General features: G+C 39.6%; 1 protein-coding gene across 1 annotated transcript; it reads right to left on the reverse strand.

Moving 5' to 3' along the window:
* Positions 1–14,597: 14,597 nt before the first annotated feature.
* Positions 14,598–101,117, reverse strand: MEGF10 (multiple EGF like domains 10). Its single transcript, XM_032674996.1, has 25 exons — positions 101,048–101,117; positions 82,316–82,447; positions 79,496–79,597; positions 78,672–78,772; positions 73,615–73,707; positions 62,327–62,573; positions 61,304–61,424; positions 59,325–59,461; positions 56,169–56,381; positions 50,462–50,636; positions 49,529–49,649; positions 47,658–47,821; positions 44,677–44,779; positions 35,408–35,554; positions 33,057–33,191; positions 32,693–32,821; positions 29,507–29,635; positions 28,133–28,261; positions 26,118–26,246; positions 25,379–25,615; positions 24,457–24,584; positions 24,163–24,286; positions 22,231–22,275; positions 20,121–20,327; positions 14,598–19,180 (listed from the first exon to the last, which is right to left on the reverse strand). The coding sequence occupies exons 2-25, from the start codon at positions 82,429–82,431 to the stop codon at positions 19,020–19,022; spliced, it is 3,393 nt and encodes a 1,130-aa protein (XP_032530887.1). The 5' UTR covers positions 82,432–82,447; positions 101,048–101,117; the 3' UTR covers positions 14,598–19,019.
* Positions 101,118–122,675: the final 21,558 nt, after the last annotated feature.

The raw sequence follows: 122,675 nt of genomic DNA on the forward strand, positions 1-122,675 counted from the left end.
AGTGACAGAGAGAGTCTTGTGTTCTCTAGACTGGAGCACGTTCAACCAAATTAGTTATAAGCATTCGTTGCATTGTTTTAATAGTTGCCAGTCACAATGTTTATTGGCTTTCAGAGCAAAAGAAAACAAATAAAAAGCCCTTGTTTTCAGGGTTCTGTTATGGGATGGCTTTCCTGAGGCATCCGTTTGTCTGTGTCCATGTGGGTCTGGTCACGGTGCTGCAGCCTGGGCTGGATGGGCAGCAGAGCCAGGGGGAACACAAGAGTGGAAGGCATGGCCTGGTGGGAGGACAGGGGACTCAGCAGGTCCAGCTGGGAAGGAGCAGGGCACTGGAAGACCCAGCATGTCCCCAAAGCCTCTCTGAGCACCTATCACCAGAGAGACCTCTGACCTCTCTGCCCTCAGCCCCAAGCGCTGTACCAGGCCTTGTCCTTTTTCTATGTCAGGTGATCTGACTCCGAGCTGATTTGCAAAGAAGGGTTGGGAATCCTGTAACATTCTAGCCCTGGGAACTGCAGGCTCAGGGGCTCAACCAGGACTTTTACTTCAAAATATATATATAAGGTTCTTTATTATCTCAAGATAGTGTGAAGAGAATAAGCCACAGACTTGTTCCTAAGAGGTACTTTTATTAATTTAGGAGAGAAAATAAGGGAAGTTGTCAAAAGTTCAAAAGGGCACTACACAAGCTAGACAGAAAGTTCCACCACAATACTGACCCAGCACATACTAATCCGCAACACTAAGTCAAGATCCAGTCACTCCACAACACTTAAGTGAAAATCCAATCCCTGCAGCTCCAAGGTACCCAGAGCATCAAGAAAGGAGCAAAGAAAGAGAAGCAGAGAGAGCAACAAGAGAGAAGGAGAAAGAGGGAGAGACAGATCATAGAACTACCACAGAAGCCTTGTAGGAGACCAGCTCTCACATATCCAGGTGGCAGGGCTGCGACACGAGGCAAACACGTGCCCTTGGTTTTATCTGCTCTGGTCCCTATGGCCAACTCCCCCAGGCAGGGTCTCTGACCCACCAGCCATTCTGGGGTTCCAGGCCAGGGTGAGGGGCAGTGTCCTCACTGTCTCTGCTAATCTGAGCTGGATCAGGGGCTCCAGGAGGTGTGGTGTGTTATAGTTTTCCCAGGCTGTTTGTGACTGACAGCTACTCTGGAGCTTCCCCATGTGGGTTCCTGGGGCTGCCGTGAGGGACATGAGGCCAGTTCCTGTGATTGCATAGCTTGAAATAGTTCTCTGGTGTGGTCACTTATTTCCTTAATTTTAGCTTATGCCTCCTCAGTGGAAGACAAAACATTGTAGATGGTTATGCAACATTGAGTTTGAGATAAATTTGAAATCCCACACACTCCTTGCTGCCCTAACAACATATCAGGGGCTAATCTGCTTTGTAGGCCAATTCTAGTAGCCTACTGGACTTGAATATGCAGTTTCTCAATGTGTGTTTTGTCCAATTACTCAATATATTAATTGCTAGATAATACCTCCTAATACAAATCGGTGTAATTGTAAGGTGACATTGGGGGTAAAGAAATTTTTGAGGAATAGGGGTAACTTTTGTCCAGTGGTATAGTAATTCGGAAAGTCAAATCCCTTGATTGCCTATTCTGGCCTTTGTTTTGCCTCTGCAGGGAAAACACTGTGATGGTTATGTCCTTTGGACAATTCAGTAAACATAAAAACACATTCAGGGCAAAGAGAGGGGATTCCAACTCTCCACACCTTAGTCCAGTGTGCTGCTCCAACATCAGTTGTGAATAAAACTTCCTGTTAGAACACGTGTAGGCCATATCAAGAGGAGCTTTGTGCCTTGCAGTTTTACAATTGGTTGTGTCTGTGTAATCAAGGATGGTGATTTTTGGTTCAGTGTTCATAGGGGTACTGTGGACTGGGTATTGAGTACAGGGGACTCCGCATCAGCTGAGAAGATATTTACAGGTGGTGTTATAGTCCTCATCTTGATTTCTCCAGCCTTTTGAGGGATATCCCCAGCAAGTACACGTTATCTTTTATTAGTGTTCGAACTCCAAGCAAAACCATGCGTTTGGAGGATCTCCTGGTCTTTCTTGGCATGTTATAACCTTTGAGTAATTACATAGAGAACTGTCTTGTATTTGAGGCACGGTGAATTTGGGTTCTACAAATTTGGCTTTAAGTAATGCTTGTACAGACCATGCTCACGTTAGGTTCTTTCGATTGCTAGGAATTGCATTTGTTATATTAGAAAGTTGCACACACTGAGGGGGGTTAAAACTTGGGGCATAATTACTTTGATATTGATCTGGTGTGTTTAATGGGTCAAATAGTGGGTCCCAGGGTTTAAAAATGCACGGTGGAATGCCATTATATTCCTCAAAGGTTATAGTTTCAGGTTCAAGTTCATCTTTACTCCACCTGATGATGAGAGGGTTCAACTCATTTATCCCTGGGTGTGTGGTTTTACAGAGTTCACAGTTTAATGCACCATGTAAAAGGTGCATTAGAAGTAGGGCCATAAGTTTGGTAGGTGCCATGTATGAGAAAATATTCACTTCTTAGTGAATTTGAAGGGGGACAAAGACATCAAAGCAAAACTATTTTATTAAAAGAGTCAGCTGAGTCAGGTGTCTCTCTCTCCAGGGAGACATACTGCTCACCAAAATGGGCAGCCTTTTTTCCTTCCCCGGCTGGGGGTGGTCCCTGTGCCCTTTCCCATTGGCTGGGTACTCAGGGACTTACACTGTCTCCAGACTGCCTGCTTTTGCCCCAAGTCTCACTCCCCTACTCTCTCCTCATCTTCTTCCTTTTTGGCAAATCTTTAGAATAGCCTTTCCTATTGGTTCTTAACAAATCTGTGCAGGTGCAAGGAACAGTCTGAACCACATCTGAGCAATAAGCAACTATAAACAAGAAACAAGGGTTAGCCTTGCCCCCTATAGTCACTCTGGCTTCAGCAAAGCATCGCTTTATTTCTCACAATATCCACCCCTGCTTTTTACTTCCTTCTTTTTGCTGAAGCCTTTGATTTTCCCTTTTTCTCTCTCTTCTCTTCAAGACCATAGTCTTCTGGGCTCCCTTTCCTTGGCCAGCAGTTGTCAGGCTTATGTTAACTGGCATACTAGCCACTTGCATTCATTCTACTACACTGCTTATTAACTGGATGAAACAGGAAATAAGGTAAAAACAGAAATCCAGCAACTGCACATAAGAGGATAAAACCTACCTTTCCCCACCAGGCTTTTCCAAACCAGTTGTCCCCCCGCTGGAAATCCATCACTGAGTTCCATTTTTGTACTGGCATATGGGCGAGTTTCCTGATGTCCGACTCTATATTCAACACCACTTCTCCATTATCATCAATTTTCAGGCAACAGTCCAATGTATTGAATTTACCACATACCCCTCCTTCTTCAGTGTGTAAATAATCTAAGGTTAACCTGTTTTGATAGATCGCTGCTTTTCTAAAATATATATATGTACATGTTTCTGTTATTTTGAGCCTCAAAAATGTCCAAGAGACAGAGGTGCTAACTGGAAGTTTTATGCAAATAAAAGGGAGAATTCACTAGACAAACTGTGGCTCCCCTGGGTCCTAGCACCCGGAACAGCGATAAACTGCATCTCCCGGTTTGGGCAGGAAAAGAAGTTCCCGCAGTCTGCAAAACCCCTGTCCTCATTCCTGTCATCCCCCATCCCAATGGGCTGTAAGTCTTTAGTCCTTTTTGCCCCCTCTTTGGGCATTTTCCTTTCACCTTCCCTTAGGCATTTTCTGGGGGAATATAAGGGTCATAACCCTTTTTGCCAGATCTCCTATCTGGCTTTTTGCCTGCACTTTGGGCATTTTCTTTTTTTTTTTTCTTCTTCTTCCCCTGGGAATTTTTCTTTGTTCTGAAAAATATACATCTCTATGTTTCTGTTATTGTGAGTCTCAAAAATGTCCAAGAGACAGAGGTGCTAACTAAAACTTCTATTTGAATAAAAGGCAGAGTTCACTAGACAGTCCCCAGTGAGGTATCTCTCAACTTAATGGAGGTCACAGCCTCTTTTTGCCCTCCCTCCTTGGACATTTCATTTCACCCTCCTTGGGTATTATCCTTTTTGCCCCCCCCCCAAATATTTTAACTTTTTTTTTTTTTCTCCCCCTTCTTCTTCCCCTGGGAATTTTTTTGCTTCTTCCAGTTCCCATATTACTCACCAGTGAGATGTCTCAGTCCTTTCCCTGTGGACTCCTTTCCAAATCCAAATGAACATTCCTTTACCCTGTCCTCCCCTCTTGTCTGTCTCTCGATGGTCTCGGGAACCCAATCAGCCATCCAATTCAGCCACTGATGAAAAGAACTGATCGCCAAAACCAGTTGTGTGGCGCCTCCAGCTCCTTTCACCAGCTACTGCTCTTGGAGGGTGAGTCTGTCCTGGACCTAGCCCCCATTTGTTCTGAAAAACGTATATCTCTGTGTTTCTGTTATTATGAGCCTCAGAAGTGTCCAAGAGACAGAGGAGCTAACTAAGACTTTTATTCAAATAAAAGGGAGAGTTCACTAAATCTCCAGTGAGGTCTCTCTCAACTTAATGGAGGTTGCAACCTTGTTTATCCCCTTGCCTGAAATGCAGGTCCCTCCCTGTTTCCCTACTGGCTGAGATACTCAGGTATTACAGCTTTCCTGACATGCCTACGATGTGTCCCTTCCTTCCACAGTCCCCCTGTTTCTGGGCAAACCACCTTTTTATAACTAAACAACTGAACAACCAGTAACTTGTCACTTCCCACCACCAAATGCAACCACACTACAGATTTTGCAACACCTGTTTATTCCTAACACTGCTCTCATCTGGCTTTGTTGCCTGGTCAGCAATTCTAGGGCCCCGGCTGTATGGTTGGAAATGAGTTCTACCACCGCCTGCAGTCTAATAATTTGATTTAACACATAAATAGGTGTTCTGTAACCCCAACTGTCATACTAAGCCAAGGTTGCAGGTCCATAAGTCTCTCTAATTCTTTCTGGTGTCCACTCATCTTTTCCCTAGGTTTGAATTCCTCCTCTTTGGATATTTCTCCTTTCTCATTTTAAATCCTCAAACAGTGGAACTCCTAATTTATCTCCCTTCTCTAATGGCAATAGGAAAAATCCAGATGATTCCCAGAGTGCAACTTCCCTTCCAAGCTGCAGGGAGTTTAGAATAAGCTTTTAGTCCACAAATCTAGAACAGTCTGTCAGGAGCCTTCCACCCCATTGAGAAGTGTCGGATAATTTTACCCCAAACTGAGAAATTCCAGGTAATGCCTGGAAGAGATTCTCTCCTGAACAATTTAACATCCCTACTTTGGTACTATTAGTACAATTGTCCCCCCTTCTTTCAGAGCAGTATGAGGAGGGTCTCTCAGGCCAGCAACCAGTGCTGTTAGAGGTGGAATTATAGGTATAGACTCTACAACAGGGGGTTTCTCCCACAAGTTGGTCAAATCATTTTACTACCCTCCTTAAACAGTCATCCCCTATAACTTTCAGATGCTAAAATCCGTCCACTGGATCTCTCTCTCTTTAGGGACAATACAATGATTCCATTTAATTATTTGGAAGGGGGTGTAAACCAGTTCCTCTCCACGGCCATTCTTCACTCATCAAGGCTCCCCCACACACCCAGAAGCTGGAAATCCCAATTCTTTGGCTATTCTCTCTGCTAGATCTACAAACAAATTTTTACTCACAGAGGGGAGCTCTAATCCTTTTTCTATTTCCTTTCTTAGTTCCTCATATAATGAAAGGTTCTTTGGGGGTGCTGCTGTGGTGTTATTTGGGGGTGGTTGGTGGGGATGAGGATTTTCACTTGCCTTTTCCTTTTTCTGCTGTTCCAACATAGTCTTTGCTATTTCCCATAAGGAGGTTGCTAGATTATCGTATTCTTTTTGACTCTCTACGAAAGCACACCCAAGGCTCCCCTTTGGGAAAAAAACACCCTCCCACAGCACCCATATTTGCTTCCTAAATTTCATACAATCCAATAAGTTCTTATGCCTTCCCAACAATCTGTGGGTTTATTGGAATAACATGCTGCAGGAAGATGGAGATGATGCATGAAAACTGTAACATTCCTTGCAGCAACCTCCAAAGCCTTAAAGCATCGAGGGGTACAAGGGTCAGTTAAAACAGGGGTAATTATAACTAGAATTTTGATCCAAACAATAAGATCTAAATTTTTCATTTTCTTTCTCTTCCTTGACAAGGTCTGGTATGACATGTATTTCCACTGCTCAACACCTGAAGGGTTGCAACCCACAGTGGAGCAGAGATCTTTCTGGTGGCAAATACAGGGGTCAATCCAGTCTTGCCCTTGACTAGTTGGTACAGATTATTTTTTAAAGGTTAACTTCAGAGGGTTACTTCTCTATACTCTGTGGGAGGAGGCTCCACTGGTCCCTTAACCCGGGATGCGTGTGACCAGCCTTTTCTACACTGCAGACTGCTGTCTCAGTTGTTAAGAGTACTTGGAAGGGACCATCCCATGCTGGTGTTAAGGTTTCATCTTTCCAAGATTTTACTAGAACCCAATCTCCTGGCTTTACCTGATGTGTGTCAAAGTCCAGGGTCGAGGTTTGGGGGAACAACCCTTTTCTTCTAAGATCTGCAAGAGAGAGTGCAATCGCCTGCAAATAGTTTTTGAGATACAGGTTATTTGTTTCAGGAACCAGCAACCCGTCCTCCCTTCCCTGATAAGGTAGCCCAAAGAGCATTTTATAAGGAGACACTCCTGTATCCTTCCTTGGAGCAGTTCTAATTTGCAGTAATGCTAAAGGGAAACATTTAGTCCACACCTTGGGAAAGACAGCTTGGGTTGACCCAGCAATTGGGGTTACCAGCCTTTCCAGTGTGAAGGTGTGGATCAATGAATACAATATTCAATTCGAGATTTTGTCCACTGGACTGGGAACTGATAATCCAGAACATCTGGCAGAAATTCAGAAGCTGTGCAGACACATGCAAGTGCCGGATCATGCAGACAACTTGGAGCATTTAAGCATAAAGGAAGGCACAACTAGTCTAGAAGAGGCGTCCAATCTACAGGATATGTCAACACAAGAAAATTCTTCTGAAAGCTCTAATACTTCTGGAGTTATCTTCCTTCTCTCTTTGCTTATTAAGAGCTTGAGGTATTTTACCTCCTTTTTCCACAAACTGTAATTTAGTCTTAGAGACCCTCAGTTCTTTCTCTCCCAGGAATTTTAATAACCAGACAGTGGCATCTTGGACTTCTTCTTTTCCCTTCCCTGATACCAATAAATCATCTACATGTTTTAGTAACCTAACCCCTGGGGATGTTCTAAATTCCTCAAGATTTTTTCTTGGATTTGTCCAAACCAATTCAGAGACTCTGTAAACCCCTGGGATAAGGAAATCTAACATAACTGATGCTTTCTTCCAGTGATAGGATTTTCCCACTCGAAAGCAAATATATCCCTACTGTTCTCTGCTAAAAGACAAGTCCAAAATGCTTCCTTCAGGTCTACCACACTGAACCACACATGACTGTGGGAGATTTTGCTCAATAGAGTATAAGAGTTGGGGACAACTGGATGTTGTGCTTGGACAAGCTTATTTAATTCTCTCAAATGTTGAACTAATCTATAAGTCCCATCTGACTTTCTGACTGATAAAACAGGGGTATTGTAGAGAGACATACAAAGTTCTAACAGTCCATCTTTCAAGAGTTTTTCAATTACCAACTGTAATCCTTTTCTCCCCTCCATGGATATAGGATATTGTCTTACACAAACTGGCTGACTTCCTTCTGTCAATTTTATCTCCAGGGGAAAGAGATTCAGCACCCTCCTATTACTTTCTGCTACCCACACAGTTGGATCTATCTCCTTCTCATCTTCTGCTGTTAACCTGAATAACTTTACTGCCATCCAGCCCTCTTCTGGAATCACTCCAATCCCCAACCGCACCTGTAAGTTCCTCCCTAGTAAATCAGTACCAGCCTCCAGTATTATTACAGAAGTAGATATGGTTTTTCTACCATTTCCCAAGACTTTTACTTGTTCCACTATAGGGGCATGGAATCCCTCCCCTTTCTCCAATTGTTTTAGTCTGCTCAGTCCCTAATATACATCCCCGTGGGATTTTGATTAAACTTGATCTCTCGGCCCCTAAATCTATATATAAATATGTATTCTTTTCCTGAGGCCTCAATTTTAAAATTATCAAGGGGTCTTCATGGTATTTGGACCCCAAAGAATAGGGCCCCTGACACACCTAATGCTGGGTATAATTCTCTAGTTCTAATAGTTGGAAGGTTTTAACCTCCTGCTGTAATGCAGGACACTCTTTTTTAAAATTCCCCACCTTCTCACAATGAAAGCACTTATTGGGACCTGTTTGCCAGGTAACTAACTCCTGTCTCCTCCCTCAAGGCACCATAAAATTATGCTGTCCACTCCTTTGCACTACTCCGCTTTGTCTTCCAGCTTCATTCCCAGGTTGTCATTTTATCACTTGGTCCACTGCTGCCACCATAAACTTACCTTTACTCTTCTGCTTTTCATCATCTCTGCTACCACAAACTTTCTGGGCTTCTCGCAATAATTCCTTCAGTCTCTTATCATTCCAGTCCTCCACTTTCTGTAGTTTCTTCTTCCTGTTAGGCCAGGCTTTAGTGACAAAATTTTCTTTCAGCAATTCCTTACCTCAAGAACAGTTCCTGAATATTGCTGCACATTCTTTCTAAGCCTCTGCAACCGTGCAGTGGGTGATTCATCCCTTTGCTGCTTATTTTCAAATGCCTTCTCAAAACTCTGTCCCTTTGGCACCGCTTCCTTTATTCCCCGAATTACCAGCCTCCTGTAATCAGACATATTATTTCTCCCTTCAGTTGTATTCTGGTCCCAGTTAGGTTCTAGAATGGGAAATTTCTGTTCACTGGGTATTCCTCCTTGAATATTCAGTGGATTTTCCCTTTCCCAAACTCTTATTCCTGTAGTCTGTATCATCTGCCTTTCCTCCAGAGTGAATAAGGTTCCCAGAATGGACTGCATTTCCTCCCAGGTATAAATATTTGGACCCAAAAACTGATCTAATTGTTCTGACAACCCCAAGGGGCCCTCTAGTATATTACTCATCTCGTTTTGAATTCTTGAACTTCAGTACTGGTGAGGGCTACATTAACAAACCCTACCCCCCGGGGCTCCATGCATGGGCACCTCTTGCAAGGGAAATACTGGTATGGCTGTACTAGCACTTGGGGAGTGGGATGTTTTGAATGTCCTTTTTCAGTTGTTCTAGCTCTGGTGGTTTGAGTTCTCTATGGTGTCTGATCTACCATTTCAGGGGGACCCTCCATGCCATGAGGACCCACCATTTTATGGAGACCCTTCCATTTTCATTCTCTTCTCTCTCATTAACTCCTTCCTCTAAAACTGGAGCATTTGGTTCCCCATCTGGTGCATAGGGAGGAGGTAAATGGTCTAAAGGGTCCCATTTTTTCCTTTTTCTCTCTTCTCTATTTTCCTCCACATTTTTAGCCACACACAAAAAAATTCTTTTTCCAATAGGAAGCATAATTGCTCTTCTCTTGGTTAAAAGGTCTCTGAGTATTCACATATAACTTTAGAGCCTGACAAATCCAATCTTCTGATGACCCATACTTTGGCCAATATAACTGGTCAGATCTAATAGGTTCCTTAGTCCATTCAAACATACAGCACTGTATAATTTTCTTTTTGTCTTTTCTCTGGGTACAAGACATTCCCTCTTGTCCCCAGTCTCTGAGCATCGTCCCGAAAGGACTGTCACAAGGTATGCCTGGAGTGGAGTTTATAGACTACTCTCCCCTCTTCTTATTCCTCCTACTAAGTCTATTTCCCATCTCTTGAACTCCCACAGGACTCCTTTCTCCTAGAACCATCTCACTTTGTCCCATCACTGGCCGTTCTCCTCGTGGAGGGTCAGAATCACAGTTAAAACGACTCCACACTTGCCTCCCGGGCAATTCTTTTTCTCAGTCACACACACTCAGTCCTGCTCCCTACCAGCCGCCCAGATAATACTCAACAGTCACATTTCTTACCTGGGTCTTGTGCACAGATATGATGGGCTGCCACGTGTATACTGCAGCCTTTTCTCCTCTTCCGCTTCTCCTTCCCCCTTTGCTTCGAGAGTCCTCCATCCAGGTCTCACTTGCAGCCTGCCATGGGGCACAGCAACAGGCTGAGGGCTGCTGAAATCAGCGTGGTGCACCTTCCCCCTTGTCATGGTTTGAGATAGCCCAAAATCCAATTCTCTACCTCCATTCCCCCTCCCACATCTCAACCTAATGTGAGATGGGTTTTTCCAGACAAAACACAACCAGACTCAAAGTGGGGGAAAGGGAATATATTACAGTGACTGTACAAATAAATACTATAACACATTATATACAACCTTAGCTATATCTACTATGACATAAGTATTTACAATGGATCAGATCTCTTCTCCCCTCCAAATAAGAGTCCAGGAGGGAAAGAAGGACAGATCCCTTCTTCAGAGCAGCAATGTCTCTAAGGCAGCAGTCATCTGTCCTTTTCTCATGCAGCAGCTGATGGCTGGATCTCTGCCAACACTCACAAGGGAGGCCTCCAAGCTCCTCTCAGCCCCTTGATGCAGGCAAAGGGGTCTTCCGAGGGCTGCGTTCACCCCAGACAAAGGTTGCTTCACCACGTCATATCACGAAGACACAGGGGGTCTTCGTGACGGTCTAGTATCTTCAGGAGATTCAAGCTCCTTGCAGGGCCTCTGTGCCCTGTCTCAGGCTGGGAGCTTCTTTGTAGCTTGCAGCAAGGGAGGGCCCTCAAGGCCAACCTCCCACACTCCGTCCTGGCTGAGCTCTCAGGACAACTGAGCTTCTTAGCTCCTTGACCCATTTAGGACTTCTAATCAGTAAGAGTCCACCCCCCTCCATTTTTAGAGGGATCTCCAAGGAAGTTTAGGGGAGTTTTGCAGTCCTTACCCCCAAGCTTTCTCTCTGTAGAAACTTAGTTCTGTTCTCTGCTGCCGGTTCTCTACCTCGGCTTGAGCAACTCTGAGTCTTCCTTGGCTGCATGCTGTTTCTGCTGCTTCCCTGGTTCAGGTCTTATCAGTTGGCTTTTAGCCATAACCTCTGGACGCTGCCACCGCTTCTGCTCTGTCTCTGCCCACTCACGATGGAAAACATCCTCCAGCTCACAGCTACAGACACGTAGTCCAGCTTAACACTGTTCCAAGTCTCTGTAGCCCCCAGCTGGGGCTGGGGGGGGGGGGGGGGCAGAGGCCCCCCCAGAGGGCTCCTGCCCTCTCCTTGTGGCTTTCACAACATGGCCACTTCTTCTAACCTAAAACTACAACTCTTCTCTTCCATTTGGTTGTGGTATGTTTACATTTTTGCAGGAGCGCTCATTGGACAGAATTTCAAAACTTCCAGGGGTTTCCACCCCTTGGGGTCTACCACTTTTCTTATCCTCTGGGGGAAAAGAAAGTCCAAACCACTACACCCCTGTTGTGCCTCTCTGCAGGGCCAGAGCCCCCAGATTGTGAGAAATACTCACTTATCGATAAAATTGAGAGAGGACAAAGTCATCAAAGCAAAGCTATTTATTGATATAAATAAGTCAGCTGAGTCGGGTGCATCCCTCTGGGGAGGCACACCTCTCCTTAGAATGAATGGCCTTTTATACCCTTCCCCAACCGGTGGGGCCCCTGTCCCTTTTCCCGTTGGCTGGGTACTCAGGAACTTACATCCTTTCCCGGCCACCTTAACCTCCCCTCTTTCTTCCTTTTTTGGGCAGGTCCTCAGTATCACCTTTTCTATTGGCCTTAACAACTCTTTGCCCTTAAGTAGTAAACATGCATTAACTCCCTTCCCCCTCTCCCTTGTGTCCATAAGGTCTTATGGCTGAAGCAAAACCTTATTTCATTTTTCACAGCTCAAATAAGACAACACATAAACAGTCTGGATCTGAACTTGGATGTTCTCAGGTGATGCTTTGGTGGGTCTTGGTTCCTGTGGTCTGCTCTGCTGAGCACTGCTTTGCTGAGCACAACACTTCCAAACATATCTATATAAAATTAGGAAAGTCTGGGAACTTCACACGGCGATGGTAGGTCCTGAGACAAAAGGCAAAATGGAGCTCTTGTGCTCCTTTATTTTTATGGTCTGGATAGTGTGGCCACCCATCCCAGGTGGGACATCTGATTCTGTGACTGGGGTGATTCATTCTCTGGCTGCCAGGGGTAAGGAATAAGGTTTGACATTGGTTACAAGGGAAGGAGGAAGCAGGGAGGCAGCGCCTAGAAAACAGAAATTATGGATTTCCGTCCTAAAAGCTCTTATTTTCCCTTTATTGTGCATCTAAGACCTTCCCATTAGGAGGTCCAGCCCCAGTAAGTTAGTAGGAACTTCCCACAAAACAATTAGGGTTTTAATCATTTTCTCCTCCCTCGGTAACCAGCATCTTACCTTGACTGTTATTTGGGGTTGGGTGTATCCAAATGCATTGACAACAAATACATACCTTTATGTGAGGGAACAATTCCACCTGCAGAAGCGTCTTGAATTTGAGGGTGGATATGTGAGCTCCGATGTCTATTTAAAAGGTTACAGGGACTTTGTGGGGACCAACAGGGCAGGTTATTAGTAAATATCCTTTAGAGATTTTGGTAAGCTGCCAGAAAAAAAACACTCTCTGTCCCCTGACTTTCCTACTGAGGACAAAGGAAAGGGTTTCCCACCTCCTCCTCTTTGTGGTGCCTCTAAAGGTGGGACTGTAACAGGGCCAACAGCTTTTGTGGGTTCTTCTTTCAGCTACCCACTAATATCTCTGATTTATCAGTGCGTTTGCTGACCATTAGGGTTTTTGGGATTCCTTTTTGCAAGTCTAAAATCCAAAGAGTGTTTATTTTTCTCCAGTGTTCTTCATTTGTGTGGATGCGTCCTCCTTGCCTGAGGGAGAATGTTACTTTTCTGAGTCCCATGGGGGATGTAGGTGTTTTACATTCTGTGTGCTGAATTAGTTTGGAGCCAATTTTGCTAGGGACAATTGGGCTGTATTTTCTTCCATAATTAATTAACGTGTCACTTCCCCTCAAGTCCAAGTTTTATGTTCACTATGATTGTGGTTGGGGGTTACCGCCTCCTCTAAGGTGGCTACAGCTCTTCCCCACCTGCAAGGCTTCCTATCTGTTTCTTTAGCTGGATGCCCATGGGTTTCAAGGATTCAGGGAGACCTCTAATGAGGGGCGTGATTCTCCCAGGGTCCACAGGCATCATCACTGGGCATTTGTGTCATGGCGTTAACTCTCTGTCATGGCATCATTTGTAAGCAGGCACCTTTTTGTACACTCTCCATAATTTGATCAACATTCCCCACTATTGCCAGGGGGTCTCCCCTTTCCAGGGGATTAAGTCTGCCAGCCTAGGACGCTGCTCTCTGTCTGAGGGACCAGGGAGCTTGGTTGTTTCCTGTGGTTAGGAAGACTCCCAGTCCCCAGTATCCTTCTCCTTCTTTTTCTGGTAATAATCTGCAATAGATTTGAAATGTCTAAGCCCTTCTTTTTAAGTGGAAACATGACTCTTTATTGAGAATATTAATTTATAACTAATGATTATCTACCATATGTAATCAGGATCACTTGTTATTTTCTTCTCTTACACTAGTAAGATGGCTGTTTGAATGTAAAAGAAGTCAGTTGTTTATGATGAAGCCCTCCATTTCAATAGTGGTGAAGAAATATGAAGTTGTATTTCTCAGATTTGCTCAGAAAAGCCTGGAAACTAGAAATAGACTTTTACAATACTGAATTGTAGCTTTTTGAATCTGAAGAGTTAGACCTCTGTGATTGAATAAATCAGGCATACATGGCAGGTAGGTGCATTGGACAACACCTGGGAGGGACAAATTCCCCCATGCTCTGCTCTCCAGCTCTGTGTGCCCCCCTGGTTTCTCCCACGGGGGTCTCTGTCTCAGTCTCGCAGGTCTTATCCTCTCTCTCCTTCCCATCCAAACTATTTTATTTTTCTATTAGTTTTTAATGTCAAATCTGTCCTCCTTGATCAACCTGTGATAGTAAAGAACAGTTTCTCACACTATCTGTAGCCTGTGTTTTGAATTCTTCATAGGGGCGTCAGAATTAGAAAATAGAAGTTACAATACATTACAGCCCTTTGTGTTTGTACTTTGTGTACTATTTTTAATGCTTAATCCAAGGCTATTATCTGACTAAAAAGGGGAAATGCCTTGCTTTTGGCAACTCAGCTTGTCATCTTTCTCAAAGTTAGAGCTTTAAGGCATTCAAGAAAGGCTTGAAAGAATTGTCCTGTTTACAGAATTATTTCCCACAGCACCAGACAGTAATCACACAAGTTCAGTTGATTTTTCTGCAAAGCCTTTGATAAACTATTTTCTAAAAGAGGGGAAATGAAATGCATCAATTGGTGGACCAGCACAGGCAAGTGTCCTGGTTTTAGCTGGGACAGAGTTAATTTTCTTTTTAGTAGCTGGTACACTGCTGTGTTTTGTGGTGAGCAACCACACTGTGCATCACTGGTTTCTCCTGGGGTTTATTTGCCGCAGTCATCATAAAAAGAAGACTCGACAACCCGTGGGTTCAAGCAGAGTGATATAGCTTGGGGCTATCTCCCTTTATTGAAGGTGTCTAGCTCTATTTATAGGGTAAGGTGGGAAGGTTCTGGAAAACAGGAAGGAGCATAGGATTGACAGGGGTGATAACCAACCAGGGAAGGAAGGAGGGAACATGAGATCAGGAGGGACCAATGAGAGAAACATCTGCAGTGCAGCAAATGTGAACCAACAGAAAAAAGGGCATAATTCTGAGGGGAAAATTATGAAATTCGATAAAAACTGCGGTACAACAAATAGCGAACATGCATTAACAATTCTAATTAATAACAGTCTCTGTCGTAACTGCATCATGTTATATATCTTCAAATCATATCTTCATTCATCACTGTTCTCAGCCATAACTTCTTACAGCCGTCTTTTCCATTCAATAAACTTTTCTTCCTCACTTTCTGTGCCCTCTGCATTTATTTTTTTCTCCCTCTTTTTCAGTACAATTATTAGTTTTAGTAGTAGTAATTTATGCAGTAGTAGTAATTTATTTTGTGTCGGTTAATAAACACTTCTTATTTCAATCCACAAAGTTTCCTTTCCACTTCTCCTCCCTAGAGGAGTGAGTGGCTATGTGGGACTTAGTGGCCAGCTGGGGTCAAACCATGACAGCAAGAATGACATTTTCTATATTTCCCACTCAAGATCCATCATAAGCAAATGAAAAACAAAGGAAAAAAAATTTCAAAGCATGTCCCACCTTTCATTAGAAACTTTATTGTATTAACCTACAGGTATGTGAAGTTGAAGTAAATGGTAGTGAGGGGCAGAATGATGAACATCCTTCATCTTTGGAAAATATATATATTTTCAAACAAAACACTTTTTTTTTTTGGTTACAACTAAGAAGAGCCAGGCATACTCGATAGATTTTCTTTAAAAATATATTACAGTTCAGTCATATCAAAGTGAAGTCTTGTGGGCTAAAAAACTGAAGAAAGAAGTGTTAGATTCAGTGCTCTAACACTAGTATGAGTGTATCAAACGACAAGATTTTTTGTACAGCAACTGATGAACACACACCCATTTGTCTTCAGTAATTTCAGATACTGTATATACAGTCTTTAATATAAAGCATTTTTTGTCAAAATTAGCTCTGTATTCAGTCTGGGCTTTGGAGCTTCGGTCTAAGAATTATTATTTGGACACATATCTGATAAAAAATTGTAGTTACAATACTTGAAAATCCAGTATATTTTAAATAACACATTTTCCACTTTTGACTTTATTTTATACTAACTTCACTTCAATACAAACTTGACTTTGCAGATTGTCTCAGCAGGAAGTATGAGTACAATGAAATCTTCTTTCTCCTGTAATCTGCATGTGCATCTCCAATTCGAGTTAATGCAAGTTCTCTGGGTAGATCAAGATAAGGACAAATTTTGTGTGTGACAGTGTGTTGTGATGAAAAATCTTTGATATAGTAGAAAGCCTTGAGGTTCATATTCTAAATGGCCTGAGTTAATATGCCTACAGTATTTAAAATCTAAAGTTTACTTGCTACTTACTTTAAAATCAGCTATTAACTTTGTGCGGCATTTTGAACTTTATTAAAATGATCACAAGTTGGAAGTGGAGAGCTATCTCAATTTTCAATGCTATGTTTCTCACAACTGTGATGTGAATATATAGAAACAAAGTGTCTCTTTTCCTTCCTGTCTGTGGAAGCCAATTCTCTGAGTGTTTGCCAAAATTATTACCTCAACTTACTCAGTTTTCTCCACAATGTAAGTGCGCACATTCCAGAAATAATAAAATTCTGTAAAGATCTGAGTGGAATCTACAAAAAGGACTCTCTGACAGTCATGAAGATTGAGCTTGGGGGTCTCAAGTTGAGAGCAGAGTGTACTCCAGGAAATGTGTTTTTTGAGCACCTACCAAGGATCACTCACTGAAGTAAACTCACAAGACATTTACTCTACCTGTATGTGTTGCACACCCAGCTCAGATAAATGCAGACATTGCTTATGCTGACTACACAGCAGGAGTTTTACCCACGTACAGAAAGGCAGACCTTGGTAATGTATATATTTAGAACATACACAATAGGCAAAATTTTCATAAACTCATCTGTTTTCATGAATATTTGACTGAGTATATCACTCGAGGATATGTGACATACTGGAGATTTTCAAAAAAATACCATTTATTCAGCTCTTCACTTTCCCATGTTAAAAAGAACTGTTTAGATTATGAAGATTCATTTACCTAGTGGCCTCCAAATTTTGCACAGAGCAAGAAAAGTTTTTGTGAGCTCACAATTGCTAAATGGCAGCATTTTCTATTCATGGCTTTAGAAAAGAAAGGTTTTATTTTAAAGTCTGTTTCACACAATACAAAAAATGTATATACCAGTAGCTCTACACATTATCTATATGCATACAAACCCAATCATTTCTTTGTCTTACAGAGGGATTAAATTGTAACCAGCTTCTGAAATCTTCTAGTTAATGTCTGTACTTGTAAAATAAAATAAAGTAATTTATTCCAAGGATGTACAAGAAATGCCCAGGGAATTGTAAAATAGCCAGTTATCATGGCTAGCCAGAACCAAGAATGTTATGGGACATTTCATAGAGGCATATAAATTCTCAGGCTTAGGCACATCTGCTACAATGTCTTTGCCAGTAGCTTAATCATTTTTCACCACTTTAGTGACAACAAATAAAAGGAAATTGTACTTCCATTTCAGCTCTGGTGTTCCTTTTAAAAAAAACTGAGAAAGTTTTGTCAGTTTTTCTTCCAGTTATTCCTCTATTGCATTTTGTATTCCAAAGGCAACTGGTTGTGGGTTTCTTAGGAATATTTCAGTGCTGTCACAATGGTGATAATTCTTTGTGTCAGATTGTACTGCAGCCCAGATGTCATGGCAGTCCATGTGCTAAGCCAGAGAGAAGACTGTTTAGGAAGGAGTTACAGCCTCACTTGGAAAAAAGGCTCTTCTGGAAAGATGGTCTCCATCCACATGAGTAATGGACTAAGCTAAACTTTAACGAGGAACTGTTTTTTACTTTTCTTCTGCATTCTTGTTATCATTCTGAACAAAAACACCATAATTTTTTTGTCCCACTTAACAAATTAGGTTAAACTGTTATGTATTAGGTAATCACCTCCTGATAGACATCAGTATGACATGAATTCTTACTTTAATTCTCTCCCTCTGCCCAGAGGTCCCTTTAAATGGACAAAATAAAGGCCAGTTTGCAAAAAATAAAATAAATGGACATATAGTAGAATATTTTTGCAGTTACAAGCTGGTTCACTAGAAACACAGACACACAGAGTAAAAATGGAGACAGAAGTTAATGAAGAATGGGGAATATATGTGTCACATTATTAGCAATGCAAAAGACCAGCTTAAGCATGTGTTTCCCTACATCAACTATAAAAAAGAAAAGGTGCCTTTTTAGCAAGTATGCACAGAGTTTGCTTTGTTATTTCTAAGAAAAAAAAATCAGAACACTTTACTATTTTTATTCTATATTACAGTCATTATTACTACCTGTTTATAAAATGTAAACCCTTCCTTGCAGTTAAGATTTACAGAAATCATCACCTTTGTCCACTCCTTACATAATCAGTCCATGGTGACAAAAATAAACTGATTTATTTTACATATTTTTTGAAGTAATTACTGATATGTTATGGATTATTAGTTGTGTGTGGCAGAAATAGTGGTCAGAACTGCAATATACAAACGGTAGCAAAATATTTGTTGAAGACTAGTACGGGGTCTGCAGTACTAAGAGATCTTGAAGCATCATATAATACTGATGTATGCAATTATTTTATCACCAGAACTATTCAAGAACCCATGTCCACCACCAGTAATGGACAAAAAAGCCTGATGATGGATTTCTCAAACAACTGCAGTATTGTGCTTACTTATCCCCATCAGATCTTGTTTCTTAATATCCTGACTAAAGATAAGAATGGAAGGTAAAATTTGGCAAGGCAGTTTTTCTTCTACTAATGAATAACTAATGAATCAGATCACTTGTAAAAAGTGGTATTTGGTAAATTGCACTGTCCTGTCTGAAACATGACAAAGATGAAGTCTATATTTAAGGTCACTAAAATGGGATGTTATCAAAACTGATCTGCCAACTAATATTTTTAAGCCAGTATATTACAGTATAAATGTGTTGCATTCCCATTTCTATAAAATTTACTGCCATGAGAAAAAATAATCAGGATCCCCAGAGTGTGGCATTTGTCCATCTGTCACTTGTATACACAATACAAACCTCGTGTTGAGACTCTGTTTAATGTATAGCAAATACTTGCTGGACAGATTAGGAGCCAAATTTGATGGTAAACTAGAGGGAGGAGCACAACCATGCCAAGTTGCCCTTTAAGAGTCCCACTGTTCTACAAACCAGCTTCTGGGGTCATTCAGTGCTGACCCCCTTTGTAGAGGATGTGAGGCTGTCTCGAACTGGTAGCAAGTCATAATGACAGGGAATATGGCTGTTTTTTGGAAGATCATAAGGATCCTGGCTGAAATGTCCTCTGCTGCTGAATGGTCCCTGCACAACACTCACTGTGGGTTCTGTGACAAAAAAGAGCACATACATTTAATATGAGAAGTGGCAAACAGAAGGAAGACGTTGTACTTCATTTCAGGTTCTACTTCAATATGAAGATTCCTTGTCATGCTGAGTTCCTGAAGTGCGGGTTTAGAAACCAAGGTTGATGTTTAGGTGTTTTGTCTTCACACTGAGTTACACCTGTGGACCTGCAGCAGGGCCCTGCCATGACGATATTTACTGACAGAAGCAAGTGGACCATCATCTCTTCTTTATGTGGGGGCAAACTTAAGAAAAACCCTGAATTTGGGGGTTTTAATCAAGATTTTAGAAAAGTCCTTAAAAGCACCACGGGGATATTGATGAATTTTCATTTCTAAGTTGGGAACAGAAAAGGGAAATGTATCCTATGATATGGGACACAATTTATTTCAGTCCGGAGATTATTAGGATAGCTACCATTCCACAAGATGCCAAAGTTTTCTGCAACTAAGTAATATAGTAACTAGACAGGGTCCATATTACTGAAATACTATGTCTATGGGTGAAGATGCTGTTTTATCTATCAAGAGAAAGAAATAGATCTTTCCCATCCCTCCCATACACTTACCTCCAGCTGTATTCAGTACTTAACAGTTGAGTTGAATTGTATTGCAATCAAATGCTAAGCTTATCTCATACTGCTGTTTAGAGAAAGCCTTTTAAACCAGGGAAATTCAGAGGCACCTCTAGCTTACAGAACAGAGCTGAAGGTATTTCAAACCTCATTTGTGTGAATTACACCACTTATCTCAGTAGAGTGAGGTTATTGTTAAAAGCATTTGAGCAGAAAACAGAATCTGAACATATTTTTTTTTCCCAGTGAATTTTCATATGTTTTGATTAAACTGAATCAAAGAAAAAAGAAAGTCCCATGCTCTTTGCCCTTAACCTTGAGCAACCAGAAATAGATTTTGTACATACCAACTTCATACACGTTCTTGTTGGCTGTAGCAGAGCCGGTGATCTCGGCATAGGGGGAGTCTCTGCGTGCTGGTGACTTCATTTCAACATACCCACATTCTGAGCTTTTTGGTACCAGAGCTGGTGGGTCCTTTATAGTAGCATAGGGGTTCTCAGAACTGCTTAATGAGCAATTACTTAAATTGTATTCCGAGTTCTTCACTAGATCTACAAAAAGAAAAATTTATTACTCTCAAGCCATGGTACATATTATGGACACTGCTGCTGAAAAAAGGGCATTCTTTAATTCTGAGTTCTGAAAAGTCACTCATAAATGAACATTTAAATGGAACCCAGTCATAAAACTTCAAAATTATTATACAGCAATTAAAGAAAGCACCTCAAGTGCTGTGCTTTTTAATAGGATTGATCTGGCCACCAGTAAATTACTGTTTCAAAGTCTGAGCATCTTCAATTCTGATTAAAACAGTAGCTAGCATTGTATACTGAGGGGGGAGATGGCAGGCCCATAGAACCTCCGAGGCCCCTAGAAGTGAGTTTGAAGTGTTACAGGGTGTGAGACTTTTCCCTTGAGAAAAGTGAGGATAATTGCATGTTCCCATAGATACAGCCTTGAGTGTTAAGCAGTAAGTTAAGGTCAAAGCTGTTTGGCAGCGTGCAGGTGCTGCATTCCTGAGTGTTTTTCTAAGAATATGTTTCTATTATATGTGTGAGAAAATAGAAGTTAGAGAACTCAATAAAGCTGCCTGCTACTCTCAGCGGGCAGACACCTCTGGTCTCAGCACTCTGTTCGTGTGTGTGTCTTTCCCCCATGTACCAAGGCCTACCGACAGATACCCTACAACAATACACAGATAATGTGTAGTATCAATTTTCAATAATTCAGAATACGTTTTGCCCCTCCAAGTGCTCTTCTCAGGACACTATTAAAGTAAGTGATCTAAGACTGTTCCAAAGGCCAGTGTCTGGGCAAATGGTAACATGACTTCTATGGATGGCATGTTTGGTGAAAAGTTTTACTATGCAGCCACACTGAAAGAGTAACCAGTTTCTTTGCAAGTTTCTGTAACATGATAACAGAAGAACTGAAAAGGAAACATCAGGTAGATTGTGATTTAGGATTTCACTGAAGGACAGATAACTGTGGTTTCAGAGATATATTTTCTTATGCTGGGAAGTGATTTTGTGGTGTTTGTGTTACTTTGTTCTCTGTGTTGTTTCGTGATATGATGTGTTATTTATGCTTCAGAGATGAGACTTTGTCAGCTTGTTTCTCATTCAATATCCAGCAATGAGATTGCCCTTAGTGAAACTGTAAGTAGACAGGTGCTCATAACTTTGTGACTCATTTAAATTGGCCTTTCTCTAACCATAGAACCCTAGAATTAGTTTAGGTTGTAAAAGACCTTTCAGATCATTAAGTCCAACCATTAATGTAACACTGCCAAGCCCACCACTAAACCATGCCCATAAGTGCCAAATCTTTACATCTTTTACATATGCACACCTTAATCAGGTATCAAAAATAGTGACATACACCAGTGTGGTACAGTATAAAGTCTTATAAGAAAACTGAATAATTCAGAAGAGCAAAATATAAGTGCTACCCTGAATTTCTGAAGCCTTTAATTCCTCTCTGTGTATTTGTATTTTGATATGCTTTCCAAAGGCCTGCAGTGAATGTGGTGAAGCATTACAGGCTTGCAGTCACACAGACCTACGCTGACCATGCCAGCTGCAAGAGGAATTGGCTCTCTTCTGAAGCCTTTCAGCAGAGACAGCATGTCCTCACCTCACTCACTAGTCTGAATTCAAGGGCCATCCCCCTTCTGCTTTTAGAATGGAGCTGTGTTGTGACTCAAGCGTTACAGAAACATTTGATGTGCAACACAGAGAGGACTTATAAAGGCTTGATTTGTTGTTTGTTTGGTTTTTTTTCTAAATAGCCTCCTCCCTTCAGAGAAAAGAACAAACTTCATGTATTGATTCAATGTCTAAGAAAAATTTAGTCCAAAATTATTTTTACATTCTCTTCACCCAGAAGGTAATATAGAAAAGTAAACTGAATGTCTATGTCATTTCATCTGAATACATCAGAAAATAATCTCACCTTTCAGAGACTTCCCCAAATATCCCCTATCAAGTCCAAAAGCACCTGAGAAAAATTATACAAAAAACAAAGTAGCTTTAAAATCAAAGAAAATAAAAGTGGTTAAACAACAGGTTCTAAAGGGTTTAAAAATTGCTTTGGGATTCATTTCTAGCTGTACACAATAATTCTGTCATAAGCACTGTGAAACTGCCCAGGGTACAGAAGTGTTGTTACTATTTGCTTGCACCCTTTCAGACAGGAGCTTCCTGAACACAGAAGGTGATTAAGGTCACAAGGGACCACTAAATTATCTGCTTTGACCTCACATATGTCACAGGCCATTACATTTCCCCCAGTTAGTCTTGAATCAGCCTAATAACTGCTATTTTTTTTGTCTGGATAAACCGTATCTACCAGAAGAGCATCCCATCTTAACCTGAAAATTTCAGGGTATGGAGAGTTCACTCTACTTCTTGATATTTTGCTTCCAAATTTAATTATTGCCAAAATTAATCATGCCCAGGGTCCCTGTTACAGTCTCTTGACCTGCAGGAATGGCCTAAGCACACAGCACCTGAGTCTGCAACTTTTCAATTACCTGTTAGTAAGAGATTTCTCTCAATATAAATCCAAATGTAAACATCAGCAGTGCATGACAACTGTCTCCAGAGACCTGGCACTTACCTGGTTATTAATCCATTCAAATAGCTTTGATTGATATTCTGGAGAGCTAATTTCTTAATTAGACTGTATTTTGGTACTGTGCCAGGAACTTTATGAAAGCCTAAAATCATTTTATCAATACCATATCTCTGTCAGCAAAAACCATAGTTTTCAAGAAGGAAATTATATTATTTGAGGAGACCTAAACCTATTTAATTTTATTCCTACTCCATCTTATTAGATCTCATGTCAGCTGTTCTGTTGTTTTTACAAGTCTTATGCCCAGGTCACCAAGTTACCGAAGTAATCCCATTTGATCTTCTAGGAAACAGATATAATATCAGCATTCATCTAGTCCTCTGGAATCATCCTGTTACTGAGAATCTCCTGCCATGGGTTAACCATAGCAAGTATCTCTTAGGAGCCTTAAGTACAAGTGCTCTGAAAAAATGTGAAGCTGAACATCAAGGCTTATGTAACCCTTTTCTGTAAAAACCCCAAAACAAACTCAAGAGATCTGAGCCTGAATGGTGGTTTGACCAAGACTGGGAATGAGCAGGAAACATAACAATGCTGCATACAGTTGTTCTGATTCCCAGAATCTCATATATTTGTAAGTACCAGAAATGAAGGTAATTAAATGATCTAAATGATACTGGCACTGAAAGTCCCTTTTAAGGGTCTTTCACTGGCCAGTGCAATCCAGCCTTTTTGGAGCGCATGAGTTTGGAAAAGAATGAAAAGACAGCATAAAGCAGGATACAGCAACTCTAACCACTTAGGAATTTTTCTTTTTAGAGATAATGTTCTGTCTTCTAGCAAATGGGAGGCTTAGCTGGGAAGATCTCCTAGAATTTACATATGAAGCAGCTCAGATGATGAGAAACTACTTTTTAAACCATTGATTCCATTTGGTAGGGATTAAAAAAAAGAATACATACAACTTTTCATTTATTTAATAAGAGCATGTAATTTTTTCAAAGCAGACCCTTATTGTACAGTACCCATTGTTTTATAAAACTAATCAATAAGCAAACTTTCTAACAAAAATAATATGAGATATTTTGCATATCATGTCTGTGCTGGGAATTGGACTGTTTCATCATACCTCACAAGGAGTCACTTTTTTGTCTCTGAGGGAAGGTCAAACCTATAACCCTGAACCTCACACACTATCTGACCAACTTGGTATTAACCTGAGAGGAGACTCAGGAAAGCATTTCTGCTTTCTAATCCATCCCACACACAATGAATAACGTTCACATTCTCTCCTTTCTTTTTCCTTACCAAGTTCATTGAGGTAGCCACCATGTTTCCAGTCTGCTGGCAGTGTTCCTGTGTAGTCCATGGCAGTAACTCGTTTTCCAGGTTCCACATTTTTAAGGTTCACAAACAGCTGATTGTTTTTTGCCTGTTTCAAAGAAAGATGGGCAATAGAAACTGAAACTAGTGGGAAGCTGCTGAATTTCCACCTGATAATCAGGGAAAGCAAAAATAAACCAAATGGGAAACATTAGGGAATAAAGTAAAATAAACTGAAGACTAATTGACAGAGAAGTTTACAGATTTTTTATGCTTTACCTTTGCTAAGGTCAGCCTCTCCATGTTGTTTACATGAGGTGGGGTAGTGCATTGAGTTAAAGTATGATAACTAGGGTTAGAGAAATAGTGACTGTTGGCATTTCCACCATTACTGTGAGGGATGGTTTCTGAAAAGAAAAAGACAGGAAAATGAACAACTGAAAATAACATGGTATTTCTTCCTCAAAGATATGTTTTTGACAGTGCTGCTCTGATTTCAGAATCTGATTTTGAGTTTCTTAAAAAAACCTACCGAAACAAAACTAAAAATCTTGCATTTATTTAAAGAAATTAGAGATACAGAGCAGTAAGTAACTAGTCATGTCCCCACTTTCAGCAAAGATCATACACAAATGTTACTTGTTAACATCTCTGTTTTATCTCTGTAGTCATAGCATTGTCCTAATTACCGTCACTTGTACCATTAAGTTCACACCAACATTTTCTGGTGCTTCAAGAGCCCCTAGTACCTTTGCTGATTTGCTTTTTCTTAAACTCTTGACAACTGTTTCTGCTGTTGTCTTCAACTGCTGCTTTCCTTAAACAGTGGTGTGCAAAAAACAGCATTGCCTTAAGTTTTGTGTACCCACTGCATCACAACTCACAGGCACTTTCATAGGTCAGAAACTCCTGTTTGTTTCATTTCTCTTTCCCTTAATTTGTTTCAAACTTGAGCCACTTTCCTATCTGGTTCTCTACAGAATCTTGCCACAGATAGTGTGAAATCTTGATTTTTCTACAGCCATAGCAGCCTTTCTGTATTCAAGCTGTTGGCATTTAATTTAAAGTCTCTGTAGAAACCATATTTTGCCACACTCCAGTTCTCTTTAAAAACAGGCACAGGGGAATAGAAATGTCCATACTTCCACTGTTTAATGAAGAAAAATATTTGAGGATAAAATCTGTTCTGAACATCACTTACCTGAAATGGTGTAATCTGCATTCATGATCCTCATAGCAGGGGTGTAGGTCACTGTGGGCATATTTGTTTCTTTTCCTTTCTGCTTATGTCTGTAGATGATGAACAGCACTAGCAGGAAAAGCACAACCAGGACAAGAACAATGATGCCTGCTATAGCCCCTATCTGGTAGGAATCAGCAGGGATGGCAGTACTGGTACGGCTTAAACTGTTCAGGTTTCCCACAATGATTACACCAGCTGAAATACAAGAAGAAATAAAACTATGTGGCATGAACTCAGAAGGTCACGTGTCAGGAGCAGAAGACAAGATTTCACTTCTAAATCTTCCTGCTAACCTAACTGTATTTAATAATGCCAAAATAAAGCTATGTCAGAAACCAATGTGAGGACAATCCTAACCTTAAGGAAAAACATTCATGATCTTCACAGAAAGAGATATTTTCATGAATTTGAAGTAGGAATATTCCCTAGGCAAAAGGACAGGGCAGGTAAAGCACATGCTTTGGACAGCACAGCACTGTAAAACATTTTGTGCAATCTACACTTGAGAGCTTTGCTCCAGTTAACTGTTACTGAGACATCTAATTTAAAGTGTACAGAACGTATTTAATAGAATGGACTATTTAATGCTCATGCCTTCTCAGATTTACTTAATGAATGACACAGAGATGGTATTTCATAGGTCAATGCAATTTTTACAGGAAAGAGTTACAGTAGTTTTATTGCATCCAGGCTTTACCTTGATCACACCTGGCCCCTTTCCAGCCTGGGCTGCAGTAACACGTGCCAGTGATGTGGTCACAAGTTGAGTTGTTCAGACAGTCACAGATCTGACGGCACCCATACCCGTATGTACCCTGGGGACATTCTGCATAAGTGAAAATGAGACACAGTCAGTACTTATTAAGTGCTTTGGTAATTACAGACCTGCAGCGCCACACGTTTCTAACCCCACACGTTTCAGTCCGTGGTCAGCAGATGGCAATGTGTCATTAGCAGCAGATCTCTTCGGGAAGGAATCCTAAGAGGACCCCTCAGCGTGTGTGTTTATGTGTGGGAAAGGAGAAGGAAATTTTATTTAAAAGTGTATTCATCCTTTACCTGCAATGTTGCTGCCACTAAGGCAGTGCAGTTAGGAAGGAAAAAAAAATCCTAATAAGATAAAAAGAGTAGGAGACAGGGAAGAAATGAGCAAGATGTGAATAAAGAGCCAGAACACAATGTCTTTCAGGTTGCTCATATCCCAGTGCTTGAAAAATCATGCAATCATACAGGTGGAGTCAGACATCTGGCTGTTGTCGTATCTTATGACAGATGTGCTGATGTAAAATAGCAAGAAGAAAGGGCCATAACAGTGAGTCTAAAGTGCAACACACATTTATATAAAAATAAACCTGCTGCTTTGATACTGTAACGTATATACTGAGAAACTACCTTCAGGAGGAAAACGCTAAATCATGGAGAATAAGCTAATTGGAAGAGTTTCACAGATTTTTTTCTCTCCCAGAATGACTTGAATACAATAATTAATTACTGATCAAAGTGTCTCCTACATCACAACATAAGCATGGTAGAGAATTATCCTAAACTGATAAAAATTATTTCTTTTATGCTGCCACCTCTGGTACTGTGTGTCCTGTTACATTATAGTAGTTCTGATGGTTTCAGCAAGTATGGTAGTTCTTCACCTTCTGAGACTCAATTTTCTGAAATATCTCAGGAGTTCTGTAATTATGTTAACTTGTTCTTCTTTTTGTCTTTTTAAAAGAATATAACTCACCTTTTAGCATTCCTAATTTAGAATAATTTACAAAGTGAAGTAACACAATGAATGCCAGATAATGTTTTTGCAGTCTTGTCTCAAGTGAAACTTCCATGTCTATATAGATTCTCCTTCTCTTTATTACACTCAATTAAACAAAATTTTAATTACTGAAGTAAATGTCTCGGCAAAAAATATCATGTCATAATATATTTTGGCATTTTAAAATCTGAATTAGAACAAATACCAAAACATTCAGTTTAATATTGTTACATCATTATTATAAAATTCTAAGAAAAATATAAAATCTATAAAATGTAATAATAGACTTAGATTTGCCAAAGTATTCAAAATTATTTTTTGACATCAAGTGACTGTCTTAAAAAGTTAGTCTTTCCCTGAACTTCATTGCTCTTTTGAAGTGAAACAGAGAAATCATCAGAGTGCATGAATTTGGGAGCACCTCTCCATAAAGTCAGCAAGAGTTGGACAAACACTTCTGTGCTTATGAGCCGGATTCTTCTTTTAATGTTGTACAATGTGGCACCACCATTGATGTCAGTGGTGTTATTCTTGATTTTCATGTATAACAACCACACACATATGAAAACAAAATACCATCTACAATGCTTTTATAATCCAAATGTGTTGCAAAACCACATTGCACAGATTAATTGTATCCCCACCACTTCTTATCTTTAGTTTTCTAACTATTAGTTTTCATTGTGGTTTATGCTAATCACAATTACTTGGATTCATATATTGCTTTTACATGACAAGAGTTGTTGGATGTTTTTTTAGCATTAAGTCCAAAGCAACTAAAACACAGTGCAAATGCCTCTTACATGGAGCTACAAATTGAAAGAAACAGCCATTGCAATCATCAGTCTTAATAACTAGTTTTGTGGGCTTTTCTCTCTTAGGAAAAAGCCTGGGTCCAGCTCCTGAAGCTCTTCCCCTGTCAGAATTCCCACTGTGGCCAGAACACTCACTCTGCTCGCAGTGCTTGCCCATGAACCCCGTGCGACATGTGCACTGCCCGCTGATGTGGTCACAGTCGGCTCCATTCTGACACTGGCAGATCAATGCACAGTCCTTCCCGAAAAACCCCAAGGGACATCCTGCAGCACAAGGAGAGGGACGGGGAAAAGGGGTGAAACAGCCGCTCCAGAAATGAAACGCGAATATTCTGGTTTAGTGTGTTACTAAGAGCTCATTTCTGTAGCTTCAGGAACATTCTATAAACACAAGAGATCGAGCCCTATCTTATTTGAAGTGGTTTAAAATACACATTAGGCAAAATCTGCATAAAAATGGGGTTGGGAAATTGAGCAGAAATTGGGAAATACTGCAGACAACAGAGGTTCTGAAGAAGGAAGCAAGAACAGCTCTTTGAAGAAATGGGTTTGAGAAGGTATTTGAGTGAGGAGAAAGAGGGCAGTTTGTGAACCAGACCACGGAGTCTGTTCAGCAGTCAGTGAATATTTGGACATCTTTTCCTCACAGTTTATGCTGAAGCACAACAAAAATAAAAATAACAGCATATTGTATGTGAGCTATTCACAAAGATACCATTTCAGTATGGAGAAGACATACCACTGCAAAGAGATCATTATTCACCAGCAGGATGCAAAATAACCATGATAGCTGACAGCAGAACAGCATAGTAAATGTCTTCCAGAACTTTATCCATATGGCCCTGCAATATATCTGTTATTTCTTGACACTCTGACATTATTCATTTGAAAAAGGAGAGTTCTGATTTATGAAAAATATGTATTTAAAACACTGAATGCAGAACACAGTCAGCAGTCATATTTTTCTTGAGGTCAAAGATAAGAGTTCTGCCCAGATTACAGTCAGTGGGAGTGTGACTACCTGAACTGAAGGTAAACCAAATTGAAGGTGTAATATGATAAAGAAGCCAGCTCTATCAAAATTTATTTCTAGCAAATGTTTATTTCTCAAACTTTGTATGAACTCTCACCCAGCATACAATGAGTGCCATATTTTAATGAAAAGCTCTTGGGGGAAAAAAAATCAGTATTAATGTATTATTAAATGAAAAACATCCCAAAACAAACTATAATTTTACAGTCTAGTGAAGTTAACTTTCCACGTTCCAGATAAAATAACTCCTGTGTTAGTATTTGAATTACAGGTACTGAGCTTCAGCTGTTGTAATTGCAGTTACAGATACTGGATGTACAGTGTGATCACTATGCAGTGACAAGAGGGACTGTGCCTCAGCAGATCACAGCCACAGCTGAGACAGAAGCTGTTCCCATGGCTTCGGTCTGAAGGACACCGAAGGATAATTCCATCACTGATTTGTAGACTGAGAATGGAATACAAAAGTCACTTACTCTGTGTACAGTAAAGACCAGTCCACCCTGGGGTACACTTGCACTCCCCGTCATAGGCACTGCAGAAAGCCCCATTGTGGCAGTTGCATGTGTGGATGCAGTTTGGTCCCCAGTGGGAAGGTGGACAAGCTAAAACAACCCAAAGCAATTAATTAATCTCAAATGAAAAAGCCGTTGATACCCATGAATAAAGCTGCTGCCATTCACATATGAGCACTGCTTTCTTTGGTGTTTGTTGTTTTCCTTTCAGATGTGTGGTTTGGGCTGCTCTATTCTGACCAAATAGCCACAGATTTATTTATTTATTTATTTATTTATTTATTTAAACTAGGAAATCATTTTACTCCAGGTAAAAAGTGCTGAAAAATAATAAATATGTGAAAACCCCAGTGATACATAATTGATACTGAGTACACAGGACATTCATACCAGCTTTCTCATAAAGACATTTCTCCATTTATTTTTTAATCTGCAAACAGTTCAATTGTTTACAGTCAAGAGGATATGGCTTTTAAGTCTCAAAAGTGAAGGTAAACAGAGGTTGAAACAGCTATATAGCCTATAGCTTTAGACCCAAAACTAAGCTTGCTTCTTGTGTTTCCACTATAATTGCTTAAATGTGGTGCATATAATCAGGTCTGTGCCTTAGTCAAGTTAACTCAGTTGCTTCTGTGGGTCCAATAATCAATATAATATTTCTAAAAATGAAGTAATAGCTATAAAGTGGAGAATACTTTGCTCACAATCATGTTGATACATTAGGAGACAGAATTTACTGGCTGTTTTGAAAATGTCATGATGAATGACTGTGATACTGTGTGCTGCCATTAGAATAGTGAAGTGGTTCCAAAATAATAATTACTTTTCGGAGATAGAGAAAGATAATTTTCCTCATGTTAGAATACCACAAAATGAAGAGGGTACTCTAAGAATAGACCCTTTCTGTTGAGTAGGATTCACATCTTGAGGGTTTTTTTTTCATTAAGAAAGTAGTTCTTTAAGTAGTACTTTAGTACTTTTAAAATAGTTTTAAGGAGTACAATGTGAGTATTTCATAGGAGAGAAGAAACAGGTCAGACATGGAAGCTGTAGTTTTATTCCTGTGTAAATTTAAAGAGGTTGGTAACTCCTTATTGTTGTGTACTGAATTGGTTGTCCAGAGACCTGTCTGGGAGCAATAAAAATCCCTGAATCCTTTAAATATTTGCATAACGATTCATGTATGTGTGGGCTGTATTTTTGCAAAGTGTCATCTTTGCCCAAAGTTCACTTCGTTAAGTAACATATTACATTGTATTGAAAAAAAGGATTACGTGTGGTTTTTGCTGTTTTCACTTCAGTTGTGCCTCATAATTATTATAATTATAGTTTTGCATTTGAATTTAGTGGTCAGCTAAGAAGGAATGTAAATCACATACAGGCAGAAGGTTAAAAGTTTGAAAAAGGTCTCTAGTTCTGAATGAAATTAATGGAATCATTATTTTCCATGTTAACTAAAGGCCTTTACACAAAGCAAATAAACTTCCTCTGTCATGGTCCATGAGCACAGCCTCAATAAGCACTTCCATTCATATTGCTGGCACCATTTTCTTGTTATTGATTCAGTGAATAAGTCCCTCCTCCTCCTAAATACCCCTATTCTGCTACTCTCCCAACTACCTACTTATTTTACCATACAAACAGGGCCCTTTGTACCAACTGGCTTCCACAGGAATAGGCCCAAGATTTAGTTTGGTATCATATTGAGTTGTGCATGCTAATCAGTTCACAGAACTTAGCCAGGGAAGTGTTTGGTTTTTTTTTTTCCAAACTGACCACATGTTAACATTGCACCAGTACAGAGCCAGTTAACCTGGGCCGGTCAAACCTTAAATGATATAAACCAATGAGGCCTATTATTAGGAAATGCACCTCTCTGGGAACCCCACCACAATGTCTTTTGAACTTTAACATATCAGAGTATGGTGCAGCTACTTTTACTCACAAAAATGGGTTGACTGAAACTTTGGCATGCATATGTTTCAGACTGCATGGATTTTAGTACCTTATGGGATTGGATATGCTTCTTGTGAGAATTTTGCTTAAAACAATTCTTTCCTGTAATTAGTAATTTGCATAGACCCAGGAAGGCATATGGAGAATGACTAATTTAATAAAATAACTCTAAAAAGTAATAAAATTAGGGCTTTTGTCTCCTCCTTTTTAAAGTCAATAACAAAGTTTCTATTGAGTTTAGCATACTAAGACAATACTCATCCAGTGAGGCAGAATGACACTAAAAATGTCTATCTGTGAAACATTTAAAAAAGGAAGAAACAGAAAAATCCATCACAAAGTTAGAAACATTTTTTAAAAAGTCTGAGTGGTAAATTTCTTAATGAAATGTTCAAATGTTTAGTAAGAACAAGGATGGTAGTGCAGTCAGAGCACTAAATTGCATCTGAGAAAATCTCAGCTTAGTTTTCAACATTGCCAGTAGCTCTCTTTGCAGAAGAGAGTAAGAAAAAACACCCTGTATTTCAGTGCTTCTTATTTATAAAATAATACCTCTTATTCGTAAGACTGTCCTGAGGATACAAGCCCTGGGATGTTCACAACACTACTGTGAAAAGAGTAAATAATTACACATAAAGAAACAACAGGCCAAGAACTCTCTCTCTAATGCAAAGATTTATCAATCCACAGACATGTTTGAAGAGACCTGTATAATCTCCTAGTCCAACATCCTATTCAAAGGTTCTTCAATTATGATAATTTCACAGCCTCTTCCAGGCTGGAGACTTCAGAGTGTCTCTGGACAGTTGCTGTGTTTGACAACTCTCACAGTAAGGATTTTTATTCTTTTATCTAGTAAAAGTTACCCTTGCTGCAACCTGTGAGTATTGCCTCTTGTCTCTTCACTGTGCACTTCTGAAATGAGCCTGATCCAGCTTCTCCACAACTCTCCTTTGGGCAGTGGAAGGCTGAAAATTGATCCCTCCTATCCTGCACTCCAGCCCACTCATTGAAAGGATTATAGTGCACCATGACAGTGTTGATAAAATGAAGAAAAGTTTAGCCATATATTCATTATTTACCGTGAAATCCTAATTTCTGACTTAGACAGTGTTGTTTTACCAAAATGTTGATACTTAGCCGGACCCTGGTTATTTGTTCTAAAATTAAAGGGAAAAAACTGATACTTACGCTGAGAGCAGTCACTACCAATCCAGCCAGGGTAACACTGACAGGATCTGTCAATAGGATTACAAGTTCCATTATTGGTGCAGGTGCATATTCCAATGCAGTTCTTGCCAAATCTGCCACTGGGACATACTGAGAAGACATTGTCGGAATTAGAACTCCTTAGCAATCAGAACAAGATTTTATTTTCTTTATTTCAAGAGAAAGCAACTAATATTTGGATCAAGAAATGTATTGCTTAGTATAACATTAAAGTGAGGCATTATAAATGCTGGTAAGCACAATATCCATACTTACTATACAAATAATACAATTAAGAGTACAGTGGGTTTCACACTTTATGAAATGTCTTTATTACATGTTGTACCTTCATTACAGAGGGCTCCTGTAAATCCAGGCAGGCAGTCACACAAGCCAGTGATGTGGTGGCAGGGACCACTGCTATGCACACACTGGGGGCAAGTCTGGCTACAGCGGTGTCCGTAAAACCCAGGGGAGCAAACTGGAACCAGAGAGAACAAATTGACATTGACTTCCTTGCTTTCCATACAACCATGAACCGTAGGGCACTTGTTCCTGACTTGGAATTAGCTCTGCTTTCTAAATACACAGGAGTTGCAATGGTGGTGGTTATTATTTGTACAGTTCAATAATTTACAATCACAAAAGGAGATTTGCTCGTTTTCCTCAAGGGTTTACTATATTCTGGTTAATAATGACTTAGTCAACATTCTGTTACATGTCAGGCCACACTGTGATTGGATAATGTTTGAAATGTATATATACTTTATTATTATACATATTTGGCCAATCGTGGATGTGTTTTAAAGCATATTTGAAGACAAGTAATTTAAAATAACAGAGAATAGTTTTTCTCTAGATGAGTAAGGTCATCTTAGATCTTGACTTCTTATGTGCTTCCTAACATGGAAACTAACTTACCCGCTACTTCACTAGGTAAAAAATACAAATGTTTTCCAGTCAACCTTTCTTTCAGATATTCACTGTACTCATTACATGGTACAGAGTCACCTAACTTTTAGAGAGCCTGAGACCAGAAATACAAAGTCTACCAGTTAATTCTGATACTAAAAGCACAAGTTTCTTAAAAAACAAAACAACAAAAAAATCAACCAACCAACCAATAAACCACCAAAAAAACCCCAAAACCAAAAAAACCCCGCCCCAAACAAAAACAGGGGGGAAAAATGGGCTGTTACATAAAATCTCCTTCTTTGTAGCTCTAATCCCTTTTGGCATTCATTTCCTGATAAATGTAAAGTATTAGGTAATACATCAAGAGAAATACCTGCACAGCTGCAATTAGCACTGACAAAAGGAACTTGGAATCTTTTCAATATTTTAATTTCATCCAAGTTTCAGTGTTTTAATTATACACTTGATACAAATTATATGGCCAGATCTCTCTACAGAGGTTAACTTTTCCAAGTGAAACAATGCCAAAAGGTCTTCCTGTTTACTGAAAAGGCACTTTCTGAGTTGGATCCAAATTATTCGTATGACCTTTATCTTCCCAGACTGTGCATCAGAGAGGGTCTCTGAGAGGCACTAGACTGGAAGCTTCTCATCCAGATTATAAGCACAGTTCCTAAACACAAGGGAACGTTTTTACATGTAGTGCTACACTGAGTCTGCTTTTGGATTAACTGATTAACTGCAGCGCCTTTAGAGATTAGACAGTGAGAATAATTACTGTGCATAGTTAGAAGTGCTCAAGGAATACTAATGCCACCCTAATGTGGGGTTTAGTAGTGCCATAGGCAATCACATCCTTCAGCCTGAGATTTTGCCATTCCTGGACTGTTAGGATTGACCCTCCTCCGGTTCTCCTTCTAACATATCAGTGACCATTTCATGTTGTCTCCTGCCTTTTCAGCCTCTTTTGGAAGACCCAGGAGCATCTCTGCTTAGCCTCACTCCACCTACTTCTTGAGTCTGTTTCTGGGAGACCTACTCTGAAAATGAGGCTACCCCCAATTCCAGGAGACACACATTTCTCTTCCCTGAACACCCTTCCCTCACAGCTTCAATGATTCAAACTAAAGGCAAACTGCTGGAAAACTGTGACAAATCTTGTTGGGAGGGTAGACTTATTATTTACCTCCTTGATTCTAGCACGATTTTCCTTAGTTTATCTGTATCTCTATTCTTGTAATTTGAATTTTAAATTTTTCAAAAGGAACCATGGGTACATTTGATATCCTGTTCTCACTCTGAGGCCTGATGCCACTGCTGATTCTTACAAAGTAAACGTTTAAAAAAAAAGCAATAACTAAGCCAATAATTCCTACCAAACTCAATGGGGAGGTTTTTAAGTTTCTGAAACCCATGTATGTTCTATTTACCTAACAAAATACACATTACAAACTTAACAATCATCAAGTACATTTGGGAATGTTTACCCTTAGAATGGAGTCCCCTACTAAATTTCTTAGAAAGTCATGTTCATAACAATGCCACAGCACAGATAGTGAATAAAAGTAAAGTTGTACCATAACAAGAAGAGCACTACTGCTTTGTTCATTTAAGATAACACTTTTTTTCTGCGTATTCATATATTTTGAGGAAATGCCCCATCAGGGAGTGTTTAATAGTACTTTCATACTACAATTAACAAAGCATTGTTGTGTTATATGATATGTATTCCAAGTAAGAGAAGGAGAAACAGAGATTTTACAACAATAATTTTGTTCTTACTTCTCTGACAAGTGGTGCCTCTGTATCCTGGTGCACACTCACAGATTCCATCATCTGGAGAGCAAGATGCTCCATTTTTGCAGTAACAAGGCAGGGAGCAATTTGGACCCCACTGTCCCTCAGCACACACACTGTCACAGTGAATGCCTGAAAACATAAATAAAACATTTGTGAAGAACTCTCATGCATAGTAAGGTTAAACCTGTGGTCCTCAGTGGACTGATTTTCAAAACACAGCTCACATAACCTGTTTTTGAAAATACCAGTAACATCAGGAAAATAGAACACAGTAAACATGCATCCCTGTTCCTGTCTTCCCCCAGAACAGTGAATTTCATATTCTAGTTTGGATGAGATGTACATAATGGCTTTTGCTTCCTCCATAATGGCCATTTCAAAACAGCAAACCCTTATTTTCAAATTTTATGTTTGGGAAACACATGACAAAAGGTATATAGAAACTCTTCCTTCTGAGCATAAGAATTCTTTGGGTCTGACATAATTTTGTATAATAATGGTGTACAGGACACTGAATGATTTCTAATTAGGGGTGAGCTGATTACTGCTCAGCTTCATACCGCATGGAAAAATGTAGCACACACAAAGGGCTTCCAAACACACCACATGAGCATTCCGAAATGCTTAGTTGCAACAGTGTTATAGATGCTAGTCAGTCAGTGCTTTGTTTAGCTGCTTTTGATATAAAATTGATTGTAAAATGGCTACAACCTGAATCCCTACATTTAAACCATAGTACAAACCACTCATTATAATCACCCAATTACGGTCTCTTTAATGTTAGATTTTTTTTATTGTTTGGTTTTTCGTTTGTGGCTTTTTTTGCAATGCAGAAACATTAAATATAATTTTCTGGCTTTTTAAAAAGCACTCTGCATGTTAAATGCCAGCAGGCACCACTGTGGAACTCAGACTGTATTGTGTCTACAGCACTTTTCATTAACAATTAAGTATTACTGTAATGCCTCTACTGAATGAACCCTCAGCTAAAGGAAAAATGGACTGAATCCAACCAGAACGATGTCTTGCTTTGTAAGTATTTCCAGCAAAATATGCCACAGGTTCAATGCCTTCCCAAGTCCTAAAAAAAACCCAAACCAGTTTTACATGTGGCAAGAAAAAAAATCTTTGAACAGCAAAACCTACAAAATCTCATTTTTAACGATCCTGAAAAATAATTACATGGTTTACTGATAGATCAGACTCAGACGTGATTCCTTAACACCCCCAGCATCTGCCTTGCAAAGCTGTATGTAACCTCTAATTAGAGGAAGCTTGGAACTCCAGATTCTGGAACTGTTTCTCTGCAAGACAATGGACAGACTGAAGAATCAAATATGTGGCTCACTAATGCCAGCAAGAGAGAAAACACCTGACTTTTAAAATCCAGATATTGACCAGCAGCAGTTACTACACAGGCCACCTAAAAGCCCTGACTGTGCAATGATCATTAGTTACTACTGACCTAAAACAAATCTATTGTCAAAAAATAAAAGACTGCTTATATCACTCCTCTTTCATTTTTCCATGCACAGGCATTCTCCTGTCTCCATCTACATTTGAGAGGCAGTGTGGACTTGCTTCTCAGTAGTCTGGGTCAACTTTTTCATTAACTCCCCATTTGTGAATAAATGATGGACATAAGAGAGTGGTTTGATTTTGGATTTTGAGAGATGCTGGTGCACATGAGCAGAATGAGATCACAGCTTCTTTTTTTTTTTTTTTTTTTTTTTTTTTTTTTTTTTTTTTTTTTTTTTTTTTTCTGAAACAAGACCACTTCTTTCAGCTGCATAAAATTGCTTTGCTTGGGGTTCCCAAATTTGAGAATTCGGGTCTCCAAGTCTGTGAAGCATAAGCAGACACATGTAGAGCATTTCACAACTGAGCCTGGCACTCTGTCCACGTGAGTGTTATGTGTCATATCATACACAGCTTCACTCAGTGAACCCTGCTAAAGAAAAGACATTTTTCACAGCCTTAAGGGGTTTCACTGCTGTTCAGTATATAATGGTCACTATTAACAAGCCAGCAGTTGCCAAGAGTTACCACACTGCATTATCTGAGATTATGTAGACCAGTGACATACAATAATACCAGGCTCAATTAGGCTGCCTTGATCTGTGCACAGAGGATGCTTTATGACAGTGTGGTGTCAAAGGGTGATACTGGGCACACTGGAACAGAAAAGACAATGGGTCTCATGCTGCAGAGAGCCACGATACTTGAAAGAGCCAGCAACTACTACTGAAAATGAAAAAAGGAAAAAGCTCCTTCAGTACACACCGGGAAAAATTATCCATTAGGGAAACTGAAAAAAAGACTACATTTTCTTTCCCATTTCCACTTCTTATGAGGTGAAGAATGATATCCTTCTACTTAGCTAATAAAAAGTGTATATTAAATATCACAGAATAATAATTATGACAATATAAGATACTGAAAGTGTGCTGATTACTGCTGTTTCACTGTAAGAATTTTATTATATTCATTATTGATCAGAAGCAAAATCAGTTGCACTCCTGTGAGTGTCAAGAATGAATGCAGCAAAGCAGAGATCATTTAGTGATTTACTGCATATCTACTTGTAAAAATAGTTTTAAATCTCACTGTTATTAAGTTCACAAGGCACTTAAAAATAGGAAATTGAGTTTCACATCTTAATAGCTGTAAAAATCAAGTATGTCCATTTTTGAGAAAGAACAGGTTAGAAATATTAAAAGGATGAAAAAAACTTTAAAAAAATTAATTTCCAGAGTGATGCTTTATATGAAGTTTCAGCAAAGAAATCTGTGCTTTTATTGAAAAGCTAGAAATTATTGAGGAAAAAGAAGCATTTTTACAGGAACTTACAAAGCAACAGTAAACGTATCTTTTACAACATGGTATCAACTGGCTTATGATTGCCACAATTTCAAGCAAGTATTAATCTTTTATGTGATAAAATTGGTTTTTATTAAATTTTCATGTTGGTTTTGATACTGATAAGGATAACTGCGAGAAAATGTTTTTGCCAGAGCTATGGACAAAGAGCTCTTTGATGGCCTTCACAAGTTGCTAGGCAATGGCTGAATGGTCATGATAAACTTCAGCTAAGCTGCTCTAAAGAAATGCTCGTGCATTTAATGCCCAGTGCTTTATGCTGGGGGCCTCACATCTAAATCAGCATTCTCCCAACATTCGTAATTGCATGAATGAAGTAAAGAATTCTTTAGGGATACAAGTGTTTCTGCCCATGCTAGCAGAGTATTTCCATACTCCCAATGCTGTGTTTTGAAGTTGAGACTCAATGATTCTTGCAAGTCAGATCAACAGAGAGCTAATTTGTTTTAGCACCTGAAGGGGGAAAAAAAATCTACCAATTATTTCTTACTATCTTCCCAGGCAAATTTATTATTGGACTAAATGCTGTTTTCCAGCTTGTTATGTTTCTGTTAGTCTGATAAAAGGTTATCCAAGCTTTAAAAAGAATTCTTTTTCATAAAGAAAATGAATTTGCTATACAATTTATCTTCACAACACGTGGAACTTTCCAGTATAGCTCCGAAGAATTAAAGCCTGTTTGTATATTGGTGTATTTGCCATATGTCAGGGTGAAATTAGATATATAACAGCCTAAACAAGAAAAGGAACAGGCCTTCAAAGGCTGGGGAACTCTTGGTGTCATTAAAGCTAATGACACTTTTCAATTATGGCCCAAGAGCTCATATTTGAGAGGAATGAACACTTAGATCACTTCTGTTCAAGGACTTCCCTACTACTCTGTCAAATGATGGATGAGTAGCCCAAGGAAAAGGAACTGGTGAAAAACATCACAAGCACTATTTAGAAGTAACCTAATTGTCTTTGAAGGAGAGAGGTATCTCGCTCCCTAGCTGAGAATAGCCAGAAGAATAAATAAAGTGTCTCAAATTAAGGAGCGAATGAAAGGATTTTTTCTAGAAGTTTGGTTGTCAGCTGCTGCTTCACTGTGGCAGCCGGAGAGATTCTGCCTGCGAGTTTTGGTAGGAAGCCAGCTACAAAAGATTGTCAACAAAAACATCTGAGTTTGGAGGCAAACATCAGTATCTGCAAATTTTAGTGGTTGAATAATTTTTGAGGTATCCCTAGTATCTTTCTGAAGGGCATACTCTTGCTGTTATCCACTCCAGAGGTGCTCTTCTTTTCAACTACAAATCTTTAGGTAGATACAAGGAAATAATACTTGCCCTTTTTTTAACTACTTGATAGTTAGAAAACAAACATACTTAATCACCAATTTAAAGCTCTTTTTTCTGAAAGAGTATTTCTTCCACATAAAGATCCACCACAACACAGAGACAACAGAGGTGCAGACACAGTGAAGTCCAGATGTAGGGTGGGCCAAACTTCTTACTGGAGAATTCCTCTCCTGAAGTTTGGAAAGTAAATATGCCATTTATCATGACACAGTGCCCACGTATGATTTCATTTTGTGGCACACTGAGCATCCATCCCAATGGGACCTTGTGCTTCTGGAGACCAGGGGCAGGTGGTCAAAGTGGTGGAAAAACCACATTCTTGCAAGAGGGCCTCAGCGCTGGGGTACCAGCACTATGGATGTCGTTCCAGCAGCACCGTGTTTTTTGGCCTAAAGGTGAGGAAGACCCATGATAGAACTCTTTTATGTCTTTTTTCTTCTTTTTAGGAGGGGAAAAAGTGTAAATACTTTGAAAGCTGGGAGAGCTGTAGCTTGCACTTCTCAGCAGACCTGGTGATTTGCATCAGTGTCAGATGACAGAGACCTCCCTGTTATAATCCCACAACAAATGTGCCTCTTAGAAATAATGTCAGAAGCACATGGAAGGACACAGAAACAGCACATCTGGTGACAGACGGTCTGACTAACGTCAGCAGGTGTCCAGCACAGAAAAAGTCACCAACACCCCATCTGCATGTGGATGAATGGTAAAATGTAGGCTGGTATTACTGCATCTGTCTTTTCCATAAACCAATGCTATTGTTTTGGTACAGATAATAGACTAGTGGTATTTCACAATCCCTGGCATCAGATAACCTTTAAATCGATTTTAAAAATAACAAATGTACCACTATTACATGACATTTCTTCTCAAGTGGGAAGGTGTGGCAGAACTGCACCCAAGAAAGCACAACAGTGATGTGTCATCAGTAACACCCACATTATTGTAATTGTAATTGCAGTAGTAAACAGTCTGGAGAAAAAAAGCCCTTTTGCCATTTTAATTAATTTAATTATCTTTAATTGATTTTAATTAACTAATGCTTTAATGTGAACTGTCAGTTTGCAAGAATACAAATTCTTAAATCTTTCAGGCAATTTGGGAAAAATGTGTTTTGAAAACTGCTTGCAGAACAGGTAAGATTAAGAGATGAAACTTAAGTTACCATGGTGCCTGTTGGTTTGCTTTCTCCTTGACAGAAGTGGTAGATGTAGCTTTTTAATGGACTTTAACTTCAAATTTTGGTATAAATTATTAGGAAAATTATCATTATATATTGAGGGATTATATTTTCTATCTGTTTCTTCTGCTTTCTGTTTTAATGGTTCTTACTCCTTTCTTTCCACTGTCTCACTATTGCACTCCCTCCAAATGAAAAAAAAGTTATTTATAAGATACAGTGAAAATGTCAAGGGATGAGAGCGTTTGGGTCGGACATCCTCCTCTGTGTGGGTGGATGTTTCTCATTTGTGCCATCCTGTCATGTGGCTCCTGGAACGTGATGGAATGGTCAGACTGCCAGGAAAAAGAAATCACCCTTAACTCTTACTTTTCTAAGCAGAATTAAAGCTGCTGTGCAGGGAAAACTTAATGCAAACTACAGAGAGAATAAGATTTATTACAGTAGCCCTAGAAAATAAGTCATTTTTGTTTAGGATGAAAAACCTAAGTATCCTCCTAGGCAACAGAACCTGCATTAAAACTATAAACCCTAAATAAAAACAAAGACCTAATTAAAGCCAATTTTAATTATTTATTGAGGTTTTTAACAGCTGATATCAATGCAATAGTCAAAACCTTTTGTTCCTCAGTAGAACCTAAGTAGCAAAAGAAAATCAATAGGCATGTTCAAAATAAATAAAAAAAAAAAAAACAAACTACTTAAAAAGACTAAACCATGTAATATCTTTTATTGTACCAGTGGTGAGCTGCAGCTGTATCTGGAGCCTGAAGTAAAGCCCCTGTGCCCACATCAGCAGCTCAGAGCTCCCTTACAGCCCAAGGGAGGCCCTCACAACACCAGGCCAGTGATCCACCCTCCTCATGCAGCACAATTCCTGTTCCCCAGTGTTATGGGACAACTGTGTCATCCAGCAAGGGAAAAACCTCCCTTCATTTAGTTCTACAAAGTTATATAAACTATTCCCTCTGACGAAATTCCCTGGGGAAAGTGTAGACAACTGTTCCATTCACAGGGCTGTATTTAAAACATCTTTTTGGAAAGTTTTATTATTTTGATGGCATCAAAACATCTGGGAAAGTTTGCCTTGGATTCATCGACTTATTCATGCTTAAAAAGAAAAAAATACAAGTTCACATTTTTAAGCTTCTTCAAATGTATTCATTTTTTAAATACTACCTTCCCAATGGTTTTTAAAAGACTAAATCCTTCATTTGGGTTAGATAAGCATTACACCTCTCCAAAATCTGGTTCTCCCTCTCTTTTGTTTGCTTGGTTTGGTTTAGTTTTTTTTGTAGGGAATACTACCCATCCAAAATTAGTATGTCTGATGCTCAGGAAAAAATCTAAGCTACTCTAACATAATTTTTGCATTTTAGAAACTTCCTGTATTTTCCACACATCCCCCATCTGCTTCTCCACCTGTTATGCATAGAAATATATGTACAACCTCCCTTATTAATCCTACAATCTACAGCTATTTCTGCAATTCAACATTACAGTACAGCTATTTGAGAACCCCTTCCTAAAACATTCTCTCCTTTTCTTTATTCATTCTAAGTATCTACACAAAGACCAGACTCCTTGTGTGTATTGCTCTGACACGTGAAGTGTGGGAGGAGGATTTTTGCAGACACTGAGTATAAAGCGAAATATGCCATTTATGTTATAAAGTATGTCTAGACATCATCAACATGTCAAAACTAGTCTGTCACACATGGTGTTCTGATGACATCATCAGAATGGAGACTCAATTTTTATCAATAATTACACTTGAAGTCTCTTTCTAGTGAAGTCTTTTTCCTTTGTAAACATGAAGATGAAATAAGATTTCACTAAAGGTAAAAATACTCCTGGGTTAGTTAAAGCACGCTGGCTAAGTAATTTTTATTACCTGTTGTAAAATATGGCTACTTTTTTGGCATGGCCTTTTAAAACAACCTGAATCCTTTCATTACATACCTATCGTCTCTGGTGATTTGTCTCCATTTTAAAAACTCACAGGATTTACTTTAAGCTGCACATCTGGAACTCGTGAACAGCTTTAACAGCCTAAACCATGATCAAGATCATCAACATGTTTTTACTGTGGGTATTCTTTGTTTAATATCTTTACTAATTTATGAAATCATATTTTGAGCATTTGAGATTCAAATGTAAGTTTGCAGAAATGTGTCCAAACGCACATGCAATTATCTGAAACTACATGAAAGTAAGGACATCAACATCACAACAAAATAAACACAATGTAGTGTCACACAAAATAGCAACAGATGGCATAAGGCTAATAGTATTTTTTCATAGTTCACTCAGTTAACTTCTACTATTTTTTGCACTCCTGTGGTAGTTATTTCCCTGAGATGTCTGAGTAGCTGATGTTAAGTCACACTGGAGCTTGTGGGAAGAAAATAAAACCAACAAAGCCCTGTCTCAGTGAGGTGAGTGCTGGCTCTGAAAGTCTCTCATGTTGAAAAGGGTGAGACACAATGGTGAGAGAGACCTTCTCAAAGAACCAATATACAGAAGAAATGCACAAATGATAGATGGGTTTGGTCTTCCAAAGCAAAGCAGGAGCCCTTCCTGCCCATGCCTATATCCCCTACAGATTTCCACTTCCCACCCCCAGTAATCACAAAAGTCACGTTCATCTGAACAGAAAGTACTAAAAACGGCAGGTAAGCTGTAATCAAGTACAACTAATCAACCTGAACTATAGACACGCGCTTCAAACAAGATGCTTGTGATCCATCTACAGAGCTAGGAAAAAAAGAGTATAAAAATCAAGATTTGGAAAAAAACCCAGTAACTAAGACTGTATCTATCTGAGGAAATCATAAGCTCACCTCCACCTACTTTGTCTGAAAGCACCAGAGAAAAAAGAAAACAATTATATGATGAACCTGCAAGTCAATTAGGAAAAATATTAAAAGAGTGGACACTAAATAATATTAATATATATCTGAAAACACAAATAAATAAATAAAAATCCTCTCTTTTCACAGCACTCACGTACTTTGTTCATTTAAGGTGTGTTTTTCATGCTGATTCCTCATTATAAAATGGAAAGAGGACATACAAACAGGGGACATGACACCCGACTCCTGCAACACCACAGCATCACAGTGAGACACCAAAGCTCTAGAACATTTCAACAGGGGCAAGCTTATAGTGTCAATTAAGCCCTACTGAAGATCACAGAGTTTTCCCAACCTTAGAGCTTAGAAATCCATTTGAGAACTAAAACTACCTCCTAGGGATAAAGGAAACATTTCATGATACATGCCCTCCTGCACAGTTTCATCATGTTTTCAAAAAATCTTGCTTTCCACAAAAAAGAGAGTGCAACAACCGTGTCAAATATAAATTACAGTGAATAACTAGATATAGATGGTTCTTAAAACCACAATGTAAAAAACTTAATGAGAAAATATTCATACAGAACAAAATATGCGCAGAGAAAACTTCATGTTTTCAAAAGTTTGAGGAACTGAAATGGCAACATGGTTTCTGCAGTATTTATCCTCTTTTTGGCTGACTGAAAGCTGGATGTGATGCTTTACCCCAAAGCTCAAAGCACAACCTGGAATATTTACAGTTATTTGCCACTTTCATAAGGAATCACACTGTGGAAGCACCCAAGTTTTAAGATTTCCCTTTCTATTTTCAGTTTTCTGTGGATCCCACACCCAACAAAATTTCCACATGTGTGAATCACAGGAGGGACACAGCAGCCACAGAACTGTCACTTTTCCCCTCCCAATCCCACATACTCCTCCTTTACCCCCAAACCCACAGAGAAGACCAAATTCCACCAGAGTGGAAACTCTCCCTGTCCTCAGGGGTGTGTTTAGTACCTGACCATCCCGGGAGGCAGCGACAGTACCCGGTGGTGGGGTGACACCCATCTGCGTGGCTGCAGTCGCAGCGCTCAGCACAATCTATGCCATACGTGCCATCCTGTGACAACAGAAAAAGAACAACCCAGAAATTTCCAGTCAGTCCTGCCTTGAAAACCAACGACAGATCTTTCCTGAATCCATAATCTGTTCTTAATATAAAATGCTTCTGGCTTTTTGGAACATTTTAGCATCCTACATTTTTGTTCTTTCATTTAAGAGGGGAAGATAAAGAATGAATGATATTCTCTTCAAAAATCCCAGACTAAAGCAATTCAGCCTCCTTTCTGCCTCAGACCCTGAGCTCTCTACCTATTGGTCAAAAAGGATACCACATAAAGGCACAATTATTTTAAAAAGGAGTAGTAAAACCTTAGATTACAATATATATTTAGTGTAAGGTTCATTGCATAAATAATGCAAACTGTATCACTTTCTTTTGATTAAAAATCTTTCTGCACTACAAGATATACTATACTAAAAAGAGATACTCTGGTTGTGGGGCATTTTTTGAACCAATAAGAGAGATTAAAGTTACAAACTGAACACCCCTTTTGGTGCATTCTGCTGTGTCAAAAGCACAGCTGATTTTCAAGGGACTACATCTAAACATTTGAATTTGCCTTTTCTGCTTCTTCTGCAGAAGCTGGCACACGCATTTGTGGGTAATTTAATACAAAATCAATCTGAGAAACTGAAAGGAGCAGAATCTTTAATACTGCATTCTCAAAACAAAGTCAAAGTACAACAGTAAATTGATCTTGAAGAAAAAGTGTCAAAACCAAATTAAAAAAACATGGAAAAAAGCCAGTATAATTTATGGTGAAGCTTCAGGTTTGCCCACAACAAAGGCAAAAAAGGAAAAGAAACATGTCAGGTTTAAAAATGAATCATTTAAATTCAAAGCTAAAAATTGGTCTCAGCCACATTAAAATCTGAATAAAATCTATAACAAAATTCCTCTGCTGTTCTTTGATGTTCCTGCATATGTTTCAACTAAGTGCCACAGGATTCAGCTATTCAATTCCCAGTCTTTCAAGTCTGAAGTTGAACAAAATCTTATGTTACTTCAGCGTAAGAAGCCTTTTGCTCATCTCAACAGTACATTTTTATATACAGAAAAAGAAAAGATTACACATTTTCTTTGCATATAATCAGATTTGGAATGAAAGGAAATCCTCAAATATGTTGTTGAAAAGCAGTATATTTAGCCTGCTATGTCCTTGGACTGAAGTCCAAACTTCAGTGATATCTTGAGTAACTATCTGGGGAGTAAAATTAATTTTCTGAAGTTATTTAAACAAATTTAAATTCATTGATTTAAATAATGTCTCTGCTCTGATAAGAAAAACATTTCAGACAACAGTGGATGTATTTGAATTAGTTTTCTTTTTATTCTCCTGCTCTGGAATCTTGAAGCAGAATATGCACTTGAAATGTGTAAATGCTTATGGACATTGTTTGACATAGATAGAGGGGCAAGCTAAATTATCTGATATAGAAATGCTTTTAAGCATTATTTGACTAACTTTGGCATAATAATGCAACTGCTATGAAACAATATGTGTCTTTTTTAAATGTCAGTTTTAGAAGAGCTAATGGAGCTTGGGAGATATCATCATCCTTCAGAATCAGACACGAAGTGATAAACAAAGCTGTTTTAGAAAAGAGAAAAATTAAGTCTTTTGATGGAGATGCATTGTTGGAAACACTGCATGAACGTGCACAGGTGGTACTCTAATCAGTTTTCCAGAACATATTCAATTTTGTTTTCCACTTTACTCACTAAGTCAGTGTGTGCTATGCTTCATCTTAAAACCAAAAGCAAAGCCCCAAAAATCACTTCTGAGGATTCTGAGGGTACAAATTTTCATTCAAGACAGAGGTGTGGTTTCCATCTTACACTCTATTTCAGCTATTCCCATCATGTTATTGCTCAGCAGAGCTTGTCCAAACTGAAAGAAGCTTCAATGTGATATGGGAGGGAATTAAAAAGATGTGTGTTCAGTTCATGTGGCTCCTTTACAATTGTACTAAACCAACAACCTGCTGTGCAGATAGTATTGCAAAAGTGAGCAAATGACAAGGGAGGGGAAAAGGAGAGCAGAGAGAAGTTTATTTTAAAAACTAATTTTGTCAAAAATTTCCTGGAAAACTGAAGTCCATCATTAAAAACAACTGACTCAGGAAAACCCCCTTTTTCATAATTTTTTTTTGGGTGCATGAAATGTAATTGAAATCAAACAGTTATACAGTAAAACCAATGTGTTTAAAATTTTTTGAAATTATACGTTTTCATGGCTTCCACAAACTACGAAGTGGAACAGAAGTGATAAGGAGTTTGCCTTTGTCCTCACAATGATTTCTAATATTGCAGATATTTCTAATATCTCAGAGTCTGGGAGAGAGTAGAAATCAGAGCCCCAGTAGAAAGGCACCCATCATGGAACTGTCATGGAACTGTCTGACTGAGAGGCAATCAAAGTTCTTTATTCATGCTGTAACTAGACATAAGAAAATGTAATTAGAAATATGTTATTTGACGTGGAATATATTTTTTGTTCTTTTGTCTTGTAATTTTTACTTAAACTAGTTGAACAGAAGCAATTTGATAGCATTTGATGCTGATAGAGGGAAAAATTTGGTTCTTTGTTTTTCAACCAATTCCAAAGGAGCTAGTGAAAAGTTTGCGTTCCAATTTTAAAGTGTTGAAAGCAGAAAAGGTGTTCATCAATGCAACTTCATTTTGTGTGGCCATTTTTTTGTGTTCTTTGGTGTATTCTGCAGCATGGCTCTTCCAGAAGAATTGTTGGTGTATGTCCCTGATCCCACACGCATTCATATGTGCTCCCTAGGGACATACCCCCAAAGAATGATAGAAGGCCTACCCTACCCAAAGTTATCCTACAGGGCAAAATTCGGTGATATTATTTAACTACCTGGCAAGGGAGTTCACATTTTTCTCCTCTCCAGCCCGGGGCACAGGTACAAGTTCCATCCAGAGCATTGCAAGCCCCTCCATTAAGACACTGGCAGGTTAAGTTACAGCCAAGTCCCCATGTACCACTGGGACAGTTTACTGAGCAATCTACACCATGCCAACCTGCCAAAAAAAAAAATTACAGTCACAAATTATTCAGGTTTTCCCCCTTTCCTCTCAGAATGTTTCCCTCTGCCTGCCATGGGGCATCTCTCTGAGATGGGCAGTACTGTGATAACATTCACTACAAGGTGGTATCAGCAGTTTTGGCTCAGGACTTGTCCAGGTTTGGACAAAGGTGTTCAAGGGCACCTTGTAACATCTGTGCACAGCATATGTTTGCAGATGGGTGCCAACATACAAAAGCAATTGATGGAAGATCTGGAATAGAGATAAAGACACCTTGAAATTTCACTGAGAAACACTAAACTACACTGAGAATAGCCTGAACATAATTAGGAATATTTTCCCCAGACTTAAGCTGCCGCTTTCATAATTGTTCCACAAGTGTTCAATACAGAGAGTTCTGCGATATGGTTTTAACAGAAATCTTAAATAAAGACAAACTATAAAAGAACTGCATAAATTGGATTTCTCCAAGATACACAGAAGTCCTTTCAGATGATTTCTGTACTTCTCTCCAAATACAAAAAAAAAATGTGATGAAAAAAGAGTCTAAAATGTAGGAGTCACCACTGATTATGCCTGATAGCAACAATTCACACTAGATGAAATGTGAATAGATTTTTTAAAATGTGATCATCCATTGGATACAAGAGAAACAGTGTGAGGCAGTCATATGTTATGAGCTACAGTCATACAGGCCAAGTTTCTAGTTTTGTATTGTTTACAGTAAGTGAAGGGAAAAATTATTCTGCACTGAACCTAATCAATAGGCTATGCAAAACACATGCACTGAAAACAGGCTGCTTTGTGCTTCATTGATAACTTCAAATTTAGGGGTCACTTTAGGAAAAAATGTTACACTATACCAGCTAGAAAACTGAGACACTTTCTCTCAAACTTCTTTCCAAGATTTATAAATTTCTTTTGTTTACATGACAAGTATCAAGGTTTAGTTTAATTTCACTTTTGCTGTTTTTTCACCATACTGTGACTAAAACTGCATGATGCACAAGAAGACAGGATTACATCTCTAAAGGAATGGGTTTTCTCCTCACGACCTGGCTTTTTTGCAGTAGCTGCTTTAAATTAAATTAGGGTTAAATTAGCTCCACTGTCTGTGGCAAGAGTAGATGCTCTACATTTGCTGCACGACAGATTTAATAGTGTTAGTCCCTGACAAATTTAGTGGCTATTTGTCTAGGTAACTCTCACACTTCTCCACTCTCAAACTTCATCTGCTTTTAGAAAAACGTTTTTAGACAGAAGGGGTCTAAAACATTTACTGGGCATGGGATTTGCTTTGGTGCATTCAAAAGCCTGCCCTCTCTTCTCAGCAATCCAATATCACAGCTGAGGGACACTGGACTTTAAATTCTTCCTCACAGCAGAAGTGAATGAGAAATGTACTCTTTCAGGTCCCTTCCAACCCAAGTCATTCTATGATTCTATGATTCCATATGACTTTGGTTAGGAAGGCTGACATCAGATAAATGGCCCACTCATAGTCCTTCTAGCAGACCACAGTGCTTCTCTCAAAAGATGTTTTCCTTGGTTTTCCCTCCCAGAGCAGCAGAAGCATAAAGTATCTAGTGCTTAGGCCTTCAGGGTGGTCTGCTTTTTATCAAGTTTCCTCTTCTCTACTTCAAAAATTCAATTTAATGTTATGATTATAGAAAAGGAAGATTAATCTGAGGAGACACTTACCTGCTTTGCAGACACAAGAACCATCTACTGGTGAGCAGATGGCTTCATTTTTGCAGTTGCACATGGACGAACAGTTTACTCCATATGTTCCCGGAAGACAAGGACTACCACAAGAAGCGCCCTGAATTATAAAAAAATAAGAGTCTAAAAACTATTTGAGGAGGCTCAGACTATACAACTAATAAAGGATCTAGACTGACAGAAGTGCTACAAAAGCCAGACAGCATACAGCCCAAGCTTGTCTGAGGCTGTCACCAAGTTATCCTGAATTTAAGGGGCAGGGAGCCCTTCATGCTTTTCAAGCCTTTTTAAGTAAGCATTATTTTTCTATGATTTGTTGTGAGAGCTCAGTCCTATAGGTAACATTACTTGGTTAGATCAATGGACAGTGACAAAGAAGCCCTTTATGAAACCAAAACACAGTAAGATAGTAGTTTAATGGAAAATAATTAGTTTTTAAGAACTAATTTGACTGAAGTTTTCAGTTATTACTGTAAAATGTTTTCTATGTTAGAATAGCATCCAAGGCACAGGTAACACCAAATGTGCATAAAAGCTGAAGAATAATCTGTGCTGAACTATAAAAACCAATGTTTTTGTCTGGAGTTTCTGTGGATGGAGCATGAGGAATTGGTGCTACAAGATAATGACTGAAACTATCATTCCTCTCCTTATTTACACCTCAACACCACACCCTCTTATCAACATCCTATAAAACAAATAACATCACTTTCTAAAAATGACTTTATTTCAGTACTCAAAATCGATCCGAAATTTTGCCTTTTCAGGGTCTTACAACACATAAAGTAGTACCTAAATATCCTTACTTCTCTTTTACTGTGGTGGAGAAAGGACACACTGGCCTCTTGAAGAATTTGTCACTTAACCAAAGGCAGTGGAGTTGAAAATGGGGAGTGAAAGTGAGACATTTACCTTAAATCCAGGGGCACAGGTGCATTTCCCAGTCACACTGTCGCAGTCAGCACCATTTTGGCAGCTGCAGATCTGCTGACACGACTCGCCGTAGAATCCCGGGGAACATGTCTCATTGCAGTAGAGCCCAGACCAGCCAGGCTTGCAGGAGCATTCCCCAGACATGGGGTGACAGCTGCCAGGGCGAGATGAGAGGTTAAATAGTTTGGGACTAACCATGACATAAATATTGTTTTCTTTCCAGAGGACAAAACGCTGTTATAGGTAGGTTGCATAAAGGATCTTGCCATGCTCTGCACAGAGGTTTACCTCACAAAGCACAAGGAAAGGTTCTGTGTATTTATATATAAATGCATGACGATTAAGAAATATCATACAACATACAGACATGGGAAGGAACATACAGATATTGGGAGGACATGGGAAGAAAGTAAGACATATCTTTTTTTCTACATCTATTTGAAAAGAAACCTCTCCGAAACTCAGTTTTTACCATAAAGCAGATATCCACAGTTATGAATATTAAGGTGATGAAACCATTAAATTCCAAACAATTTATTAGGTTTGCACACTATCAAGATCATTTTCATAACACTGCACAAACTCAGCAATGTATTGTCTGAGAAATATGACACTCGGAAAAACAGCACATCCAACACAAAATAGTAACTCAGCACCCCATGAGCAGCAAGAATGCTCTTTTCTTTAAACTGTAGGTTGGAAGAGGACAACTGGGCAGAAGTCAGCTATACTGTCAGAGCATGACAGTATAGCTGTCATGACCTTTTGGAGAGTGTCTCCCCTCTCTTGGCCATACCTGGTGGCAGACCAGCTGTCTCTACCTGGAACAGCAGTTTCATTGAAGGGCCAGTCAGGCAGCTGTTGCCTCATAACAAATGGACATCATCAGCTGTGCAAAGATATATATGCTGGAAGAGTGGGCACAATAGGGTGCTCTGTAGCGCTCTGGCAGAAAAAGCATTTGCTTAACTCTCACCAAAGGAAATGCCTTAACATTCAAATCCATTATATTTACAATGGGCAGATTGTTTAAAGATATTTGTCTGCTACTGATTGAAGTTTCTTTAAGTATGCTGGAAAAAAAAAAAAAAAGAAGTGCCTTCCTCCAGACAAATTAAATGATCCATGACAAGAGCCTGATTTTGCAAGACTTGATGACTCCTTGTGTGTGGAGATGCATTTGAAACTGAGTATTTTTCTGACCATTTGCAAGTTTGAAGACGTACCCACTGCACTTTTAAGTGCTACAACATAACAAGAACATTCTTTGAAAAAGTTGCAGAATAACAATATTAGCTGCAATTGCTCTTGGATTTGAGGATTGGTCTTGTAAAAATAAGAGCTTAATATTGCTGAAAATAACCAGCTGACAACATTGCTAATCAAGGAAAGCATTAATTATAAATGTTGGAATATCATCATGCATTCTGCTTTCTATATATTACTGCATACTCTATGACACCATAAACACTTGGAGGTCCTGGAGATATTAAAATACCTTTGACAGTATTAAGCTACTTTACATTAAATTGAGAGGAAAGGTCCTTTCAGATAAATGACAAATGAAGAAATGGCTCAAAACTCATGCTGTTCATACTCAACAGTCCTGATTATTTGTTCAGTTATAAGCATACCTGCCATGAAATAAGTTGAAATGGAACTATTCATATATAAAATACATGCTGAACTGTTGAAGACACAGAAGATGTAGCAAGATAATCTAACATCTCCTACTCCTAACTTTCTGTGGGCCCCCAATTTCCATGTTTCTTATCAGTGGAAGAATATAGAGCAGAGAAAATGAAAAAAATGTTCAATCCACAACTAAATAGTCACCGGGATATGAATTAGACCATATTTATAACATTAATTTAGCATTACTGTCATCTTAAGACATAAAGCCCAGTGTTCACAGAATCATATAATATTCTGAGATGGAAGTGGTATTTGTTGTTGGGTTATTTTCCTCTCAGGGGATGGAGAGACCACACACATGTGGAAGCACTGAGTATGAAGCAGAGGCATTGATATTCTGAGCTCCCTAGTGAGTGTTACCAAGGCCTACTTGCACATGTATTGATTGACACTGAAATTAGTACTCCGTAATTTGTAATTAGATGTAGGAAACTGAACCACTTCTGAAGCTTTTTGATGGGTTCTTGTGCAGTTAGCTTAATTGACAATAAGATTTAAATATTAAGATAGGGAAATAAAGAGATGTTGCCAGTATATCCACTTTTATTCCTGGTCTTTTGTTCACACCTTCTGGAAATGCAACCCTACTCTGTACAGAGACAAAAAAAATACTTGTGGGTAGTTGATATTATATATTTGAAGGACTCAAATGAACTTAGTGATTTTCATAAAATTTATATAGGTGTTTCACTATTACAATATTCACCAAATTCTTCAATATCTTATGCAATATAAAATTTCCAAAAGCTCTTGTACCTGTAAATACAAGTCCATTGGAAAAATGCAAAATTAAAATGCCCTTATCTTTACTTTAAGAACACAACCAAACTACATGAACTAAGCATGTATCACACTATAAAAATGCAATCAACTCTACATATGTATGTCAGAAAAGCATGAGACCAATAAACCCCATTAGTGCTCACGTCATGAATAAATCCTAATTACAGGCTAAACTGTGCCTGTTTAGCTGGTGATACAGAATGACCCCACTCTGCAGGTGTGAAGCAGTGGTGGGAGATTACCAGAAAGAGCTTACAAGAAAAAACACAAAACAAAAAAACCAGGGATATCTCAAATTTACTTGGAGATCAATCTAAAACCAGGGCAAATGCTGTATCACAGGTGTAACATATCCTCTATAAACATTCTAGACAAATATGCTGCTACACTCTGCCTTTTTTACACTTCCTGAATGATCCTTAGGTTTTGCTTGAGTGAAGGCATGACAAAACCCAGCCTAAAAGTGGTTTATGCTAGAAGAGCATTCCTGTACAAAACAAAGTGAAAATGTTGACATACAGACAGGCTCCAGTCCTTTCAAAACATGTAATAGTGAAGAGTATTTGTGAAAAAATCTCCTTGCACAAGAGGGTCATCTGTTTCTGTCCTCTGGGCCTCTCAAACAGATTAAAATCTCTCAAGTATAGCTACTTTTAATGCTTTACAAAGTGTTTAATGAAGGCTGATGGGTTTAATGAAGGATGGGTTTGCCTTCCATACCCAGGAGCTGCCACCAACCAATTGCAGCAGCAAAATCCCTATAAGCCTAGGCAACCCAAAATGCAAATTATGAATTATTGGCAAAGCTGCTTTGATGCAATTTTTTTCAGTCATAAAACAGTAATAAAAAATGTGTACATTTTTGAACTATGCTGTACTATAATGTTTTTGTATCTGTACATGAACAAGCATGTGAAGAAGATGGCTAGACACATACATGCTGGAACTTACATCCACATATTTTACAGCAATATTTTTTAGAGCTAAGCATACTTTTTAAATTAATCCTTAATTCATTTCCATATCTATGAATATTAATAACAGCTCTAAGACTTTAATAACAGCTCCAAGACTTTAATAACAGCTCCTCTTTGAGGATATCTAAACTAGTGATCAGACCCAGATGAAAAAACCTTTATTCAAGGCCCTTAGAACAGAATCACAGACCTACAGACACACAAAGGGTATTTGCAGGAGGAATTCTATCCCTTTTTTGTGCCCTGGGATTACTGGTTACTACATTGCTGCTAAATGGATTAGTGCTATGAAGATTCTTTGGCTGCAGCCAGAGCAAGTAGTCCTTGTGGTAGGCAAGAAAGGGTTGAGAATATTCCCTGATGTGATTAAAGAGTTGTCTCCTCCCTGACTGAGAAATGAAGACAACCAGATACAACTGGCTTCTAAAAAGAATCTGAAAAGCCTCAAGTGTCCCCAGGGAGCTCTGGCTTCTATACCATTACCCACATGCCCTTTTATTCCTATTATTTGATGGTTTTAGTCACTTCCTGACCCAGGGGAAGGAACTTACATATGTAAAATACACTTGTGAAGTAATGAAAATATTTGTTTTTCTCAGAGATCATTATGCTCTTGTGCACCTTCAGGGCTGTTAAGTGGCTTTGGATTTGCCACACAGGGGGGAAAAAATTTCAAAAAAAGACCAGACATATGCTGCAGTTTACTTGTGAACATTTGTGATCTGATTCAACCACAAACTGCCTTCCAGTTGTATAAATGAACGAACAGCTGTGTTGAACATGAATCAGAAGTAATCCCTGTAATACTAGAAATGCTATACAGTGCAATGCATTCCTGTCAAACAAGGCTGCCACAACAGTCTGCAGACAAATTTTCAGGAAAGCAGCTTAACCATAACTCATAATACAGTAGCATTTGGTCTACTGGCATAATTTGAAAGCTAGATGGGTCAGCATTAGGGAGCCATTTATTCTTGAACATGTTGCCCAAATAATTATTGCTTGATTTTACATCAAAACAGCTCTGTATTTTTTTTTTAGATATTTCAGCTAAATGGGAAAAACAGAGCACAAGTACAAAACTGTAAAAGCATATGAATGGAAAGGGAAAGGAATTCAGTTTGTTGACACATAGTTTGTCAACAAAAGGTGTGTTGATCAACTCTGACAATCCACAAAGTAATTTTTCACAGAGGCCTGAGTAGCTGTTTCCACGTATGTGCCTGAGTGACATAACATCACTGCTAACTTCTGACTAAAGGTTTTTATTTTATCTGTGAGGAAAAGTGCATCTTATATCAATGTACAGCAACATACTATGTGACACTCAATAGTTTATGTAAATTCCTTTCACAGCTACTTTCAACAGCAAAATTTTAGATTATGCTCACAAACCTTCTCTAAGGTACTGTTAATAGTAATGCAATGAAGTGAAAGCAAATGCACAATGACCATAGTATTTAACCAGAAGTACTGTTTTGTAACAAGAGAAAGCTGTCCAGAATTGTTCTATAAATATGTTGGGTCCCCTCAACTGACATCTGACATTCCTCCCTCACAGCTGAAACTTTGTCTCCAAATAATCACTTTTTACATTTTCATAACACTATGCTCAAACACTATGAAATCCACAAAGGCACAAGAAACACAAAAAATTAGGACTCATTACTGCCTGAATAAGGAGAAATAGCAAAAGGTAAGCTAATTGGGAAACTATTTTCATTTGATTCCCAAGGACAGATTTTATCTGCTTAGTAGAAAAGTCACTGAAATGACAATAAATGAATTTTTGAAATGCAGATTTACAATTGGTAAGTCTCTGAAACTTTGTATTAAAACAGTCACCTACAGCAATTCTTATACAGAGAGAGAGAGAGGGAGAGAGAGAAATGCCCAGGCTTCTCAAGCCCAACTCAGAACACTATGGAGTGTTCATGGAGGTGATAAATATAGATAAAGGTCACACTTTGTCTTAACGTTTATTTTATGGCTCAGAGACCAAATAATGCCGTGAATATTACGATCAAATATACATGCAAAGACTAAAATTCAGAAGCTCTTCTGGGTTGATATTTTCTTTTTTTGATGTGGCGAGAGAATACCAAATACTATTACAAGTCTTTAGCTTAGTCTTCAATTTCCATGAAAGTACTAGAAAAATCTAGAAATTTTAATTTTCAGATTATATTAGGATTAGAAAAAGACAGCAGGCTAAAGGGTGTAAAGCCTACCTCCAGGTATTGGGCATGTGGCAAGGACACTTTTTATCACACTTGAGACCATAAATTCCCTCAGGGCAAAGCCTTGTTTCACAGTGCTCTCCGGTGTATCCTGGTTCACAGAGACAGGCACCACTAACATGGTAACAGTTCCCACCATTCACACACTTGCAGGTCTCTGCGCAATGCACTCCGTAAGTCCCCACTGGACACTCATCTTGGCATCTGTGGGGGGAAAAAAAAAACAAGAAAAATTTGTTTTGTTTCTCATGAACTACAGCTTTTGGAGGTTTGAGGGAAATATAGTTTATAAGGAATCTCTTATATGGATCAAATACTTTATATAACTTCATATTTAAAAGGGCCCATCTCTGGTTTCCTTTGGTGCTAAGCTAGACAGGCTCAAAAACGTTGGCTCTGCAAATTCCTTTGGAAAAGGCCTCCCTTCTCTGCAACACAGGACACAACATTCATACACAGACCACTGTACTCCACATTCAGGAACCAGAACAAAACCAAACCCTCTTAAGTCAGACCTGAAGTATGAAGGAACTTTTTCATTCATAGAGCTTTAAGAAGATACACAATTTAGTTAACAGACTTAATTCTTTCATGTCTTTCATATGAAAGACATTATTTAACCTAAAGATCAGTCTTATCTTTAGCTGTCCAGCTTTGTAGTCCTTACTACAAGAAAATGTTCAGTACCCTGTTTCCAAAACTTGCAACTCATTAAGTAATGAGTTTCTGGATAGCAATTTCATTCAGAGATGTCTTTTGAGTTTGATGTTTTCAGGTTTATCTTCTCTGTATTTTACAGCTAAATTGTTGTAAATGCCAGTACTACTACAGAATTACTAAATGCATTACTGCATTTAAAATATTTCACTCTATTTATGAGAGCAGACCTCTCAGCTCAACAGGTTCATGCCTCAGAGCCAAGGATGACAACATTTCATAGCTTATGTGTCAAGGAAAATGCCCACTTTTTTCAACATAAGCACCCTATAGAGTCTGAATAATGCTGACACAAACAAAAAGACAAAACAACTAAATCCCAAAGCTTTAGGGCCAGAACATGCCGACATTAACGTCCTTAGATGTGCCGTGAACTTAAGAGGTGGTATCATCTTCTGCAATTTATGTACCTTTAAGTTTTGTCAAGTTACAGACTGTACCAAAATATTACTTGATAATACAGCACATTATTAATGGTTTTATCAGGTAATAACTTGCTCATTTCTCCAGTCTTGTAAAAGAATGTCGTCGGTGTTCTTTTTCTATTTTTCTTATAAACTTGGCTTTTTTTTTTTGGTTTAGTTTTTCATATGATCGATGGTTTATTACATGAGAATTTCAAAGACCATGATACAAGGCACTGTAAAATGTAACAGAACTTAGCAGAGCCCTCTGACTGAAGTAAAAGGGGCATACATGTTTATTTCATGCTTCTGCAGTATTTGTCTCAGCCTGATACTGATAGCCAGAATTTTCACGGCATTCATAACTCTGTCCTGACTGAAGTCAGCAATAAAATCTCTTTTTCTTCTCAAGTATAGCATAATAATAGAGCTAATAATCCTGTTTCAGTACTTCCTAATGAAGTTCAACAAATAAAGCTGTGAAAGAATTTTTTTCAAATGACAATCAGGAATCTCAGTCAAATTAGACTAAATTTAACCTTGCAATATATATTTTTTTATTTAACTGCATCTTCATCAGCTTCTGAAAGACCCTTTTCCATTTTCTGGTGAGGACAGGTATCAATCAAAAAGTCTTAGGCAGAAGGTAGTTTAAACTAGATTCCTTTGTCTTAACTCAGGTCACATGGAAACTGTTACATGCTCTATAAGTCCTCTTTTTCTTGATATATGACCAAATTCCAGGAGTCACCACCACACCAAAATCTCAGACAAACACTGTTGGAGTCACAAACAGAAGTGGAGAATAGCTTAGCACTTTAAAAACCATCTTCTCGCTGCTGGCATGTATGTGCTACCTCAGCCATTGCTCGCACATTTCTTGTAACAGTTCCCTCCCTTGCCAGTTCACTGACACAAAATAAGAACCTGGTCTACAACCTTGCTATTGACCCATTCCTGCCCTTGGAGTATCTTGGAAAACAAAAGAATTGCAAATACAGCCTGTTTGGCAGGGAAAGGAGTTCAGATATGCAAAAGTGATCAAAATGCTGCAGACAGTAAGGCATTTCAGATGATAATCAGATTACAATTACAATAGTAAAAATGTATTACTTTTAGAAACTCCAGGGTATTGCAGTGGATAGAAACTCATATGGATATTCCTTTGATTACCCTGTGGCTTGTCTGTGTTTAAATGCATCTACCACCTTCTGCACTGTATTTTCACACACACAGATATAATTTTGGCATGCAAATGATTCTGGACTAACTCTTTCTCTTCTTCATGAGGTGGGGTTTTTTTCCCCTTATGTCTAGCACAGCACTAACCATGTCCTGTGAAGACTTGTGTGGGAAGTGCATGTGGTTATAATACCCACAATTGTTGTCATAGATCCCCTGGACTAACTCCAGCGATCAAGCTGCTGCTGACTTCAGAAAATTGAGTTGTGTGCTGTTTCAAACACATGCAAGAAAGCAGTTCTTTCATCCCTTTCCACTGCCTTCAAAAATGATGTCTCAATATATTATCTTTCCCATCTACCAAAGCCGATTTTTAATAATCAGAAAATAAATGTTTCATTTCATTTGATTTAAATATTTCAGGAGACAACTCTCCACCTTGCTCATTTTGAAGAGGAATTGAATGAGCCTCTCTTCTTGCTATGACTGCCAGACATCTGCACAAAACCACGAGATTCCCTCCTCACCCCTTCACCACAGCCCAAACTGCACCATTCTGCAACCCACTCCAGTGCAGACCCACAGGAACTGCCAGAGCACAGGCCACAGCAGGAAAATACTGAAAACAAGCAGTTCCTTCACAGAAGGGCTCTTTCACATAGAAATGTTGAACTTGCAACCCAGCATCAGCTGAGTGACACAGCAAACATTTCACAACCAAAATCAACTCTTTTAATCCCATCACAGATACTTTCACTCTTCTTTCTACCAGGTTCTTAACTCTCCCTGTTGTAGCAGAGCCTCTTTCAGGTTCAGCAGCCTGGCAAAAATGAGTTTTCCTTACCTTTCTCCTGTGTAACCTGGGCTGCAGTGGCACTGGCCTGTGGCTGAGTCACAGGTCCCTCCGTTGTGGCACTGGCACTCCTGGGAACAGTTCTTCCCATAACGACCCTCAGGACAAGGCTGACCACAGACCATGCCCTGTGTGTGCAGAAAAGAAATCTTAAGTTTAGATTTGGGATTGCAGCTTGAACAGACAAAGAAGAAAGGATTGTCATGAAGGAAGATCCAGGACATCTTGTGTTACTCGGCCGGTGCTAGTCTTGGAAATACCAGAGTCCTCTCCAGCTTTAAACATGGGGTATGTTCCAGCACTGGAGGAATAATCTTCTAGGATTTCCATTTTGGAAGTAAAAGCTGATGAAAAACACACTCTCTGAGCAACTGTGAAAACACTTACAGATTTAAGACTAATTGATGTCAAGCTCTTCCCAGTTTATTTACCAGGAGCAGTATATATCAAGATACCTGTAATGTCCTCCAGTGTGTAATGGTGTAGGAATCAGTAATTGCTGTAATGCCCCAATTATACTACTTGATGATAAATTGGGGGTTTTTTCTGATGAAAGGAAAAGCTGTTTGTATTCACTTAAAGCAGCATATCCTAAAAGTTTAGGTAGGATGATTGCTCCCTTCAGTGGGGTTTGAATTCTTGCACTGCTTTTTAAATTGTTGGAATTAATAACACCTGGGTATGGAGGTGAACCTCAAATCTTAAGACTTTTAAGAAGCTGTTTCAAATTTATTTACAGGTATTTCATCAGACAAAAGGCATGCAGGTATCTCATCTAACATAAAATACTGCAGAATTTGTACCTGGCTACTTGGAACCTCCCTTACAGGAAAAGCAAAAAAAAGGTTATAGTGACACAACTGTGTTTCATAGAACTGAAAATCCTAAAATTATAAATTATTCTTAAATAATTACTTGGAATGGAAAATTAGTCAAAGGGCTAAGCAGTAATTTATTAGTTAAGACACACACTAGTATAAAATCTCCCTCAGTGCTTCATGTTCTATCTCATTTTTCAGTAGCTGTGTTTCGGCAGATAAAGGGATTCAAAAATTTATGCAAACATCTGTATTCTGTGACCAATAATTTCATTCTTCTAACATGAAATGGAATAAAATGTAAAAATGGCAATAATCCAGGCTAGGTAGTCAGGTGAATAGTGCTACTCAAACTCACAATCAGAGATCCTATTTTATAGCTGTGCTCTCTAGTTGGTCAAAAACAGGTTATCTCAGTATAATATCTCAATTATCACAAGGTAATTAAAAGATCAGTACATGTGAATTTTCACACAAAATGAACATTTAAACAGAAAATATTATTAACAAATAGTCATGATCAATATTATCAGAAAATGTATTTAAAGAATTTATTTGTGCTTTGATTGCCTTCTAAATCCATTATTTGCCAACTCAGAGTTGGCAGCCTGATAGTGGGGAAAGCTACTTGCAGCTCCGAGATCAGGTCTTCTTTCCCTACCCTCTGCTAAAAGAGTAGAAAGTCTAAAGATAATGTCAAAGTTCTGATGTCTCATCTCCTCTCCAGCATTTAGCACAATATCTAAAGGTTCTGCGGTTTTGCCATGCATACTGTACATATGAAAACAAGCAAAAATCCCACTGTTAATATGTACAAATAGTGTCACCTCACTGTAACATAAAATTACATCTAGAAGCTACTGACTTCCAGGCAAGATCTAGTCGATATTGCCTTGTCACAGAACAATTCATGTCTTTTGCTTCCCAGAATCTGATATAGTTAGAGGCAGTGCAGAACTGGAGAACTTTCAGTAACAGATGGTTTTGTAAGCATTTTATTTCAGTCCCTTATGCTAAAATATGTTTCTCATTACTCCTGGCTACAAGCAGACTGCATTTGCTATCCTCATTTGCTAGCCTCTTCTGATGTCACCTGAAGTCTACAAGTATGGAAGTTGTAGGGGGTTGTGTGGGTTTCAGAAGTGTTTTTACCATCCATCCTGGCGGGCAGGAGCACTCCCCAGTGACGTGGTGACAGACGCCTCCGTTCTGGCACGGGCACCTCTCCTCACACTGTGGGCCGTGCTTCCCAGGGGGACAGAGATCCTCACAGCTGCGGAGAGTTTGGAGTGATGGGAGAGTTTGGAAGGGGTGGTGGACAACAAAGACAACCATTACTTCAGCACACGCTCCAGTCTGTCTTTATTTTTAACCTTATCATTAAATTTCCCAGCAGAAAGTGTGAAGGAGAAAGCAGCACAACACCAAGATACATACACTGAAATACTGTACAGCACCCATGCAACAAATCTAAGGAGCAATCTAGGAATTGTTTCTTTTTAAGCTACTTCTTTATACACAGTTTGGCATTCATTCATCATTACTGACAGAAGTTCAAGATCTGTTCTGGAATGACAAAACTAAATAACTCCATGTTTCAATATAACTCTCTACAACTGCCTGAAAGGAGGTTGTAGCCAGGTAGGTATCTGTCTCTTCTCTCAGGCAACCAGCAGTAGGACAAGACAGCACAGTTTTAAGCTGTGCCAGGGGAGACTTTTTGGACATTAGGAAGAAGTTCTTTACAGAAGGAGTGGTTGGGTATTGCAATGGGCTGCCCAGAGTGGTAGTGGAGTCACCACCCATGAAGGTGTTTAAGAAAAGACTGGATGTGGCACTCAGTGCCATGGTCCAGTAGGCAAAGTGGTGTTAGGTCAAAGGTTGGACTTGATGATCTCAGAGATCTTTTCCAACCTAGTTGATTCTGTGATTCTGTAATGTGATTTTCCAAACTTGCAGCCAAACTGTTTTCACAATGGTCATGAAGAAGCTCCAAGCAGTGGAGAAGGACAGCAGCCTGTCCAGGGGATTTTTCTTACACATACAGATGTGCTCTGTAATGTGGTTTGCTCAAACTTGTTTCCCTGCACAAAAGTTAATCTAAACTTCTAAACTGAATTTCATTTGCCAGAACTCCTTAAACTTGCACCTCAAAACAGTACACCTGCTGCTTACAAGGCTCCGGTGTATCCTGGTGGACACCTGCATTCCCCGGTAATGTGGTTGCAGGTGGCTCCGTTCTGGCACTGGCATTTCTGGTGGCAGTCGTTGCCATAGGTCCCGGGGTTGCAACGCTCCTCACAGCGCCAGCCCTTGAACCCCGAGGCGCAGTGACAGGCACCCGTGATGGGGTTGCACAGCGCCCCATTCTTGCACTGGCAGCGGCTGCTGCAGTGGGGTCCCCAGTGGTTACTGTCACATGCTAAATGGGCAAGAAAGGAAGAATGTTATGAAGATGCTCAGAGTCAGCTGTAAAACAAATAAACAAAAAAAAGAAGTTGTAAAATGGAAATAGTTCCTCAGTTGGTCCTCAAGGATCTCAGCAGGCAGACCAGACTTAGTTTGTGCGCACCAATTCTTACATGGAAAAGCAAACGTTTTATAATGTGAGGCTAAGAAGTAAACAGAAGTTCTAGTCTCTTAACTATCAAAATTTTTCATTGTGAAAAGTACCATCAAAAAAAAGTTATGGTTGCAGTTAGCTTCCATTTACAGGGAGAAGTCTTGCTAACTTAAAAAAATGTAGTCTAAATCCATAAACAACTGGCTGAATCCCACAAGGAAGCTGCAAAGGTTGCTTGGTGTAAACTTATGATTTTTGACTAATCCAGAAATCCCTACTTACTTGCATAATTGCAAATATTCCCTTTTCAATCTTGCAATACACTGAAAGGGCAAAAGAAAATGCAAAAAGTGTTTCACCAAGAAATAAAAATTAACAATTATATGGTGAAACTTCATATGGATATTACAGATTTGGTTATCCAATGTGTCTTCACAATCACTCAAACCTATCTTTTCTTGTCTGCCCCAATGCATCCCATTAAAGCCCTATAAGTAAGCCACTCAGACATCATTTCAGCATCCAAAGAAACACTTAATGTTAAGGAAGGCATTTCATCTTAAGAAACACAGGAGTTCTGTAAAGACCCTGAAGATTAAGGTCACCTGGAGTTCAACGGGAACATACTAATCATATGGTCAAATGATCTGATTTTATTTTTATGCTGTGTTGATAACAGCAGTACAATGGCAAAGCCTCAATTACAGTGACCATAAGACCAAACTCTTCTCTTGGAGACTGACAACCTTTGTTCTCCCAGTCTTCTCCTGGGGCAAAAAACCCAGGCAAAGAACAGGCACACTTTCCTAGACTAATGCAAAGTAATTCAAGAATGCTCCTTAGGCTATGAATTATTCAGCTGTAAGAGCTGTTCACTCAGGCTACACACAAAAAAAAAGGAATTAGGGTATTTTCAAGAATTTACAATTTTTTTTCCAAGACAGGTCACTAGAACATGCATCCAAAATGGGGATACTGTGAGCACTCACACACAATAAAATAGAGAGCAACAGAAAGCAGTGTATGTATTATAAACACTCATCAGTACTGTTGGATTATTATTGGCCTCTCTCTTTAAAGATGTGTGGGGTTTGTGGTGCACAAACAAGAGGTTTATATAGAGTTCTCTAACGCACTGCTGTCTGCAGCACAAAATTGCCTATTGCCATGATAACTCACATTCATTCAGAACTGATACAGGTTTATTTTGAACATGACTGCATAGAATAGAATGTGTAATCCTCATACTTAACCAGTCCTGAAATTGTTGTCAATGGGTGGCTAGAGGCCTGAGACAGTTGCATGTTTTGTCATGACTGAGCAGAAACCCCTACATCATTGGTTTGTTTTTCGTTTTTTTTTTTTGCTTAACACATTAGTCTGGATTCAGATAAAAGTCTTTGTTCTTCCAGAAAAAAGTTCAATTAGTGCCATTTCTCATGGAATAATTAAAAATTAAAATAATAAAAAAAAAGAAAAGAGAGAAAAATATTCCCCCTGCCCCCATCCAGGCATGTCTGATAAACAGAAGAATTCATGCTGATTGCCAGACCAAAACTGTTCCAGTGCAATGCTCAGTCAAGGATGAAGGTGCAGTGCAACAACATTCATGGAGCTGCCTCAAGACCCAATGCCAAGAGTCTCAGGGCCACACAGACCAGAAACATCTACTGCCACTGAACCCAGCACCCAGGCAGCACAACTGCCTTGCTCGAAGACGCATGTACTATGCAGTACTTAACAATTTATTAGTTTCCTGGCATGATCTTCTCATTGTTTTTGCAGGAAATCATTAATATGAAAAAAACCCCCCACCAATCATATGACTGCTAAAGGATTCCAAGCCTCAGGACCATTCTCCTGGCAATGACCAGGTGAATAGCAAATACCGGCTATGCAACATGGATTACAGCCCCATGGTAAAGCATTCCACAAGGACAGTGGTGGCCCAGCCAAAATACAATTTCACAATAGTCCTTTACACAAGGTCTGTCACCAGCCTCGCATCTGTCTGTGAGTTATGGGCAGAAATGTGGAGAAATGTGCTGGATTAAGGGGAATAAATAATAATACTGACTAAGATGGATAAATCACATTTTACCTCTATGTCCCCTGACTGATAATCAATAATGTTCTTCATAGGAAATCGAAGTGATTTGTCAGAAACTGATGCTTAGTTTTCTATTAAAAAAGAAGAGGGCAAAGGGTAGAAATGTTTCCTGTGGCAAGTTTGGATTTTGGAGGCTAGCTTTACCAACTATTACATCAGACTATTTCTGCTGCTTCCTAGTATTCAAACACTGAGAAAGCTGGTCTGGAAGTCACACATCTGCTAGTCTAGTGGAATGGGATAGTCTTTAAACTAATGACTATGGTCAGTTTACAGATTGTCAGCTGCAGCTCAATCAGAATAGCTCTGCTGACTGCACCAAGGTCACAGGCACATGTGTAGGTCACACACTACATGCAGACACACGCCAAAGCCTCAGCTACTGACTTCTGAACAGAGCCAGAGCTGTAAATCATCTCTCTCAGAACAGGGTATATGTGAAAGGGAAGCAAAGTATAGAGGCAAGAGTCCCATGTTCAGAATGGCTTCAGCACAAGGATTGTGTGTCCCAGCCCCAAAGACTGCTGAAAAATCACACAGAAATCAAAACCCAGCCAGTAAATCAGGATTAATTTTGTGTTAATCATACAGAACTGGCCTAATGTTGTTCTGTTTCATGCAGAACACCTTCCTTACAAAAGTCCTTCACCTTCCCATCTTCACATGTTATATTCACCCTCAGGTTTTTACGTTTTAAACCAAAGAACTGGTTTAGGGTCCCTGTCAGCTTTTGCAGTAGATTCCTGGGGTCCTTTCTGCCTTCACCTTATGCTGTACTGGGAAAAAAAATGCACAAAAACTTTTAACAAACATCATGGTATTAATGCCTTTATAAATTTTTCCTTTTATACACTCATCTGGGAATAACTTTTCTGTCACCACAGTAAGAGCTGTGCACACCACACAATGCCACAGATATAGGAAAGATAACTGTTCTCTCAGAAGGCTGCACTATGGTAAGAATCTCTAAGATGATACAGGTCTATCATGATAAAAATGCTTGTTGACACTGAGTGCCAAATGGCTTGAGAATCAGAGAGGAGTTCAAGGATTCAGTGGTGAAAAAAAATCACCTTCAAGACAAAATTGAAATCGGTGCTGCAAACTGCTATCAGTTTGGGGCCTTTTGTAGCATCTTTGAAGATCTAAAGTTCTGTAGTATGGAATACCATTTCCTAGTACAATAACTTAATGCATATTGTTATTATGCTGGGCTAGATATGGGTTTATGCACGTGCTTTCTGTGAGCAGCTGATGATTTGTAAACTGGCATGGTAGGAGCCCTGACATTTTATAACACAAGGTATGATTTCTATAATAATCTGAAGCACTTGTAAAGAATTTGGCAGCTACTTTATTGCTTCTTATATATATAAGAATATATATATATATATATATATATTGCTTCTTATATATACTTTAAACTAAATACTTATAAAGGTTTTTCTGCTTCTTTTAATGTTGATTTCCCTAAAAGGCAACAAAAAGAAAAGTGCAAACGAGTCTGAGTTTACTCCTGACAAACCCACTTTGATCACCTAAAATTCTGCACTTTTCTAAAGAATGACCTATGATGAGAAGAAAATAAGGCTATCAAATCAAGTCAAAGAACATTTCAGAAGAAAAACCTCCTCAGAAACTCCAACTTGCAACTATTTTTTAACTATGCCACAATTTCCTTTATAACATGATATTCCAGTCAGATAATGTCTATTGCAATACTTTTTTTGTAAAGATCTTTGTTTTCCTTTTGTCTTTCTTTTTTTGCTAATGTGGACATAGAAGTGAAGAACTAAGATTTACTTTTCTTACTATCATTTTTTTGTAGGTGTGTTTTATGTAGCACCAAGACAACTAAATGAGATTTTATTCTGTCTTACACATCTTTCTGTGAGGCACACTGCTGTGTGTTTCTGGAAATATTTACCACTGTCACAAAACAGAAGAGATTCTTACTGCAGCATTAGACTTTTGTGTTTTTATGGTCTTTTAAAACAACTGAAAACAAAATTCCCGACCACAGAAGAAGAGCAAATGTTCCCTCACTCGGAACACAACATTGTGAAGTACAAACTCAGAATAACATTTCTAGGAAGGGCCATAAGTGATTTGCATTAAAAGGGAATAATCACCACGAATAGACAAAAATAACCAGTGTAAGCAAAATAGGCCAATATTTTGATTTATCCAAAGGAGTATCGCACTGACAGTCTTGTTATTATGAACAAGATTGCTAATCTCTGGAAATGCTCTAAGGCATGACTTTCAAGAGTCAACAGAAGGGAAAATCATTGATTCACTGAGCAAAAACCATGACAAAAATATGGATGTTTTCACTAATCTAAATCCACACCATCCCTACTGGAAAGTTCAGAGGGTATTCCTGACTGCTCTCTGCTATTTCCATTTGGTTAGCTGCAGATCTAAACTGATGGCATTTATTTCTCTTAGGATATTCCTGCAGGATAGGAAACAGATAATAATTCTCCCAACTGGAATTTAAACCACATAAAAGTAAATTCCTAGTAATTTTGAAAGCTATAAATACTTAAGTATTTATAAAGTATATAAAATTTGACAAGATGCATTAAGCCTCTGATGACATCAACCTGTATGCCAGCCTGGACAGCAAGATAGTAAACATGGAACATGGCAAACAGAAATTTCAGAGATGAGTCAAAAAAGTGATAAAACTAAGTCAGCTACTCTGAAAAACTAGAATAAAAACATCCTTCAGAAAACCTTCAAAGTATTATGTAATAAAACCATGAGATTATTCTCCATATATATTTCTTTTATTTTGATCTGTTCTAGTCATCTCAGAATGTTATGAAAATATATGCATGTGCACATAACAAAAGAAATATTTTTGCCTTAGAGAATCATTCAAACTAATTATAAATTATCAATGCCCTTTAGTAAAAGACCTACTTTACCTATATCCCACATACAAAAATGCATGGAATTTTTTTTTTTCAGAATGAATGCCCTTTCTATTAAATCTGGATTTTCTTTCTACCTCTTGTTTCTATCTGATTGCATTTGTTATACTGTAGGCCTTTAACCCTGTGGCATATTTTTCATTGTTACCTTTTGTTTTCTGTATAAGAAAGGATTTTTATTCAAAATGTTAAGCTTAAATTTAATTTAGGTTTTTTTTCTTTTTTACTTTATAAAAGCCTCTTGATCCATGAAGTGGAAGAACAATGAAAATGTGTTTTTCAGATCCTATGAAAGACTTGAACTGTATGCCTTTCACATGCCATAAATTTCACAAGACTCTTTAAAGTGCTTTGGACATCAGAATACAAGGATGGATAATTGATAAGAAAAAACACACACAGGCAGCTGTTGGTGTTCATTTTATGATGTTACTGAGATAAAACCTGTTAGAAACAATCACCAATATAGGAAAAGTTACAAAATTTTAAGAAGCTGCTTGTTTCATCTCCTGCTCATGATCCTGATTTTGCACAGATCTCCTTGTAGGATGATAAATTAGCCTTCCCTCCCCCATCCTTTTTTTTTAATGACTTGAAAATCATCTTAGTTTCTAAATTAGCAACAAATGTTATCCTTCGCATCTCTGAAAACCTACCAAGTGAGACACTGAAAATATATAAGCCTGCCAATGTATAAGGCAGATTGAAATTAAATGAGTTCGAAAAATACTTTTGTTACTAGGAAAAAAATCCACAGACATTATTCAAGAAATCAATTTATGTAAACTCTACAAATAGCTTCCAAAAGGATAAAAAGCAGAAATGAAAAGCCTCTCTGATCCAGAAAACGTTTTCAAAGCAGTAATACCATCACCATTTACTGGAATGCCTTCCTTCAGTAAACCTCAACATAAGTAAATCTAAGAACTCAGTTTCGTAGAAAATATTTTTTTGTTTCTACATTTGCTTGAAGATTGGAACTGTAATTCAGCAAAATGCTGAAGCATGTCCATAAAATCTATTAATTTCCCTAGAGCTTTAAAACCAAAATGTTTTATAGGACCAAAAATATATTAAACATAAGAATAATATTATTTCAAAAACATAGTTGTACCGAACTCAAGACAAGCACAGCTGCTCTGTAGCCCTGGGAACTTTGATACCATCTACCACAGTGACACTGTAGTGACTCTTTCAACAATGAAGGTGATGGCAACTTCCATGAATACCCTTTTTTCCCTATTTGGATCTGATCTAACTTGCTGGTGGGTGAGTTTCTCAACCTAAATATATTCAGCCTTGTTAGAGGAGAAAATGAAGTGTTCAGCTGGAAAAACTGGGAATTCAGTCAGGGAAAGTAATAAATAAAGGAGAATTACAGGAAATAAAGAGCACAGGGAAGACACATGAAATACAAACGGGTTAAATTTAAGATTGTTTATGACCTTCTGTCACTTTGGTTCACAGGATGTATTTGCAGGGAGCTGGGCTAGGGGCAGTTCTCCATTACTAAAATAAAGTATTTCTCTGCATTTTGCATAAAAGCAAATAGTTGTTTGTCACGATACTCTGCAGTTTCACTTGTGTGTTTACCAGTTCCTCAGTTCTGGGAATCGAGCGTTTCTAATGCAAAGATGTGGTTAAAACCAGAACTTATTTCTGCAGCCTGTTGAATGGCTTAGAAAACTTAAGAATAAACTGGCTCTCTAAGCATATCTTGCAAGCTCCATTAATCTAAATGCTTTCAACGAACAAGGAGGAAAGCAATGCCCTGGTCAGAAAAGCTCAGTTCAAGATTCAAAAGATTTTCCATCACCATCACCTTTCCTGGGAGCTGTACCACACGGCTGTTTCACTTGGGGTGCAAATATGTCTGTGGAAAACAGTCACATATCCACCTCTGCAGGGTTAACGGAGATTAAAAACTCCACTGAGAAGCTGGCAGTGCTTGCAACTCACGTGAGTGTCTCTCACAAACTATGCCAAGGGATCCAGTTTCTGCCATATTCTGCATCTGCCAAGTGCCAGATTTTCAGAGAATTTGTGAACTTTACAAACACCCACGACTGTAAAGGAAATCTAATAGTAGAAGAGCTACTGTACTTTGAAAGGTTCCTTAATAAGTGCATTTGAAGGTAACAAGTTGTTTTTCTGAGCTGCCAGCTTTAAACGTGCAGTTTAACATATTAGTGAAAAAGCCAGGTCTCTCCTCATGTTTTATAAAACCCTAGAGGCAAATTATGCCTTCGTGACACTTTTTTCTACCCCCATGACTTCAGACTGTGGTCCCGATAAAATTCTATGAATAACCAATAGAATCAAATTATAAATTAAACCCCAGTCATTCAAACAAATCTCAGATTGCTTAAGTGCAATAAAAACAAAAAAATCCTGTTCACAGTTTCACAAACAATCCTAACCACACGTGTCATAAACCAAAGACATGTCACTCCCTTTCTGCTTCACTGCTCAGGCCAGCCGGGGGGAATCACAAGGCTATGACCATTTCAGACAAGTCACTGTAGTATTGATTTTGCCTCTGCTCCAGCTTATACAGAAAGTGCCCTATTGATTTTGAAGGAATTATTTGTGGACTACTAGGCATGAGAAGAAAAAAAAAGTGCATGTCCTGATTGCTTAGTGGCACTCCACATGAGGTTGCACTTGTATCTGTCTTGCACACACATTCAAAACTGACTATATCTGCTATAGTAAATAGCATTGCCAGAGTGCGAGCAGAAAACAGGCAGAAAACATAATATACAAACGTAAAATGTGGTTTGATCATCTCCACATCTAGACAGACAACTATTACCATGCATGTAGCAACTTTTACAGAAGCCTGCTTTATACCCAGCCTGGAGTCAAATGCACTCTCATGACATATAACAACACAATCTGACACATGCAAGTTAAAAATTTGATATAAATAATCTAGTTTGAGAGGGAAAGGTTATGTTGGTTTTATTTGGTTTTCAATAAAATCTATTTGTTTAATTTACAAATATACCTGTGTTTACCACTGTGTGCATTTTTCTAAATTTTGCCCTTGTTCCTAGCCCAGAACTGGTCAATTTATGTTCCTGGACTTCACGAATACTTCTTCAAAGGGGTGCTGACAGCTTGCTGGTTATGTTGATTCACTCACTTCATTCATTCAACACATCATCTGTCCAGTCATTTGTCATTGTCCTGACCACTGTATTCAGTCAATAAATCTTTACTGGAATAAATTGTTTTGCATGTGAGTGATCTCTTGATCCAAGTAGTATTTCTCTTCAGTTATATGTATATTATCATTATCTCCTTTATCCACCTCCCACTGACTTTCACTGCAAGCAACTACTGGCTAATACAGCATATTTCCTTTAATTAAAAAGAAACCTAAAGAAAAAACACATCTCACACAGGAAATGTTCCCCAAGGAAACATAATTTAATTAACTAAATTCTGAGACCACCACTCAGGTATTACTTGCTGAAGAACACATCCAATCCTGATTTCCTCTCAGTTTTCAGAAAGGCAGAGGATGTGCTGGAGAGCAGAGTTACAGGCTGGACTAGAACTGAGAAATTGAAGAAGACAATCTCAGTAGTCCAGGCTAATTTTTAGCCCTCTTCTCCATAAACTGAAAACAGCCACTGACCTAAGCTATTAGTAATTCGATAAGAACCCTCACAATATTTGCTACAAGGAAATGGAAGTCTCCCAAAAAGTTTATTCCCTTCTAAGAAATGACAGACAAAGATCAAGCTGGGGGAAGTTGGCAGATGGACAGATGCTGCAATAGGACTAACTCTGTTCTGAGATACTTTCAGATTAAATTCTTTGTAAGGAGATCAAACAATACTAATAGAGAAAGGACAGTACTTTGGAAGAAGATGTTAATTCTCCAGTTTTACAAAACATTTAGTCCTTAGGTAGAGCAGTTCCTTCCAGCAAATCTCGGACCGTGAAAAAGAACAGATCACTAAATCTGGAAGTTGGCCTAAAACCCCACACTTCGAGAAAAATCTCTCCTTCTCAGTCAGGGTTATTGTTTTGGTCATCAGTAACCATTAAATCCTGCCTTGTAATTATTGTTCCATAATTCACTTAAATAGTTACATAGTTAAAATATTTATTTGATGGACATTATTACAGTAGGGCAATTTGTATATATTTTTATCTAATTAATAACTTGCTATATCAACAAAGTCATTATTAAAAAACCATATGTTTATACTACCTTTCTGTTACTAAAACTGACCAAGTTGAGGATCAACCAAAGACAACCAAATGAGGAAGAAGCAGAGAAAAAGAGTCGCATATGTATTCAAAATGCGTTATACCAGGTAGGTGAGGGAAAGGGATGCTAGAAACCCTGTGAGAGGAAGGATCATTTCCAAAGGCAGATTGAGAGGTTCCTGTCTCATCCAAAGTGCCTTTTTAGGAAGTTTCAAGCTTGGAAAGCTCCATAAATAACAGTATCTTTGCATGCTGTGTTGTCTAATGAGTCAGGTTTCTTCTGCATCTTTGATTAGCTAAAGAAGAGCTCTATACACAAGGTTTTCAGAAAGAAAGATAACATCTCTTGACAATTTCTTTTGACAACTCAGTGCACTAGATTAAGATCAGCATTACAGCTGATTACAACATTGCATTACTCTTTCAGTTTTACGCCTTATGCAAAACGTAGTGTTTCTTTAGAGCTATGTATAAATCACATGTAAGCATATAAAAAAATTATACAACAAATATAATACTTTTGAAATGGTTAAATTCTTCCCCACCTCCCAAAATATGCTGCCAGAACAACTATCAATTTCAGATGAAAAGTTATTACAGCACCATGTTTGCAAAAAAAAAAAGAACAATTCTCTATTTTTGTTAAGGAGAAAAAAAATGGGTGAAAATATGCTGCCATATTATTTTTCTCCTGCCGATAATCTAGGTTTTTCATAGTTGTTATTTTTAGAGGAATAACATAATCAGTAAACTAGCAGCACAATATCTGTGCACGACATCAAGCTCTGGTTTATGTGTTACAAATTTATATTGCCTGTGAAATTTAAATTATACATACATTTCTTAATTGTTGACTAAAATACGTTCCTTTCAAGTGAACAGTTAGTAGCAGTAACCAAATTTGACCTTGACTGTAACAAAATGTGGTTTTAATGTTACCCTCCATATTACATTTCCAAAGCCATTACAGAGGAGACCAGAAAAGTGGAATAAATAACAGATCATAATGAATTAAAAAATTACTCCGAGAAACTGTAGTTCAGGCAATGGGAAGAAAAGATAATGATTTGTGGCCTGCACAGCTTTGCATATGTTTTTATGGCAAAGGGAAGGAGAACAAAGTCTCAGAAATGAGACTACAGTAGATATATAGAGACTGGGCAGTCAGGGAGCAACTAATAGGAACAGAGTAAAAGGAAAAGAGGAAAAGTTAGCAACAGAGTGAAAAAGGAGGATAGAGTTGTAAGGAAGGCTTTACTCATAGCTTTTAAATGTGACCAAGCACCATCACTCTTTGCATATTAGTAAAATAAAAAACTGTGAGATTTTCCTATGGTTAAAATATAATCATATCTGCTTTACTCCAAATACAAAGTTCTGTGTTATCTGCATATTTCTGAACACAAGAAAAAAAGCTCACGACACTTAGTGCTGCTACATGGGAACACTGTTTGCAAGTAAATGAAGAAAAATCAGGTTACACAAAGTAAACTGATAACTCAGCACAAAAACCCTGACCAGAAAGCAGAAGCCCAACTACAAGAATGAAGATTATCTGCCTAAAAGAGAGGACAACACCACGGAAAGAGTACAAGACAGGCAGAAGCAGATGAAAACTCACCACTGGAGCAGTTGGGTCCTCCCCAGCCAGGCTCACACTGACAGGTGTTTGGAGCAATACAACGACCGTGGACACATTTATCAGCACAATGAGCTGTCAGGAAAGAAAATAAAAAATTAAAACAATTAAAGAACTCCTAGCACTAAAAAAAAGGAAAATAATTCTAAAAATATTGCAAAATACTCCTAATCCAGATCTTTTTTGTCTCAAGTATCTTTTAAAAGCAAAATAAATATCAGTGTACTAAAATTTGATGGCATCTCTTCAAAACATGTTTTACTTCAGTCTTATCTATTTCTCCTAAGTTTGAAGGCTCCAACTAAAACCATGTTAGTGTTACTCAAACATTTCTGCATTTAACAACAAGAAAATTGTAGACATTTAATGAAAAAAGAGTCATAGTATGATACAGGTTGGAAACCCATCTGACCATGGTCCTGGGCAAGAGGCTCTGGTTGGAATTTGGACAGGATGACTTTCCTTCCAATCTCAACCACTCTGTGATTCTCTGAAGAAAATTCTCATGACAAGAAAAAGAGGTGAATGTCAGCAGGCATGAAAAGAAATGCTCTTTTGCAACAACAAGGATAAAATATGATTTGCAACACACTGGCATTTTAATACCAATTTTTCCAAACAATTGCACAGTTCAAATGAAGCATAAAAGAAACAGTGATGGTGATTGAAGTAAGGCATGAGATATAAGCCCTCTGAATCACTGCAACCTTTATTCTAAGAGCTAAGCAGAGCTGCCTGAAACTTTTCTTTTTTTTTTCACTTTTTTTAATGATTTACAAACATGAGTTTCTAAGATAAGGTTTACTTTGAAACAGAGCTTTTATCTGAAACTTCTAAGAAAAAGTTGAAATGGCTTTGATACTTGGTATATCCATGTAACTGACCCAGAATATAATACACCAAAGAGGAAGAATCTCCAACTACAAACCGTTTGCTGGCATCATATTCATCACAAAATACCCTTAGCCTTCCAAAATACATCCACAGTAATACTTTCCTTTTACTTTGGACAACAGTAAAACTTAAAACGTGTTCACAAGAGAATTTTATTTGTACCAACATTTCTAGAGAAACCTCAACAGGAATCTACTGCTATACCAGAAGAACAATAGAAAAAAGTTTAATGGGGCTACATGTGGATCAACTTTACTTCTGAATTGATTGAAAATTCTCTATAGTACTTAGGTAAAATACTTGTAAAATGTTCTGGGGTTTTTTCCTAATTAAAGATGATGAAGCACATTGGTCATCTTTACATTTTGTGTGGCCAAGAAAAAAGAAAAGCCCACAGAGATCAATCACATATATCCTAAACATCTTTGGTTACCTATGATTCCAGTAATTAATGGCTTATTTTTACAGCCTTTAATTTTAATTTTCAACTTTTAGTTCTAACAAGCAACTTTTAGATTTGCATTAAAATGATTGTCTTTAGAAATCAACAGGGAGAACATTAATTTTTAAATGATGAAACTATATAAACGCAAAGCTATTTCATTGTTCTCTATTTATTTATTATTAAAAGACTGAGTTTAAATAATACATCACAATTTTCCATTAGTCTTATAACTTGACATGAATTACTTGTGTCCTTGAAGATTCATGCCTAGTTAGTACTGTCTGGGGCACCAAAGGTCCCCACAAATCAAATCTCTGAAAAATCTTGTCAGCAAACCACGAGACAAAAATAAAATTGTTGTAAGAATTTGGATCCAGTGAAAGGCACCGAAGAAGCTCTTGGAGCATCTCCTTGCACTGCCCCTCATGCCATGCTGAACACAGCACACTCTGGGTTTACATAAAAATATATTCTGTGACCAAAATAAATTGTTTTCTAGACACCTTTTGGGCTAAACGATTCTTGGCAAATGAATCCCAGTTAATATTCGTAACACACAGCACGTGTAGAAATATTATTGCACTAGACGTGGGGATAAGAGAACCAAAATTTACTACATTATCTACAAAAAAGGTGACAATGACACAAAAAGCACTAGAACAAGCTGAAAAGACAGGAATGGTATCAGGAACAGATAAACTATTTTCTCTTGCTTTTCTTTGGAATTGTTGGACATGATGTCATCTCCAAGAGCAGGTTCTCTTACCCCCCTGTCTAGTGCAATAATTTTTTTACATATGTTGGCTGTTACAGAAACAAAGCTTGAAACATTTTGGCAGTAATTATGCACATAAAGTAAATGACCACAACTCCCTCAAAATTAATTAAAATAAACATTTATGGTGAAAAAATTTCATATATATTTTAAACTATATAATAAACGTGTTTTTTCAAATATTCTTCACGTCTATACTGCATGTTAGAACATATCATTTTTTCCTGTGCTTGATGACTGTATGTTATTAAAATGACATATCCAGTTATGCATTAAGATAGATGATTCATTGTCTATTTCATGTTTTGTGGAAATGCAACAGGCAAAATTCTCCATTAATGTTCTTAGAAATGTTCTACACTGTTAGAAATTGTATGTGAAATTTATGTTCAAGCTACCAAAATGCTGCTAGGATCAATCTACAAGAAAGTCACCAGAAAACACCTTAAAACCTTTGAATTCTTTCTTTCCAAAATCATGCTAAAAATTCAATGGACATAGTAAACATTAAAAAAAAAAAAAAGAAGACTGCACTTTTTGTTAAAACTTCTAATCTGTAGCTCAGCCTAACACCCATATACCAAATCTCCTAGGGATTACCACTGATATTAGAAGACAAGTGACAGGAAATTCTTTGCAATAAATAAGAGAGGAATCAATCATTCAGCCTGGTATAGAGTTTCTAAGGTCAGGAGTAAGCTCCTTTATGGAATTCCACAGAACTATTCTACCTGTATATCTGCATATATGCTGCAATCAGATCACCTCAGAAAGTTCATCAGATCTAAACATGCACTGTAATTTTTAAGAGCAAAACCGACAACCTGAGCTCCAGTTAACCTACTGTTCTAAGAGATACTGGCAGTAGTGAAGACAGAAGTCAGAAAATTGTACATTATTCATATCCTTTATAAACAGGAGTTACATGAGGACAGCACAAAGCACTGTCTGTTAGTGGGAGTTGCTTACTTAGTAAGTACTAACAGATATCTTCACACTTATAAAACAGTCCAAGTACTGACCTAAAATAATGTTGGATTTCAAATTAAAATGTAATTTTTTTAACCCACCTGAAGACAAAATGAAATGGCACAACTAATAAAACACAGGATATTTTTTTCTATTGAATGCTGCTTGCCATAATAAACTCAGTGTGCAAGAAAATATATCTATACTGCCCAAAAAGTTACAAAAAAAGTGTCTATTGTACTATTTATAAACATCATTTTCAACTTTCCTAAGAGGTCCCCTGAAAACCTTCCAAAGGCTGCAGGTGGAGGCTGACTTCTGATGCCACTTTGCTGCTTATGAATAGTGATGTAAATGCAGCATCATTTTAACAAACTCATAAGCATTGGCAAGACAGGTATCTGAGTCGTTTAACTGGTTTTTTTAAAAAACTTATGGTGGCTGTATTGGGGCAGTCTTCCTCAGATATCTACTTGTAGTGTGACTAGTTTCTTATTATTATCAATGGCATTTCTCCAAGGCAGAGGATGGTAAAATTCTCCATCAGGGTTTGGACAGTTACAGTACAAAATTTATTTTTACTTTAAATATGAACAAGCAGGGCAAAATTTTCCATATGAGTGATAAAAAAAAGGCCTTTTTATATATTTTCCATATTCCACACATACTGAATCCAAAGATACAAACAAAAAGAATTCTAATCAAAAAGTAAAAACGTAGCACAAGTTTCATGTATTGAAAGTTTTCAGGAAGAAGTGTGGAAGTCAAGAGTCACAATTTCACACAAGTATTTTATCCTTAGATGAATTCAAATTCATCCATTCAGACTGGACTCCAAAAGACTCAAAATACCCTCTTAAATTTTAGCCAGTGCTTTTCTCTGGCTGTTGGTCATTCTTTTCCTTTGTGAGTAGAACATTTACAGACTTTATCAATATGAGGCCAGCACATTCTTGCAATTCCTTAAAAAAAAAATATTAGTTTGACCTTGCTTTCTCATGTGCAGAAAACATGTTAAATCAAAGATTTTACTGCTGCATTCCAGGAAGTGTTGTAAAACAAAGATATAAATAAGGATAATGCGATGCGTTATGACATTCGCAGGGTCTGATTTTCCAGGGATACAAATAAACTCTGTCAATTACCTCCAGTATGGCACTCACAACAAGTAGAATGGTACAAATTAAGAAACAACCTTGCATTTGTATTGAATAAATAAACTTAATATATATATTACCTGTCCCAAGTTCCCTGCTGTCAGTCCTGACAATAGGAGCAGCTAATTCCCAACCAGTCAATGCTGTGTGACTTTGGACAACCCACTGTTAAACGTCCCACCATACAATTCCAGGGCTCTGGATTAACATCTCCTCTCTTTTCATTCTGCTATGCTCTTGAATAAATACCGTTTTAAGACCTTTGGTCTCTACGATGTCATACAAGAGAGAGAAAGAGAGCAAGCCAGGGCTGCCAACAGACTCTGGACACAGCTATTTTAGGATAGGAAGGTGAGACAGGGGCACACGCCACCCACAACCAGCCACCATCAAACAGTTGTTACAGATCTCTTTATCTACAGGAGAGGCTAAGCATGGAGATCTACTGGGGTCTATGCTAAGGAGAAAAAAACCTTGGATTTCCCTCCTGGTTTTAAACCTCGTATTTATTTACTATATTGGAAAACGCACTGACACTCGTGCTCTGCATTTTCCATATGATCATTAGTTATAATCATATCAAGGCTGGTTACTTATGACACCTGAGATCCAATTATCCTGTCATTTGCATATGCACAGCACTTCATGACTTCACATGACTTCAATGAGAGCTGCATGTGTACCACTGATGAATATCTGAGCCTCTAACTCAGCTTCCATGAGTCACTCATCAAAGGGGAGTCAAACTAGCACTGTGATGTAGGTACGGAATTCCAAGGCAAAAAGAGGCCAAACTTACGGACACACATTTCCCTGCTTTCATAAAATCCAGGGCAGCACTGGGATTTGCGCCTGTACATTGTTTTTTCACCATGTCTGTAGGCAGTACGGTAACTGATCCTAAGGAAAGGAAGCAATGGTTTTTACACACAATTCACAATCCAGAAACAAGACAGTATATTTTCTTACACATTTTAAAAAACATTGAGGTGTCATAAGAGAAAAAATGCTCAAAGAGGTCTTGATTTATCTGTTGCTGAGTTCAAGAGTCCAAGTGTTACCCCAACAAGCCTTATGCCTATGAGTGGCCAGCAAGTAGGAAAAGAAGGAGGTGTTTTTCACTTGTGATGGTTCATACATGCGGGCACATTCCTATGAGGAAAATGCTCTTTACAGCTGCCACCAGTTTTCAATTATTCACCCCTTGCTTGCCTTCTGGAAGCACAAGAACTTTTCCTGTAACAGATCTTTTTGTTTTCCTTCCAAGCAGCATACACTTCCCCAAGAACACAACGTTGCAAGCAGCAAGGGCTCTCTCATGATATTACTGAACAAATACAGCTTGCAGGGGCTGGGGAATTTAATTTTGAGGACTGCACGCTTTTTCCCAAGCTGTTTTTTTTCTGTTAGCACTCCATGGGATGATACACCCCAACCTGCTACTAAAACATACGTGACATTGCTTGGACAAACATTTTCCAGCAGACTCAGATCACAGCAGTTAGACAGGTTGGTCACTACAGCTAACCTGTCCCACACATCATGCTTGATTTTGACAGACACAAAACCTTAACAAACCCCTACAATATCAGTGGTTTGACAATATTAAGATTTATACATCACCTGTGTCGTGTGCACTTAAACCAGTTTAGGATGTCGGTACAACTGGTGTAGTAGATTTGATCAAAAGGATGCGGATATGACTCTTGCACTGTAACCGAGTAACTGGGGAGAGACAAGGAGAAAAGAGAGATCACTGAGCAAGTCCTTTGTAGTACAGTCTGATTTAATTAAAACTTTTACACAATCCTGCTATAGAACAGAATAAATATAACAAAATACTCATGTGCAGCAAAATCACACAGAAAGCTCACAAAGAAAAATATATATGCAAAGAGTCACCATGTCTCTACTGTGTAACATGTTTGATAAAACTGCACTAGACATTTAAAGAAAAGTAATGTAAGCCTAAATTTTTTAAAAGACTAAAACACCTGTATCTCAAACAAGCAGCAAATCAAAGTAGTGTGTAGTACATTTTATCCTGTGGCAACTTTTATTATGTAACTGGATAGCTGGACAACTAGTTATGGAGTCAGAAAATGAGGTTTTTTCTGTTATCACTCAAAATAGAAAAATAGAAAATAGGCCTTTCTGAAAAATTTCTTTTAAAAGCCACATCTGTGGCTGTAGCAAAACATCCAGTATATTTAGGTACTAATGATGTATATAATGACATATAATAACATATATAATGATGGATGTTAGCACAGAAATACACCTGAGTAGTAATTACTGAAAAATGACATAACAATCATACCACCAAACGGTCCATTCAGCAATCAGAAATTCACAACTATTAAAGACAACACCTTATTTTGTTTACTGGCTAATTTTTAACAGAGAAACTCCCATACCACACCACCACCACCGCCCCGCCCTGAAATGCTATTATGATTTTCTGCCAGCTATACAACTATACAGTGTCCTAGAAATAAATCTGTGCTCTGAAGTCCAGAGCCTCTAAAGCTGTCAGTAGGGCAAAAAGAACAGAGCCCTGTTGTGAAAGGGGAAAATATTGAATCATCCCAGAAAACTCTTCAGGAGGCTGTTTATGCTGGCAGTCAGCTGGTCCCTGATTGCGCAAGGGAGTTGGAAAACACAGGAATGCGTGGCAAGTTCCTGCAGCAGGGCTGATTCCCAGGACCAACCAAAACACTCTGTAGCCCACACAGCTTTCACTCACTTCCACCCACACCCTCTTTGACCTCTTAGCACCCACTGCAACAGCCACAGCCTCCTCTTCTGCTGTCATCACTACAGTGAGGGAAAGCACACCCAGACCCACTTCAACTGCCCAGAACCTACTCCCTGTTTTTCCTCAAGCAGCCCCAATCCATCCAGCTGCTCCAGTCCAACAAAATATCAGTGGGATGCTGATGCTTGCCTGAGGCTCTGTGCTCTTTGTTAGACGCACGGCAGGCTCTGCCCCTTCTTGCTGTGATTACAGTTCACTTGTAAAAGACCATTTTAGTACTGACTGGAATAGGTTTATTTAAAGCACATAGCACTGCCAGTGACAGTGGCAGTACAGAGCTTGTATCTGGGTCTTTATTCTTTCATACTTATGTACCTTTGTTGCCTGCTCTGGGCAACAGTGTGAATGTTTCAGTAAGTTTACTTGGAATTTCTCCCTATTTCTGAGACTCAGTAGAAGAAGGAAAAAAGTTCAGGCTTTTTCATTGGCATGCTTGCTAGATAAATTTTTAGATATATTTTTCTTTCTGCAGACTTTGGTTAGCTTGTTTTAAAATACAGTATGCAGTCTTAATAGTTATATTTCAGGTTTTTACCCATTTTGCTTTCACTTCATTGCAGCTTCCCTCAAAACCACTTTTATCTACAAAATCTGTAAATGAAGTATACACAATCTAGAACAGTGTTCAGTAACATTGTAGATACGTGCTTAAATACTCTAACAGTTTCTTAGAATGGTTACTACTTCATATACACATTGTTGTACAAATTGTACACAACAGTTGAGGCGCAGATGCCAAATGTTTCACATGAAGCTCAGGTAAGTTCCTGAGGAAAGTCCTTAAGTGATTTTTTTTTTTTAATAGAATCTATAAAAAAGATATGCAAGTTTCGATTTTCTTTGTAAAGATTCAGCCATAACAACCACAAATAAATGTACAGTGGCTTAGCAGCACTCCCCATGATTAAACACAGCCTACCTTAAGTGCAGGAAATACCGATGTCCTCAACTGAACTGTGAAAATCAGACTGTCTCATGGACTATCTGATCAATAATGGGCATAACAATAATTATGAGTTTTGGTTTCACTATTATAACCTTTACACAAGAAAAAAAGTTTAGCAGATGCTTGAGGCTCAACCTCTCCTATCCACTGTGGCATTCTTGCAAATTAATGTGAAACTGAGTAAACAAAGGGACCAACTACATTGATGAGATTTAATTTTGTATGTTATAAATTTCTGAACCTCATAAAAATACTTAAACTACAAACCTTAATTTAGATTCTGTGAATGCTGAATAGGAAAGAATCAGCATAATCAAAATTGGCCAAATTCCAATATGGTTAATTATATTTTGCATATGTAAAAGCTTCTTTTCACTTCAGTTGGAAAAAGCTATTTTTATTCACTTCTTGTACCCAGATGGTTGTGTAACATTGCTGGTACCACTGGAGTGTTTTTTGCATCCTAACTCCTACCGCAAATACAATTGCATTTCAGCCCAATGTGAAAGTCTTTTACTTATCCATGAACGTACCTTGCCCATTCAGTAAAGTGAATTTTTTCCCCTCATTCTGTAACTCAACTAACAGCTTTAAATAATCTGAAGTGTGCCAAATAAAGCAAAGCAAAAAATGGTAAATCAGAATTTGTGTCAGTTATTTTTCCAGAAGAAAATATTACCTTTCCCAGTGGCTACACACGTTAGGATCTTCCAGATTCAAAGATAACGTTGGGCCCATCCAGTGGTACAGGAGTATTACAGGGAAGACAAAAAAGGAGTTCAAATGAAGAACCATCTTTCCAAAAAGATAACTGTAAGAAAAAACACCAAAACATTAATTAATCAGGGAAAGAATGTAAATGCCTTCGCTTTACAGGGTTAACAGACAGCCTCACACATAACATGACATAAAAATCTAAAACATTAACCTAACACTTTAACTAAGCAAATTATTTAAATCTGCATATTGAAACAGTCTTAATCCAGCTGGCCATTAATCCACAAATGCCAGAATAAATGCTATTAATAGGTAATTTCTAACAACTTAAGCTTCTATATTTCTGTTTCAGTGAACATTTGATCTTCTTTCCTAATTTACACTCAAATTGTGGCTAAAAAAATTACCAAAAAAAAAAAAGATATCATTGAGTCTAATCTGTAGTATAATGAGGAAATAATTTCTAATACGTATGTTTGGTTTAGTACAAGTATTTTTACTAAACTAAACTAAGCAGAAGCAGAAATTTCTTTCTTTAAATTGTATGGAACAGAACAAAGTGAACCACACCTATAACTAGTTTATGAGAAAAAAGTCCACAGGGCCATGAAAGCAAAAAAAAAAAAAAAAAGAGATGCGAAATAGACTTAGTTTACAATATCCTCTTCAGAAGTCAACCTAAAAACCTCACAACAAGAAACTATTATATTTAAGATATCTGAGGATACAGAGATGAACCTATTTTGCTAAATCCTTCTTGAAAAATGAGGGCTGCTGAAAGACATTTCATGGTCTGTAACTGTTTCTCTGCATGCAGGGAAGTAGTCAATGTACTATTTAATGTACTATTTAAAAAGCAGCTGTATTTTCAGCTAATAATTCCAGTGAAGTCATGATTTCATTGAAAATAGTCACTCTGATTAACCAGATAGTAAACAATACTTCCTTTTTTCCTTTTATTCTCAGCTTCAGCAACTTTCCTTTTGCAGGATACATTTAACAAAATTTAAAATAAATTAAAAAAAATAATTTGCATGAACCCCCTAGTGTAAAACTTGATTGCATTCCAGATCTTTTGCTTAATTATTAAGGAAAATCAGTACAGCTGATTAGCATTGCTGAAGTGATTATATTAGCAATAAAAGATGTAGACGACTCATTTAACTCTTCCTGTCTACAATTCACACTAAGAAAAACTGTTCAGAGATTCACTTTTCATATCATATACTGTTCAAATTACCTCACCCAGTAATACATGAGTATTTTCACTATCTACAGATACATAGAATCTGTAGTTCAAGTACTGAAAACACTCATATTGGAGAATGCCTTCTGTGTGTAAATTAGTGATTAGCAGACATACGAAAGAAAAGAAACCCCTCTTGCTAAAACAGAAAGCTTCTTCACCTACAGCACCAGATCTTTGTTCCACTGAAGTATGCAACTGAACACTAAAATCTTATTGCCTGTTAGCATTTTCTATAGCATTTGAGGAAAAACTTTTGTTGAAAAAGCTACATCTTTACTCATATTTTGGTCAGGAGTTTTAAGGGATGTCCTGTCTGTTTAGCTCAGAGACTTCTCTGCTTCCCTCAAATTTAGTGCAGGTCCATGATTTAAAAATGTTGACAAGAAAGCAGTGCAGCTGCATGAAGCAACTATAGAGTAGCCTCCTCAGTTTCTGTAACCTAATTAAGGAAATTGAACTCATTATATGTTTATTATATAAAAGGAAGATAATCAATAGTAGTCATATTAAAAATTAATCTGATCACCCCAAGGCATATTATAATTACTTACAAGCTCATTTTAAAATGGTGTATCAGGTGTACAAAATATGCTCCCATGAACTACAGGCACTCCCCTAAAATACATTTAAACGTGAGCAACTACACAAACTACATTTGTCTCACTGGTAAGCAGATGAAAAATCCTGTATGTGGACCACATAAGCACAGCCAGTTAACTATTAACTATCCATCATCTGAGATTTGTAGGCACTTTCTCTGCCACTACCAACTATGTTGACAGTTTTGCTTTGGTTTGCGTTTTTTTGCTATACAGAGTTCAGGATCAAAACCGGGGAAAGAACAGACAACTAAAAAAGGCAAACAATTGCTTCCCCTCTATGAGGTGAAAATTGAGACATGACTACAAATTGATCTCTCCACCCACCCAGAGCAGAGGCACAAGCAAAAGCTAGAGAATGCAGCTCTTGTAACAAAAGGAAAATACATACAAGTGGAACAGGGGGAGCAGAGGAAGGTACAATGTTAAATAATGTAAAAGAAGTGAAGGTTACTCAAGGCTGCAAACAAATATTTTTTGGTCAGCAAAATCAAGTGCTGCCGGTGAATTAACCAGGATTAGAACTGCATGAGCAAGAGAGAATAGTACGATACAGTTGCTAACACGACATAATGGACCCAAGACCAAGGGAAACGCTGACGCAGCTTTTTCATTACTGTTGCAAAAGCATTTTTACCACTGAAACATGAAAAATGAAGCAGGAACATGCCATTTAATTAGAAGACGAACTTCAAAACAGTAAGAGCCTTTCACAGCCTCTCATAGTATCTCTGAGATACAACCCTCATTTCTGCCTTTCTGGAGTGATATGGTACAGGGATGCCAAATCCTTCTCTGGGCTGTAAACCAAGGGCTGTTCTTAATTACATTTACATTGCATTAAAATTGCACGTACAGCAAGTGTTATTGTAAAAAACGTTCCTTCTGTCCATCATAGTTTTTGTCAGCTTTCAGACTGAATTGTAAACCACACTGTCATTGCTGCAGAGTCCCTTCCTGGTGCTTTTGCCTTCACACTCTCCAGAGCACAACAAAGGCCACACCCTCATCCCAGATTTACGGACTGCTACCTGCAACTGAAAATTATGGCTCCAGATGAGATAAAGAGATTTTTAAATATTTTTTTAGTGAAGAACTGTTTGGTCACAAGTATGGAGGTCATGTTGCTGAGAACACAGCTCCGTTGGGCAGGACATGTCTCAAGGATGAAGGATCACCGCCTCCCGAAGATCTTGCTTTATGGTGAACTTGCCACTGGCTGCCACATGAGAGGAGCCCCGAAGAAAAGATACAAGGACTCCCTGAAACAACATCTCAGCCTTGGCCATATTGATCAACATAACTGGTCTACTCTGGCCTCCAATCGGGAGGCCTGGAGACACAGCATCTATAACGCTGCTGATGCCTTTGAGAAAGCACGTAGGATCACTCTTGAGGAGAAAAGACAACACAGAAAGAATCATGCCTTGCAGAACATACCACCTAAGGACTCTTTCTGCTGTGCCTTTTGCAACCGGACATGTCTGTCTCGTCTTGGCCTTTTTAGCCACCAACGCACTTGCAACAAACGTGAGTAGAGCCCTTCCCAAATCTTCATTCGCGAAGCCCAGCCATGACTGAGTCTTTTTCATAACATTATACTGTCTTCACTCCTGAGGTTCAGCTCCTCTACAAGGGGCACAATTTCTTTATAAAAACATCTCTTACACTACTAATGTCAAGGAAAGCAAAATTAGAATCTGACCTAATCTTGTCAATGATGATTAATCCTGTGTTAACTTCAGAGAAAAAAAAAACAAACCCAAACCCCTAACTGATTGTTTTTATTGATTACATTAGAGAATTAATGGGTGAGGAGCAGAAGGCGTTTTCCCTTCAGAAATCTGTAAATCAGTTTGACGCTTTGTCACATGAAATCTTGCTTACAAAGCAAATACAAACTAACCTGAATAGGAGCATTATTACAAAGATCCCAGACTGGTTGAAGATGTACAGTCACAGCAAACTGATTGGTCTTTTCTCAAATTGGATCCCAGACAAAGGCCCAGAGTTGAGTTAATATCTAAGATGCAAAGTAAAACAGACTGACCCATTTGAAGAGTCCAAAGGTGCTTAAGATGAGGCTAAGCATATGAAATGGGAAAAACAATTCATTTAGACTGGTACCTGGAGAATTACCAAATCAGAGGCTGTACCGAAACAAGTCTTCTTGATGAAGACAGATATGCTGCTACTCTTTTCAAGTGCCATGTTATTAAGAAAAATATATCACTAATAAATTGCCATTTTTCTTCAGTTAATAGTTAGACAATTTTTTATTTTTCAGTTTCTTAATTAGCAGAGCTTCCTAGGAAAATGAGGTTTATGTAATCGCAATGTTTGGAAGTCCAATAACTTCCAAATCCACTTGTCATTTAAACTGGAAGTAACAGAGGTGAAGAAGTCTTGAATTGTAAAGCTCCAGAGAATAGTGATAATGCACAAATCTGGAGGAGACCAGACTTTATTTGCCCATAAGTCTTGGAATTACCAGTTTTGAAAACTACAGCATCACAATCCTTTAAGTAATGTTGCCATTTCATGGACTGCATACCGCTACCACTCCTATTAAATATAAATGCCATCATACATGATCTGATCTTAAATAACAGAAAACACCTGTTAAACTGTATTAAAACTGTCAATTGGAGCAAATTTTGGAGTTTCTGGACTCTTGAAAAGCAACTCTTCTTGGCCCACCAACTTCACTCACTGTCATACAACTCTCTCACCATTCAGTGAGAGCTTCTGTAGATGCTAAGCTGGCAGGGCGATATATCCATTTATCAGTCCTCTTCTCCCTCAAATCAGTATGAAAAGAAGGTAGGGGGAAGACAGTTCAGTGGAAGTCAAGTTTGCACAAGGCAAAGAGGCATGGTAAAGACTAATGTCAGCATGCCAGATACTTTTTGCAAATTGATTCATTATTATTCCTCAGAGGAAGGCGGCCAAACATTCTAAAAATGGGGTCACTTTGCTGTAGCTGTCATTGTATACTAAATTAGAGCCCTTCCAATTTAAAATATTATATTTTTTTTTCAGGTATATAACAAGTACAGGTCTTGAATGTGCAAATGGGATCACTAAGGTTACCTACAGCACATAGTACTGTATGTTTAAAGATTATTCCCATGGGAAGTCAATGGGATGAACTGCCAAAAAAATCTTTTGGCTAAATATGCTGCCTGGTTGTTTTCCACTCAGATAAAAAGCTATCAAATAAAGACAGTTAAAACTGTCTAGAATCCAAACCACACTATCTGAAAAGCATTTTGAGAAGAAAAAATAGCACCTTTTACAAGACACTTCAGGTGAAACATACAAAACTATGTCAGGTCCATACACAGATGGTACCTCTCAGCCTTGGGCATCTTTCCCAGAGTGGCTGTTGAGACTTAACAGTCAGTTCTGAGTAATGAAAGCAAATAACATATAAATTAATAGAGGTTATATGGTATAGGCTTGAGACAAAAATCATATCCACATAGAGAGACTTTTTTTCTCCCTCTTCCCTTTTTTTAAATCAAATAATGTACTCCTTACTGGACCGTCTGTCTTGTATATTAATCCCAGGTCTACTTTAAAAGTACAAGTGAAGACTAGAAGACTAAGTAAAAATGGCTGGATGCACATATTTAAGCAGAGTTACTTCTCAATCTACATATTAGCAGCATGTATGAATGCTGCATTAAACTAAAGACTAACATGATAAGAGACCTGTATCAAATCTTTACCATAGTCCCTTAGGCAGACAGCATCACCAGACTTCTGATACTTCATATTTTTTTTCTAATGGGAATCATAAGAAAAGACATTGCACTCATGCATGCAACTGTGAAAACTTTGCTGTTGCTGACAATTTGCCTGGGACAATCCTAAATACACCAACACCTGGTTCCACCACTGTGGAAATTCTCCTTTATGCTTTTTACCCTCACTTAACCAAAGCTTCTGTGACCCCTCTTTCCCTGTTATCAGCCTTCCAGACACCATGTCACTTCTAGTTTATTGACAGGATATAAAGAAGTACAATCAAAGCACTCACATAATTCCTTTAGCTTCCTGTGCAATTTAGGATCAATTTCAAATGTGCCCATCTTCCTTTAAAAGTCTTTGGTTTTTTGTTTCACCCTCTTCAAAGACCACCTCTGTTTCTTTCCCTCCTCCATTACATGTATGTTCTCTTTTTCCACATAGGTTTCCATCATACATCAGATTCTTCCCTTTTCCAGACACAGCCTCTGTTATCACCGGCAAAATTCTTCAGTCTGCAGCTCCCTACACTTGTTGCAGCCTCTCACTGTCTTTCCTTGTGAAAATCAGACACATGAACTCCTACATTTGTTTGAAACTTCTAGTTGCTAGCAATACGCTATAATTTGTGAAAAAAAATTGTTGGCAACTCTGCTTCAGTACCTTTGTCTTTGTAAATCATCCAGTGGAATGCCATTTTGCATACAACACCCTACAGAAAATAAAGTTGTCATTCCAGTTAGCCCCTGTTTTTATGATTTAGACAGAGCATTACGCTCCTCTAAAACTTTATCACAGTACTTTGTTACAAGCTTCAATTTCCAAATGATTCGCTTTAAAAAAAAAGTTAATTAACTCTGATGCCATTTCACTTTAACAGCTTCTGAACATTTCAACACATTACTTATCAGGTTTTCCACTTCCAGCAATCAAAGCATCTACAACTCAAAGCACAAGCTTCACATGCCCCTGCCACCCCCCACCCATAAAGTAAATTCAAAACATTCTCGTAGAAGAATGGGGAACCCAAAAGTGTTTCTTCTCACAGTTCATTCATTCACTTCTATCTTTTATTTTGGTTATCTGCAAAGGTTGGAATGGATATTGTACTCCTGCATTCCTTAATCGAAGGGGAAAACGGAAGAACATAATGAAAAACTGAAAGCAATGGGTTAATTCTAGTTTTTTACCCGATCCACAATTCAAGAGACAAAGCCTGTTTCCACTGAAGTCAGAGGGAACTCTGCCCTGAAGAACTTTCATTGAGATTACAACATAAACCTAGCGAGGCCATCCTCTAACCACATTTTTTATGTGGTTTTCACATATCCTTGTATCTGTGAGCCTTCTCACAACTTTTTCTTCATAACTTGTTTGATTTGCACTGTTCCTTGACATTACAGGGAAACAGTTTTGTCTCATAATCCCACCTGTGGCCTGTAATATCTACAGACTTGCAGACTCATGGAACAGTTGGGGTTGGAAGGGACTTTAAACATCATCTAGTTCCAGACCCCTGCCATGGGCAGGGACACCTTCCACTACGAACAACAGATTAAGGAGTAGCTGAACATTTAAGACACCTAAACTTTCTTCAGAAACAATAATACAAATTTAAAACCGTGTTTGCAGGTGTAGAATTTCAGTGCTTAGTCTCCCTCTCTGTCAGCAGAGGAAATAAAACATTCCTAGCAAGAAATTCAACCTTCCAGGTGCTAGTGGTGTTTACAGGCTTTCTGCACACTAGGGCATATATATACATGCAAGTAAACACAGACAGAGGCTGATTTAATATACTCCTAGATAAATAGTTGAAGCTGTAGGACAAGATGCTGTGCTTCAGTGAATAAATGAGACTTGCAACAAATAAAACTCCTACCAACACTCGTGATGGGCACTAAAAAGCCAAGTCCTTTCCAATACTGACAAAGTAAACAGCTTGTATTTTATGCATGAAACCACTCTGATACTAAAAGAGTGACTTCATATCAAACATTCTGGTTCTGATTTACATCAGTTTCAGTTTTCTCTTACCATAATTTCTACGACACCTCAAATCATTAAATTCTTCAATAGATTTTTTAAATGATGAATCAGAGTCTCTTTAAAAAGGGTGCCCAGTACCTCAGTAAAAGAAGCTAATGAAGGCAAATGCCTCAGAAGCTCTAACAATCAGAAGATGAATTTTTTTGGCTGCAATTAATACCATTTTCCAAGAAACTTTCTCTTATTTTGTTAATTTAACTTGGTTACAGGTTAACTGAAACCTTTGTAAATGTCTGCTGCTGATTCCAGCTAAAGGCAGTGTAATTTAAACCTAGAAGAATCAAGACCACATTTTCATTAATTTGACCACAAGGCCCTAAATCCCGCAAAACATTATCCTTCAGGACACATGTTGACTTCTCTATACCTGTACATCTTTGCAGTATGTAAAAGGACAGCAGTAGCACAAGCATATATCTGTCATTACAAAAATGGTCTATTCATAGAACTGTCTGACAAAGCACCTTTAGTAACAAGGCACTCTGTTCAGAGATCTAATTTTTGCAGATATTTGTATGCCAAATTAAAAAAATCTCTATGATGGTGGGTTTAATGAGGTACTCTGTTATTCTCTGTAATAAAAATTAAACAAGAGAGACAGAATTATTCAGCTTAATTGTCACATCTGTTAGTAGGCACTTTACTGTGATTGACTGGAGTGTATGTGTCAGAGACTGTGCCAGAAAACAGGCAAACTTTGTAAGCAGACTTATAAGTTATAGCCCAACTGGCACTGGCAGCAGCTCTGTTACAACTTCTGCTGCCTCTCAGCAAAAACTGCAGAAGTGTTGGCGTTGGTTCAGTCATTCATTAAAAATAAAAATAAGTATTGCAAGTTGTGCATGGGGAGGTGTTAAGATAAATTAAAAGCAATCCCTATTTTCATAAGGAAATACAGTGATCATCTGAATGTGTGAATGTGTCATCATTCATTAGTGGGCAACAGTCATAAGCAACGCGGAGTTTGGAAACTGCACGACACGAAATTTCACATTCAGCACTATATCTGCTGCTCTACCAAATGAACAAATGGCTGAGAGGACAGTGAAAAACAGCACAACATTTGCAGAGGGACGGGGAAGCACAGTGAGGGAGCTTCTGGGAAGAGCAAAAGCAGAACGGACACTCTTCCTCTGAACTGCATGGAAATTTGGGATGAAACGTGAACTCACTCACAAAACTGCTTGTTGTCTCCGATATCCGGAGATCATGATAGCTGGTGAAAACTCCAGGTATCTTGAGCTGGCCAATAACTGCTATTAAATTGGATTTATGACCAGCTGATCTTCTCTTGTCTCTAAAATCCAAACTCTTAGCATCTACCATCCTGACACAGCCAAATGACTCTGAGCTTACATGCACTTTCTTCCTCAACTAACTTCTTTTTTCAAATTTCACACAGGCTTTCTACTATGAGCACAGAAACGTATATTGCTATTGTCAACAAGACAAATAGGCCAAATGCAATATTGCTTAAAATCATTTTTCATCCATCTCATCCAGTAAGGAGTGCAAAGAAAGGTAGGACTGTGTGGAAGAGCAATGAAAACTGTACCAATATCCAATATCCACTGTATCTGCTCCTGAAAGGCAAAGGGATGCCTTTGTGCTGGAAGCCAAAGCAAAGCTGTCTACCACGGGCTGGGGCAAGCCTTGGGCGCTTCATCTGACCCAACCTATCAGCTGCCCACTGAACTAATCCATGTATAAATCTTTCTTCTCTCTGGAGGGCAGACTGGGGCACTCCAATTTCCTCTCTCCAGGACAGCAAGTGACTGTTTTCTGGAAAGAGTCTGCCTGAATGGGTGAGATGAGCCAGGGCAGATGCTCCATGTCACTGTTTGAAGGGTTTTGTTATGCTCTCAGGACTCCAAGGCTGCTCCATGCTGCGAGGAAGTCCAGACAGTTTCCATGTGGCTCTCTATCTCTGGGATCTCTTCTCTTTTGCAAATATTTGTTTTCCCTCATCCTACTGAACTTAGAAAAAGATAGGACTCCTTTAAGCACATTTATTTTAGATATGTTATGTAATAATCTCACATACAGCATTTTATCGCCATAACTGCTTATAAGATCTACAACACTTCTAGCATTGGAAGGCCCTTTGTTCTTAAGGCTGCTCTTAATAACCATACTGTATATGGAAAGTATTTAGTCTCCTGTCTAAATGCTTTACCTTATTTCAAAAAACAAGTCAACAGCAGAGCTGAAAACAGAACTTAGGTCTGCTAGTCTCCATTTTCAGCCTACCCCTGGACCCACAGCTCCATTCTGATATTCTGCTACAGTGGCAAGGACATGAATATTGTGCTTCCACTACTTATTGTAGGTATAGCAGAGGTATCATGAAATACAGACTGCGTCTTAGACATTTACACACCATATCACGATGGAGAGAATTTTTTACAGATGTGGATCACCTCTGAAGAGGCCAGTAATGCCCTCTTGTCTGTCTGCTTTTTCATTTCTTTATTTTTCCCAATGGTGTTCTTATTGGAAACAGGAATGAAGAAAAACACACATATATGCCTAAGAGAAAACCTCAATGAACTAAAACTTTGCTATTTCCCTGAAGATGGGCAATACAAGAAAAAGTAGGGTAATTTTCACAAGTGTAGTGCAAGACTCCCACAGCAGAAGAAGAGAAAGTTTAAAGTAGGGTGCCGGCTCCAGAAATGTTACTGAATGGCACTAGACATGTTTTGGAGTGACTGCAATGGATTTCTGCTTAATTTCAAAAACCTCCTGGTGCAGACCAAGAGGCTGCAACCTCAGCCTTTCTTTACAATATCTCTCATTTGTTAGATGAGAAAGAACATTTCCTCCCTGCATCCAAGGACTACTTCAGCAAAACAAACCATACAAAAATCTTATTTCTGAAGTTGATGCACTGTCAAAACACACACAGAAAGGTTGACAATCTGCAAACACACACAAAAATTTTCTTCTGCAAATTTGTGGTGCAGACCAGAACTCCAAATCACTGCATCCTTTGAGGTTCACTTACCATGAATGCATATCCTGTCCGTCTTTATTCATACATAATGCAAATTGGCAAGAACTAGTGCACGAAAGAATAGAGCGTATCTAAAGTGTGCATTAAAGTTGCAGAGGAACAATACTGTTCCAGAGATGAGATTAAGTCTCACAGCTCTCTCAAATGGGTTATGGAGAGGGAAAATTCACTGAGAGCAGCGGGGACACTTAAAGTAAGGAAGTTTCTCTCTTGTTGTGTTTATGTTTTCCTTTTTCAACAACTACTCATCCAATCTTCTTACTCAATAATTAAAAATGCGCTCTTTTGTGGATTCGGATTTTAAACACGTTCCCCAGAACTAGTGGTACTTCTGTACAGGACTATCTTCTGTTTTGAAGTGATGGAGCCCTGTGGCACAGCAGTGTCTGTAAGGTGCAGTGCCCTTGATCCAAACAAACCCTGAAGCACAACCACACTGATGTTGGTGTGGACTCTCAGCAGAGTCCATCACAGAGCTGGCAATTCTGCTTTTTCTAAAAGAAAATGTAATTATCTCTTAAAAGAGTCTTTAATTATCTCTTAAAAGGTGGAGGCAGCTTTGGGATACCTGGATGACACAGATGTGTGTGTCTTCACAGATCCTAAAATTCATGAACCAAGTGATGCACAAGGGACCCAGGATCAAGCACCTCATTTCAGCTACTCTGAAAGTCCACTGATCTCACTTGAGTTACTCCCGATTTGCTCAAGGCAAGTAAGAAAACTGGACCCTCAGCCCTTGTTCAATTATGTCTGCTATTTTAAAAGAAATGAAACCTAATATTAATTTACTTTTTTTAAAAAAGAACATTCTTTGCACACTGATAAAATCTTCATGAAATCTACTTCAATCTAAAATATGCATTTCAGTCTCACTGGCCAGTACCCTTCAGAAACAGTTGTTATTTACAATATCAGACTGGAGACGGGGGGTGGAGGGGTAGGGAGAAGAAAAAATAAAAAAGATTAAAAGATCAAGTTACTCTTCACTTCCAAACAAGCCCAGTCACAGCTGTACATCAGCTTCCGAGCAACTGCTCTACAAACACACAACAGGGCTTCTGTCTTCCCATAGGGTTTGCTCGGGTCACCCACATGTGGCGTGGATTAAAAAGGCAGGAAAGCTCCATTATGGAGGAAGCGAAGCCACAAGTTCAAGGGACAATCCAGCGGTGCCACTGGTAGATACCTTGTCCAGGGCTCTGTCCCAAGGGGTCTCCCCCAGATCCAGAGGGGCCCACATACAGCTCTCACACAGTCTGCAGCTGCAGCTGGAAAAAGTGCCCAAAAGATTATTCTGCTTTTGCATTGTCAACATCTGAGCAGAAGGAAGTTGGAGGGAAGGTGACATGAGAGTTAAGCGGGGTTTTCATAAGCAAAATGAGGATAACAAAGAGACAGGCTCTGGTTTCGGTGGCGACAGAGCAAAAGAGTCAGGCAGCCTGTGCAAATTTTGAAATTTTCTTAACCTAGAAAAGCAATAAAAAAGAAAAAAGAGTGTGACATACAGCAGTACTAAGGAATGAGGCCAAACGCTTTGCTGGGTGGGATCACCAGCAACTCTGGTTATCATCAGGTGCCACGTCCTATGTGATGGAGAAGTCAATCCAGCCCTCAAGGCTGCAAAGGCAAAACAGTTGTTTTTAAACAAATACCTTTCTAATTGAAGAGTTTTCCACCCCACCTGCTGTACCCTATTTACTCAGTAGATTTGCAATGGCTGACAAAGTATGCTGCCTTTGGGACCAAGACTGCCACAGCTCACAAGTTGTCAGGGACATTTCTTCATGTATCAAGTGCTCTTGAACCCTTTGAAGAGGGTTTATAAATCTGCAAACAAATGCTTCCCACAAACACACACAGGCATCTTTTATGCTTAAGTTCCAATGATCATGACATGCCTGTGTGTATTGACAGACCAGTGTGGTCCAAAAATTTTGTAAACACTTTAGAGGAAACTAAAACTCAGTTACACATGCTCAAAAGCACACTGTAGCAAGCAACCCTGTAGCATGGAGCAAAGGAAGTGGAATACCTACTTGGCCTGTTGGCATACTCCGTCTTATTCCCACTATGTCTGCTCTCCGTGCTTTGTTACATGTTTTTTGCTGGTTTCTGACAGCAACTTCCAAAAAAGCATAAACAAATCAATCATTTTTTTACTTATAACTTAACCAGACCTTGGTGCGCACACACACGTATTTTTCTTCTTTTTTAACATGCAAGTGCTTCCAGTGTATTCACATTCTCAGGATGATCAGTCTTGGTCTGAGTATTGGCTTTTGGAGGATCTGATGCCAGTCAGCCGTGCATAATGGCCTCTTTGTGTCACTGTCACATGAACAGCATTGTGTTACAATCATTGTCACTCCAGGCTCAAACTGCAAGGCATGCTTTCACACAAAACATTCACTTTGGGGGGCTCCTTTTGGCAGAGCCCTGCGATTGAAACTCTTTCACTGCTCTTTAGTTCATCAGTCCAGCAGCAACACCGAAACTTTAAAAGTCAGGATTCAAAACCTCTCATCCAAATCAACTGATTATGAAGCTTCTCTATGGAGAAAGGGGCAAGTAGCATAAAGTAACCATCATCCAAATCACTATGTCTGAATCAACACCAAACTTAATGTGGTTAATAAAAAATAGACTTTGGTACTGCAAAAGGTCTGAGCGGAGCCAAGGGAGAAAACACAGGAATAAGTTTTACTTAGTTCAGTTTTGCTGTATGTGAGGTCAGAAGGATGCCCTAAAACCTAGTTTAGGAGAAGACAAGCACAGCATCACAGCTGCAAGCCCCTCCCCAGTTGGCAACCTCGCTGTTCCTGCCTGCCCCTGCAATCCAAGCAAGATGCACCCTGTAGCCTTGACCTTTAGATATGAACTATGATGGTCAGAATGGGACTGGGACACACAGCTTCTTCCAGCACAGTTCCCCATGGATGGAGCCGGAACTGGGGAGCTCCCCAGCAGCTCCCACAGCCTAGGCTGGCACCACTGCAGAGCTGCAGCAGGACTGCAGAGCACAGGCAGCACTGCAAGATCCACAGAAAACTGATCCTCATGATGAGGATCTCATCGTGACTTTTCCTAAGCCCTTTGATAACAGAGGATTGTGCTCCAAATAACAGCAGGGGATGGGAAAAATCCCAAGTCAGAGTTATCTCCACCTTGAATATTTTTTCTCCTGTAATTCAGAAAAACATCTGCAAGGTAAAATCAAAGCATTTCCACGAGACAAAGATGAGTAACTTACCAGGTGACAATGTTATTGTACTACTTATTCTGTAAATTCTTTAAATTCACCAAGTGCCCTCTCCCCCACCTCCAAAAAATAGATAAGACAGGATTTCTGTGCAGGAGAAACTTCAAAAGATGCTGTAAACATGGTGAACTAATTGAAACCCTGCACAGACGTCTCTGTTTTCATTAATGGAAAATATTCTCACAGGGCTGAGACCAAACTATGTTAAGAACAACATCCTCCTGCCCTTACTGGATCTTGAATCATTTTGTGCTGCAAATCTTTGTCTTGTAGAAATACTCCTGAAATACAGCCCTACTCACTCTGAAAATGGCTTGCAGGGTCTACCCCTGAAGGAGATAGGCACAATGTGACAAGAACTCACGGCATAATTCTTGTGATGCACAGAAAACTTGGGAAAGCAACAGTTTCTTTCCAAAAGAAATGGGGGTATGCATGGAATGACAACTTATTATCTTGCGTATAATTTTTTGACTAGTTAATTTTTCTTTCTTTTGCAGTCCACCGAAGTACATAACAACTTCTGAACTCTGGTTTGGTATTCCACCCTGCAACACCCACCAGTTGCCCTAAACACATATTATCCCTCTCTGGATCATTTTTCTTTCTTATGCAGCCTTGACCAGCCCTCCTTCTTCCCTACACTGTTTTGAGCAGACCCATCCAGACAAGCACTGCCCATCAGAAACACCACCAGGCTGGGTCAGGGCCCCCTAGTCCCCTGCCTGGTCAATTTTACCCACACTACAAACCCCTGCTGATCTTCTCTTGCACAGCTGGACAAATTCACCTTTTACATCATCCTAAGGTCATGACTTCTCTGAGACTCCCCTTGCCTTTCATGATCTCTTCATATTCCCAACATTTCCAGTACTTAGTAAGATGTTGACCCCTTTTCGGTAAGGCCATGGTTCCAGCCCTCACTTGTAATATAATAGTGTTACAGAGTAGTAGTTCTACATTCTCCTTGTTTGAAGACTCTCCTCTGAAAAAAAAGCTGTCATTAATCCATTTAAACATTTTCATCTCCATGACATTTGATGAAAAATAATATGACTGTGGCTTGACAGCTGTTTCCATTATTTCACTGTCCTTCCTTATATCCTCTTGTTGTTTGTCTTAGAGTTTAGACTATAAAAGGCAATACCATTTTTGCTATTGTTTTTGTGCTGTTGTACACGTCCTGTGATGAGAGTGGTGGACACTGGAGCCATACAACCTACAGCTGTTCATGCTAGTGTTTCTATTTCTAAAACGACACATTAATATAAAGTCTTTATATTCAAGTTTCCTTGAATGAAGAAATTTGCACACACTTGCACCTCTGTGTGTTCAACAAAAACAATTTGTTAGGCTTAGAAGAGTATTCTTTTACAGCAATAGAAAAAAGATTAAATTCCTTTCCCGAGGTCACAGAAAGTCAATGTCAAAGTTAAAGGTATGTTTTCTGCTTCCCAATTTGTATTTTTTCATTGTCTTGCAAATCAAAAGAGCTCAGAATAAGTCTCTCATTGCTGACTATGGGCTAATTTCTCTGACAATCAGATACAAAACGTGAAGAGGTGGCTGTCTACATTTTAATATAAACCTAATGTCTACATCCAAAGACATAAATCACAAATCTTTACAAAAGCAAAACATCAATTTAAGACCAGACAGTTTGAATGTGTTAATTAACAAGAATGCTGACACAATCAATAAAGCTATTCTAGTAAAGCAAATCCCTCCCCAGAATACTACTCCTATTTTTCTGACAAATGGCTTTACATGATACATACTCTTTCCACAGGAGAAAAACATTTGGAATATCGAGAGACAGATTCTTCTCACAGATGAAAAAATAATGCAGTTATATCGACGTTCATGATATGCTGATTTGAGCATAGGAAGGGGAACACAAATACAAACTACTGACAAATTGATCTCTTAATATTAAAAATCAGGATCACACTACTGACAGTGAGTCAGAAACATAGTGAAATTTGATTCCACTGGTATCATTTATCAAGGAAGACACAGCTTATGAAGAGTAAGGATGTAAGAACTTTGTTATTTCACTACACAATTCCACTTCATATCTAAAGAAGTGCTAATAGTGGATTTTTACTGTTCTACACTGTGTTCCATTAAAAAAAGCCAGACAAGAATATATGGGATCACATCCATGTGGCAGTACTATCTACTCAACTTTGCTTTTTTTAATCAACATATCTTTGGTTTGACTAAAGCTGTAGCACATTTGCAAAGAATCTGTTTCATTTTTACCTTCCTCAAAAGCCTCTTGCTTCCCAAAATAAGTGAAAATGCCTAGACAAGAGCTATGTAGAGAGACCATGCAAAACTCCTGCCAAGTGATCTGAATATAAATTCAAGGGATCCTTACCAGCTGCAGTAAAAAGCACACTCCAAATTCTTGCTAGATGTTAATCAAACTTAAGTATTCTTTGCATAGATGAGTTAATTGCTTTTGTTAAACTGCATTTGCTTCCCTGGGGGTGGGGTGGGTGGTGTCCCTAAAGCTGAATGCATCAGATTGTAGAAAAGAGAGTCACCAAAGGACTGTCAACCTGGTCAAACTCTCCTGTTCACCTAAAGCTAAGGAACAGCTCATTTAACACTATAACACCCGGACAAGCCCTCAGGGTGCCCATCACCACAACACCAGTCATATTCAAAGTGCTGGCATTAGGTACCCACGTTTTAGGTACATGCCAATGGTGAAATTCGTGGTATACAAAGGGCTAAAGCATCATGCACTGAGGCAAATGTGGCACAGTTTTTGTCTACCAGATCTATCTGTGGGGAGTCAAACCTGGTGTGCACAGCCTTGTGCCATCTCTGAAACATTTCACCATCTGACACACCAGAAAAGGGAACTCTGGTACGTGATTTCAAGGGAAATTAAACAGGCACAACCAGCTTAGCTCACACAACTCACTGAGCAGTTGAGAATTTTTCTGCAAGGTATGGATTGTAGTCAGTGAGCAAGACAGAAAATTCATTGCCAATCCTGTGAACTACTCATAATTCCAGCAGAGACTTGCAACACTTCCAGACTTACAACTACACAATCTTAAAAAGCCAAACACAAAACCACAGCATCTCAACATATTAACAGTCACTACTAACACCATGCAGCCGATCCACCCCTTGTGGGAGCAATACACATTTAAATTTATGGCATTCGGGTGGCTGGGCAAGAAAAATTAGATAAATTTTATTAGATAAGGTTCCATGTCTTGATGTTGTGCAGGTGTGTGAATTATGTGAGCAAACAAGTAGAAACTTGGGCCTGAATTGCACTGTTTGTCCAGTTTATTAAAAATCTAGAGCACACCTGCCCAGCTGACCTTTCCAACTTGAGATGGAAAACAAAAATAGAAATCCCAATACCATTTCATTTGCAGGGCCAGTGACTAGCAACCAGTACAGATAATTTGGCCACCAAGGCTGTTATTTTCCTAAATTCTATCTCCAGCTCTGACAGTAGCACACCCCCCTCTACTTCAAGAACACACATACTTAATTACTTATGCATACTCTCAGCACTGTGCTATTGGACACAAATGCCATTTAGGGATGTTGACAAGGAAACTGAAGCCAGCTTTCAGTTTCAGTCTTGCATCAGACATGCTGCTCAATCAAAGCATCTAAGCTTTTCAGCCTAGGTCTGTAGCTTATCTGCTGGGAAACAAATGCTACTTTCCACACTTGTCTTTTTTTTCTTTTTTTTCTTCCAAGTTGCTGGATGAAAACATTTTTCCTAAACAGTCATGTTAATCTGCTTTCCAAATTACTGCTGCCAAAGCTCAGTTACAAACCTAATAAAATAAGCCATCTTCCATACTGATGGTATGTTCCAAAATGAGGTTTTAAACTCACTCTGCAGGAAAAGTTGGTACTTTGGAAAAACTTCAGAGTTGTACGTGACTCTGGGAAATACTTGTCTCTAAGACTACATTTCAGTTACTCAGTAACTGGCAGCAACATTTAAGTAATTAATAAGATTACCAAAAAGCATTGCATTCCTAGCTCATTCGAGGAAAAGCAGCTGCACATTTTCCTTAATTGATTTGTGCCTACATTTCTAGACTGAACCTATTTCTTGGCTCATAGACAAAATAGGAAATATTTACAGTACTACTGCTACCGCCAAAAGAAAATCTGCTCAGGATACCACACAACTGAGCATTTCTCTAGGCAGCTTCTGCTGAAGGACATATGCTGGAACGAAGTCGAAGTATTAAACAGATGTGCATTTTCACGTGCAGGTCACGCTTATTTACATATATACACAAATATCCCTCTATTCCAGTGTGTGTGCTTGTTCCAGCCTCTGCCCAAGACTGCCAAAAGCTTTCCGTGAAAATGAAGATATAATCTTTAAAAACCCTTAGCGGAAAAAATCAGCTGAATGGAAAGCCTGAAGTGACTCGTCCCGGCTCCGTCCCGCTGGCGGGGGAGCGGCGGGAGCTGGAGGGAGCGCCAGGAGCGCTCCCGCATCCCGGTCACCAGCCAGAACGAACGCGGAGGGAAACGCTCCGCAAAGGCGGAGGCACTGCTGGGCGACCCCGCATCCCCACTGCTACCCCGAGGATGCTTCTGCCCAGGGCAAACGCCGCTCCGGGAGAGATGCCGCCTCTCCTCCGCTCCCTCCCCGGGGCCACCGCACCCGCGCCCGGCACCGCGGCTTCTGGGCGCCGCACCTGCGGGATGGGATGGGACGGGACGGGATGGGAGAAGTCGGGCCAAGTCCGGCCCCTGCCTACCTGTCCCGCGGGCGTCCGACCGGGAGCCGGGAGCCGCCGCCGGGAGCCGCCGCCGGCAGCAGAGCGAGGGGCTGTGTGAACGACGGGGCCGGCGGGGATCAGCCACTCCTTCGGCGGCTCCGGACCGCCCCCGCCCCTGGCCCCGGTCCCGGACAGAAACACAGACAGACACACAGACATTTAAGCACTTACACGGTTCTGCAGCCAGTGTCACCCGTGCGGCTCTGCCTGAGGCGGATGCCGCCTCTCCCCAGCCCCAGAATAGCCCCCGTCCACTCAAAGTGGAAGCTACATAGGGACCTCGGAGGTCATTTATTCGGCCCTGTGAAGGATGAGTACTTAGCCATCAGGTGATTGAGGAATGAAACAGTCTTCAATCGACTAGATCCTTAGGTCCCACAAGCAGGAGCTGATCCTCAACCCCGTCAGGAGACCCAAATCCGAGGGAAAACAAACCGTATGTGGTCCCCTCCGGTACTGCTTGAGAAAGGAAGGGCGTCACGACTTTTCCACTGTTTTAGAGCATTATGAGTAGAGATGCTTGTTATTTCATAGGTATTTCAGGTAAATCAGACCTGTTAGCCTGCTCCATGACTAAAGTTGGAGCATGGAGCATGGGAAGAACAATGTTTTGTGAAGCTAAGCAACCACTACTTCACATAATTACAGAATTGTTAGGGTTGGAAGAGTCCTCTTGAGATCAGCCAGTTAAACCCCCCCTGTCAGTGCAGGGTCCCTGGAGCAGGTGACACAGGAGCATGTCCAGGTGGGTTTGGAATGTCTCCAGAGAGGGAGACTCCACACATTCCCTGGGCAGCTGTTCCAGTGCTCTGCCACCCTCAGTGGAAAGAAGTTCTGCCTCATGTTGAGGTGAAACTTGTTGTGGTTTAGTTTATGGCCTTTGCTCCTCATCCTGTTGCTGGGTACCACTGAACAGAGTCTGGCACTATGCTCTTGGAACATTGTTTGAAGGTATTTATATGCATTAATGAGATTCCCTCTTAGTCTTTTCCTCTCCAAATAAACCAGGCCCAGCTCCTGCAGTCTCTGCTCATCAGAGAGATGATCCACACCCCTCATCATCTCTGTGGCCTCTGCTGGACCCTCTCCAGTATCGTCTGCTCTTTCTTGAACTGTGGAGCCCAGAATTGGACACAACACTCCAGATGTGGACTCACTAGGGCTGAGTAGAGAGGCAGGATCCCCTCCCTGACCTGCTGGCCACACTCTTCCTAATTCACCTCAGGATTCCACGGTCCCTCCCGGCCACCAGGGCACTGCTAGCTCATGGCCAACTTGTCACCCATCAGGACCCCCAGGTCCTTCTCCACAGAGCTGCTCTGTAGTAGGTGTGCCCCAACCTGTGCTGGTCCTTGGGGTCATCCCTCCCAGGTGCAGGACCTGCATTTGCCCTTGTTGAACCTCATTAGGTTTCTCTCCACCCAACTCTCCAGCCTGCCTAGGTCCCTCTGAATGGCAACATAGCCTTCAGATGGATCAGCCTCTCCTCCCAGTTTCATACTGTCACAAACCCGCTGAGGGTCCATTCTATCCCTTCATCCAGGTCATTGATAAACAAGTTGAATAAGACTGAATCCAGTATTGATCCCTGGGGAATGCCGGGTCTGACTACAAGCCTCCAACTGGATTCTACTCAGCTGATCACAACACTCTGAGCTCTGCTGTGCAGCCAGTTCTTGATCCACCTCACTATCCATTCATCTGGCACATATTTCCTGAGCTTACCTATGAGGATCTTATGGGAGACAGTGTCAAAAGCCTTGTTGGAGTTGAGGTAGACAACATGACTCCCACAGGAGACTGTCCTCCTTGAACTTTTCTAATGTGAGTCCCTCCCATGGACAACAGTTCTCCACAAACTGCTCCAGCGTGGGTCCCTTTCCATGAGGTCACTCCTTCAGGCACAGGCTGCTCCAACATAGGTCCCCCACAGAGCCACAAGTCCTACCAGAAAACCTGCTCCAGCGTGGGCCTCCTCTCTCCACAGGTCTTCAGGTCCCTTCCAGGAACCTGCTCTATCATGGGTCTCCCACAAGGTCACATCCCCCTTTCACACATTGAGCATGCTCCAGCATGGACTCCTCCCTGGGCTGCAGGTGGATCTCTGTTCCCCTGTTGACCTCCATGTGCTGCAGAGGCACAGCTCCCTCACCACGGGCTGCACCATGGGCTGCACCACGGGCTGCTGAGGAACCTCAGCTCCAGTGCCTGGAGCACCTCCTGCCTCTCCTTCTCCACTGACCTGAATGTCTGTAGAGTTGTTCCTCTCACATGTTGTCACTCTGCTCTTCTCTGGCCACAATTACATCTGTGCAACAACTTTTTTCCGTTCTTAAATATGTTATCCTAGAGGTGTCACTGCCATCTCTGATGGGCTTGGCCTTTGTCAGCAGTGAGTCTGTCCTGTAGCCAGCTGGCATTGGATATGCAGGACATGGGGGAATCTTCCAGCAGCTTCTCAGAGAAGCCACCCCTATAGTCCCTCTGCTACCAAAACCTGGCCATGCAAACCCAATACAGGTTTCCACCAAAAATCAAGGTATGCAGGGGTGCTGAGGGTGGCACCCCCATGGACTACGGAGTTTCTGGGGTACAGGCTACAGTGGGAACCTCCAGGGTCTTCCTTTCCTTTTCCCCCTCACGTTTCCCACCGTTTACCCCCACGATTCTCCCAATTTTCCCCTCATTTCCTGCTCATTTTTCACTCACGTTTCCCACCCTTCTCCCCTCATGTTCCTCTCACTTTTGCCCTCAGGTTTCTCACACTTTTCCCTTCATGTTTCCCACCGTTTCCACCTCATGTTTCCTTTTTCTCCACTCACACTTCTCAAACTTTCCCCTAACGTTTCTCACAATTTTCCCCTCATTTTTCCTGCCCTTTTCTCCCCTCATGGTTCTCATCCTTTTCCCCTCACTTTTCTTGCACTTTTCCCTTCACATTTCTTGCACTCTTCCCCTTCACATTTCCTACCCCTTTTCCCATCATGTTTCCCATCCTTTTCTCCTCATGTTTCTCACATTTTTCCCCTCACGTGTTCTGCTCTTTTTGTGTCTAAAAATGCCCAACTGACAGTCCACCACTTCCAGCTGGAAAAGGCCAGTCCTGCTCTCTCAGGGCAAGGACTTTTGGCAGCCCTCTCTGAGGTGTGTGAAGATCCCCCTCAAGGGGGGACATCCCTCAGGGTCACTCCTCCAGGCTGTGTGAGGGAGATTTTCCCCCAGGTGTTGGTTTGGGTGAGGAACATCAACCCCTACTTAATAATTGGTTTTGCTGGCTTTAACATAATTGCTGTAATATTGCTTCAAATTGGATGGGTTAGAGTTTGCTAAGTCAATGCCTTGTGAAATGCTTTATTTTGATTGACTGTTTGTTTGTTTCAAAATTTGCCAAGTACCCTTTTTTCTGAAGTTTGCCAGTAAAAGCTTGTTGTTTAACTTCCTGAAAACCTTTCTCCGGTGTCTCAGGCTACAAAACACCCCTAAGCGCCTTTAGGAACCCAGTTGAGAAAGCCTGAGACACCACAGCCCTTAGGTCACCAGGACCAGAACACAGCGCTCAAAGGGAGCGTCCCGGTCATCACTGCTTCCTTGGACACCTCAGGATCAAGATGGTCTGAGCTGGCAGGCAAGAGAAGGCAGCATCAACATCCTCTTCCAAGGGCTGAAGGGCTACCACCAAACGAAAAGAGCCAAGATGAGCCCCTGTTTCTTCAGAGATGCTGTGACCTCACACCTCAGCAGGGCTGATCCCAGGGACCACCAGTAGCCTGGGTGGTGGCACAGGGTAAGGCAGCCACAAACCCCACCTGTGTGGGCACGGGAAACAGGGGGAGGCTGAGACCCTGCCCAGGGCGGTGCCAGGGCTAGGAGGAGATGGGGGCCAGGCTGCCCAAAGAGTGACCCCGGGGCTAGTGGTCACCAAGGAACCTGACGGCCACCTCTTGCATGGGGGCCTGAGGGTCCTACAGGTACTGCAGCCTCTGTAATGTGTAGTGTTCAGCCCTGCTCCTGTCTTTCACCAGCTAGAGAGAGCATGAGGCCATGGGCATGGCACAAAGTCCCCCAGTTGGCCAGAGCAGTCTTTCCTGCCAGCGGTCCTTCTTACAGAGAGCCCTCCATCCCACTTGGTGCAGGAAGGGCAGAAGGGCTGAAAGAGTCCTTGGGGGTTCTGTTCTCTAGGACAGGAACAAGGGTGCAGCTCCAGGCAGGCAGGGCAGAGCTGCAGAGCCCATGGACAGGGGGCAGCCCTTGCCCAGCCTGGACCCTGGGGCTTGTCCTCACCACACACTCACTGATCCTCCATGTCTGCTGTGTCTGCACCACATGCTTGAGCTCTTCCCACTTCAGGAGCTCTGCAGCAGACAGGAGGGCTTCCCCAGCAATCTGCAGGACAGCAGAAGCTGGGAGGTGGCACCAGAGCCTGGGGAAGGAGACCTCTCAGCTTTGTTCCTAAGGGTGATCGCACCCTGAGGGATTCCAAGCTTGGACGTGCCCTCACAAAGCATGCAGGGGTCTCTTGGTGACAGCCCTGGGGGACAGCCCTATTGAGAATAGCTGTGCCAGCTCATGCACCCCTCTCGTGCTGGTTCCATCTTCCCATGGGCTGCTCTGCGGGAGCACTGCCTGCTGCCAGCAGCCCTTGTCCTGATGCCTAGGACCCCCATGGAGTGTCAGCCCACCCCCCTCTGTGTCAGTGCTCAGCCTGGAAATCCCTGCCTTGGCCATACTGGGGGCCTGGTTGCTGGAGCCAAAGAGGACTATGACCAGGGCATTCTGCATATACTTCTTCACATTCTCACTGTCACTCCCCACCACTGTCCCCAGCAGCTCTCAAAGAGGCAGAGGGAACCTTGCACGTAGTTGGATTCTAGTAGGAAGGCAGAAAGGTGAGCTTCAGAAAGAGCGGCTCTCTGCCCACAGTGAGGAGAGGCGTGATCAGGGCTATGAGGAGGGGAGATGTTCCGGGGTCAGATTCCAGAAGAGGCAGTGCTGGGCTGCAAGGTCCAGAAGCCATTCCAGGGAGCTCGGGGAAGTGGAGCCTGCTGTGAGTGCTGCTGGCAGGGCTGGGCTGCAGGGCAGTTGTCAATGCCCAGGGCCCATCTGCAGGGCTCCGGCTCCCACATTAGCCTGACCCAGTCTAGGAGGTGCTGGAGTTTCTCCACCATGTGCACAGTGATGGGTCTGTCTCCATCTTCTTCAAATGCTCCATCACCTTTTGGGGCACTGCCAGGGCCTCCTTCATGAGGGATGCACAGTGATGCCACAGAAGCTCTAATGAGTCTGGCAGGAGGACCTGCAACTTTCTTGCCTGGATGGAAGGCAGTTTCCATTCTGTGAGAAGGTCCGTACTTGGGCAGCTACCCAGGCAGCCACCAGGCCGTGCCACTGCAGGTTTGGAGCAGTCACCCCATCTCCTGACTCTCAGCCCTGGCCAGGCCATGGCCCATGGCCCATGGCTCTGCCCATGGCCCAGAGCCCCGAGGGCTGACACGGCTCTCCCTTACACCTCCCTGCTCACCACCTCAGCTCTCTCTGACAGCATCAGGAGGCCCCTGAGCACCAAAGAGAGCAGATCAATGCTTGAACACCTCAGAAACCTCAAGACTTCGCACAGTAGAGCAAACTCCTCGTCTTGCATAGTGTTGGAGGCAGCATCTGAAAGAAACCCAGCAGTGAGCACCTGGCAGAGCCATCAGGGCTCCTGTACCACATAGCTCCTGGTTCCCACTGCAGCTGAGGGCAAGGTCACTGGGGCTTTTCCTGACAACTCACAGCCAGAAGGTGTCAAGACAGGTGTCCCCCTGCTCAGTGTGGAAGAGACTGTTCTGCCAGTCCTGGAGATGTGCAGCTCCTTCGAAACCTTCTCCAGAGTCTGGGGCAGGTAGAACATCACGTCTGACAGACTCAGGGTATTCCTGCAAGGCAGAGTGCTCTGCCTGCAGGGCTGCCTCAGCCACAGCAGCACAGCCTGGGTCAGCCCTGCAGGATTTGGGGTCCCTGGGGTCCTTCCCAAGCAGGGGCTGGGAGCAGCGTGCTGGCTCTGAGCTGGCTCAGCCAGCTTTGGCTGCTGCGGGGGTGGATAATCCCCAAGCTGGAAATCGTGGTGGGATGGAAGGCCCCACTGCTCGGGGGCATCCTGCAGCATTCCTGGAGTCTGGTAGCCAGACAGACTCAGGCTCCCTCTCCCCACAGGGAAAAAGCCTTCGGGGCTCTTGTGGCCAGTACCTGTGTCCTTGTGGTGTGATCTCCAGTAGCAGCATTACGACCTCCCCAGGGCCTTTGTTGGCCAGCAGGACAAGCAGTGTGTCAAGGGTGTGCTGGGCTTGTATGTCCCTGGTCTCTTAAAGTGGAAGATCCACCTCACCATCTCTGGCCCATGTAGGGGGCATGGGTGAGGGGAACACAGAATGTAGCCATGCCCTCAGCTGCCTTTCCCATCCCTCTCTGCTGTCTTAAGGTGGCTCCAGGTGCAAAAGACACCTGGACTTGGAAGGGAGGCTGGGAGAGACCCAGCAGGGTTGCAGGGCAAGGCAACCCAGCCACAGGCCACTTACAGCTGCCAGCCACCAGTTTGGCTCTTCCTGGATCACCTCCAGCATGGTCATGGCCAGCTGCTCAGTGGAGGCAGACAGGCAACCTAATGTCATCATGGTTGTGAGGATGATGTCTGTCCTCTCAGAAGGCCCAAGTGGTTTTCCAAAGAGCTATGGCAGGAAGGAAAGGAGCCATGCTGATTCTGGGCCCCTTTGCTCACACCAGCTCTGCTACCCTCCTTGCCATCCCAGGGAGAAGGGTTGAAGTACTTGGCACGTGCCCATCCATTCCATCTTCCCCCCCAGTTCCTTCTGCTGGAAGCACTACCAGCAGCCACTGCAGGCCTGTCCAGAGCAGAAAATGACTTTTAAATAGCTTAAATATTGTTCTCAAAAACGAGTCTTTTATAACATTATTTATCTAAAAGTTCTCAGCTTCTTGTAAACAGTAATTCAGTAATTGTTGAGATACTTAAATTTCTCATACAGATTGGTAAACAGCTCAGACTGACTGACTGACAGAGCTTAAAGCAGGCCTTAAAAGTTTTGAATCATGGTTTCCTACTTGCCAGCACCAGATAACACCTTTGAACTGCTCCAAATATGACTTTTCCCTTAGAACTCAGAATTAGTTTGTCTTATGCTCTGAAATCTCAGGATGAAATAATTTCTCAGTGCTTCTCAGTAAATCTGGAATTTTCACACACAGATAAAAAGAATAGCTGTAACAGCACCTTCAGTCTTATCATTAGACATACACCTTGTTTTTAAAAAAACACTACAGTAGCCTAATGGCAATGCATTTTCTTCTTCAGAGTAAGGTTTTGTCTGTCACATTCCAGTATGCAGAAATCATAGTGCCCAGGAGAGGTATTATACTCCATTCAGAAAAAAACCCACCATTCAGGGACACTTCTGCCTTGCAGCAGTCCCGTTTCTGTGTGATCCTTCCCACATGATCTGAAGAACTCATCTGAACAGCTCATCACTGCCTCTGTTAGCAATGCTCAGATCTCTCAACTCTACCAAAAATGTGTAACTTTTCAGAGTGGGTTGGTTGGTTTGTTTGTTCATTTGTCTCAGATTAAAAGCACTCATTTCCACATAAATCAAAGGAGTACTTTTGAATTTGCAGTGTGCAATGTAATAGACTTTCTCTTCTCAACATATTGATACAGTTATTTTTCTGTGCTAGATTTTAAACCAGTTTCTATTGTGTGGAACAGTCAAATCAACCTAAGTACAGAAGGCTTGTATAAGAAAAAATTCTAGCTTATGCAACCAGTTATGTCCCTTGAGCAATTAGGCCATAAATAGCAAACAATCACTGACATAATCAATCAGATGTGCTCTACCACATGTTTACATGTACTGTTGAAAGTAAAGCTATTATATGGTCTTCATTTAATAGCTGGTATTATGCTTGTAGTATAAAAGAAACCACTACCTATAAGGTACAAACATTCATTAGAATTTGATTTTAGGTCATAGGAACCCAAGATTTATATATATATAAATGTGTATATGTGTATGGTTATTTTATATATAATTATCTATATTCTTTATTGTATTATACCTTGAACCTATGAGAAGATATGATACTTCTCTTACAGGTTTTAGTACGTTATGAGAATATAAAATTAAAGTTTGCAGTTCACTGTGACCGCTTGATAAGGTAGACCACATTTGCATATGGAAGCAAAGGAAACTGAGATTTGGTGGCAGAGGCATTCATGTAAAATTCTCGAGATACAGCTCTGCTACAAAACCCCTTAGGTTGGTATGTTGACTAATTTAACAGTAAAAAAGAATTTAGAAAAGAGATAAATGAGGCAAAACCATACGTAAATTGGTAGTTAAGAATTTCTTCAGTTTATGCTCTTTTTTTTTCCCCCCTATCTAATCTGTTTAACAGAAACTTAAAAGCAAAATAATTAATTATACCCTTTCAGGCAAATTCACCTCAGAGTTTGGAGTAGAAAAATTAAGATGTTCAGAGCCTCATAAAAATGTATGGCCAGTCTTCGCGAACGAAGATTTGGGGAGGGTCTTTACCCTTCGAGCCTGCGCAGTGGATTTTTTTTTAGGTGAGACACAGTGTGCGCTGAGCTGAGCCCACCCTTTAATCCTGAGGTTCATCTGCCGGGGCCGAGCAAGCTTGGACGGTGGCAGTGAGGTCCTCAGGATGTAGGTTTGTTTAGAGTGACCTTCTCTTAGATGGATGGCCTTACAGGGCTAACGAGCTCCATCTGCCCGGGGGACTTTTTCTCTGACCGGGAATCGAACCCGGGCCGCGGCGGTGAAAGCGCCACATCCTAACCACTAGACCACCAGAGGGCCCCTTCATAAAAATAAGTGCAGATTAAATCATTCACACCTCTTATATTCAGCAAAGAGAAGAAAAGCATCACTCAATTAGGTCACAGCCTCTGGAGCACTAATGCTTGCATTGGGAATCATCAGAGATCCCTCATGTGTTTAGCTCAGAGCTTAATTATAACATTCTGTAGCATTTAAAAGAGTGGAGGGTTTAATTAACCCTCCAGAAAGATTTAGTGCTTTCTTATTCTCTTTTTTTTTTTTTTTTAAAGAAAATTGTGGCTTGGGATTACTTCTTTTAAATCGCAAATTTAGCTCAAAACACCAAGGGGATGTTCTTCCAATGTAATGCAGGTGGTGTCTATTAGCAGCTACATTTTCTGTCAGAGCTGGAAAGACCAGAAAAGCCTGCCAGGCTAGAAAAACAAAAGTAGGAAATACTGTCACATTCCTTCCAATTTCATTCAATAGCCTGAAGTTCAGTTAGATGTCACTGGTTATTTGCCATCAGCACTTTGCTTTACCTTAAAGCCTCAAAGCTCATTTCATTACAGAGGTGGACATTTCTCTGTTTTAGGACACGGTGGACACCTTGAAGTGTGGCCCACTGCCCTGAGTGCAGCATGCTGTGGATGGCTGTACTGCAAAGGATATAATAGTGGAAATCCTGGAAATGGGATTGCAAAGAAAATCCACAAATGTCACCTTAAGTTCCAAGACATTGCAGATGTGCCTGTGTTTAGCACAGCTCTCCTCCAGTGCTGCTCACATGGATATCTAAGGGGAGAGAAATCAATAAGGCAATTATATTTACTGCTATACTGTCTTGATAAAAAAATCATTGTGCTGTTGGGGGCAATATATCAGGCACAGAAGCTTCAGTATGTGTCTGGACACAGCAGCTCAATATTAATTTATAACTTTACTTTTGGGGTTTGTTTGTTTGTTTACACCTTATGATGTACCTACCCTCACATCACTCTAGAAATTAGGCTATAACCTTTGCTTTCTTTCACCAAATAAAGCAGAAATGACTAAATTATCTTTACTCTTCAGCGTTTGAAAGATGCAGAAGTTGATGTGATGCCTGTTAATGTCCTTACAGATCTACAGCCAGAAAAGATATAATAAAATAGAAGGGGAACACTTGTCTGGATATTCCAAGGCTCCTTTTGACACAGCTTTTTCCACAATGCTACCAGAAAGATTACCAGAAGTCTGAATTCAGCAGTTACCTCACAGCCTAGTCCTTTGGGCTGTATGGCTTCCAAAATACACTTTAAAGCAGACATTCCTGTCTAGATGTAGAAGTCTAGCTGAAAAAAAAAAAAAAAAGCTATTTAAGAAGAGAAGTTCTTATTTTGAAAGACATTTCTTAGCATTTTTATACCTACAGCAAAGGGATTCTTGCCACGGTCCGATGGGGAAGGGGAAGGGGAATGGGGCCGTGACAAGCACGGATGGCTTCGGGGACAAGGCAGAGGTGCAAAATAGATGCTTTATTGAGGTGTGTCGGGGTTTTACGAGTTTTAGGTGGAGAAAGGGCCAGGACGTGGGGGTGGAGCATGAGACAGACAAACGGGGAACCAAATCAGGATAGAGGCACAGGCGAAAGAGGGAGGAACGTGGGAGGAACTGGGGAGAGAAGGGGCGAATGGAGGCTGTCTCCTCTCTGCAGCTTCTCCAGCCAATCCGCAGGAAAGCAGGGAAGCGGACAAGCCCGAACATGCCCGGGAAATACAAATTCTGGGGAAGCATACAATGTGTATATACCTAATAACTGTAAAGTCTGTATCATAAAGTCCTTTCAATCACTGTACATCTTTTTCCACTTCTGAATTTTTCCCCATTCTGATTCCTGGTCCTTCACAGATTCTTTTACAGCTCTAGTATCTGTTCTCTGCAAGAGTCTATGAACAGAGTATTACTACTGATAAAGAAATATATTAATGCTCATAAACCACTGTTGCAGTGAAACAGAAATGTGTCTATAGATAAAATTATACTATGTTAAGCAGCTATTTACATTTACTTATTTTTGAGGTATATTCTACTGAGTAAAGTTCTTGCAGAGAAATTTCTTAAACTAAGACAAGAATTGTCCAAGCTACTAGAGTTTAGGAAGTTTTATTTTCCTCTTTCAGAAAAGGAGGGGGGAAAATGTTTGTGGTTTTTTTTTTTTTAAGTCTCTAAACGGAAAAACTGCTTCTGCCTAAAATGTTTCAGTGCTTTCCCTGAACTGAGTTTCTGATGAAACATCCATCTCTTTCAATTCAGTTCACTGTTAGCTTTCCTAAAACTGGATTCCGGACTTGAATATGAGCTACTCTCCGCTAACTAGTATTTTCAAGTATAAAGGCTTCTTCTAATTATAATGCAATACAATCTACTACAGTAGTATGTACTTTTACAATCAAATTGGTGATGTGGTGACAGTTTACACAGCTTGATATTTTTTTCCACAGAGTAACATATTCAAAAATATCTGAGATTATGAAGGAAGCAAAAATAATACTTCTGCAGTTTTGTTATTAATCAGAAAATTTTCAGAGAGCACATAGATGACAGAGTAAATCCTTAAAGTATTTTTTTCTATTCTTAAATACTTGCAGATTACAAAGCAACTGTTAGGTCTATGGGATGAATATAAATATGCATCTATAAATCAGTTTATCATAATATAATTTTTTTTTAAAGAAAGAAGTTTTACATGTTAGACAGTTTAAGAATCTTCATTTAAGGTTCCAACAATTTTTGCAGTAACCTAGACAGCCTGTCTGCTAATGATCACTTACATGTTGCACACACATTTCATCATCATCATGGCCAGTCTTCGCGAACGAAGATTTGGGAAAGGTCTCTACCCACATTTGTTACAAGCGCGCTGGTGATACAGGGCTTTGCAAATGCGGGTAAGGCCTTAGAGCCTGCGCAATGGATTTTTTAGGTGAGACACGGTGTGTGCTGAACTGAGCCCACCCTTTAATCCTAAGGTTCATCTGCCGGGGCCGAGCGAGCTCGGACGGTGGCAGCGAGGTCCTCAGGACGTAGGTTTGTTTAGAGTGACCTTCTCTTAGATGGATGGCCTTACAGGGCTGAACGAGCTCCATCTGCCCGGGTTTAGAGTCGTCCTTCTCTTCTGTGTGTTCCGGGGCTCCCCTCTCATCTCCCACGATGGCACTGTCCCCACAGGCGAAGCTTCCATTTTCTCGCTCCTTTCCGCGCCTGGGGCTGCCCGGGGCCGGACCCCAGCACCCAGGGCCAGCCGGGCCGCACCGCCGCCACGCACGCGTTCTGGGGCCGGCCCGGGCCCGCGCCCTGCACACACATTTACATACTTGTAAATGCTAAAATATATTTTAACATGACACACAACTTTTATTTTGAAAAAAAAAACCACCAACCAACCAAACATATATCCTACATACTCTATTCTAAATATTTGCATATTGTTTTTTTAATTTCACTATTGCCTTTGTACATTTTACATTAAATACATATAGATTTTTTACCTAAAAAACTCTTCTACACAATTTTCAGACTTTAATGTTTGTAGGACCTAATTTTAGAAAGTTTTGAACTGCTAATGACTCCATCTAACACTAGCTACAGGCAGAATGTAGCACAGTTACTGAAAAGTCATACTGACAGATTTTCTTCTAATATGTCAAAATCATTACTTCTGTTCTCCGTTTGAACTTAAACAGCTAAATGATTGCAAATGTACTCATGAAACCTGACATTTATTTCAAAGACCAAAATAATGCCTTCCTTTCACAAATCTAGTTGAAAGCTCAGGACAATGCAGTACTTTTTTCAGGATCTCTTTATTAAATTTCCTTCTGTGTAGTTGTCATCCTAAAGGAGTTGTTTCCTGAGCCTTTGACAGAATATGTGACAGCTCAAAACTGAAAAGTGTTACCGGCATCGGTAAGTATTGATAATATGGACCTGTGGGTAAGTACTGATAACAACACTAAGCAGGTATTAGTATTTAAACATGCCAATTAACTTCTCATTAGGGTAAATGACTCACTGACCTCTACAATGCTGTAACCAACCTGCTAGGAACTCAGTGCACTCAATTTGAAGTAAGTTAAGTATCTCTACTCTGTTGCTGTTTCATTCTTCTGAATGAAAGGAGAATATGATAGATAGCTGACCAAAAATGAAAAAACAAAAGGATCTTCTTTCTTCTCATTTATGCATCTGTACACGTACCAACCCATTTTCTCTACTCTCTTTGTTCTATTACTTTTGCTCTGGGATTCTTGCTTCTTGCCTCCATCCAAGCCACAACTGGACTGTCAATTGTTGCTCTGAAATTCTTATTCTCATCTGAATGTATCTGAGAAATAATGTTAGCTAGCAGAGGCTGTTCAGTTGTTGCTTCAATATGTAAGTCAGATCCCTGAAATATGGGTGCAAAATCAGGATGCAACATATGAAATAAGTACCTCCAGCATTATCAATATATAAATGTAACAGCCAAGGCATAGGACTGTGCTGCTGGAACAAAATACATCACCTGGGATGGTTTTTTGATTGAGCCCTCCCGAGTGCTGAAAATTTGGTGGCTAGCAAAACAGAAATACATCAATGTTTTTATTTCTTTCCAATCAGAACAGTAACCTCTGGAGTGATTTACTAATGAAGAAATATCATTACATAGGCTGTGAAACAAACTGTAGTGTTATAAGGGTTGGTTTACAAAGGATAAATGAAACAATAGAGGAATAAGTGCAAAGAGTGACATCCTTTGATACTGTGTCACTGCCTCACTTTTGTGACAAGTGTGGTAGGATTTTTTCAGAATGCCACAAATGACAGTTACCCTTAAAAGTGTCACAGGTGTGATACTGGAAAATGGTCAAAACATTGTCCCATTATTGAGAGTCCCTTGCACCAGCAGAGCACAGAGCCTCCAGAAATTACTAGCAGTGCCCTTATTTCAGAACTGAATTAAAATAATATTTATTAAGTTTCTAAATATCAGGAGGCTAGGTTCACAAAGCCCTATCTGAGGCACTTCTTGAGGTCCAGGTCAGTTTGATTAATTGTAATCCATATTGTTGGACATATAATTGCCTGTATACAAGCTCAGGGATGGTTTCATAGCTTTCTGTGAGTAACAAAAATAAGTAAACACAAAGTGAAGGTTAACAGCAGAGGGTGAAAGCTATTTCGTTTTTTAATAACTTTTTCAAGATGGAGTTACATTCTTGACCCGAATACACTCTATCTCATATGCAGAGAATTAAGGTTTCTAAAACAAAATCAGCTACCTTTAATGAGCTAAAATAAGTTATTTTCATGTGTGTTATAATAATAACCATCACAGGGAATTGGTGGGATTTTACTTTAGGATTTTAGATGTTGAAATGCAAAGTCAAGCACAAGCCACATGGTGCCGCTATTATGTCAAATAATGAACATTTCCCGCATTTTATTTGCCCAATAAATTCAGGGCAAATAAATAAATAAATAAATAAATAAATTATTTATTTGCCCAATAAATAAGAAAAGCTGCACTGATACCTAGAAGTGCAGTTAGAAGAGCTGAGGAATCATTTTGCATCCTGATAACTCTGCTTGAGGAATTACAAGGTATATTATGATACACCCATTAAAATAAGGAGGGAAATTCAGCATGAACAGAATGACAGAAAGGAGTAATACACAGAGACAGACAAACTCCAAACAACTATTTCTTTCCATTCCATCACCACACAAAATTATGATCAGATGCTTTAGTCTATGGAGTAATTAGTGTGTGCCATATTTAGGAAGCTCTTAACATTTTGGAGGTGATCTCCCAAGATCGGGATGCTCCCTGTTATGGTATTATGCACAGAGTTCTCCTTAATTTAAAAACTGCCTCATGCCTTCTGACAGCCTTGTCCTTCTGTAACTGGGAAGTACATGAGTTTAAGGCGTTAATGGCTCTTTCCAGTGTTGCTTCAAGAAAAAGTGGAGCACTGATCGGATAAATCCATAATGAAACAGCCTTGGCAGAGATAAGCTCGCCTTGATCAACAGAAATTATTCAATTGCTTTGTTTTGCAAAAGTTGCAAGTACCTTGTTAAGGGAATTGCAATGCTTTGCAGTTGCTTCTTGTAGTAACCTCAAAGTGATGAAATGCTTCCCCAACTATATACTGATTTTGTAATAGCTTGCAGTGATAATTTTCAAGAATATCAGATTGTCCTACTTTTTAGTAGCTACGTTGCTGAGGAGAATTTAATTCCTTCTCCATAAACTGCTGTAAAAACATGATGACAGAAGATTGTCCTACTTCAGCTCACTGTAGTATCTATTTTTTTAAATTTATTAATTTCTGTTGTTTACACTTCTCATCTTAGTTCTCAGCTAAGAACTGGAACCTACCTCCCATACCTTTTACAGGGGTTCTGACATACGAATGGAAACCAGTCCTCAGCCCCTCCTCATGGCAATGCAAATCCAACAGCAAAGGTAAATAAAAAATTACGTTTCAACTAACTTTACTACAGGTAGAACACTACTATATTTATTTCCCAAACAGCTGCTAGGAAGAAGTCATGGAGTGCAGTGGAGTGGGATTAGGTGGGTGAAAATATACTAAAACCATCTATGTAGTATTTGGTATTAAAAAATTAAAGGGTGGTAAACATTAAAATAACTATTGAAGCATAAACAGATAAAATTACTTTAATCTTGCACTTATTCCTATATAAATTTAAAATTATCTTCTTTACAAACTTTCCACCTGTCTGCACAACTAAATATAAATATCATTAAGAGAGACTGTGTTTTGATTGCATTCAGTATCATACAGTATTTATGGTTTCACTTTATAAAATTCTGTAAAACTATCCACCTCTCTAAAACTATTAAGTAAATGTTAGCATACTACTACTACTAACAAAAATAATAATAACAATCCATTAGAGGTTCTATGTGCACGCCATTTCAACCATTAAAATTAATCAGAGATGGAAAGTCAGTGCGAAAAATATTATGTCATTGAACTAAAGTCCCCCCTATATTGGCAGACAAGATCAAAATGTCACTAAGAAAGGGACAGTTGTAGGTTATTTATTAGATTTTTCTTAGTACATAGGATATTTAGTAGATTTATCATCCAGCTTTAAAAGAGCAAGATGTTGTAGCTCTTAGGCTCAATGAGGATTCAAAGACTTTCAAGATTGTTTCTTTGTTCACTATTTAATTGTCCAGTTTTTCAGCCAATGTTAATTTACGACCAAAGAAAATGTCTGCAAGTCTGATAACACTCTGTATCCATGCTAGCACACTGTAGTTATGATTAAACCTATGATTAAAGGTACTTAAAACTTTACACGGCTTTATGAAAACTCAACAAATACAAGAAACATTTGGAATCTGGTTAGACTGAAGAACTTAAATTGACATATCACACCTACAAAATTTGATTCCTTGATGGATTTATACTGCCTGGCTGAAGAATCATAGGCACATTTTAAAAGAATTAGATCTGTACTGGTTATAAACTTTGAATTGTGGTGTATTGTTCTGTTCTGGCAAACTGGAAGTCCTGGAACAGGTAATTATATACAATATTTGGGGCTAGATTTTGCTTCCTGATAAGAACTTAGCTCAAACCAAAGGAATATCACAGCATCTGAATTATATCTTCTGAATCATATATTTTTTTCTTATAAGGAAAAACTTTTTTAAAGAAACCCAGAATGCTGCATCTCACTCACACAAGCGGAATTTTTTTTTTAGAGCAGGGAAAGAAGTGCCTACAAGAAGTTACTAACACTGCACTTCAAGTTTATCATCACCATCAATCCAGATTTGCTACTTCATCTATTATTTCATTTATTTGATTAGTAATATTGAATTGACCAAGTACTTACGTTCTATCCTTAGCACACAACTATGAATTAAAAATCTATAAAGCAGCATGAACTCCTCCAGTCCATACTTTACACTATCTTACCAAGATACTAGTTTTCTGCTAGTTAACAAGAGAACAGTAAAATAGGAATGTATTTCTTCACATTTTACTCAAAATTGCAAGCAAAGGAGTAATTTTTGTAACGTCTGAGAGATGCCACAAAAGGTAAATCAGAGAAGAAAACACTATTTCACGAGGAGCTCTGATGGAGCTCCTTTTCCATGTAGGCTGACTCACCAAATTCGTATTAACACAGCCCCACTGCAGCCAAAATTAGTTCTGCACTTTGTTCTAAAACTTTCTACTTGTACTGTTCAGATGAAGTTAACTTGTCCTTTGCAGCGCACTACTAACCCAGGGTTTATTAATTATCCTTCCCTACTATGGTATCTTTTGACCTTGTTCGGAACAACTGTTTCAATACCCTTCAAGCACCAACTGACTACTTGCTATGTGTCCCATTAGTTTCTGAAAATAGCTGTCTTCAACACTAATGAACTGCATCATTTCAAACAAGGATCTTGGCTGCATAAATAAACAGAAAAGGCCACATTTTAAAGGTGTTGTATGACAAGATCTGGATAGACCAGAGAAGTAAGAACTGAAAGAGAGGTCTGAGGGGAGACTTTGCCCAGTTATCAGTCTGACAACACAGACCATAGTGCTATTCCAGAAAAAAAAAAAAAATTGAAATGGAGAACCCAGAGGGAAACAAATGATATTTTACTCCTGCAGAACTAAAAACTAAACAAACAGGAGGAAAAAAAAGAGAAAAAAAAAAAGAAAAAGAAAGTACTCAACCAGCTACATTTTCATTTGGACAGTAGACAGAAGTCTAGGGTAAAGAATTTGCGACTTAAAACAGCACCTGAATCTGTGTTTGAGGATTTAATCACTAACAGAAAAACAAAGTATTGAGAAAGAAAGAGGCGAATACTGTGGATCTCTCCCTCCTTTACCTATATTTCACTAATGCACACAGAAATGCACAAACACACAAGCTTATTAGGAGTTGAATAATCCGGTGCTGAAGGAGCGATCAGAAAACAATATATTCTTTCTCCCTTATGCCTAGTGAAAACAACATCATCATCATGGCTAGGCTTCGCGAACGAAGATTTGGGAAGGCACTATCCACATTTGCTGCAGGCACGCTGGTGGCTTATGAGGCCAATACGTGACAGACATATCCGATTGCAAAAGGCGCAGCAGAAAGACTCCTTAGATGGTGTATTTTGCAAGATACGGTTCTTTCTGCGTTGCCTTTTTTCCTCGAGAGTGATCCTGCGTGAGTTCTCAAAGGAGACAGCTGCGTTATAGATGGTGTGTCTCCAGGCCTCCCGATTGGAGGCCAGAGTAGACCAGTTCTGGTGATCAATATGGCCAAGGCTGAGATGTTGTTTCAGGGAGTCCTTGAATCTTTTCTTCGGGGCTCCTCTCATGCGGCAGCCAGTGGCAAGTTCACCATAGAGCAGGATCTTAGGGAGGCGGTGGTCCTTCATCCTTGAGACGTGCCCTGCCCATCGCAGCTGCGTTCTCAGTAACATGGCCTCAATACTAGTGACAGCTGCTTGCTCTAGTACAGATGTATTGGTCACAAAATCTGACCAGTGGATGTTAAGGATTGTACGGAGGCAGCGCTGATGGAACCAAGAAATCCAAGACTTGTTGAGGAAGAAGAGAACCGCCCACCAAGCACACCTTGCACTACCATCCTGTCACGCAAGAAAAACAGCCTTTCGTCTCGCATGCAGCAAGCTCCAGCAGAAACTCCGCGACATCCAGAACAACTGGTGGATCGATCTAGCTGAAAAAACTCAATTATGCGCAGATACAGGTGATCACAAAGGTTTCTATGAGGCCTTGAAAACAGCATACGGGCCTACATACCAGGTCCAAAGCCCTCTACTCAGTGCTGATGGTCAAACCCTTCTAACAGATAAAACCTCCATTCTGAATCGATGGTCTGAACACTTTCAGACTCTTTTCAGTACCAGCCGTGTAGTCCAAGATTCAGTGAAAACAACACAGTTTTGCTAAATGTTAATTTTGGATTAAAAATTGACTTTTGGATAGGTAGAACAAGATGCTCCCCCCGCTGCCTTTTTAAGTTGTTGTCCTAGTTAGAACAGCTGGGACCGATTCATCACTGGATGGGTGTAGCCCAAAACTGTGTATTCTATAGCCTTCCATGCCATTTCCCAGAAACTGTTGTCAGCAGAGGCCTGCGAGGTGGGGGGATGTTCCTGTCCTCATGCCCTTTTATGGAATTCCCTACTCTGAGGGAAGGACTGAGCACCCTCATACCCTTTTATGGAATTCCCCACTCTGAGGGAAGGACTGAGCATCCTTTTATGGAATTCCCCGCTCTGAGGGAAGGACTGAGCATTCCTGCCTGAGCTGGAGAATATATAAACCTGGAGTTTCGGGATCCAGAGGAGGACTGCAGCTCACCGCTCTCAGCCAGACTGCAGCTCGTCTCACTCTCGGCCAGACTGAGACCACCACCCTCAACTGGACTGCAATCACCACTTTTGACCAGACTGCAACAGCACTCTCACCAACAGGTTTTTCCCCCCTCCCTTTTCTTTGGACTCAGGGGGGGGCCCAAGGAACACCACTTTGTTCATGCCCCAGGGTGCTGGGTTGTACATTTGGGTTTTGTGGGTTAAAACCAATTGCTTGTCTGTATAATTGTACTTATTGTATTATTTTATTAAATTGTTATTCTGACTTATAATCTCTCTTTTGAGTTGAGTTCATTTCCCCTGCTGGTTAACTTTTAAACCAGTACAGTTGTGCATTCTCCAGTTTAATCTAACAGTTAAGTACTGAATGAAGACACACAAACACTGTGCAATTAAGTCAAACACAAAGAATAGGGGGGGCTGATATAGCTGCATTGATTAGGAATAAAACAAAAAACTCATATTTTACAGCATCTGAGTACAAATTACAATAGAATTGTTTTAATTGGGAAAAGCTGCTGAAATAAAATTGCTATCCTTTTTCAGCTATTGAGTTACATAGATCTCAGGGCAGCTGATGAAGTATGACGAGACATACTGGTTTTAATCAGATAGTCAGATTTAAAACAATTAAAATTTTGAATGTAAAGCTACTGCTTTTTTATGGAATGGATTTCAAAATACAGAATTTTAACACTTTCTAACACGTATTAGCTTTTCAGCAAAGGGGAAGAACATGACTTCATTGTGTTTCTTTATGAAGTAATCAGTCAGGAATAACAGCAAAAATCAGCCTTTGCATGACAGTAACTATATTTTACATGAATTTGTAAAAAGCATGTATTAGGTATTAGGAGAAGATCCATTTCTTTTCGAAACTTGTATTATGTGAGAGAAAATAAAAGCAACGCATTTTATATTAGGTAATACATCATAACTTAACACATCATTGCAAAGTACACCATTATCTTGTAAAAAGCCCTGTTTCTTCTTCATGTGATAGCTGAGACAATACCAGAGCCCCACACTCACTCTTTCTTCTCATTTTCTTTCAAACGGTAGATGTTTCTTTCAAGTGATGAGTGATGCAGGATGTTACAAGGAGAGGCTCTTTTTGCCTTGAGAGGTAATGTCATGTAAAGATATTTCTAGGAAAAAGATACAAATGTGTAGGTGTAAAATGAAATTTCTGCCGTTCACTTTATAGTGCCAAACAACTGCTACTTGTTCACATGTCGTTTATGTGCAATTCAAGGCATAGTAAGTATGTGATGGGAAAATTTTGGTCAGAAAAATGAGTGATGAGACCTCTACATAATTTACATGGACCAAAATTATAATTATTTCTGTCCTGTTATTCTCCAAGTTTTTGATCTCAGAGATGAGGGGAGTAGGACATTTGCTACCACTGTTTACCAGAGCAGCCTTAACATTTGCTTGAAGATAAGCTAGTGCTTATCCTAGATCCCATAAAAGCTTTTATCTTCCTCAAATGCTCTCCACTGAGCTAGAATTTACGTAAAGTAAATTTGACTATTAAAAAAGCTGTTAAACACAACTCAGCTCTTTCTTAGTACTCAGAGCAAACATATCACAATTATTCTCTGTGCTGCATGCAAAGGAATGGTTTGACCCAAAGCTTTTTAAAGAGAAAGGAAAGAATAATATTGATTTCCAATGGGCTCTGGCTTTGTCTGGAACCAAGTGCTCTATCGGCGCTCAGTAAATTAGTGTGTAAATACCATGTGTCATCACAGCAATGTTCCAACAGAAAATATTAGATATAAAGTCAGACAACTGTCCAAATCACTATTACAAAATGTGTCATTTATGTGTCACTATGTTTAATGTTTAGATGATCCCTGGGTTAACAGACAGTGAAAGTTCACAAGCAGGCTGTCCTCTCACTTATGTAGGTCACTTAGACAAAAGAAAATGCTCTTCAACTGACATTCATCATTTAAGGAGGCATATTATGGGGTTTTTCAAAGTATATTTCTCAGGATGCTTAACCTCGGGCTAAGATCTCTTAAGAGCTGTTCTTTCCACTTATATCGCTCTAATATTAGAATCAAATTCTCTAAAATATTTTCCCAATGTTCCTCCACTCCCTATTCAAGCTATTGAATCTGTGATTCTGTGATTGGTTTTTTTCAATTTGCTGCCTTTTTCATATCTAAGTTACTTGAGCATTAAGAATTTCACATTTCACCCACACAAAAACGATTCCTTCCTCCGGGCAGCCTTTTCCAGTGCTTGATAATCCTTTCAGTGAAGAAATTTTTCCTAATACCCAAACCTAATATCCTAAACCTCCCCTGGTGCAATCTGAGGCCATTTCCTCTTGTCCTGTCACTTTTTA

Source organism: Chiroxiphia lanceolata, chromosome Z (assembly GCF_009829145.1).
Source record: "Chiroxiphia lanceolata isolate bChiLan1 chromosome Z, bChiLan1.pri, whole genome shotgun sequence".
Classification (NCBI taxonomy): domain Eukaryota; kingdom Metazoa; phylum Chordata; class Aves; order Passeriformes; family Pipridae; genus Chiroxiphia; species Chiroxiphia lanceolata.

Excerpts from the sequence above, each read along its gene's own strand:
- MEGF10 (XM_032674996.1), bottom strand. The coding sequence starts at position 82,431 with ATGGTTCTTCATTTGAACTCCTTTTTTGTCTTCCCTGTAATACTCCTG. Across the intron at positions 62,574-73,614 it reads AGGACCCAACTGCTCCAGTG|CATGTGACAGTAACCACTGG; the intron begins GTGAGTTTTCAT and ends TTGCCCATTTAG. Across the intron at positions 22,276-24,162 it reads TGGCTACCTCAATGAACTTG|GTGCTTTTGGACTTGATAGG; the intron begins GTAAGGAAAAAG and ends AATTTTTCTCAG.